Here is a 144179-nt window from a genome sequence, read left to right on the forward strand (position 1 = left end):
GCCACTGCCAAGGCTGCTTTCTTTCATAAGAACTGGCTGTAATTCTCTCACAGTATTGTATTAGTTTCATTATAAGTTTAGCTTACATAATTCAGAAACATTCATATAACAAAATTAGACACAGAATACACAACAGTAGAAATATATTAGCACAATACACTGAGTACGGTTACAGTCTTTAGGAACCTCTATATCTGTTTGAAAACAAAAAGTGGCTTGACAAATCTGAGATCTTTTAGAAAGGGGTCTCATTGGCCATATTTTGTGATCCCCAAGTGCTCCCAGCCTGGATTCTCATAATGCAATCCTGCAAATAGTGGTTGTTAGTTGAGCAAACTATATTCCCAGTAAACACAACAATCCCAACGTGAACATCAGGCTGTGTCCACCATGTCAATACAAACACTGTATGAGTAATGTTTTCAAAACCATATAGCTCGTATGTACAATGTGTCTGTAGTTCTCTGCATTATGGAGTAGTGCCAATTTCCTGATACATTTTGTCTCTGTGGAATTCTCCATTAAACTGTGGCTTCTAGTGCCTTTGGGATGTCATCTAACCTGTGACAGTACAGATGGTCTAGCTGTAGAAGTGCTATGGTATATTGTATTTCAGAAACTGCCATGTTTTTATGTCATCTTCATTCTGTTAACAGCTGGTTGTGGCTTACCTTGCGCAGGATCGCCCGGCCATGCAGCTGTACCAACCAGGAGCTCGCAGTCGCATAACTACAGGATTTACAAGTAAATATGTAGAAGAGGCTTATTACAGAAAGAATGATGCAGACAATATATCAGGACGAAGCTCAGAGAAGAGTGAAGGTGCTGGGTAAAACACACATGCTAAGAAGAAACCGCTGTGTTCTAGTCCTCTGTCCTATATAAGACAGTGGGGGCCTTAAACTATGGACTACTCAAGCTTAAGCCAAACCACATCTTGCCTGCCTCATTCTTTCCCCCAGAAAGTAAAGTGGAATAATATTCCTTGCAGAGTTTTGTTCACCCTCTTAGTGCCAAAGAGCTCCTAATAAAGTTTACCACATACAATATGTGAAGTCTGTTATTTTCAGAGGTTTCAGTTGTAACTTGGTTCAAGCAAACTACTTTATGTCAACATTATTTCTAGGCAATTTAACCCAATAATCAGGACAACTCCCCATGAGACTTAGGGCTGTAAGCTCCTCTGAGGGCTGGGGTTGAAGTGGATGGTGCTATGTTGTCTGCCAAGGGGTGTGGAATGTGTACAGTAAGTGTCATATACAGTGGGGATTGAAAGTTTGGGCACCCCAGCTAAACATTTGTATTAATGTGCATAAAGAAGCCAGGAAAGATGGAAAAATCTCCAAAAGGCATCAAATTACAGATTAGACATTCTTATAATATGTCAACAAAAGTTAGATTTTATTTCCATCATTTACACTTTCAAAATAACAGAAAACAAAAAAATGGTGTCTGCAAAAGTTTGGGCACCCTGCAGAATTTATAGCATGCACTGCCCCCTTTGGCAAGTATCACAGCTTGTAAATGCTTTTTGTAGCCAGCCAAGAGTCTTTCAATTCTTGTTTGAGGTATCTTTGCCCATTCTTCCTTACAAAAGTCTTCCAGTTCTTTGAGATTTCTGGGCTGTCTGTCACGCACTGCTCTTTTAGGGTCTATCCATAGATTTTCAATTATGTTGAGGTCAGGAGATTGTGAAGGCCATGGCAAAACCTTCAGTTTACACCTCTTGATGTAATCTCCCGTGGATTTCGAGGTGTGTTTAGGATCATTATCTATTTGTAGAAGCCATCCTCTCTTTAACTTCAGCTTTTTCACAGATGGCATCAAGTTACCATTCAAAATTTGCTGAAATTTTATTGAATCCATTTTTCCTTCTACTCGTGAGATGTTCCCTGTGCCACTGGCTGCAACACAACCCCAAAGCATGATTGATCCAACCCCATGCTTAACAGTTGGACAGAGGTTCTTTTCAATAAATTCTGTGCCCCTTCTTCTCCAAACATACCTTTGCTCATTCCGGCCAAAAAGTTCAATTTTAACCTCATCGGTCCACAGAACTTGTTTCCAAAATGCATCAGGCTTGTTTATATGTTCATTTGCAAAGTTCAAACGATGATTTTTGTGGTGAGGACGTAGAAGAGGTTTTCTTCTGATGACTCTTCCATGAAGACCATATTTGTACAAGTATCTCTTTATAGTGGAATAGTGTACCACAACTCCAGTGTCTGCCAGACCTTTCTGGAGGGATCGTGCAGTCAAACGTGGGTTTTGTATTGTTCTTCTCATAATTCTGCGAGCTGTTCTGTCTGATATTTTTCTTGGTCTTCCAGATGTTGCTTTAACTTCCACTGTTCCTGATGACTGCCATTTCTTAATTACATTCCGAACAGAGGATATTGACATCTGAAAACGTGTTGCTATCTTCTTATAGCCTTCTCCAGCTTTGTGAGCGTCAACTATTTTCAGTTTCAGGTTTCTAGACAACTGCTTAGAAGAACCCATGGTGCTGATTGTTGGGGCAAGGTCAGATGAGTCTGGGCATTTAAAACCTTTGAGATTGACATCACCTGGTCTTCCCAGACAATGATTGAGAACAATCCATGACACTGGCAGGTCTCAGCTTTGCAAAGGGTGCAGTGCATGCTACAAATTCTGCAGGGTGCCCAAACTTTTGCAGACGCCATTTTTTTGTTTTCTGTTATTTTGAAAGTGTAAATGATGGAAATAAAATCTAACTTTTGTTGACATATTGTCAGATGAGTCTGGGCATTTAAAACCTTTGAGATTGACATCACCTGGTCTTCCCAGACAATGATTGAGAACAATCCATGACACTGGCAGGTCTCAGCTTTGCAAAGGGTGCAGTGCATGCTACAAATTCTGCAGGGTGCCCAAACTTTTGCAGACGCCATTTTTTTGTTTTCTGTTATTTTGAAAGTGTAAATGATGGAAATAAAATCTAACTTTTGTTGACATATTATAAGAATGTCTAATCTGTAATTTGATGCCTTTTGGAGATTTTTCCATCTTTCCTTGGCTTCTTTATGCACATTAATACAAATTTTTAGCTGGAGTGCCCAAACTTTCGATCCCCACTGTACATCAGTAATATAAACACTGATCTTAGTGCTATTCATTTTTCTACTGATTGCACTTACAGAGAGTAAAGACATCTTTTACATAAGCAGACCCATGCAGACAACAGGATTTACAGTGCACTGTATCATTTGTACAAATATTGTTTAATGCAAATGCCATACCTGTAGGTCTTGTCTGTCATGCATGAAGCCTGTCCCAGATACTCCAAGAGTTTACATTCCTTTGTAAAAGAAAAGAAAAGCATCTCTAAGTGCAGTATTAAAAGGATTTATTGAGACACAAGAGAAAGGCTACTCACATGTAAGAGGTAATAGGCACACTCATCTGTATATGGAGGTCCAGGGCTCTGTAGTGGATGCCTTGTGACCGCTGTTATTGCCGGAGGAAGACCGAGGGAGATGGACGCTGACTGGTCACTCTGTAATGCGCAACGGCGGCGTGATTCCTGTTTTATATATATATAAAGGCTCTCATAGTCTTGCACTATGGCTTGAGAAAGGGGCGCGTATGCCCACTCATGGCACGGCACTTGCTCTGAAACGTGTTGCATTACATTGTGAACTTGCTTATGTCATCACCTTTATGTCAGACCTGTGGATATACAGAGAGTAACAGGACGGCCTCCATCTCCCTCAGTATTCCTCTGGCGATAACAGCGGTGACAAGGTATCCACTACAGAGCCCTGGACCTCCATATACAGATGGGCCTGCTGATTACCTTTTACATGGGAGTGGCCTTGCTCTTGTGTCTCAATAAATCCTTTTAATACTGCACTTAGAGGTGCTTTTCTTCTCTTTTATGTTTACACTCCAGAGTCTGCTACAGCTTTTGAACAAGCCTGCCCTAGTGCAATATTTCCACGGACAGTTATTATATGGCATTGGACTTTATAATGAGGATAATTTGATTGTTTGCGCCTTATACCTCACGTTTACATTCCTTCATCCTGGCCTATTTCCAGAACATGGTAGCCATTTTTCTGCATGGGTCAGTTTATGTAAAAAGTGAACTTAGCCTTTAATAAGCCTACCATCTTATATCTTTCTCTCACAGTATGTCTGAAATTTTACATTGAGCACAAAGTGTTTGATGCCTGTTGCATTGGATTACATTGCTGTACTTATCAAGAAATGTTAACCATCTGTTTCTGGCTAGTTGACCATCATCAGTACAGTTTATAGAAAAGTTGAGATGAGTTGGGCTTGGCTTGGAGAAACTCCACTGAACCAGTGGGAGGAACAGCCATCTTAATAGATAAGTTCACCTTTGGGAACATGTTACATGTTCCATCTGTTTTTAGGGTGGAACATGTAACATGTTCCTAATGCTGCAGCCGCTGCCTGATCTCCCCTCCCTGTGACAGCAGTATGGGGAGAAGTTCCCTGTACTAGTTGTCACTTTTTTAAAACAGCAGGGCCGTGCGTGGCTCTGCCAACACAGCTGCATCATTCATTCAGGGTGTTCTGTGAATGAATGAACTACAAGTCCCGACAGCGTTAGTGGCTATCAGCTTGTAGCTCTCAATGAACTACCACGGCGGTGTGAAGCGCTGCAATAGTTAATTGAATCTTCCTGTCAGTATATCCGCTTGCCAGTACATCCCATACAGGCAAGCGGATATACTGACAGGTCTGCAGGAGACCTGCATGGCACCAGCAATCTGCTGATCACTGGTGCAATGCTTTACAGGCTCCTGCAACCAAAAATAATAAATGCACATTTTTTACATTTGTGCAAAAAAAAGTTTCATTTATTATTTTTGGTCAAAGGGTGAAATTATCTTTTAAAGTGCATGTTTGGAAAAGACATATTTAGTACGTCTCTGGAATACATGAACATTTTTCCACTCAGCACTCCAGCATAAACACTTCACTTCATAGTATCCATGTCAATAGTAAGACAGGAACAAAATAGGAATTTTCTCCAGAGCTTAGTAAATGAGGCGAAGCTCTGCAATGGCCCATCATCAAATCGTGCAGGCAAATTTTTTTTCCCTTGTTCTTTTTTCCTTTGCTTCCTCTAAGCTCAGGGGAAAATTCCTTTCTTAATGTTGGCATTGATTCTATGGAGTGAAGAGTTTTGTGCTTATCCCACAGGTAGCATGGACACTGGGAAGTGGGTAGTTTGTGCTAGTACACAGTTGTCATTGTTGGCAATAGATGTTAGCTTGTAAGCCAAGTGTATTGGAGTGTAAATCCATTCCTGTGTGTACAGTCCCTCTTCTCTGACATTCCACTGATGCATGCAAGAAATCAGTGATTTTTAGAATCTTAGGTGATATAGATGTAATTAGTAGACAACACATTTAAAGTCATACGGCAATCTACTTGTCATTTTTCTTCCAGTTCTTTTTTCCTATTACAATAAATGACAGTGATAAGTACTACAGCAGACAGTTATATATCTGCGCCTTAGTAATGTAACTGTTGGTACAGATTTAAAGGGCACTCAGAAGTTCAAAAAGGTCTCCCAGTCACAGGAAAGCCAGGTCACGTTACCTGCAGTATATCATTACAGAGGTTGGTCATTTTCAATAATTTGTCCACATTAAATATTTGATTTCAGCTGGTAATCCCAGATGAACAATATTTTTAGATTGATCTGAATGGCTGGCTTGCATATTTCAGTTGAGCTTTACACACAAATACCAGTGCAACAGGGAAGGAAAATTAGTTTTCAGTGTCCTCATTACAAATGTCAAACTTGAGATGGGTGAGGTGATTGCACTACCTGTTCATACAGACTCAGAATGGTACATGCGGGTAAGCAGTCTTCTATTTTTATGTTTTTATAAACTGCATATGCATACAGAATATTTTCTTTGCTTGGTCTTCTAAAACAAAGTATTCCTTCTTCTGTGCATCCAGACTGGTCGACCATTTTTCGGGTTCACTTTGCTGGTCTTCACTGAAACTGAACCTTCTTTTCTTCTAACAGCACTGATATTTATCTCTGGCCCTGGTTTGATTTGTTCCCAGAATTCCTCACTGTTGCACAGCTGCATTAGAAATGTTTACAGAAAACAATAATCTGCAAGAATCCATACTTTGTATAAAGTAATATAAACATAGCATAACAAAACTATACTGTTATTGCAGGTGTTTAACCACCTTCCGCCCGCCCTATAGTACAATGACGGGCACAAGGTGGTTCTCTCATTCTGATAGGACGTCATATGACGTTCTACCATTCTCACTGCGCATGCGCAGCTCAGGGAGCGTGCAGCGCGACGATCGCCGGTGCGCTGTGTCCCTCGGACACAGCGGATCACGGAAAGAGCCGAAGATGTCGGCTCGGTCATGTGATCAGCTGTGTCCAATCACAGCTGATCACATGTAAACACGGAAATGCCGGTTATCGGCATTTCTCTCCTCTCGAGCTGTCACGCTGACAGCTCGAGAGGAGAGAAGAGCCGGTAATCGGCTTTCTGCAGAGGGGACATGTACATTGATCATCAGGGCACTGATGATCAGTGTGCCCTGATGATCAGTGTGGCCCCAGAAGTGCCACCTGTCAGTGCTCATCAGTGCCACGTGCCAGTGCCCATCAGTGCCACATATCAGTGCATACCAGTGCACATCAATACCACATATCAGTGCCCATCTGAGCTGCCTTTCAATGTCACCCATCAGTGGCAGTCAGTGCCACCTATCAATGCCAATCAGTGCCGCCTATCAGTGCCACCTATCAGTGCCAATCAGTGTCATGTATCAGTGCTGCCTTTCAGTACCCATCAGTGATGCCTGTCAATGCCCATCAGTGCAACCTACCAGTGCCTCCTCATCAGTGCCACCTATCAGTGCAGCCTATCAGTGCTCATCACTGCAGCCTCATTATCGCACATCAGTGAAGAAGAAAAATCACTTATTTACAAAATTGTATAACAAAAGCTAAGAAAAAACTTTTTTTTTCAAAATTTTCAGTGGTTTTTGGTTTCTTTAAGAAAAAATAAAAATCCCAGAGGTGATTAAATACCACCAAAAGAAAGCTCTATCTGTCTCAAAAAAATGATAAAAAATTCATATGGGTACAGTGTTGCATGACCGCGCAATTGTCATTCAAAGTGTGACAGCGCTGAAAGCTGGAAATTGGCCTGGGCAGGAAGGGGGTATAAGTGCCCTGTAGGCAAGTGGTTAATGAACCAAGAAGCCCATAAAGGGACCATTTATCAGCAAAATGTGATTTTAAGATACACTATATTGCCAAAACTATTGGGCCCCCCTCCAATAATTGGGTTCAGGTGTTCCAATCACCTCCATGGCCACAGGTGTATAAAATTAAGCATCCAGGCATGCAGACTGCTTCTACAAACATTTGTGAAAGAATGGGTCGCTCTCAGGAGATCAGTGAATTCATGAGTGGTACCGTGATAGGTTGTCACCTGTGCAATAAGTCCATCCATGAAATTTCCTTGTTACTAAATATTCCACGGTCAACTGTTAGTGGTATTATAACAAAGTGGAAGCAACTGGGAACAACAGCAACTCAACCACAAAGTGGTAGGCTACATAAAATGACAGAGTGGGGTCAGCACAAGCTGTAGCGCACAGTGCGGAGAAGTCACCAACTGTCTGCAAAGTCAATAGCTAAAGACCTCCAAACTTTGTGTGGCCTTCAGATTAGCACAACAGTGCGTAGAGAACTTCATGAAATGGGTTTCCATGGCCGAGTCTCTGCATCCAAGCCTTACATCACCAAGTGCAATGCAAAGCGTTGGATGCAGTGGCGTAAAGCACCATTGGACTCTAGAGCATTGTAGACATGTTCTCTGAAGTAATGAATCACGCTTCTCTGTCTGGCAATCCGATGGACATTTATGGGTTTGGCAGTTGCCAGGAGAACAATACTTTCCTGACTGCATTGTGCCAAGTGTAAAATTTGGTGGAGGGGGGGACTATGGTGTGGCTTCTTAGTTCCAGCGAAAAGAACTCTTAAGGCATCAGCATACCAAGACATTTTGGACAATTTCATGCTCCCAACTTTGTGAGAACAGTTTGGGGATGGCTCCTTCCTGTTCCAACATGACTGTACACCAGTGCACAAAGCAAGGTCCATAAAGACATGGATGAGCAAGTTTGGGAAGGAGGAACTTGACTGGACTGCACAAAGTCCTGACTTCAACTCGATAGAACACCTTTGGGATGAATTAGAGCGGAGACTGCGAGCCAGGCCTTCTTGTTTGACATCAGTACCTGACCTCATAAATGCTCTTCTGGAAGAATGGTCAAACCTTCCCATAGACACACTCCTAAACCTTGTGGACAGCCTTCCCAGAAGAGTTGAAGCTGTTATAGCTGCAAAGGTTGGGCCAACTCAATATTGAACCCTACGGACTAAGACTGGGATGCCATTAAAGTTCATGTGTGTGTAAAGGCAGGCCAACCAATACTTTTGGCAATATAGTGTATGTGAAAATGCATTAAATTGTATTCATTTGGTCAACATTTAGAGGTCTATGGATAAAACGTTTGCAGAATGAAAGTGACGCACATCCACTCAGCTTCAACTAAACTTGCTCTATTGTATGTTATAGAACTACAGTATCTCATATGATCAAAGTGCCATCTAGTTGCCTAAATTCCTTTTTTTCTCCAGTTTGAGGTACACAAAAATAAATACTGCATTTTGTCCACTAGATGGTGCTTTGATCATATGAGACAGTTCTAGAAAATAGAATATGGCACGTTTCATTGCAGCTGATGTGGATGTGTGTCACATTTCTTCAGGAAACTATTTCTACAGGTCATAGACCCCGTTTCTTCCAATAACAATATCCTGAAAACAAAGGGGTTGTTGTGTTTAAACTAGAAAATAAATTTAACACAAAACTGGCACTGATGCCATGGGCAAATAATCAGTTTTCACCTTTATGGAGTTTATAGAAAATTAAAAAGGAATTTTAATTGAATGACACTGCCAGTCTTTTAAACTCATTGTCTTTTCTCCAATTTTAATGCATCAATTCACAATTCTGCCCCCACCCCAACACACCCGAACCGTGATATATGAAGACATTTTAATCAAACAAGTAAAGTCACACATACTACATGTAAATGTTAGGCGGTCCTGTGTGGTGACATTAGTTGGGGTATGCTGTGGCAGACACCTTTTGCTCTGTAAGGAGGCAGAGAATATGCCAAAGAGGTGTTTCCCTGCTATAGGGGAACATGGTTCTGAGAACCCTGAAGTACTGAATATTTATTTATTTATTTCAGGTACTTATATAGAGCCGTCAATTTACGCAGCACTTTACATATATAGTGTACATTCATTCACATCAATCCCTAACCCTCAAAGGGCGTACAATCTAAGGTCCCTAACTCACATTCATACATACACATACTAGGGCCAATTTACACAGGAGCCAATTAACCTACCAGCATGTCCTTGGAGTGTGAGAGGAAACTGGAGTAACTGGAGGAAACCCACGCAGGCACAGGGAGGACATGCAAACTGAATAGAAATGATAATGCTCTGACACTGAAAGAGTGCACATTTTTTGTCTGAGAAAAAGACACAGAAGTGAAGATCATGTTATTGAAATTCATGAGTATTTTTCAGGTGAAAGTTGAGAAAACAGTTAAAGTGTACTATTATTTCTGCATCATTCAGTTGTGTGGACACCTGTTCAATAATGGCACCATAAAAGATTCCACATCATGATAGGATAGGCACTGTTACAGAAGGGGATAAAGTGGTTGCAAACCCTCAAGTATACCCAGTGAAGTGACTAGCCTCAGGTGATACACAGAGATGAAAAAAATCCTCCTACATAAGTTGGAGGACACCTATATAAATTAACATATATATTGGTAAGCTTTGGGGAAAGGCAAACACAATATAAATCCCATCAATATAATTGAGCACATACAGTTGCAAGAAAAAGTATGTGAACCCCTTAGGATTACGTGGAGTTTTGCATGAATTGGGCATAAAATGTGCTCTGAACGTCATCCAAGTCACAACAATAGAAGAACACAGTCTGCTGAACATAATACTACACAAACATTAGATGTTGCCATGGTTTAATTGCACATAACATGTAAACATTCACAGTGCAGGGAGGAAAAAGTATGCGAGGCCCTAGCTTAATGACTTCTTCCAGAGCTCATTGGAGCCAGGAGTGAGCCAACCTTGACTCCAATCAGTGTGATGATATTGGATGTGTTGCTGACAGCTGTCCTGCCCTTAAAAAACACACACCTGTTTTGGGTTTACTGGTTTCAAGAAGCACTGTCTGATGTGAACCTTGCCTCGCAGAAAAGAGCTCTCAGAAGACCTACGATCAAGAATTGTTGACTTGCATGAAGCTGGAAAGGGTTACAAAAGTATCTCCAAAAGTCTTGATGTTCATGTGTCCACGTTAAGACAGACTGTCTACAAATGGAGAAAGTTTAGCACTGTTGCTACTCTCCCTAGGCGTGGTCGTCCTGTAAAAATGACTGCAAGAGCACAGCGCAGAATGCTGCATGAGGTAAAGAAGAATCCCAGAGTGTCAGCTAAAGACCTACAGAAATCTCTGGCACATGCTAACATTTTTGTTGACACATCTACAATAGGGAAAACATTAAACAAGAATGGAGTACATGGAAGGACACCACGGAGGAAGCCATTGCTGTCCAAAAAGAATATTGCAGCACGTTTGAAGTTTGCAAAAGAGCACCTGGATGTTCCACAGCACTACTGGCAAAATATACTGTGGACAGAATAAACCAAGATTGAGTTGTTTGGGAAGAACACACAACACTATGTGTGGAGAAAAAAAGGCACAGCACACCAACATCAAAACCTCATCCCCACTGTAAAACATGGCGGAGGGAGCATCATGGTTTGGGGCTGCTTTGCTGCCTCAGGGCCTGGACGGATTGTTGTCATTGATGGGAAAATGAATTCCAGAGTTTATCAAGACATTTTGCAGGAAAACGTATGACCATCTGTCCGCCAACTGAAGCTCCGCAGAGGATGCATGATGCAACAGGACAATGACCCAAAGCATACAAGTAATTCAACAAAACAATGGCTGCAACAGCACAAAATACGCCTTCTGGAGTGGCCCAGTCAGAGTCCTGACCTCATCCCGATTGAAATGCTGTGGCATGACCTTAAGAGAGCGATCCACACCAGACATCCCAAGAATATTGCTACCCTGAAACAGTTTTGTGAAGAGGAGTGGTCCAAAATTACTCCAGATCGTTGTGCAGGTCTGATCTGCAACTACAGGAATCGTTTGGTTGAGGTTATTGCTGCCAAAGGAGGGTCAATCAGTTATTTAGTCCAAAGGTTCACATACTTTTTCCTCCCTGCACTGTGAATGTTTACATGTTATGTGCAATTAAACCATGGCAACATCTAATGTTTGTGTAGTGTTATGTTCAGCAGACTGTGTTCTTCTATTGTTGTGATTTAGATGACGTTCAGAGCACATTTTATGCCCAATTCATGCAAAACTCCACGTAATCCCAAGGGGTTCACATACTTTTTCTTGCAACTGTAGTTATTGTATATGGGTGAGAGAACATTTGCAAATAAACAGAATTTTGCAATACATTTTTTTACTTTTACCAGAAGGACTTTGGAAAACAGAGTAAAAGTGATATTAAAGGCAATTATATATATATATATATATATATATATATATATATATAAACAAGTTATACTTACCTACTGTGTATAAGAGCAGCCCCAATCCTGCTCTTCTCAGGTACCCCGCCTGCACTCCTGGCCCCTCCCTTCTGCTTAGTGCCTCCAGTGCAATGGGGGGGGGGGGTACCCAGGCAGGCTTGCTCCCAAGCCACTGCTCTGCATGTCAATTCACACACAGAGTGTCTCTCTGCCCTGCCCCCACTCATTTGCTCACTAGCTGTGATTGCCAGCTGTGGGAGCCAATGTCTCCTGCTGCTGTCTCAACCAATGAGGAGGTAGAGTCCTCAAAGAGCTAAGGCTCTTGTGTACATCGCTGGATCGCAATGGGGCTCAGGTAAGTATTAGGGGGAGTTGGCAGAGGGGAGCTGAACACAGAAGGTCTATGCATGAAGGCAAAAAAGCCTTGAGCCTTTACAACCACTTTAAGTAAATCTTACACAAGCAGAGGGTGCTGCCAACTTGCCCTAAATAAGCCTGGAACTTGCATGCAATATTCAAAATCATTTGTATACCTTGCCTGGATATGGATTTATAATCCATAAAGTTACTCATGGGGAACAAACATCAAATTCGGCAACAAGTGCACATTTTGGTGAATTCAATGTGCATGTACTCTGTTTCAGTTATACTGTACTGTGTCTTTGGGTACCTTTCAGGAAGACTTTAAAGAGTAAGCAAAATATGTGGCTGGTTACTAGAACATGATCTCTAAAAAAGACTATACTTAATACAAAACAGCTGCGGATTGCTTACCTTCTGGTATGTCTTGCATGTCTCTGACAGCTGCTTAATGTCTTGTGTATCAAGAAAGGATAAGATACGAATCTTAAGGCTATCAGGTATCCGAACAATGAAATCAAATTGCCCTCTACACAAATTCAACACATATTCCATTGTGGCTTTGCCAAAGATCTTTTCTAATGACTCTAGATGATGGAGAAAGCAAAGTGGTTAATAATTTATTGTGAAACCGAGCAATGCTTTATAGTCTAGGACTATAGTCTAGGACAGTGTTTCTCAACCTTTTTTTCATTCAAGGCACCCTTTAAAATCATGGACAGTCCCGAGGCACCCTTTATAATTATGGACAGTCTTGAGGCACCCCATTCTAAAATGTGAAAAACTATTCTAATAGTTTTATACAACACAGCAACATCCACACACGTAGGACACCCAGCATTAGAGGGGATTTATTCTTCCAAAGCAAATACACTTTTACACACTGGTACTGACTAGTATTCCAGGCTTTCTCTTCTCCCTCAGTTTTTCTCCATCACTGAGCTAATGTGACCCCAGCAATGATGGAGAGGGGCAGGGGAGTGTCAAACTAGGATTCTGTGCAGGCAGCTGACATCCTCCTTATCAACTGATGATGTAATTGGTTGTTGGGATGCCAGCAGCTAGAAGGTCGTAATGGTGCACATTGAAATCTTGTAATTTTGTGTAACTGAAAGGCAGGCTTGTTCCATCCGCTGGCTTGTATACAAGTTTTGGGCAATTTTTAGACATTTTGCAAAGGCACCTCTGAAGAAACCTCAAGGCACCCCTGAAGAAACCTCAAGGCACCCCAGAGTGTCTGGGCACCCTGGTTGAGAAAGGCTGGTCTAGGATACAGAAAATAATTCCACAAGATTTTGGAGTAAAGTTTCAAGTGAATGAAAAATGCCTTCAGCAAACCACAGTATACATATATAATGTACTGTAGTTGAGTGAAAATAATGCTAAATTCTGTTTAAATCTAAAATGGTCATATAACATTATACTTTTCATAAACAAACAACCCTCCCTTAAAATAACTTACCTTCTATGGTGCCTCTTGGTTATGATAGAATGTGTAGAAGTTTATTGCTTCTTCTCCAAATGTCATAGATGTCTTTTTATCATGCAGTGGTAAATAACTGCTGCTCAGTTCTCTGGCATTCTCAGAGGATCAGTTCTCCTCTGAATGCCTGTTTATGAAGCGGTGTAGATCGCTTCTCCTAATGAGGAGAGAAGCGATTTACAAACGCTTTGAACTCTAGAAACCGGCTGCTGTTACTCGCGAGATTACAGTAAGAGATCAGTCCAACACACAGTTAACTAAGCAGTTACTGCTGCTTCATTTGCTGCTCCCCCGATTCTCCACCTCTGGGCTGGAAAATCTGGAGGGAGAATTTTCACACAGATTGCCAGTAAAGGGTTGACATTGCTCCTTCATACACTGGCTGTTTCTGACAGATTCTCTGTGTGCTGAGATGACCAGTGAAGAACATGTTCTCCGCTGATCATCTGTTTCCTAAACCACTAGTGATCTGAGATCACCGCTGGACACTATAGTTAGGTAAATATGTGCCCTTTCAAACAAACTCAATTCCACATTCCAATGCAATGATTGTTTTAGTCTGTATGCATGTTCATGGTGATGGAGGTGGTCAGAGGTACACAGTTTCCATGTGTGCACTGTGTATATAGGTCCAGTATCTTGAGCTCAAATGCATGAATTACTTTCAAAGAATAAGACTAAAATCAACTTGATTATATGCAGAATACATTATTTGCCAGATATTGTATCCAACTAGGTAGATTTTTATCAAGGCAGATGGTAGTATTTAATAAAGAGAACTAGTCCCTGACTGAGCCCATATAAGAATATGTACTGTATATTCAGACTAAAATTTGTATAAAAGTGCAAGCTTCCCTAATAAAGATTTTTAAAGTGGTAGTACACTCCTCTGTAAATTATTTTATTTTGGGGCCCCCCAGGTAGATTATGCCATAATATGCTAGTATGCATGGCATATTAGTAAATTATGGCAGACTTACCTGTCAAACGGTGCCCTCCAGTGCTGTAGTGGGATCAGTCTGGAGTGCCCCCGGTGCTTCCATCTTTGCTCGGTCTTCCTTCCAGGTCCTGTACCTTCAGCGTTGCAATAGCACTAGCTGCGATAACATCACTCCCGCGCATGCACACAGGAGTCACATCACTGTGGCATGGATCTGGGCCGTAAATGTTTGCTGAGCTGAGCTGAGCATGCGCAGCTCAGTGTACATGACAGCCGACAAGCAGTAGGATGCATTCATGGCAGACGAAACCAATAGGGTCTTTTCTGTCATAAATACCTTGCATTTGAGCAACTTTTTGGAAATTGACTTTACTTCCACTTTAAGTGCCCCTTTATTTAGGTTTAGCTTTTCTGTCTGAGCTTGACTCACAGCTTGGGTTCACACTGATGCGGTGCGGAATTTGCAGCATTTTCTGTGCGAATTCCGCACCACATCAGAATTGCACCCCGTTCATGTAAACCACTGCGAGTGTGTATGTTGAGTTAACAACACCCCATAATCGGTCCGCAGAATGCGGTGCGATGTGCAGAATCAGATTGCATGGGTGTGAATACCCATGCTATCTGATTCTAGTGCAGACCAAAAAAAGGGTCCTGCACATTTTTGGTGCGGGTGCGGTGCTATTGGAGCCATACAAAACATATTGCTCCAATCGCACCGCACACAATTCGTATGTGATTTGCACAGGAATGTGGTGCGGTTCCTGTGCAAATCACATGTGATATGCCGCACTGCATATGTGTAAACCTGGCCTGAAAGTCATTGGTGACAGATCACATGAGGTCTGATAGTTAATGCTATGTCAACTGACAATGTGTATTATCAGCATGAGGTCAAATAGTTGACAGGGTAAAAAATAATGTTCTGTAACTTTTAATGTTCAACATCAGGTATAATCTTTATTGCCTGCTTACATTGGTCCAGTTTGGACCAAAGTAAGTATGCATATCTCATACCTAAGGGGTCGTTGGGGGTGTTGACAATTACTCTAGTAGTCAGCACTACTATAGTGATAGCTGCGATTTTCCTGATTTTGTACCATGCACCTTTCCCTCTGCACACTGACCAGAGGGGTCACTCACTTTTTTAAATTATTACAAGGTGTTCTCTGATTAGATGAGGTGGAGAGGAAGGGTAGTAGCTTCACTTACTGATATAGATGCAGTGGAATGTTTCTGTATCATTCACCAGTTGGGTTAATATTTCCAGTCAGGTTTTCACAAGATATACAGTCCGCATATCCATAGCCAGACTCACATTTAATGAAAACATAAATATGTTTTTCTAGTAATTGTTCTCATTTTGCCTTTCATTAAAGGATAAGTTCACCTTTCCACAAAAAACAATAAATGTATATAAGTACCTGTAATAAATAAATAAATACATGCATATTTTTTGTAGGTAAAGCAATGTAGGAGCCTTTAAAGCATTACACCAGCGATCAGCAGATGACTGATGCCATGCAGGTCTCCTGCAGACCTGTCAGTTTATCTGTTTCCTCATACATCCTGTATAGGGAAGCCGATATTTCTGACAGGAAAAAACATCCGCAGAGCTTGCAGTGCTGTGGTAGTTCATTGAGAACTACAAGCCGACAGCTGCTATGGCTGTCAGGACTTGTAGTCCATTCATTCACAGAACACTGTGAGTGAATGACGCGACCCCGCACAGCCGCGCTGTTCTTGAAAACTGACAGATTGTATGGGGAACCTCTCCCTGATCTTCGGGGAGGGGGGGGGGGGCAGTGGGTGGCAGGTGCAAAATTGAGAACATGTTACATGTTCCACCCTAACAACGGATGTAACATGTAAAGGTGAACTTATCCTTTAAGGAATAGTTCCGAATCTTATACAGGGAGTTGATGTTTGTTTGCTGTCCCAGACATCCTTAAATTCTGCAATGTCAGAGCAAAACATATCCTTTAGACAGCATTACTTTCTAGCTTGCTTCTGGTGAGCTGTGAACATCTTACTCCTCTCAAGAATTTCCTATTTAAGTGATGCCTTTGCACTTATATCTTGCTTGTTACACTCCTGATGTCGGCTTTATCTTCACGTTACTGATCTTTGACTTGTTCCTCAACTACATGTCCGCTTGATCTCAACCTGCAAGCACTTGTTATTGACCTTTGGCTTGTTTATTGACTATGCTTCTACTTGATCCCTAACTGCTTCATCTGCTACTGGTGGCTACTCACCTCCTGGTAGGGCAATGCTGACCTGGTACTAGCATGCAGAAAAACCTATCTCCACCATCAGGAGCTCTGGTGAAGACCAGCTAGTGCTTAGACCCTGCGCCTTAGGGGTGAGCCTGCATCACCCACCAGGGGAACCAGCTTGTGCATTTATCCTGCCGGTTTGTATGTGAACCTTTCCACTGCTATAGCTCCTGGCCTTCATGCTTGACCCCTGACCGTGACACAGCAGCTTCTGCATGGATCTTCATGTGTTTAATTCTGTCTTTATTTCCTGGAAACCTCCTTTATAAAACATCACAGTCCTCCAATCAGGGCTTCTGATCCAGTTAGCAGTGACAGGAAATACCTGTCTATAACCAACTATCTCTGTTGTAGATAACAAGCACAGCTATTTACAAATACCGACAGTATAGGGCAGCAGATTCCTACAGACATCTTTCTCATCCCTCCCCATTTGAGGAGCAAAAACTACCTAAATGTCTTCTTTATACAGAAACAAGAAAAAATGCCCATTGTGTACTACCACATCCAAGCAGTGTCAGATAATTGGGAAAGTGGCTCAATCAAGAGAATGAAAAGACACAGCAAAAATGTAGCTAATGATGTGTTGTATGGGTTGGTAATGTAACAAATTATAACTCACCACAAAAAAACAATGTAGCCAAAACTGATCAAAATTAAAATTGAAAAAATAATAATAAACTGCTATGACAGAAGCAAACATTATTACTAAATTCCAGAGGTTTAGCTTAAAACTAGACAAATAACACTGTAAATGGCCAGATCAAGGCTGCCTCCTCAGGTTCAGGCTTGAGGAACCAGCATCTGCCGCATTATAAACAAACAGAGAATGGCCCCAAGTAGCCATGTAGTGTGGTAAGTCCATTTATTAATTGTAAAAAACTCCTCTGCTGTGGAAAGCTGCTGGAACCACCAGTGAGCTGGAAGCTAGTACTAGGACTGCAGCTTCTGGTTCACTGGCGGCTCCAGTGGTTTTCCAAGGCAGAGGAGTTCTCACATCCTGCCTAACCAGCCAATCTATCCATCCATGCTCTGGACTTTTGCCATTCAGTAACATGCCCTGATCATTGTACATAAGGTTTGTTTTAAATTAAATGGCTACTTGGTGCCATTCTCTGTTTGTTTATACCTCTAAATGCCTTTTTTATCTGCAATTCTAGCAGATGGGACCTTCCCCTTTCTTTCCTGTACTAGGCTCGATCCTTAATTCTTAACAACTAATTTCTGGTTCAGCCACCCAGTTTAAGATTTGCTACTTCTACCTGGGTTGTTTTAAACTTCATGACAGCACAGAGCGGTGCCATAGATGTGTTCTGAGCTACGTAAAACATTAGCATAACTGGGAATGTTCTCAGAGTCCTTTTAAACTCTATAAAACGCTTGCGAATTGCAGGTGGTAGTGCAGCATCTCTGTAAATTCCCTCTGATATGTAAGTGATTTTATTAGTACTAGAATGCTAGAATTTCTCAATGGAGGTAGTTATAATTGTTCTGCATGCTTCTACTTCTAGCGTGTTTAAATCCACCTCCACTTTAAGCTTCTGGATTAATGAAATGTTCAACCTTTGCCCTGGACTTTTTCAGCTCAGTCACTCAAAGCCATGTTGTAACCATCATATTTTGTGATTGGCACTAGTGCTTTTTTTAATAAAAATAACTATCAGCTGCATCACTTACTGAAACTCCATACCCAAACCTTTTTCTCACAATTACAACTGTCAAAAAAGGCTTCAAGCTGCCCAGGCAGGTGCCCTAAATAATGTGTCCAACATATTTTATACCAACAAAGAGTAAACAGTTGCACATCTATTGCCACTGCATTTATCATAAACATCATGGGATTTATCTATTGCAAGTTCATGTTTGGTTTTCATTAAAGAGTAGCTACAATCATTTGAAGAAAAAGTAAAAGTCAGCAGCTATGAATTCTGTAGCTGCTGACTTTTAACCGTTTGGCACCCACCACCTCCTGGCCCTTTAACCACTTGCACTCCTGAGGATTTACCCCCCTTAATGACCAGGCCTCTTTTTGCTACTCAGCGCTGCACTAATTCAACTGATAATTGAAAATTTTGAAGAAAAACGATATTTTTTACTTTCAGCTATAACAAATATATAGTAAACTCAAGGTTAGTTATAAATTTAGACCAAAATGTATTCTGCTACATGATTTTGGTAAAAAAAATCCCAATAAGTGTATATTGATTGCTTTGTGTGGAAGTTATAGCGTCTACAAACTATGGTATAAATACTGCAATTTACGCCATTTTTTGCTATACAGCGCTGCGCTAGTTTAACGGACAATTGCGCGGTCATGTAATACGGTACATAGATGAAATTTACGTACTTTTTTCACACAAATAGAGCTTTCTTTTGGTGGTATTTGATCACCTGTGCACTTTTTATTTTTTGCGCTATAAACAAAAAAAAATTTAAAAAAAAAACAATATTTTCTCATATCGGTCATAAAAAATATCCAAAAACTAAAATTTCGTCATAAATTTAGGCCAAAATGTATTCTGCTACATGTTTTTGGTTAAAAAAAATCCCAGTAAGTGTATATTTATTGCTTTGTGTGAAAGTTATAGTGTCTACAAACTATGGTATAGATAATGGAATTTACACAGCTTTTAATTTCTGACTGTCTATCACATTTCCTGAGGTGCTAAAATACCAGGAGAGTACAAACACCCCCAAATGACCCCTTTTTGGAAAGTAGACACTCTAAGCTATCTGCTGAGAGGCATATTGAGTCCATGTAAGATTCATTTTTTTTTCCACAAGTTTCTGGAAAATAACAAAAACATTTTTTTTTTTACACAAAGTTGTCAATTAAATGATTTATTTCTCGCACAAGCCATGGTTATATGTGGAATTACAGCCCAAAATACATTCTGCTACTTCTACCGAGTGTGGGGATACCACATGTGTGACACTTTTTGGGAGCCTAGCCACAAAAAAAATAAAAACATTTTTGTCATTTTCCAAAAACTTGTGGTAAAAAAATAAATTCTTCTATTGATTCTACATGCCTCTCAGAAAATAGTTTGGGGTGTCTACTTTGCAAAAAGGGGTCATTTTGGGGGGTGGGGGTGTTTTATGCCCAGCATTAGAAGTTTATGCCACACATCACTCACTCTTCTAACCACCTGAAGATCAAGCCTTTTCTGACACTTTTTGTTCACATGAAAAAAATCTGTATTTTTTTCTAGAAAATTAATTTAAACCCCCAAACATTATATATTTTTTTAAAGCAGACACCCTAGTGAATAAAATGGTGGGTACTACAATTTTTTTTATGGCACATAGTACTCGCGCAGCGATTTTTCAAAAGCTATTTTTTTTTTAAATACACTTTTTTTTACTTTTAATGCACAAAAACACAATATACAGTTGTGGCCAAAATTATTCAACCCCCAATGCTGTAAAGGGGTTTAGGGACTATAGTGTACATTTGGAATTGTATTCAGAATCAAATCCTACAAGGACGTTGTAACTACCCAAATGCAACTAAAATGACATCAATTGTTTATGTAATACAGTAGTAAATGGTTCTTATGTGGTTTCTTCATTGCCACAATTATTCAACCCCTTAAAGACTACCACTCTGAAGAACAGAGGTTCATACAGGTGCTTTCCATCAGGTATTGAAAACACCTGTGGATGTCACCGAGCAGCAATCAAGCATAATAAGCACCAATTAGGCAGCTTTAAAATGACTGTGATACTCAGCTCCTTCTAGACATTTACTGGTGTGGTTACAAACATGGTGAAGGCAAGAGAATGGTCCAGAAAGACAAGAGAAGAGGTGATTTCTCTTCACAGGAAGGGCAATGGCTATAAGAAGATTGCAAAGATGTTAAACATACCAAGAGACACCTTAGGAAGCATCATTCGCAAATTCAAGGCAAAGGGCACTGTTGAAACGCTACCTGGTCGTGGCAGAAAGAAGATGCTGACTTCGACTGCTGTGCGCTACCTGAAGCGTAGAGTGGAGAGAAGTCCCCGTGTGACTGCTGAGGAACTGAGAAAAGATTTGTCAGATGTGGGTACAGAAGTTTCAGCCCAGACAATAAGACGCACACTGCGTAATGAAGGCCTCCGTGCCAGAACTCCCAGGCGTACCCCCTTGCTGTCTCCAAAGAATAAGAAGAGTCGACTGCAGTATGCCAAAAGCCATGTGGACAAACCACAAAAGTTGTGGGATAGTGTTCTGTGGACTGATGAAACAAAATTAGAACTGTTTGGGCCCATGGATCAACGCTATGTTTGGAGGAGGAAGAACAAGGCCTATGATGAAAAGAACACCTTGCCTACTGTGAAGCATGGTGGAGGGTCAATCATGCTTTGGGGCTGTTTTGCTTCTGCAGGTACAGGGAAGCTTCAGCGTGTGCAAGGTACCATGAATTCTCTTCAGTACCAGGAGATATTGGATGGAAACGTGATGCAGTCCGTCACACACCTGAGGCTTGGGAGACGTTGGACCTTTCAACAGGACAATGATCCCAAGCATACCTCCAAGTCCACTAGAGCATGGTTGCAGAGGAAAGGCTGGAACATTTTGGAGTGGCCATCGCAGTCACCAGACTTAAATCCGATTGAGAACCTCTGGTGGGACTTAAAGAAAGCAGTTGCAGTGCGCAAGCCTAAGAATGTGACTGAACTGGAGGCCTTTGCCCATGAAGAATGGGCGAAGATACCCGTAGATCGCTGCAAGACACTTGTGTCAAGCTATGCTTCACGTTTAAAAGCTGTTATAACTGTAAAAGGATGCTGTACTAAGTACTAAGATTGAATGTCACTTGGGGGTTGAATAAAACTGATAATGCTGTGAGCACAGAAAAGACATTTGTGGTTATTTCATTATAACTGTTATGTTATATTTGTCTGACCTACAAGTGCCTCTTTAATGTAAATGTAAGCAAGATGACTGAATGATCAAAAGCAATGTCAAACTGGCCAAAACACTCAATTTCAGTGGGGGTTGAATAATTTTGGCCACAACTGTATTGGCCAATTATTTGGTAGGATATAAACGATGATGGTATGCCGAGTAAATAGATACCAAACATGACATGCTTTAAAACTGCGCGTGCCCCATGCAATGGCGACACACTGCATAGTCTATTATGAATGCTGCTGCTAGACTCATACACCTTACCAACCAATCAACGACTGCTACCCCTCTCTGCCAATCCCTCCACTGGCTTCCACTAACCCAACGTATAAAATTCAAAACACTAACCACAGCTTACAAAGCCATCCACAACACTGCCCCTAGCTACATCACCAACCTCGCCCACAGATACCGCCCAAATCGCCCACTCCGCTCCTCCCATGATATCCTCCTCTCTATCTCCCTCATCACTTCTTCCCACACTCGCCTCCAGGACTTCTCCAGAGCCTCTCCCATCCTCTGGAACTCCCTACCACAGCATGTCCGGTCAGCCCCCACCCTGTCTGCCTTTAGGCGATCTTTGAAAACTCACTTCTTCAGGGAAGCCTACTCCACCTCCACCTAAGAACTGTACTTGAATCACCTCCGCCAGATCATCCCCCGCAGCTATCACCTTTTGTATCACCTCCCCTTTCCTTTAGATTGTAAGCTCCATGAGCAGGGCCCTCCTATTCCTTCTGTACTGAAATGTATTGTAATTGTACTGTCTCCCTTATATTCTAAAGCGTTGCACAAACTGTTGGCGCTATATAAATCCTGTATAATAATAATAATACATTTTTAATATCCATAGGCAACGCTTTAAAAGCTACCATTTTAGATTAACAGAGGAGGTCTAGTGTTAGAATTACTGCCCTTGAGCTGACGTTCATGGCGATACCTCACATGTATGGTACAACCGCTGTTTACATACTGGCACAAGGTGATCAGATGCTTTACCAATTTACAAATGGCGCTGTTTATATCCTGAGAAACTGAAGTGATGAAATGCTCGTAGCTTCCGAATTCTTAGACTATAGAGATGATTGGCACTACTCTGGTCTCCAATCAGCTCTACAGTATGGTCAGCTGGCAGAATCACCGGCTGCATTTTCAGGTTCCCCCAATGGCACGGGACTGCCTGAGAAGGCAGTGGAAGGCAGTAGGGGAGGGGGGGCATCATATCGCGCTGCTTGTAAAAGTAATCCTGCAGCTAATTAGCCACTAGGATTGCTTTTACATGAAAGCTGATCGCCGGCTGAAAAAAACAAAACCAGGATTATGTCTGCAGCTGTAGGCATCATCCTGGTATAACCATTCAAAGTCCAGTGATGTACCAGTACATCGCTGGTCCTTGTTGGGTGTATATGCTATGTTCTTTTTTTTTTTTTTGTATGCAGCCAGTGGACTGAATGAAAAAAAGAGAAGAAATCTCTGCCAGAAAAAGTGTGTGATATGCCCACCATTAGAATATACCGCCCTGCATCCACCCACTTCTAATGGTGGGCACACATTAGGTCACACTTTGCCACATGCGCCAGTTCCAAGATTGTACAAATGTCTAAATAGTGGCACGCTTGAATAAAAATTGTCCACGTATAAGTGGTACCCCATATGGAGAAATGATGACACCAAGTCCCAAACTATCTTGTCACTGCTCCACAAACAAGAGATCCCCTATGCTAGCATTGTGTCCACAGTAGCATTTGCGTAGGCAAGGCAGAGTAGGACTGGCCATAGAGGGATTACTTTGACGCAGTTGGCCAGCTTAAGCATGTATTGCAATATGTGTGAACTAAATATCCCTATTTATTGCATAGTCTGCTGGAAAGGGTATATACCAGTGTGCAGAGGGTCCTTCAGAATTTCTAGTGTTAATATGTGGTTACACCCCTTTAGCACCTGATGGATAAATGCATGCACTAGCTGTATGGATTTGAGCACAGGGATCTCTTGTTTCTTGGTGACTGCGGGACAATACTTGTGCTCGCTACCGCACCGGCTTGTACTGGACTTATGGGACTCGCCACGTCACCAAGTCATACTGCAGTGCTGGTATTATTATTATACAGGATTTATATAGCGCCAACAGTTTGCTCAGCGCTTTACAGTATAACGGGAGACAATACAGCAACAATACAGTTCAATACAAGAGGGTTAGGAGGGCCCTGATCTGGTAGCTTACAATCTAAGAGATATGTAAAATATCAAGATGTACTAGACCGCTGGTACTCGCCAGTTCACCAAAAGGTAGCACGGCACTAGTACTGGCACTCTGATGCATATGAGAGTCATCAAAATTTACCGACAAGTGCTAACAGAGATCAGGCCTGATTCTGCCAACACTGCGGTTTTGTGTGCAATGTATCAAGTGACAGTGACCTACTGACATTGCACTTTCTGGTTGAGAAGGGGGGTAAGCTGTTCACTGATTGGTTGCTAGAGGTTACTGCACATCATTATCACTTACTTATTGATTGCTAGAGGTTATAGCATATCATTACAACTCACTGATTGGTTGCTAGAGGCTATATAAAGAGGAGTTTCTACACTGATCACCTTAGGCAAACATGTGAATTCTGCCATTATTTACATATGAATGCCACATTGCTGCTACTATTTACATATGAAGTGTGCCGCTATTTACATATGAATGCAGGTTATTTACATATGAATGCTGACATGGTCTGCACACATGAGGGCAGAGCTGGGCAGCATAGGGCAGAGCTGGGCAGCATAAGTGATAGAACTTCACACTTAGATATCAGGACACAGAGCAGGAGGAAGACTTCAAGAGACAAGAGAAAGTATGGGGCAGTTGTTTTGGGCCCCAAAGCAATGACTGGGCCCAGGACAGCTCTCCCTTTTGCCCCTCCCTAAAGATAGCCATGACTCAGTGGGAGGATTCCCCTAACCACATTGAATGTGTAGATAGGGGAATTGGATCCTTTGTTTATATTGTGCAATCCGCTGGTTGAACAAAAAAAAAGTGATCAACATATGTGCTGCGGCTGCCTAAGTGCTAACTGGAACTGAGCAAGTTTGTAAAGCTCCTGGAAAGACAGAGAGGGGGAGGGAGACAGGTGGGGGGGGAGGGGAGAAGGGAGGGAGATGGGAAGAATTCGGTGATCACAGTGTTCTGCATTGAGCAGTGTTCACTCACCAGAGAACCAAGGTGGCTTAGGCATCATTCATACAGCCAGGTATCTATAGCTGCCAGCTGCTGTTTTTCATATTTCCCGCCCACACATCTCCTTTTTCTCAGATACAGCTGCACACTGTGGATAGGAGAGTGAGCGGGCCGGGGAGACAAGGGGGAACAGGGGAGGGAGGAGAAGCAGCAGGTCTATTCCACTTTTATTTCCTATCCCAGCAGGGAAGGGGGAGTGTGCTGGCTGGGATCAAACATACACTCGGCTTTAGCTTCAGTGGGCCCTCCCACACACAATGCCAGGGCCCAGTCACAAGTGCAAACTTTGTGACTCTGGTAGTTCCGCCACTGTTGTGCAAGAATACATTATTTTTCCCAATAATACAGAGAAAGTATTCTGCTGAGTTCCCTTTACCAGTGTTTTGTGTTATTTTGCATTTTTTGGGTGTTTATTAAGCAGGATCAAGTTACACAGATAGGAGATAACATGAGGGGGTGGTCACCCTGGAGAATGAAAGACCGAAAATTGAATGTTAAAAGCAAACAAAATTTTGTATTTTAATTAAGTATTTTTACCCGACACTCATCAACCTATTTAATGTACATTTAGTTTTTAGTTTCTAAGTTTTGTATCGAATATTCGTACAGGGGGTATGATGTACGGGTATGTCTTTCTGGAACTAGAGAGCAACCGCCCGGTTGTTTATCTACATTGGCCGGGTGTGAAGTGGATAAAGACGTCCCTTATTAGTGGACATCTTTTCCTTTTTAGAGTGATGTCCTTTGATTCTAAAGCTGGCTATACAGTTGTAGGTTTTAGAACGAAGGTTTGTAAGAATATTCGTACAAACATTCGAACTAAAACCTAATTGTAAATTCAATGGGTTGATGCGTGTCCGTCGAAAATACTTCAAAATGTTGTTTGCTTTTAACATTCAATTTTAGAATAAATGGGCTTACTGAACGAAAAACCACATACACTGTTAGAAATTTGTTTGTCAAAGAAATATTTTCCATCCTGTGCCTTCAAATTTTCTAATCACTGCGGTCAAAAATGAATGTCGATTTGACCCCACTAATGATTAGGAATTTGAGAAGATCCTAACAAGAAACATTTTGAAAAAAATTCTACTAGTGTATAGCCAGCATATGGCTGCAATATAATAGTGTCATTCAATTTGCTTCAGTCAGATTGTTTAGTACCAGTAACTGCCCTTTAGTTGTTCTCAACTCTGGCTTGGCTGCCCTAGTGGCTATTGAACCCTGGCTGATCCTGACCTCAAGTAGAGCTGAATAGAAAAGGTGCATCTAAAAGAGGACTGTTACAGGTATCAGATCATGAACATTCATGTAGACCAATCAATACACAAATTATATATTGGCAACTTTAACTTTGACTGTCCCCTATTTTTCCCAGAATGAGTGATCAAACCTGAAACTCTTTGGAAGGCAATTGTTCAAATCTCTTTTCAATGCTTCGGCTGGCACTAATCGTTATTGTAAAATAAAATGTTACTTGAGAAATAAGTGCCCAGGCATGCCTTGGCATTGTGAATTGTGCAAGGTGTTAGACCATTTGGATACAATAGACAGTAAACAAGAAGACTCTCATATTTATATAAACAATGTATGTCTGCACTTGTAAGTTATGAGTATATTCATTACAGTGCAGGGGGTTGAAATACTTTGGAAGTAGCCTGAATCATTGATGTTGTAATGTCCTGCTTTCTTCGCTGCACTATGGCAACTGATACATTACAGTTCTGTGGCTAATGTAATATACCAGGCTACATCATTTACTTGTCAAAGATGCATTGAGAGTCTGTGATGTTTGGCAATGAAATCATTATTATAACAACTTAAACCTTGACAGTGTGGTTAGTATGTCAACATTTTCCAAATATCAAAATGACGTATGAAATTCTGGCATACAGAACCAGTATCAAGGACATTTCTAAAAGTGAAACAATTATGTTTTTTTTTTACTTTTGCTTTGTACATCACTAATGCATTCTAATGTCGTAAATAACTTCAAATTGCATCCATACCATTTTAAACTATTAGCTATTAACTTTGTTCATCACCAAAAGCTCTTTTTTGAATATTTTTGGTAATTTTGTTATGGGATCCTGACTAAGGTTGAGCAAATTTGTCTGGGTTCAGTTCATGAACAGTTTTGCAAATTTTGCTATGGGTTCTAAGGGGGGGTCAATTGTAAGGCTAATAAGGCTAATAAGCAAGCTATTGCCAAACAAACAAAAGGCATGGGAAGCAGGGCATGGAAGCTATAACAATGCCAAAATTCAGTATATAAAAAAAATAAAAATAAAAAACAATATCTCTCCCCACACAGAACTGGCAACTCTCCCCAGCAGTCAAAACACACTGATGACATGGCTGCTGTGAACTAACCCATTTATTGAAAGTGACTGGGAAATTTGGGTCTTGTGACTCAGCTGATAAAGGGGAAAGGCTTTGCATTGCATTATAGGCTGTTTTTTGTTCTCATTGTCAACCTGCAAGGTTTTTGGCCAAAAGTTTGTGAACATTGTGAATCCTGGAGATTCATCATGAACTCATAATAGCAGTCAACTCAAACCTCATCCATAATCATGACTTACCCTGATTTCATGGCTAGCCCTGCCATTGCCATTCTGCTGTCCAGTAGATTGTAGTTACTGGCCACCACAGCTGCCGCAGTAGGCACGGCAATGGCAGTTGTCAGGGCTTAGCCAATCCAGAAAAGTCAGACACTGTAACAAAGTAAATCTATGTAAGAAAGGGATAAAAGGAGCCTTTCTGGCTAAAGGTAATATTAGTACACATCTTGTCATGTCTGCCCCTAGGCAGGATTTTTAAAGTTTGAATTACTGTACAGCAACATTTTAAGATGTAGCCAAGGAGAAACAAGCTACAAATCTGCGCTTTCTAGTCTTTTTACATCTAAAACTTGGTGTCAGGCAATACACAAATGCTGGAGACTAAAAGGGACCATGCACAATAATGGGACATTTATACCACAACTCCATCTAAGTTTGTCAAAAATGTTAGAAAGCAATCTGACTCTAGATGTTTATTTTCCAACATGTAGATATACATATAGACATGGAGCAATATGACTTTTACATCTGAACTAAGCTACCATGTAAACAGGTCTGGTTCCATTGAAATCTCCAATATTGGACCATAGGACACAATGTCTATGGATAGCATTATTCACAGGACAAATTAAGATTATAAACATCTGGCCTTTTTAAAACTACTACATTCACTTAGCCCTGTCCTTCTATGGCTTACTGTGCATTGTGATCATTTGCAGGAATTCACTGTGTGTTTTCTTTATTTCCCATGGCAGCATTTTTCTGTGCTCAGTTCGTACTGAAATCTTCCAGGATCTTAAGATAATCTAAGAAAAAATCAGAATGGTTGAATAACAATTGATGATTTACCTTTGTAGGCTACTATGTTACCATTAATGCAATTGGTATACTGCAGTATTAGTTATCATTTCAGAATGATGTGGGACTAAATGGTATGGTTGAGGGTGAGGCAATGTTGATGTGATCCATGGTGTAAATAATGTAAAAATGACTGTATAACATGATAGGAGTAAAACTGCAGACAAATATAGAAAACACAGTTTTGTTCATATTTGTATTCATCTGAAAAGATTCTGCAGTTTATGTGGTTTATTTATTTCAAATATGTCTTATACTACCATATTAGTAAAATGATAATGAAGCACTAGACATGTATCTAAATATGTGTATATATTACACCTGCAGTGCTATGTATTTGCATATCGGTCACAAAGTCAATAATATATAAACAAAGCATGCATATATACGGTAGTTAATAAAATACTATAACTGGTGCTTTTACATCATGCTTGAATTACTGGATGACTGCTGATAAAGTGTAAGCAGGTCAGTCAAACACTGGCCTATATCCTATGTGCCAACAGAGGAACCCTCAAGGGGGTAAGATGGATGGGAAGGTAAATATATCACACTCTATTGTAAAGTGACAAGTGCTGTCAGTGGATGCTGAGTGGAGCCATAGGAGCCAATTACCTGATATCCCCAGTGCTGCGGAGCACATACTGTTCAATGTGTTGTGGCCCCTAGGGGTCGCTTCCAGGAGGTGAGGAGGCACTCTAGCCACTTTGGGATAGTGATACACACATGTCACAGAAGCACACATTATGTTTGGAGTGAAATATAGAAGCACTACTATTGCCTAATTTGCACATCAACCTTTATGCACATTTTATTGCACTTTATTGTGAACTTTTGATCTATAGATTTATTTATTGTTTTTGCAGTTTGAGCACTTGTCACTTTACAATAGAGTGTGATACATTTACCTTCCCATCCATCTTACCCCCTTGAGGGTTCCTCTGTTGGCACATAGGATATAGGCCAGTGTTTGACTTACCTGTTTACACTTTATCCCTAGTCATCCAGTAATTCAAGCATGATGTAAAATTACCAGTTATAGTATTTTATTAACTATATATGCATGCTTTGTTTATAAATTATTGACTTTGTGACCGATATGCATATACATAGCACTGCAGGTGTAATATATACACATATTTAGATATATGTCTAGCGCTTCACCATCATTTTACTAATATTGTGTATCCTCAGGTATAAGGAGAAGGTAATAGCAGCTTACATAGATTTGTTTGGTCATATAATTACCAGTGGAGCGCAGGGGGATTATTATATATATTTGTCTTATACTACCACTCCAGATGAAATCAGGCTTGCAATGGAAATAATTATTTTGGAAGCTGTTGAAGGGGAAATCCTTAGTTGGATGTACAGCAGAGAAGGCGTTTAGGGTGGGTATTGTCAATATAGTGTTATTCACTAGCATTCCAAAAAGAAGGCAGGAGGCAGAGCATTAACTTCCCAACTGTCCCGATTTGACCGGGATAGTCAGAGATTTTTAAAAGCTGTCCCAACATGACCTTGTCCTGGGCTGCATCCTGGAAACCAAGGCCGATCACGGACACTCAGTGCTACAGGTGCCCACACACATCGCAGACAGTTTTTCACATTGGGGCACGTGAGGAGCTCAGTGTGCTGCCGGGCAGGGTCCCAGTGCCCACTTACAGAGAAGAACACATGCAGGGGACAGATCCCTACCTCCTCCCCCAAGTAACTGACCATGTAGCGCTCTCATTGGGGACTCTCTCCTACAGAGAATGTCCCTGAGGTGGAGCCTGCTGAGAAACTCCCAGTTTGATTGGGTGGAACGCAGAGGGTGTGTGGCAGGCCTGTGAGCTGATCACACCTAGCCCGCTTCTCTGGTGCAAATGTGAGGCTCAGGCTAGGAGAGAACAACACAGATGGACGAAAGTTAGTGATCTGGCAGCCCCTATGCTTCCAAGTGGAGGTGTCAGCTGAGAGAGGTCCTATCTTAAAATGGGCAGACTGATATTCTATAGTAACATAACTCCTCCAGGTGAGGAACAGCATTTTGGAAGAATATCAAAATATATTTAAAATGCCCACCTCACATACACTACAGAGACTTCCTGACTGGGGTCACCTCCTATACAGTACAGAGACTTCCCTGACTGGGGTTACCTCACATACTGTATAGAGAAGTCTATGATCGGGAGTCACCTCATACAGTACAGTCAGGGACATCTCTGTACTGTATGGGAGGTGACCACAGTCAGGGACTTCTTTGAACTGTATGGTGAGGTTTTTTTCATTGGCTAGGTAGTCAGCTTAGTGTGGGACTGTTGTTGCCTGCTATACTTTCATTTGTAATACATTTTGATATTCTTCCAAAATGCTCAAATATTTAACCTTGAAACGTATTACATTTTCTTTCATACAAATCAGTGTAAAAAATGAAAATACCTGAAACAAATAAATTAATATGTTAATGATATGCTTCTTGTAGAACTATGTCCATTTAAAATGAATGCCCCACCCCTAATTAAAGTACATGCTCTGCCTACAATGGATTTCTGGACACACAGAAAATAAATGTGTCCCTAGAACGTTTTTTGAAATGTTGGCAACTATGCATTGGTACAGAAAGTTGTATCATTACCATGCAGCCATATAATCAAAAGGATTCATAAGGATCATAAGTAATTTTGCATTATTTAAAAGTGTTTTGGTAGGTAAAATAGCTGCGTTTCAGTTACATATTTATTTGTTCACTTTGTCCTTTGAAGGTTGATGTCAGAAAGCCACACTAACATTAGTAATTCCAAAAGGCAAATATTCTCTAAAGATACGTTTGTGTTATTTACTAAAGGACATAGTATACAACAAATATCTATTCCATCTTAATAGGAACCAATTCTGACTTTGCTGTGCAAGAATCTTAATATTCTGTTTGAAATGATTCATTATTGTGCAGGCTCACATATACAAAAATAACAAAATGCCCCGTTTGATCTTTATTTGCTTTGCCTGTGATTGATTCTTCAGCAGACCTCAAAAACTGTCTTCCACCTCCCGAGTGTATGTTGTGGTCAGCTATCAGCCTTTAGGTGACCTTCTACCACCTGAGTAAAATTAATGCATCAGACAGCAAGTAGGGCTAAATAAGAGAGGAGAAAGTTCAATATTTTATCAATTAGCCTGCACAAATAGAATAATTTAATAATCAAACATTATACTTCATTGGTATTACTGCTACAAAATATCTAATTGGCTGCCATGATAAGCAGCACTTTGCACCATTTTATTGCTCATTGTAGGTCTTAATTCATTACTGAGGTTTGCTAATACATATTATAAAATGAAGTAAAGCCCTTACCTCTTTTTTTGTTATGACAAAATGATGGAAATCTTTGCTAGGAGCAGGCGCCTGGCACTGAATTTCATACAACGTGTCTTGTAGAAGAGATGCCATAGGAATATATATGTTATCTGCTGCAAATCTTTGTGGTTTATAGAGGCTTGTGCTCAATGTGTACTGAGATCTAGTACTTCAAACTCTGTTCTCTTCACGTGGTCTGGCAAACTGAAGTTGACTTGGGAGCGTTGTCTTCTTAGGTTCCGCCTGCTGAATACAAGTGCTAATCTTTTATTCACTAAGCAAAGCTTACTTTGTTTACAAAGAAACCTGCTCAGTTTCTGGCAAGGGGACAATAAATGGATATCCAGACCTTTAAATGAAAACCTAAAGACATATTAAACTTTACAATGTAACGGCTTTTAGCTTTATTGTAAATGGAGCATAATCCTTGGGCAGAAAGAATATGAATTTACATAATGACTTACTAGCACATAAGATCAGTCTTGTTTCTTGACAGGTGTATTTGTACATGCCTTTACATGATCCCTATACACAAATGAAATAAGAATTATTATTTATTTAACACATTTATATAGTGCAAATATGTTTTTCCTAGCACTTTACAAAGAACATCCAAACATTTAATTTAGTCCCTGCCCACGAAGGAGTTCACAGTTCAGGGTCAATACCGAAGTTATATAAAGGTAGAATTTTTGCTAAAGGCCATGTATAATTAAAGATTCCAGACTGCTGCCCAGCCTACCACAGAAATCCTGCCAGGTCTCCATTGTACAGTAGTTGTTCCTGCACAGTCCCTTGGTGGAATACTGTACTATTTACTTACAGGTTGCCCCGTCAGCTATACCTAGATCTGGGTGAGCAGCGGGTAGTATAGGGTGACAGTTCGTCCTGTTATTCTAGGTGATATTTGTGTTGAGTGTGAGAACTGTCTTCTCAGTTTCTCTCCCTTCAGCTCTGATGTGCATTGTGTAATTTTGGTGACTGTTCTTGTTGTAGGTATCATACTAAAGCTGGCCAGAGATGGACCCAAATTTGGTCGGTTCAACAGGGACCAGATTCATTTGGATCCGTATATGGCTGTTCCTACTACAGAGAAGTCAGTCTAACATTTGGCTTCTCTTGAACAGGAAAATTGGAAATGTTTCACTCAATCAGCACTGCAGAAAGTCCGCAGTAGCATTGATCAGTGTAATCTGACAGAGGAGGAGTCCCCACAATCAGAATACAATAGCACAGCGGACAGGATTCCTTCATCCACCTTGAATGTGTGGATGGAAGAATCTGTTGGGTTTTTTTTATCACTTTGCTGGCTAAGCACAAAAAAAAAATCTATGCCCAGGTTAAGGCTAGTTAGTTGTTTGGGGTGGGCATGCAACAGAACAGTTGACTAGGTGGACAAAATATAAAACCAATCGGCCTGGATGGCAATTTCTGCATCACCATATTGAGAACATATTTAACAAAATTTTTATGAATCTTATGTAGTGCTATCGCCTTAAAATCCGCTTTGTATTTTGGATCTTCTGTTCGTTCTGAGCCTTTTTAGAGCCTAACTCCTGCTGACACCACCGTATACCATTGAACAGAAGGACCCCTGGCTGTAAAACACAAAATAATCACATAGTTTAACCACTAGCCTACAGGGCACGTATACCCCATCCTGCCCAGGCCAATTTCCAGCTTTCAGTGCTGTTGCACTTTGAATGACAATTGCGCGGTCATGCAATACTGTACCCATGACATTTTTATCATTTTATGTAACAGATAGAGCTTTACTTTGGCGGTTTATAATCACCTCTGGGTTTTTTTCTTTCATAAACAAACCAAAAACCACTGAAAATTTTGAAAAAAAAAGTTTTTTTCTTAGTTTTTGTTATAAAATTTTGTAAATAAGTGATTTTTCTCCTTCACTGATGTGCGCTAATGAGGCTGCAGTGATGGGCACTGATAGGCTGCACTGATGGACACTGATAGGTGGCACTGATGAGGAGGCACTGGTAGGTGGCACTGATGGACATTGACAGGCATCACTGATGGGCACTGAAAGGCAGCACTCATATATGGCACTGATAGGGGGCACTGACTGGCACTGTTAGGTGGCACAGACTGGCACTGTTAGGCGGCACTGATGCACACTGATTGGTGGCACTGATAGGCGGCACTGAGTGGCAGCACTGATAGGTGGCACTGACTGGCACTGATGGGTGACACTGAAAGGCAGCTCAGATGGGCATTGATGTGCACTGGTAGGCACTGAAATGTGGCTTTGATGTGGCACTGATGGGAACTGGCATGTGGAATGGATGAGCACTGACAGCTGGCACTGATGGACACTGACAGTTGGCACTGCTGGAACTACACAGATCATCAGTGCCCTGATGATCAGTGTACAGTGTCTTGTACGGCTCCGGCTCGAGGGCCACTGAAGGTGGGACAGCAACCACAAGAGCACGACGGGCTATGAGTGCCTGGTCAGTCCTGTAGTCTGTGCGGGAATTGCTGGCACTTCACTGGCAGATAGGATGGCTGGACCGGCTGGCAGCAGAGCAGGCTGGTAGCAGGCAGATGTCACATTTGGACTGGCTGGTGGCAGAGCAGGCTGGTAGCAGAGCAGGCAGGCAGTGGAGCAGGCTGGTAGCAGACTGTATGCAGGGTCAGACAAGCGGGGTCAGTAACAGATAAGCGGATCGGGCATGAACGGCAGGCAGAAGAATGGTCGAGTCATAAGCCAAGGTCGGTGATGGTGGGAGTAGATCAGGCAGATACAGAAGACAGAGGCGGAGTCCAAGAAGCAAACCGGGGTCAACACAGGTATCAGTCACAGGATCAGGCACAGGAATACAGGGGGGAGCTGCAGATCACACAGCAATTCACTAGTGCAGATGCTGCACCTATATAGGCCAGGGGGCACCAGAATTAGCCAATGCACATTTCCGTGCATGTACGCCCGTGCATGCACATATGTATGCGCATATGCGCACGGCCACGCACAACAGTATGAGCACCTGCAGGCCCACGTTTCACATTCGCGTGTGGCTACCAGCCTCAGCTATGCCATGGACAACATGTCCCTGACAATACTCTTGTGATGAACTAGCAAGACAAACCAACAACGTTTCAAAACAAGACATGAAAAAAGATTTAATCATTTAACTTTATCAGTCAGGAGGCAGGAACTTTGGCAAGTTTTTGTTATGAGGCAGATTCAACAGAAATGTTGCCCACCATGACTCAAGAGACTTTAGTAGGCTCTGAGGAGAGGTTACCATCTCCACATTTACCACATCGGTGGCGTCAGCAAGGGGAATCTGCAGGCTTTGAAGTGTAATCTATTGCACTAGGTATGGAGGCTTCAAGAGTCCTTTGACTAGAATAAAACACTTCCTCTGAAATTTCTCCTAGCATGTTAAAAGTTAGTCTTTTGGGTGGCTTTATGGCCATTTTTTCCTTGGGTCCAGCACAGGGATTGATTTTGTCTTCATTCTCTAAGGCCCTTTCCTTCTGCTCCAACACATTTCCTAAATCCTCCTCAGCTAAGGGCTCCAGTAGGTCCTCTATCCTGACAGAGTCTGGGAGATCTGGCTCAGGTTCAGAGGGGCTGGAGTCATTGAATCCTAAGTCTAATAATAAAAGTATGTAAAGCGAGCTCTCGGATATTAAAATTGATCAACAAATAATTTATATTAATATGCAGCAGCAAATGAACCAACATAGGATATCCTAAAAAACCCAGTAAGAACAAATATAAATGAACTAGTGCAGCGCTAAAAAATGAGCAAAACTAAAAAACATATAAAATAAAGTACACGGTGCTGTTTGCACCCAAAATAAATTAATACGAGTATGCAGTCTTAGTAAGTGTGAGATACAGTGCAGGCTTGACTCTGGAGTTCAGCAATCTCAGGTAGTTAATTCCAACTTCATAGATAGTATAAATCCTTGTGATGTGACTCCGTGCATCTATTTATAAAATGCACACTCACCAGAAGCACATAGGATATGTGCATAAAATCATCCAAATCCGTGAGGTCCCCTTTAAGTGGATCACCCAGCAAGAAGTAAGGATCCTACGTCCGGACACCTGACTCTTGTGCAGCTTTGCTTCCTCTGGGGGTCTCCAAGAGCAAATTGGCTCAAGGCAAAGCCATATATGAAAAAAATCATATAGTGTAGTACTTTTAAAATGTAATTTATTGTGGATCAATAGCCAATAATTCCAAATAATTAAATCATTCAGAAGAATAACTCAAAACATTGAAAAAATCAGTTCCAGCACACTGGTAAAAACATAAAACCATGTGGCTGTATCAGCCACTATCCAAGATGGCCGCCAGACCTCCGTACGGCTCCGGCGGTGTGATGTCACGATGTTAGGGCTCCTCCTTAATGCGTTTCATGCAATAGCACATTGTCAAAAGGGGTGTGCCTATCGTCGGATGTCGCCTATCAGTCTATTTATATAGTACAGCCGTCCGCGCATGCACAATGCGCGGGCGCCATTTTGTCTAAGTAAATCAGAAACTAAAGAGTGAAGCCGCATGCGCGGTCTCTCCTGCAGCCCAGGACTGACACACAACTGATCGTGAGTCAGATTAAATCCTGCAGCTGGACTTAGGAAATTAATCAAACGGCAGAAAAAACTCCAGCTGGACTCAATGTGCAATACCATTAGAGTGCAACATACTGGTAGAGCAGGGGTCAAATTATAAGCCATATGAATAAAGAATATTATATATATTGGTGAAAGACTATTCATTGTGACATATAGGTAAATAACTAGAAAAAAGGTGGAATGATCAAATATTTGTTATGACTATATTACATTTATGTAAAAAGATTACTAATCTAGAACAAATAATAAAAATATAAATAATAAAATAAATTGAACCATAAATGTCAAAAATTAGTAAATTACTACAAAAAAAGTGATAGTATAATACATATATAAAAGGTTACCACCTATGCTTAAAAATCAAGTTAAAATTGGAATATAATTCACTTAGGAGAAAAAGAAAAAATTATAAAAAATATAATAAAATAAAAAATAAAAATGTATATATTAATGGTTAAGATTCCAAAAAGGGAAGAAAAAATAAATAAACATAGTCATGTCATAATAAATACTCATCCTCCCTATCATATACAGGATATGAAATCTGCTCCTACAGATGCATATGAGAATAAAATAGGGGTGATAAATAGAATAACTCTAAAACATTTAAAAAAACACACAATCATACAGTGGGGCAAAAAAGTATTTAGTCAGCCACCAATTGTGCAAGTTCTCCCACTTAAAAAGATGAGAGGCCTGTAATTGGCATCATAGGTAGACCTCAACTATGAGAGACAAAATGAGAAAAAAAAATCCAGACAATCACATTGGCTGATTTGGAAAGAATTTATTTGCAAATTATGGTGGAAAATAAGTATTTGGTCACCTACAAACAAGCAAGATTTCTGGCTCTCACAGACCTGTATCTTCTTCTTTAAGAGGCTCCTCTGTCCTGCACTCATTACCTGTATCAATGGCACCTGTTTGAACTTGTTATCAGTATAAAAGACACCTGTCCACAACCTCAAACAGTCACACTCCAAACTCCACTATGGTGAAGACCAAAGAGTTGCATCCAAAGAACACCATACCTGCTGTGAAGCATGGGGGTGGCAACATCATGCTTTGGGGCTGTTTCTCTGCAAAGGAACCAGGACGACTGATCCATGTACAGGACAGAATGAATGGGGCCATGTATCGTGAGATTTTGAGTGCAAACCTCCTTCCATCAGCAAGGGCATTGAAGATGAAACATGGCTGGGTCTTCGAACATGACAATGATCCCAAACATACCGCCCGGGCAACGAAGGAGTGGCTTCATAAGAAGCATTTCAAGGTCCTGGAGTGGCCTAACCAGTCTCCAGATCTCAACCCCATAGAAAACCTTTGGAGGGAGTTGAAAGACCGTGTTGCCCAGTGACAGCCCCAAAACATCACTGCTCTAGAGGAGATCTGCATGGAGGAATGGGCCAACATACCAGCAACAGTGTGTGCCAACCTTGTGAAGACTTACAGGAAACGTTTGACCTCTGTCATTGCCAACAAAGGATATATAACAAAGTATTGAGGTGAACTTTTGATATTGACCAAATACTTATTTTCCACCATAATTTGCAAATAAATTCTTTCCAAATCAGCCAATGTGATTGTCTGGATTTTTTTTCTCATGTTGTCTCTCATAGTTGAGGTCTACCTATGATGCCAATTACAGGCCTCTCTCATCTTTTTAAGTGGGAGAACTTGCACAATTGGTGGCTGACTAAATACTTTGTTGCCCCACTGTATATTATATAAAGGTAGTAAACATGTATGAGTAAAACCCCATTATAAATTAATAAAATGCAGTATAGCATAATAATAGCTGATAATACCTTTAAAGCAAAAGCAAAAAATATATATTTAAAGCAAAAAAATATAAATAAGTCCACCCAGGACAAATAGTAACATGTCGCTGCATCATAAAAAATGAATCACCAGGGTATTATATAAAAGGGTTGTGGGCGTATGTTATTATAAGCATAGTTAACTGTTATCTATGAAACAGTTGATTTCTAGATCTCTGTTTAACCTGTGTGGTTTCAGTGATTGAATCTCAAAGATCCACTTTGTTTCTAACTGTGAAACTGCTTTGCATCTATTTACTCCTCTCCAGTGACATTTGTGGGAATAGATATGATTAAACATAATCATATCTATTCCCATAAATTTCAGGGAGGAGGGGTCTCTATTATGAAAGTGCCTATAGTGCTTCGATAAAGAATGCTCCTTATAGCCTCTCTAAATGCTATAAATATGCTCTCTGAGCCTGTCCCTTAATCTACATATTGCTTGTGGCACGGACACTCTAGTAAATAGACAACATATCTACTATTGCAGGAAATAAATTGTGAGATATTGTAGCTCTTCACGGTGGAATGGGATATAAAAGCTTCACTTTCAAACTTCCTACTTCCATTATATTTACAGATCGTGCACTTGTTGCAAGGGTGGTAGCCTTTAATATCAGCAAAAAGTGTTGTAGCAGCCGGAGGATCTATAATATTAGGTGCTATCCTTGTTCTGAGTGACATAGCAACGTAATTTCTGGCCTATCAGGGAGTAATCCAGATAGAATGGGGTCTGATTTGAGTATCCCCCAGTTTTTATAAATTGTTTTCTTCACTTCCCTATGCTGTATCGAAAAATTCATTACAAATGGACAAAATTGGTTAACCCTTTCTTTTCTTGGTTGGGATAGCATCATCTCTCTATTCATATATGAAACCTCCTGCGCTGTTTGGTCTAAGGATATCTTAGTGTAACCTTTTTCTCCGAATCTGCTCTTAAGGATCTCTGCTTGTGAGAAGTATGTATTGAGATCATCACAATTTCGTCTAATCCTCATGAACTGTCCTTTCGGAATATTCGACAGCCATTGAGGATGGTGACAACTATTAATCGGAATATAACTATTCCTATCAGTTGTTTTAAAGAACGATTTTGTAGCTATCCTAGTCCCTTGATTTATCAAAGTTAGGTAAAAAAATTGATCTCTTTAGTACTATAGGTATATGTGAGAGATATGTTCTGAAAGTTGTTACTTAACCCCTTCACGCCGGATCGTCCTGGCGTGAAGAGGAGTTCCTGCACCGGGAGGTGGGCGGGACGGGGGTGTGGCTTAGTGTCATGTGGCCGCCATGACGTCTCGTCACGGCCGGTCACATGATCGGGAAAGGTCCCGATCGAAAGAGCGGACCGGGACCTTTCCGTGAGTACCTCACATGTGTGCTGCACATATATTTTTTTCTACATGAACGCAAATGTAAGGCCTAGACGCCGGGAGGCCGCACATTTGCATGCGGCCGGCATGAAGGGGTTAAAGTACCAAAAAATGTCAGTAAAGCATTTTCCTCCCCACACCAGATCAGGAGGATATCGTCAATGTACCTTTTATAAAACAATAACTCTGGCCATTCCCTAGCATAAATCACATCCTCTTCCCATTTCGCCATAAAGAGGTTTGCCAAGCTGGGGGCAAATTTTGCCCCCATAGCTACGCCTTTAGTTTGCAAGTAGAATGTTTTGTTAAACCAAAAATAATTTTTAGTCATTGCAAATTCTAGTAAATCCAATATGAACTCATTATGTGCAGGAGTAATGCTCACATCTGTGTCCAAATAAAATTTAGCTGCTTCCATTCAGTCCCTGTGATCAATATTGCTGTAAAGTGAGGCAACATCAGCCGTCACTAAAAACATATTAGTATTAGTGGTAAAATCTTAAATCTCATTTAAAACTTGTTTAGTATCTTTAAGATACGCTGGAGTTATGGACACTATAGGCTGTAAAAAGAAGTCAATATACTCCCCTATATGTGAGCACAAAGAGCCTATCCCACTCACTATGGGTCTACCAGGTGGATGAGTATTGTTCTTGTGTATTTTTGGAAGGCAGTAAAAGATAGGAAGCCTTGGAGCAGAAGGGCATAAAAACTCCTTTTCCTTCTTGCTAATGTTCGATTTATCATATCCTGATTTGATTAGTTGTTTTAAATCCTGTTTAAACGGAATTATACGGTCCCTAGGGAGAATCGAGTAGGTGTCATTATCGCTCAAAATTCTAAGTGCCTCAATTATATAATCAATTTTATTAAGTACCACCACTCCACCTCCCTTATCCGTTGGTCTAATTACTAGATCTTTCTTTTCTAGAAGGGATTCGGTGCCCATCTTAATCTCATACTGTCCCCTAGGATTCCTTACTTTTAAGGTATCCAGATCCCCAAGAACCATATCCTTAAAACACTAAAAACACTAATATGGGAGTATGGTTGTGGTGCAGGGTTAAAAAGGGAGGCATTCTTAAGGTTAGGTTGTTTTGAGCAGTGTAGTAGCATCACCTGTGCTTCTGTATCCAACAAAGCTCTGGTGCACACTCCTACTTGAATGGAGACTACCAATGAGGGACCTACCAACTCATCTGGAAGTCTATCTGGGCAAGGCTCTGCGCTTCAGACCTGAGCTTTTCCTGACTGAGTAGTTTGCTTTTTTGAGAGATTTTTTCTGGAGTTTTCAGAGTGTTGTGTATCAGCCCCATGTTTAAAAGCCAGCCAATGGAGTTAGAAAGTGGATTGTCTCTAGAGGACAGCAATTAGGAGATGTCTGAGTAGTTTTGTCCTCCTAAGTCTATGTCCCTTGAGAAATGGAGCTCACAGTTTCCTTCCAGCCCTCAGCTGACTCCTTCACTGAAGCCCCCTGAAGTTTCTCGCCGGCTTTTTGCGGAAACAGCCTCTTTAGGGCTATTATTACTTCTGCCGTAAGGTTGGCTGTGGGGTTTTTTGGGGCTATTGTGCCCAAAAGTGTTCTGGTTCTCTACATTGGAAGCAACACCTAATGAGCCTGGCGCCAGGCTCCACTTTAATAGCAATTAATGCCAACACTGTCTGTCCCATCTCTGACATAGCTTTCTGCATGGTGGCATGAGCCTCCATGACTTGCCCTATTGTGTTTTGAACTTCACCAAAGGACTGCTGAATCATGGCTTGATCTAGCTGGGACAATGGTCTTCAGGGATTCCCAACCGAACAGAAGTAGTTTGGGTGACACTGGAGGAGGTTCGTAACCTGGTTCCTTGCTGGGCATCAGCCTTCCTAGCTTTGGCAGCAATCAGGGCTTCTTCTTCATGTACAATCTTTAAAAGTTTTGAATATGTCACAGAGCCATAATGGTAACTGACCCTGAGCATTTTGGGATGAAGTGGTTGGGCCCCCTTCTGTACTTGGGCCCTAAGGGCCTTGCCGGCGCATTCCACTCTCACACTTCCTTACACAATTACCTGATGTAGGATCTTATTAGCCTCTGGACATATTCAGCCAACTTCTAATTCTTGCATTGGTACGTATGCTCAAACAAGTACGTCAATTCCTTGCAATTTTCAACCCTACGGAACACTTCTGGTAAGGCCTCAAGACACTCGTGGGCTGTACACCCTGGCTTGTCTTGCTGCAGGTTTCACACAATGTCAGAAGTAGGAGTTCGCAAAATTTCCACTACTCTTTGCCTTTTTACGGCATCGGCTACTTTACATTCTTCTATGGCCTGTATAGCCTGGTCAAGCCAAGTGTCAAAGTCATACTCTTGGAGGGGGGTGAGCATCTTTCCAGGAAAAAAAATCTCAATTTTTGTTAGTTATAATTGGTGGTCACAATTCAGCCAAACTGGTGGCAGGTATTCCCCCAGTTGCGTCAGCTAAAGTAGAGGGTTCAGGGTCAGGTATGCCCCTTTCGGTACCCCCGATGGTAGCATCTAGGGGACCAGGCCGCAGAATCTGCGAAACAACTTTCAGATAGATGGATAGTCTCACCTTCTAGCAGGAGAGGGATCCCTTTCTTCCATGAAGCAAGTTCCTTTAAATCTGAGACAGATTCGAGGTAGTATTACTGCCTGCAAGAACACACGTGCAGCAGTAAGAGTCCTGCGTTCAGAGCAATGGAGGGGGGACACTGAAACAGTAGGTCACAGTACTGAAATGGGCCAGAAAATCTGTGTGTCAAAGTGGTAAACTGTGAAACTGTGATGTAAGGTATACTAAACTGAAGCACCTGAAAACAGAATAATCTTTTGTAACTGGAGACAGTTTGGATTGTGGAATCCTCTCACCCGATCTGTAGTCTAAATAGAGTGGAGAACGGTCCTGCATTAGTGTCTTGCACACGTCCTCACCCTCACACAGTCTCTTTCCTTCCTCCCCTGGCAGTTCCCGGGCTCCAGATTATATAGGCTCCCACCCCTTTTGCCAACTCTTCTGGGAAATGTAGTCTGCTTTCAGCCTGTCCGGGTACAGCAGTCCTGCCATCAGCACACAAGTTCACCAATGCTTTACTATACTCAAGTCTGTTATAACTAAACTGCGGAACACCGCCATCTTGTAGTCAATCAACATCCTGCAAACAGTAACAGCTCAGTGTGTTACACTTATATATGAGTACATCAATTCTAATTGACCTTGAGAATACTAAATTGTTGAAAAGGCAGAAACCCTCCCGAATGAGGACATGGACAGCAATAACAACCTAATATTTAACCCTTCCATACAAAAAAAAATGTTATTGCATTCTTTGCCCCACTATAGAGATACTGCTCACTTTTTGTCTGGGTGACCACACAGAGAGTGGAGGGTAAGGCTCTACAATGGGGACACATACAACAATATAAACTTGACAGGCATAATACCATTTCTTTTCTCATAAAAGCTAAAAGCTGTGGCTGTAATGCATTGTTTTTCCATAAAGCAATTACTCCCCTTGCTTAAACTTACCTCTTATTTTCTCCCCAGCCATCCCTTTTACCCACGTCTCAGGCAGGCACCCAGTGCTGCATCATGGTTGAAAGGCAGGAGAATAGCATACTCCCAAATACATAGATGTATTTAGCTTAGCTTAACTTAAGCAGTGAGTGCAAGAAAATAGTGTGGTAAGTATCACAGTAGATAGGGAGTGCAGATGAGAAGTGCTGAGAATATGAGGGGGCCATTCAGACAGATATGGGGTGGAAGACATGAAAATGAATACGGCAGAACAGAATAGGAAACATCAGATTACACTTTCCTAGTGTCCATCAGATACATTTGGGGGAAGGAAATTCCCTTATCTGCATCTGAACTTGTCTGCTTAATGCAGTGGCAACACTGAAGATGAGGAAATGGAAGTGCACAGTCAAAGGTGTTGTGAATAGGTGCTCTCTAATTGCATGCTGTAAAAATTAAGATTTTTTTCTGGAAAGATGCCCATCCCCCCTGGAGAAGACGAATTTGACACTTGGATTGACCAGACTATACAGACCATAGAGGAATGGAAAGTAGCAGACGCCGTAAAAAGGCAGAGTAGTGGAAAGTTTGCAGACTCCTACTTCTGACATTGTGTGAAACCTGAAGCGAGACAAGCCAGGGTGAATTGACATACTTGTTTTTTCCTCCCCCACGTGCCTCTTCCCCTGATTTCTCTATCAAGATTGATGGCACAACTATCTGCCACCGCATGCCAAGGTTCTAGGTATAATCCTGGACTCTGAACTATACTTTCGGCCCCATGTCCAATTACTGTCCAAATCTTGCTGCCTCAACCTCCGCAAAATCTCCAAAATACGCCCCTTCCTAACAAATGATATCACAAAGCTTCTAGTTCACTCCCTGGTCATCTCTCACCTCGACTACTGCAACTCCCTCCTCATGGGATTACCTTATATATACATAGGCTAGCCCCCCTTCAGTCCACCATAAATGCTGCTGCCAGGCTCATCCACCTTACCAACTGTTTAGGGTCTGCTACTCCTCTCTGCCAATCCCTCCACTGGCTTCCGCTCACCCAAAGAATTAAATTCAAAATAACAACTTACAAAGCCATCCACAACTCCACGTAGCCCCAGTTACATCACTAACCTAGTCTCTAAATACCAACCTAATCATTCTCTTTGTTCCTCCGAAGACCTCCTACTTTCTAGCTCCCTTGTAACCTCCTACCATGCTCACCTCCAGGACTTTTCCTGAGCCTCTCCTATCCTATGGAACTCCATACCCCAATCTGTCCGACTATCTCCTACTCTGTTTGCTTTTAGAGGTTCCCTGAAAACCCTCCTTTTCAGAGAAGCCTATTCTGCCCCCATCTAACAACTGGAGTTTTATTTTCTCCATAAGCTCATCCCCCACAGCTATTACCTTTTGTATCACTTGACCCTACCTCTTAGATTGTAAGCTTTAACGAGCAGGGCCCTCTGATTGCTCCTGCATTGAACTGTATTGTACCAGTACTGTCTGCCCTCATGTTGTAAAGCGCTGCACAAACTGTTGGTGCTATATAAATTCTGTATAATAATTACAATAATAATGAGTGTCTTTGTATAGTTACAAATTGTTCTCTGCATGTGTGCCTGGTATAATGAACAAAAAAACAAAAACCAGGGGTAAAGGACCCCTAGGTAAATATATATGAATATATTGTGCATTTAAGCTGGCAATACAGGGACGCCTTTCTGGGGTTAGAATGGCCATACTTGCAGTCTACATATAGTAAAGTTTACTTTACATGGTGCCAGAATTTCTACCATATATGGATTAGTACATCCACATTATACCTCGGTGGCGGACTTTGTCATGAAGAAGCCTATCCGCATGTCAATGTATATTGTCCTTAAGAGGCACCATCCAGGCCTGTTGAATTACTACCTATATTTTTAATTATACTAGAGGAACAACTTCATTCTATTGTTATTGGGGACTTATTTATTATTGATGGACTTGATACAGCTACCTTCAATTTACTCTACATCTCCTTATGGATTCGTGTCATTATGTGATATATAGGATATAGCTGTTATGTTCATCCACATGATTCATGCATTTTCTCTGTATCCTATTGTCTTACAGCTCCTCTTGGTATCTGTTCTTCTCTATGGACTACATGCATTAACTACAGGCCTATCATCTCTCCATTTGGTGTTGGGGCTATTGCACAAACGGTGTCACCCCGAACAATCATGTCATTCCTTCCTTCATTATCTCTCTTGGTGGTGGTGAGGTTCTCTTGTCTACCTTAGCCTATCTGGCTAAGTGTCAATCTTTATCAGTACTTTTGTACTGCAATAAATGTTTTGATCATTTTCTAATCAGAAGCCCCAGTTTGTCCTCATTTGGACCCTCTTTACCTAGGGGTCCTTTACGCCTAGTTTTTGTTTTTTTGTTCATTAGCCTTGGTTGGGTCCTGAGGACACCACATAGATGTATCCATGTGAGTCGGCCTAAGTTATTGGGGTTACCATTACATTTCACATGATTTATATGGATTTACCACCCCCCTCCTTTTTTCTTTTTTGATTTTTTCCATACAGTTAGTACCACTTGAATCCTGGTTTATTTTATTTTTTTCTATGTGTGCCTGGTATGCCTTTGTGCTGTGAGTATGTAATTATGTAAGCACAGAAATCTGTATATACTCTTTTTGCTGTGTGCTGTCATTGGGGATTGAACATAGCCATTACTTTCTGTAAACTCCAGTTAGGACACAGAATGACAACAAAGGGGAAGAAGAGCAGACACACAGAATTAAAATATAACACTAAAGTTACATCACAGTATGTATGTTGGGCGAGTGTAACGATGTCAAGGAGAGCACAGAGACAGAAGTGGTGCATAAGCCATGACAGTGTAAACTCGATTGTTTGCAGGAAGCTTCCAGCACTGCTGACAGCAGTTTCATAAGATAAGTGTTGGTGGAGTACTAGGCTAATAGAAGGACATAGTGAAGTACAATCTCCAGCTATAAGTGGCAGCTCTGTATCATAGGAGGAATCCCTATACCATTGAGTACTCCAAAAAAGAGTGCAGAGAATATAAATATATTTGTCAAACGCACTTTGCACAAACCAGAATTATGTATAAATACATAGCTAAAACACACAGACATATATACTGTGTATATATATATATATATATATATATATATATATATATATATATATATATATATATATATATAGTGTATGTATATATATATCTTATGCCATCTAAAAAATAAAATTACTTTTAAAAAACCTTTTTCAGGACAAGGTCTTCTGGCATCCAGGCCGAAGATGCCAAAGTGAAGAGCATTACTAGACTATCGAACTGACATCCCTGCACTGCAGATTCCACCCCCCCCCCCCCCATTGTAATCACCAGAGCTCTGCTGTCACTTTGACAGCTGGTCTGAGCAGGCAGCTGTCACACTGATTGCGGAGCTCCATTGATTACACTGGAAGAGCCTCGCTCTCCCTGTACAACCCTCTGGTGATTGGGTAGTTGAGTTTGAAGAGAGAAGGGGCTCTTCTGCCTTGGGCTAGCCCTGGTACGTAGTTGGGTAAAATAGAAAGTAGCCATAAGGAAAAACATAATTAAAATGAACAGTTGTGTTTAAAAGCATATTTTTGTTATTACCACTGAGTTTCTCTTTATTTACTGTGTAAAAACATTATTATTTATTAATGTTTATCTATTTATTTAAAGCTTTTGCTTATAGAGCTGTTTTTTGCATATAATCATTTTAGGCCTGAAGATTAGTTACAATGTCAGAGAGTATATATTTTCTCAAAGCAGAGACCCTGAACAATAAAATGCATTTTCTATATCACATGTGGTTTCTTTTCTTCTTTGCCTATGCTAACTATATTGTAACTTGGAAGCAACTTTGGAATGCTGGGATGGTGTTTTTTCAAGGCAAGGAGTGAGGGCAATAGGATAGAAGCACCATAATAGCATACCTCCCAACAGTCCCAGAGTCCCACTTTCCTGTGTACAGGGGCTGAGCCACACAAAGGCACTGCCCTTGTACATTGTGCTCAAGTTGTTTGCATATGCAAATGATGTGTTTAAGGAGGGAAGGGGCCTGCAATGTGGGGTTGTTTGTACTAGGGGTCTATAATAAGGGGTGATCTGTACTGGGGGTCTGTACTGAAGGCTTTTATATTGAGGGGGTGGGCTGGGGGTCTCTAAAGGAGAGGAGGTCTCTACTGAGGGGGTGGGGTCTTTACTGAGGGTGAGGGGGTCTATATGGAAGAGGGGATCTCTACTGAGGGGGTGGTCTGGGAGTTGGGTTGGTATGAGAAGGGGGTCTGTAATGAGGGTTGGCTGGAAGGGGGGTCTGCACAGGAGGGGGAGTCTGAACTGAGGGGGAGGGCTGAAAAGAGGGTCTGTGCTGAGGGGGAGGTTTAGGGCTCTGGGGGAAAATTTGTACTGGGGATATGAAAATCAGAGCTGTTGGGGGGTATCTATTTGGTAATATGGATTTGAGGGGGTTGTACTGGAAGGAGGAGGGAATTTTTGGTTGTACTGTAAATTAGCCTTTGCAGTACATGTTGCAGTATTCATCATAAAGGTCAGTGTCAAATTGTGTTTTTTACATATTGTATTTCATGCCAAATGTGTTTAGCGTAGTGTGTTGTTTTTCACTGTATTCTATGCAAGAGCTTTTGGGTTTGCCAGTGAATCTATAAACCACATCCATATGATCACGCCCACTTTCTACTGGCCATGCCCACCTACTAGGTGTACCATATTTCTTGCCTTTGCACATTGCCCCTCTTTGTTGAGAAGTTGTGAGGTGTGTAATAGTTGTGACAGCAACTCGGATGTGTCTCTGGAGTTGCAGCTGACAGTCTCAAATCGTTTCTAGGACCAGCGGGGGGGGAGACCAGGAGGCTGGTGCATTCTGAAATCTGCTTACATCTTTATTTTGCCACTTAAGCACAACACACAAATAAAAGCAATGCTGGCTGAGTACCAATGAATAAGTGAACAAAAGAAGAAGAAACACAAGGTAGGAAGGGTAGAGGAACCCACACAGTGGAATGGATTCTTTCACATAACCACAAGGCAAATAAAGCTTCAAAGAAGCAGAAGACTTACAGGGCCTTTCAACAGAAACAATTCCAGGTGGCTTTGGCAAAGTATGTGACTTAAAGATAAACAGGTTTTGATTGGCTGCTGGAACCTACAGCTTGCTGCACATGGATCTGAAGACTGTGCTGCATTGCATGCTGGAACCATCTATGAACATCTTACTCTCTTGAATACAGTAAAATGTATTCTGATAACTGCATGGGTAATATATGTAACAATAGTATTCAGTGCTTGAATCTGTTATATTTACAATTTTTCTCTACACTTACAAGCATACTGAGTGTTCAAGAATGGGGACTGGGGATGAGCCATAAAAGGACTTAATAATTTGAGCACTACCTTAAGGCCTCGTGCACACAGGACGTTAAAAAAAACTCTCCTAGAAGCTGTCCTCCTGGCAGCAGTGTTTTTGCAGAAAAAACGCCTGATGCTTGTAAAAGTGTCAAACACTTTTACAAATGTTTAGGCATGTTTACATGCATCAGCGCTTGGGCATTAATTAATTTCATTGGCCATGATAATGATAACTTATTCTCGCCATTGAAATGAATCAACGCTCAAGCTCTAAACGTGTTTAGCATTTAGATGCGTTTAACCGCATTTAGTCGCGTCAAGCGTGATTCCTACCAAAACACTGCTGCTCCTGGGTGCACTGGCCCTGGGTTTTTTTGCCTGCTGGTAAACGCTACTGCTACTAAAAACTTCTAAAATTCACAACATAACATAAATGGCCGTTTGGAAGCAGTAAAAAAAATGCCTGATGCCACAAAAAGTGGCTGCAAAAACGCCCTGTGTGCATGAGGCCTTACACATATAAACAGCATACATTTATCAGAATATGTTTTTTGTGGTAAATTTACAACTTCAGATGCTGCCATGCATGCTCATGCAGTCTTTGTGGTGGCCACCTAAATGGACCTGAAAGTGCACACCCTACACTTGCATAGCACACTCTCTACATTCGTTATCTCATAAAAATGTTAAATTCCCTGACTGAGCCAAATCCCCCTTCATCTATGCCCCAGCTTTAAGTGCATGTAGCGCTACCTCCATAGGAGCTTCTAGAAAGATGCCCAGGGCCATTTTCCCCTCAGCCAGGCACTTGTCACTCCTTCCTTTGGCTCAATGAACAGTACCGGGGTATTCTGTTTGATGTTGTTATTTTTGGGTAACCTGGATGGGGATAGGGAATTGAGCAGGATACTCCAAAACTATGTACAAACAGGAGGACACTTTCCCTTCTTTAGAAATATGAGCCACATCATTGCACAAGTAAAGGGAGATGAATAAATTAACCTTCCCTACTGCACAGTCCAAGCAAAGTCCTTTCACTAAGAATTAAATAGCCCTTCAGGACATTGGACACTATGTCCCCTTTAAACACAGTTGACTTGTCTGTACTCACAAATGTCTTCAGACTATTGGTTGCCTCTTTCCAATACCTTCCAGACACTTTCTCTGTGTAATACCAGACTAAATCCACAGACGACAGGCCCCTTAGTCAGCTCCAGTAACTTCCAGCAAAAAGCACCGCCCCTCCCCCAGCTTGCCCATCTGGAACCATGAAAAACTGCACATACATGATAGAATTACCTGGGGGGCAATCAACCCCCCCCCCCCCCCACCTTAGGCTGTGATCTCCTCCTCCTTCTTTTCTAGCTCCCAAAGTGTTCTGTTTTGTATATTTTATAATATTATTCAAATTAAAATAGTCTTGGTGCCTTTTTCCTTGCATGTTGCTGCTCCCTGCTCTTGAGAGTGTGCTTAAGAGAGATTTTTTTACCCCTTGGTGGTAACTGAGAAAGAGTATCCCCTGTGGAGGGCGCAGACACTGACCACCAAGGAAGATGCAGACACTGACCACCAAGGAGGGCTACAGACACTGACCACCGAGGAGGGGCATAGACCAACTCAGCTTTTGCACCTATATCTCATTTACCAGAGCAATTTTCACATTTATTCTATAAGCATATTCTGTGATAACTCACTTTAAAGACATTTTTGTAGAGTTCTACAAGATGGCGCCCGGAGCGGCCGCATGAGCGCCAGCTCCGGCGCCCCCGCACTCCATCCGCTGCCATCCGCCACCACCCGGGCCCCTGAGCTGCCGCCGAGGTCCCCACCAACACCCTGAAGGGGCCCTGGACACTCCGTCCCTCCGGCGGAGCTCCGGCGGGTCGAAGCGGGTTGAGGCCTACCACGGCACCCGAAGCCGCGGTGTTTCCTGCCGGCCGTGGCCGGAATCGCGGCGAGGATCGCAGCCACAGCAGGACGCCTCCACTCCACAGGGGAAGCTGCCACCATCCCTACCGGCCCTACTGACACCCAGGAGGGGTCCGCCGCCATCCTGATGTTCCGGGACACCAGGTATTCAATCAGGGGCACCCACTACCCACCAGGGAGCCCAGCCGCCATCACACCGCTAGCCACCAGGGACTCAAACAGGGGCACCCACTACCCACCAGGGACTGCAAACCACCAGGGACCTTAGGCTACTATCCCACCAGGGATCGCAAGCCCACCATCCCACCAGGGATCGCTAACCCACCACCCCACCTGGGATCGCAAGCCCACCACCCCACCAGCGACCGTAAGCCCACCACCCTGCCCTCCGGCGTGCTGTCCCTCCGGCGACTCGCGGCCTACCACAACTCCTGAAGCCGCGGCCTTTCCTACCGGCCGCGGCAGACCACGGAGGACTGCGAACCGCGGAGGACCGAGAATCGTCACGAGACGCCCCGCTCTGGGCTCCGCAGATAGAAGGAAGCAGCAACCACCCCCACTGGCACGGAGAGGGTAAGCCGCCATGGGCCCCGAGTGGGTAAACCACCGCTACCACATCTGCTCCCCACCGTGCTCCACTCAGCTGTGCCCCTGCCATCGCATAGCCCTGAGCCCCGCTCCATCTGGCGGAGGCGCCCACCAACGCCTAGCCCACTCCACCTCCGGACATCGGCCCACACCACCTCCAGACGTCAGCCTACACCACCTCCTGCCGCCGGGCCTCTAGCACCTCCTGCCGCCGGACCTCTAGCACCTTCTGACGCCGGGCCTTCAGCACCCCTGATGCCGAGCCTTCAGCTCCTCCTGATGCCAGGCCTTCAGCTCCTCCTGACTCCGGGCCCTCAACACCTCCCGACGCCGGGCCCTCAACACCTCCTGACGCCGTGCCCTCAACACCTCCCGACGCCGAGCCCTGAACGCCTCCCGACGACAGGCCTCCAGCACCCCCTGACGCCGGGCCTACAACACCTCCAAACACCGCGCCCCACGGCTTGTCCAGTCGCCGAACCACTGTACCCACCGACGCCATGCCACAACACCCACGGACGCCGGCCTACAGCACCCACAGACTTCAGCCAGCTGCGGACCCAGCCGCCCACCACTCCCACTCCCCTCCCACGATTGGACACTGATGAACTCTGACACGGCACAACGGACTCTCCCCATCCTCACGTCCTGACTGAAACCTCTCTCCTCCCCGACCAGCACTCCGCTCACCCTAGCATGCCACCTGCACTCCTCCTCCTCCTCTCCTCCATTCCCAAACTTGCCTCCCTCTACCCCCCTACTCCCCCACAACAGCTCCACATTGCACCCTCACTTCTTCCTTCTCCCCTCTACGGCTCTCACCACCTCCTCCTGATACTCCACTCCCCCGCCGACCCACATGCTACCACCAACAGACCCACACGCTCCTGCGCATCCCGTTCCCATGCCACCTTCCTCACCCTTCTCCTAACCGCCGGAGACATCTCCCCGAACCCTGGCCCCCCACCTCCCCCTCTCGGCACCCCCCTGCTCCCGCCAGCCACCGCAACCCCCTCAACCTCATATCTGTCCCCCTCCTCCCCACATCCACCCCTCCTCTCTGTTGCACTCCTGAACGCCCGCTCGGTTTGCAACAAGCTCACCGCCATCCACAACCTCTTTGTCTCCCACTCCCTCAACCTCCTAGCGGTCACTGAAACCTGGATCCAAGCCACTGACTCCACCTCCCCTGCAGCACTATCCTATGGAGGCCTCATCTGGACCCACTCACCCAGACCGAGCGGCCGCAGAGGCGGTGGGGTCGGCATACTCCTGTTACCGCTGAGCACCTTCCAGGTCCTCCCTAACCCCCCCTCCCTATCCTTCTCCTCCTTCGAGGCCCACTGCATCCGGCTCTTCTCTCCCACCCCCCTGAGGATTGCGGTAATCTATCGGCCTCCTGGTTCCGCATCCCTCTTTCTAGACGACTTTGCCGCCTGGCTTCCCTTCTTCCTCTCCTCCGAGCTACCGACCATCATCCTAGGGGACTTCAACATCCCCATCAACGCCATCAGCCCGGCTACTTCCCAACTCCTCCTCCTAACCTCCTCCTTCGCGCTCACACAGCACACACAGTCCTCCACCCACATCAATGGAAACACCCTGGACCTCGTTTTCACCCACTTCTGCACCCCCCACGACTTCACTAGCACCCCCTTCCCCCTCTCTGACCACCACCTCCTCACATTCTCCATCTCCCCCTCCCTTAACCCCCCCCCCCCCCAAAGCGTCTAACCATCACCCGCAACCTCCGCAATCTGAACCCGACCCATCTCCACCCGGCAGCTGACCGTCTATATGACAGTATCCTCCCTCTGTCATGCCCTGACCTGGCCACTACTGTGTACGATGACTCACTGTCGGCAGCCCGCGACTCCCTGGCACCCCTACCCACACGTCACACCAGACCCCGACCGCTTCAACCCTGGCAATACGAAATGTCTCAAACGACGCAGTCGCGCGCTGGAGCGCTTATGGCGCAAAACCAGATCCCCTCGCGAGTTCTCCCTCTACAAAGCCGCCTTCCTCACCTACACCACCTCCCTCCACGCCGCCAAGCAAGCTTATTTCGTAACCCTTATCAACACCCTCTCCACCTGTCCTCGCCGGCTCTTCTCCACTTTCAAATCCCTGCTTTCTCCCCCCCCCCACCTCCACTCAGCATCTCACTCACCACCCACGAGATTGCTAATAATTTCCAAAACAAGATTGACGCAATCCGTAAGGACATTGTCAACTCACATTCTACCTCTCCACCCAGCCCCCCGCCCTCCATCAACTCCTCAACCCTCCCCTCCTCCGACTTCATAGCCGCACTACCCCCCCCTAAGCCTAACGCCCCGCACACTATCACCTCCCCAACGCTCCGTTCCTTCAGCCCAGCTACCCCTGAGGAGGTCTCTAAGTTTTTCACTGAAGCCCGCCTCACCACCTGCCCCCTGGACCCTATCCCCTCACAGCTCCTCCAGTCACCCCCCTTCTCCATCATTCGCTCCCTCACCCACATCTTCAATCTCTCCCTCTCCACTGGCACTTTCCCCTCCCCTCTAAAGCACGCGCACATCACCCCCATACTCAAAAAATCCTCCCTTGACCCCACTGGCCTGAACAACCTTAGACCCATCTCCCTGCTACCATTCACTTCCAAGCTCCTTGAGCGCCTGGCCTACAATTGCCTAAGCGCCCACCTCACTGATAACAACCTTCTTGATCCTCTACAGTCTGGCTTCCATCCCCTACACTCCAGCAAAACCGCCCTACTTAAAATCACCAACGACCTGCTAACCGCCAAAGCTAATGGCCATTACTCTGTCCTCCTGCTCCTTGACCTCTCCGTGGCCTTCGACACTGTCGACCACCCTCTCCTCCTTGCTAAACTGCACTCCCTTGGCATCAGGGACACTGCTCTCTCCTGGTTCTCCTCCTACCTATCCCAACGCTCCTTCAGCGTCACCTATAACACTGCCACCTCCCCCTATCTGTCGGAGTCTCCCAAGGCTCTGTCCTCGGACCCCTCCTCTTCTCCATCTACACCACCTCCCTTGGCAAACTAATACACTCCCACGGCTTCAATAACCACCTCTATGCCGACGACACACAAATTTACCTCTCCACCCCCCACCTCACCCCCTCACTCTCCGCCCGCATCGCCCACCTCCTGAACGACATATCAGACTGGATGTCGCACCATTTCCTCAAATTAAACCTGTCCAAAACCGAACTCCTGGTCTTCCCCCCACCCCACGCCCCCCCCCATCCTCTCCATCACTACTAACAACGCCACCATCACTCCCACCCCACATGCCAAAGTCCTGGGTGTCACCCTGGACTCAAACCTTTCCTTCCTACCTCACGTCCAATTACTATCAAGATCATGCAGGCTCCACCTCCGCAACATCTCCAAGATACGTACATTCCTCACCCTAGACACTACTAAACAACTCGTACACTCCCTCATCATCTCACGCCTGGACTACTGCAACTCCCTTCTCACTGGTCTACCCAAACAAACGCTATCCCCACTCCAGTCGATCCTGAACTCAGCGGCGAGACTCATCCACCTCACCAACCGCTCCACATCCGCCACCCTCCTCTGCCAATCCCTTCACTGGTTCCCTATTGCCCAGCGCATCAAATTCAAACTGCTAACTCTGACCTACAAAGCCATTCTGTCAGGGATCCGGCTATTACCAGAGATGTGTGGACCGACACAGGGAAACGCAGACTACAGGTATAGTATAAAAGAATACAATTTATTAAAGGCTAAACAATACATAAACGCAGTGCAAGGCTAAACATAAACACAGTGCAAACAAACCAAACCTCCAACAGATAATAATATGTACAACACCAAACGTAGTCAGGCGGGCCGGGTCGATAGCAAACGGACAGACCAGGTACAAGGAGCAGGCGGAAGAGTGGTCAGGAATAGCCGAGGTCGGTACAGGCAGAGTTCGTGCAGAGTCAGGATCAAAGCAAAGTCAGGATCAGGCAGGAAGCAGACAGGATGCAGGTACAGGGGCTCATGGGAACAATACACCAAGGCACTGACTGCAGGCCTGGCCATTCCTTAAATACACCTCCTGCAATCAGCCTCAGGTGATGGCTTGATTGCAGGAGTGAGCTTCTGGCTGCTGAGAGCACCCGCTGGCCAGCCCTGGTACTGCAGCCCACACGGCAGGTGAGTCCCACCACCAGTGGTGAATCCATTCCTGACACATTCACAACGCCGCCCCAAACTACCTAAGCGACCTGATACCCAAATACTATCCTACTCGTGCCCTTCGCTCCTCACAGGACCTCCTACTCTCTAGCTCCCTGGTCTCTTCCTCAAACGCCCGATTGCAGGATTTCTCCAGGACTTCCCCCATCCTCTGGAACTCCCTACCCCAATCCATCCGCCTGTCACCTACCCTCCTCACCTTCAGGCGCACCCTGAAAACCCACCTCTTCAGGAAAGCCTACCCCACTCTCACCTAACAAATGACCTTCTCCACTCCTCTCACCACTCCATCCCCCACAGCCATTTCCTCCTGTACCACTTTCCCCTCCCTCCTAGATTGTAAGCTCGAAAGAGCAGGGCCCTCTAACCCCTCGTGTATTGTATTGTTTCTGTCTTGTCTCATGTTCTGTCCACCTTGCTACTGTACAGCGCTGAGCAAACCCTTTGGCGCTATATAAATACTGTATAATAATAATAATTTTTGGATGACATTTTTTTCATTTTCTGTGCAATCTATAGACAAAAAAGTAAAAAACAAAACAATGGAGCATTCACTGGGAGTCTTACCAGGTCGACAATACAACACCCACCTGTGTTGGTTCCAAGTTGTGAGGATTACCAAATGCTCTTCATCTCATTTCTGTGTAGCAAACAAAACATTACATTGAAGGAGATACATAGATCAGGATACATTGATCCTGCGGATCCACCAGAGAATTCACTGCTTCTGTTAGAAAATCCCTTAACCTGGATACAAACCTGTCTAATTTGGTTGTTGAACCTTGAGGTCAGGAATTCATCATCTAGCATTCCTCACTTGAAACAACAAAGTGACCACTCCCTGGAGCAGGAAGCTGAAGATCTGGTGGCATTCTCCATGGACTAGAACAAGGACATTCATAGTTTTGATGTTGGCACGCGAACTGGGGCAATGACACCTAGGCAGAGAAGACCCAAATTACTAAATTGTGTGCGGACACAGAAATGACAGAAAATGGAAATCAAGAAGAAGACAGAACTGAATCTCCATTTAGTAGCCCTTGGAACCCATTTCCTGAACCACAGCATTGGAGACACAAAATGTGTGCACAAACGTAAAAGGTTAACAAGTGTCCCCCACTCTGAAACATTGGGGTGCACCTTTATGCAGAGGAAAGCTGATCTGACAATTTTTCAGACTGACAAGACTTGCAGGTGGACATTGAACCAACCTATGAGGGTCTCAATAAGAATGTAGAGGGTGTAAACTAAAGGAACCTTTCCTAAAAATTAGAGAATTGACAACTGTCAGTCTGTGCCATAGGCTGCTTCCCCAACTGAAAAGAGTGCTTTTACTGCTCGTAGGATCCTAGACAAATAGTATCTAGAATCGATCTGAAGAGATATTGTCCCTTAAAGACCATGTATGAGAAACATCTCTTACACAAGAATTGTGCAACCTGGCACTGGTGTCTATATATATAACCAATGATATGAGATCCAAGCAAGATCAAAACTGGAATGTTTTTAACAGACCCTCACAGCTGAAAGTAAAAGCTACAGCCAATGTCCATGCATACTATCATTGGATCAATCACAACAGTGGAGAGATCTCCTAAAAGGGAATTTAGAATGTGTTTTTCAAATTTTCTAAAGAGAGTACAGACTATAGAAAAGACTTTGTGACATGAGTATAGAACAACTGAGACAAGCAATAGAACTGGGAGCAGAAACTGTTGATTCCATTAGCTGAAGGGTAGAGAAAAGGAGAAAACAACTTCTTTTTTTTGGGCATAATAGCCTAAAACTGAAATAAATCTGAAAATTATCAAAAACATTTTTTTCTCTAGAGAGGCCATAGAAACCACATTTAAGCCACAGAGGAATCCCCACTAAGCAGGGATCTCTAGCATGCCTATTAGATTTAGCAGGGGAGGGAGAAAACAAATGTTATTGAACTGAGTTTTGGGGCAGGCAGCCCATACATTGTTTTTTTTCCCGACATTTGAAGTAGATGGGGGAATCACTCCCACGGAGCTACTTCCCCACTGTCAGAATACACTGAACAGTGCTGCTGGCTACAGTACAATTACTATATAGCCAATCTAATTTATTGTTATTAAAAAACACCTTTCCCTTTTAATCTGTAATTTTCTGTAAAATTCAATGCAATATGGTAACTTGGAAGACTTCTGTACACAGTTGGTGTACAGAACGTCTCCAGAAATGTCATTACAATGATACCTTGGTTCACGAACGCTTCTGTTCATGAACAACTCGGCTCATGAACCAATGAGTTCACAAAAATTTGCTTTGGTTGACGAACACGAGCTGCGGCCATCTTCCCTGCTCTGACATGTGGTCATGGCTTTTTGTAGGCGAAATCGCGGTCACAGACAGACACTGAAAGTATACTGTGAAGACACTTACAGTACTGAGAAGTTTTTTGGTGTGCTTTTTAGCACATACTGTACTGTACTGTACATCCCTGTGCACACTTGTGTTAAAGCTTTTTTGTGTGCTTTTTAGCACATAATGTACCAAGCAAGCATGGAGGTAAGGAGAAAGTGCGGAGCGGTAATGAAGGTGACAAGAATGTGTAGAGAAAGCATGTTGTTGAAAAGAAAATGCAGAGTGGTAATGAAGGTGACCAGAATGTGCATAGTGGTAATGAAGGTGACAAGAACATTCAGAGCGGTAATGAAGATGACAAGAACATTCAGAGCGGTAATAAAGGTGACAGAATGTGCAGAGCAAGCATGGTGGTAAAAAGAATGTGCAGAGTGGTAATGAAGGTGACAAGAACATGCAGAGCGGTAATGAAGGTGACAAGAATGTGCAGAGCGGTAAAGAAGGTGAACAGAATGTGCAGAGCAGTAATGAAGGTGACAAAAAATGTGCAGAGCGGTAATGAAGGTGAGAAGAATGTGCAGAGCAAGTATGGTGGTAAAAAGAATGTGCAGAGCAGTAATGAAGGTGACAGAATGTGAGAGCAAGCATGGTGGTAAAAAGAATGTGCAGAGCAGTATTGAAGGTGACAGAATGTGCAGTGCAAGCATGGTGGTAAAAAGAATGTGCAGCGCTATAAAGAAAGTGACAAGAATGTGCAGAGTGGTAATGAAGGTGACAAGAACATGCAGAGCGGTAATGAAGGTGAGAAGAACGTGCAGAGTGGTAATGAAGGTGACCAGAACATGCAGAGCGGTAATGAAGGTGACAAGAATGTGCAGAGCAGTAAAGAAGGTGAACAGAACATGCAGAGCGGTAATGAAGTTGACAAAAAATGTACAGAGCATAATGAAAGCGAGAAGAACGTGCAGAGCGGTAATGAAGGTGACAAGAATGTGCAGAGCAAGCATGGTGGTAAACAGAAAGTGTAGAGTGGAAATGAAGAAAATAACCATTGAGTTGAAGAAGGAAATTTTAGAAAAGCATCACCGTGGTATTCCTGTGGCCTCAGAGTACAAGATGGAGAAGTCGACAATCTCCACTATTTTGAAATAGAAAGCTGCCATCAGAGGAGCTGATGTGGCAAAAGGAGCAACGATGGTAACCAAGCAGAGGACGCAAGTGCAGGAAGAGGTGGAAAACCTTTTGTTAGTGTGGTTGTAGGAGAAACAGCTGACAGGTGATAGCGTTAGTGAAGCTATGATCTGTGAAAAAGACAGGAAATTGCACAGTGATTTACAGCAAAAAAACCCGTAGAGGGTGGTTTGAAAAATTCCACAAGAGAAGTAGCACCCACAGTGTGACAAGACATGTTGAGGCTTCGAGTTCTGACAGCGCTGCTGCAGCAGCCTACAAGAATTTGCGGAATTCATGAAGGCAGAAGGATACGTCGCTCAACAAGTGTTCAGCTATGATGAAACAGGGCTCTTCTGGATAAAGATGCTGAACAGAACCTATATCACACAGAAGGAAAAGGCACTGCCGGGGCACAAGCCCATGAAGGAGATCTCCCCAATGTCCTTATGGAGGGGGACTCTCCCTCCGAACAATAACCACCTCCCACCCACCTTCCTGTCCTCCACGCCAGAAGTCGTCTCAAGCAACATTAGTGTTCTCTCTCTTCATACTGTACTGTACTTTCTTTCATATTTTTGTGGTTCAAAAACAAACAAAAAAAAGGTCAGAACGGATTAACCTTATTTACATTGAAGCTTATGGGAATATTTGATTCGGTTCGCGACCACATTTGTAGGGGTCAGAACGAATTAACCTGATTTACATTGAACCCTATGGGAAAATTTACCTCGATTCGCGATCAATTCGTTCGAGTCACGGAACGAATTAAGTTTGTGAACGGAGGTATTTGAATAAGCTCAATTGGGGTGAAACGTCATCAGAATACGTGGCTTAGTGTAGGGACTGTACTGGAAGTCAGCTACATTAAATAAACCTAATAGGATGAGTTTTTTTGGTGTGAGGTTCTGTATTTTACTCTTCCTACATTTGCTAAACTGAAAAAGTTCTTTATTAATCATCACCCAGAACAGTGGAAAAGCTAGTTTTGGGACCTAGAGTGGTGCAATTTCTTTGATCTGTTAAACTCTTAGGCTAGATTCACGCTTAGCTGAGCGTTTTCAGGTGTTTTTTCAAGCATTTTTTGCATTGTTCAAGCATTTTCAAGGGTTTTTGTGCAAGATTTACAAAGATTATAGTTGTTTTTTCAGGCATTTTTTCAACTAAAAGGTGTCAAGTGCTGCTGAAAAAGAAATGAAGAGCTGCTGTTTGAGTAGAAAATCGTGCAACAAAATGCTTGAAAAAAAGCTCATGTCGCATTTTTCAAGGTGTTTGGATTCAAGTCTATGGGAACAAAAACGCTCAAATCTGCCTGGAAAGTAGCTTGTACTTTTTTTTCAAATGTGAACAGGGGCCATTGAAATGAATGGGACTTTGTTTGTTGAGCGTTTTTGAGCACAAGTGTGAACCAGGTTTTACAGTGAACCATTAAAATGTTTTAAGGGTCCATGTACACTGGGCATACAAAATGCTGCTTATACAGGCATTATGTGTTTTTTTCCTTCAGCCAGTAGAACAGTGGTTCTTAAACTGGGTTCGATCGAACCCCAGGGGTTCGGTGAGTCAGTCTCGCGGGTTCGGCGGAGGTGAAGACCCACACCCAACTCATATGATTCGTGATGACATGCCCCGCTTGTCCATCATTGGCTGCAGGTGGTCACGCAACATCGCTTAGCCCAGTGGTCGGCAAGCCGCGGCTCGCGAGCCACATACGGCTCTTTACACGCTTTAATGCGGCTCTTGTGTGCCGGGCGCCCGCTCCCCTCCCTCCTCTCGGGCGGCAGGGACTCTGCAGCGTGATCCAAAAAAAAAACCAGCCAGGGCAGCGCGCTCAAATGTAATGATTGGCCAGTCTCGCTGCCACTCACATCCTGATAGCCAGTGATTGGCTGTCAGGATGTGTGTAGGCGGGGCAGCGTGATGAACGTGAGAGGAGCTAGGCTCCTCTCACAGTCCGCCCTGAAGACCGGAACGGCGCGGGAATACGGCGAGAGGAACGCGCGGAGCAAAGGTAAGTGAATTGACACAGGGGGGACTTGGCTTACTACTTGCTACTTACTTACTACTACTATATAAGGGATGAATTAATATGGGGGATGAATTACTATAGGGGGGATGAATTACTATATGGGGATGAATTACTATGGGGGATGAATTACTATATGGGGGATGAATTACTATATGGGGGATGTATTACTATATGGGGGATGTATTACTATGGGGGATGAATTACTATATGGGGGATGAATTACTACGGGGGATGAATTACTATATGGGGGATGAATTACTATATGGGGGATGAATTACTATATGGGGGATGAATTAATATGGGGGGTGAATTACTATATGGGGGGGATGAATTACTATGGGGGATGAATTACTATATGGGGGATGAATTACTATATGGGGGATGAATTACTATATGGGGGATGTATTACTATGGGGGATGAATTACTATATGGGGGATGAATTACTATATGGGGGATGAATTACTATGGGGGATGAATTACTATGGGGGATGAATTACTATATGGGGGATGAATTACTATGGGGGATGAATTACTATATGGGGGATGTATTACTATGGGGGATGAATTACTATATGGGGGATGAATTACTATATGGGGGATGAATTACTATGGGGGATGAATTACTATGGGGGATGAATTACTATATGGGGGATGAATTACTATGAGGGATGAATTACTATGGGGGATGAATTACTATATGGGGGATGAATTACTATGGGGGATGAATTACTATATGGGGGATGAATTACTATGGGGGATGAATTACTATATGGGGGATGAATTACTATATGGGGGATGAATTACTATGGGGGGTGAATTACTATATGGGGGATGAATTACTATGGGGGATGAATTACTATATGGGGGATGAATTACTATAGGGGGGGTGAATTACTATGGGGGATGAATTACTATATGGGGGATGAATTACTATATGGGGGATGAATTACTATGGGGGATGAATTACTATAAAACAGTGGTTCTTAACCTGGGTTCGATCGAACCCCAGGGGTTCAGTGAGTCAGTCTCGCGGGTTCGGCAGAGGTGAAGACCCACACCCGACTCATATGATTCGTGCAGTAAATATTCATTATTATGTTTTTGTTTTTGTGTGAAAATCATGTTTTAATGGTTTTGCTCTTTGTTCTTAACGGTTTTGTTCATTTTGTGCACCTATGTATAAATATATACCTATGTTTTGAATTTTAGAAATCATATTTTATTTTTCCAATTAACAAGGGTTCGGTGAATGCGCATATGAAACTGGTGGGGTTCAGTACCTCCAACAAGGTTAAGAACCACTGCAGTAGAAGCAGCTCTTAGTTAGTCTATGTGTCCATGCAACATTAGGGAATTTTTAGGCATATTTAGAGAAGCCTGTTTAGAGGCAGGAGAAAAAACCTCAACAGAATCTCATTTTTGAGAGGATCTTTTGGGCAGAAAAAATGCTTAATGCTCATAAACGCACATTAAACGGCATTATTTCTGCCCCTAGTGTGCATGGACCCTTAGTGTAAGCAGTGTAAATACCAGCGTTTGACTTAGTATCAGCCTTTAGAAGTCACTGTAGAGCAGAGCTTAGACGGGAGGGAGAAACAGCACAAGGCGCAAATCAGAAGTGCTGCAATTCAAAAACTGTGTTGATAGGAGGAGACAGCAGATTGATAAAGGGATGAGCTCATTGGTGTGCGGCTTCTCATTTCACTGTCCAGTCGCAAGATAGGGAAGGAGAAGAGACCTACAAGTGAAATTAGCTGCAACAGAGAAAGATCAGGTTCCCTGCCATGCCAAGTAGGTCTATGCTGAGTGGCATAGCTGCATTAATCGTAGGACTGGATGGATAGAAATACAAATGCTTTAGCAAGTAAAACAGCTTTCACTTAAGTATTTTAGCTTTGTATGTAGCTGTCTGCCTTGAGTTCAGCTTTAGACCTCCTTCACATAGCCAGGTTGGTGTGTCCAGGCTTAGACATCTGTCCTAAACTGCAGTTAATTGCTCTATGTGCGGCTACATACGATCAGCGGCATCCGCTGTCAGCACGTCATTAGTTTAAACGGGCTGAGCAGCTGCTGCTGATTGCATAACCCGGTCATTCCAGCAGCAAGAATCTACAGATTCTTTCTGCAGGAATCCAGCAGCCGCACCAACCCTACTGCTTTCAACTGGTATACCAGGATGATGCCTGCAGCTTGTTTTTTTTCTGCCGGCAGCCAGCTTTTTTTTTTTTTAAAGCCATTCTAGCGGCTAGTTAGCTGCTGGACTGCATTTACAGGTGGTGGGAAGGGTCGCCATCTTCCCCCCACACCCACCGGTGCTTCTCTGGGTTCTCTGTCCGACTGGAAGGTTCTGATGATCTCTACGGTAAAGGAAGCCAGAAGTGACAAGCATTTTCATCACTTCCAGTTTCTCTGGATGTAAACAGCACCATTTGCAAAATAGAAAAGCATCTGATCACACTGATCATGGTGTGATCAAAAGCTTTTAAAGGCAGAGGAGACATCTGGGGTCTAATAGACCCCAGATCTCTCCATAAAGAGTTCCTGTCACTGCCTATAGCTATCACAATAGACGTTTACATTCCTTTTGAAAGCAATGAAAGTGATAGAAAAAAATTAAAGAAACAGTGTAAAAATTTAAAAAAATTAAAATAAAAAATGTTTTTTTACAGCAGTTCCAACCCCTCATGATCGCGTGCAAAAGCGAATGCATGCGTTGGTCCCACACTCCTATGTAAATTTGATGTGATGTATTGCTGCGAATGTCAGAGCGAGAACAATAGTTCTAGCACCAGATCTCCTCTGTAACTCTCCACTGGTAACCTGTAAAAGCTTTTAACCTCCCTGGAGGTATTCCCGAGTGTAGCTCGGGGTAAAGTTTCAGCACCACAAGCGGTAACCCTGAGCTACACTCGGGAATACCATGCAGCACTGCTACAGGATCTCTTCTTCACTTACCTTCTCCTGCGCTCCCACGATGTCCTTTCTGCAGTTTCTCCGGCAATGTCCTCCGGCCGATGTCAGCATCTGTCTTCTGGGTTCCGTTCCCTGCGACGTCGGGACGTACAGGGGACGAAACGGCTGGAAATTTAAAAATGTGAAAAAGTGACATTCACTAAATACACTAAAATCACATAGTAAAACATTACTGTATCAAACCATTTCACATACATTTTGTCCCTAGTGCTTTGTCCTGTGCCCTGCCTGCATTTTTACTGTTCTTTCTGCCTGGAAACTGAGAAAAGTCCATGGCGTCCAAAAAGTGTCCCTTTAGGTCAAAATCGGTTTTAGACCAGCTACAGAACAGCGATAGTAAATCAGAACCACTTGCAGAATTGAGTGATGATTCATGGAGAAATTCGTCATCAGACACTGAAAACAATTTTGCGACTTTGCTCAGTGATGTGCGAACTTGGCACTCTATTTCAAATTTCAGTGTTTTTGGTTTGATTATATTATTGAATTAAATTTATTATTATATTATTTTTTTGATTATTTATTAAAATATAATTTATGATTTTGTGTTTCAAATTTTAACATATCGGGGATGTTTACTAGACTCTTGTTCGGACAGATTTCAGTGAGTTATTCCTAAAAATGACAGGCCTACAATAAAAAAAATACATATTTCCATGCAAAAAATGTACCGCTTTGAGCACAGAAATACTGACATAATCAGACCGCTAGGCAGGTTAAAGCATTGCCTTTGGAGATTTTAAGTACAGTATTTTGGCGCCATTCTGCAAGCAAGCGCAATTTTAAAGCATGACATTTTAGTTATCTATTTACTACCGTAACACCATCTTTTATATTTTACTAAACAATTGGGTATTATATTGTGTTTTTGTGTATTAAAGGTCATTAAATTGTATCAAAAAACTGCTATGTGAATACTGTGTGACATAAAAATATTCTCCCTCTCTAAAAAAATATATATATTGGGGTTGGACTTCTGATTACACTCCGCCCCCCCTCCCCTTCTCCTTTTTTTTTTCTGTGCTCTGGTGTTGTAGCTCCATATATAAGTGGAAGGCCAACTCTGTTGGTGAAAGAAGAGACCCTGCTTTTTCTGTGATTGGGCATCCTCTTACAGTAGTCTGAAACATTCTGGTCCACTTCCCTTAAAGCAGAGCTCCACCCAAAAGAGGAAGTTCTGTTTTAAGCCTTTGTCCCCCGCTCCCCATTAAGGATTGGCACCTTTGGGGAGCGGGTATCCGAATTTGACAGGTACCCGCTCCCACATCCGCTGCGATCATCTAGGAGATCAGAAGCGGAAGTTGTCTTCCCCTCCCTCCCCGTAGTCTTCTGGGACACGTGACAGAAGACTATGGGGCCATTCACAAAGCGCAGTGTGTTTTGCGCAAGCGCAGTGGGCACCCGGCTGTGGGGCCGTCATCTCTCCCAGGTGCTGAAGATGTTGGCACCTGGGAGAGATGACTGCCGGTGAAACCAGCTGTGGTGAGGACACCGCTGGACTGAGGGACTGCTAAGTGTCTGTATTTTAAAAGTCAGCAGCTACAGATTTTGTAGCTGCTGACTTTTATTTTTTTTTCAGCTGGAACAACGCTTTAAAGTGTTACTAAACCCAGGCCTCTGCATTCACTATATATTGTCACCCACAGTACACACAACATGGAAATGCAATTATTTTAGTAAATATAAACTGCTAAATACCTTTTCTCATCAGCAGTTAGAGCAGTCTTGTGACTTCTATCAGTGTCCAGCTGAGCACTGGTTAAAGCTTGTAGGAGAAGTTTTCATTCTCCTTTGACTGTCCTATAAGGCTGCATGAGCCCTGAACCTCTCACTGGACAGTGTGGATTGGCCCTGTGCTGATCACATACACTCTCCCAAGAAAAAAAAACCCTCTCTAGCCATACACACTAAACTGAGCATGTGCAGTGACTCCTAGAGCTACTATTAGCAGATGGATTGGGGACAGAAGAGGAGAAGGATCAGAGAAGTCAGGATCAAACAGCCTTTTTACACAATGCAGAGGATTAACCCCTTAGGTTCCACAGTGAATATAATAAGCATAATTCACTGCCAGGGGCGGACTAACAACTCATGGGGCCCGTGTCCTTGCCCAAACTCAAAAAAGCCTATGAAAAAGGTACCAGGGGCATCTCATGGGGCCCCCTACTGACCCCGGGCCCTTGGGCAGTGCCTGAGTTTCAAAATGGTCAGACCACCCCTGTTCACTGCATATACAGACTGATTTTACTGTTGTGGGTTTAGGAACACTGTAACTCTGGTGTTATGTCCTGGAGAAACTATTTGTCTTGGCCTTTTCTTTTAGTACCGTATTTTCCGGCATATAAGACGACTTTTTGACCCTTGAAAATCTTCTCAAAAGTTGGGGGTCGCCTTATACGCCGGTATACTTCAGGACGGCACTTTTTAGGGGGGCGGCGTGGTGCCGCTGCCGTCCCCCCCTTCCGAAGGAAGGGACACTAAGTACAGGGGTGGGCAGAGAGCTGCTGTCTCTTACCTGGCTCCCACGACGATCCATCCAGGAAGCGCTGCTGATTCAGTCACTCCGGCCACTCTGTCACTCCTCTCGCTCAGCTCCACCTCCTCACCGGTGATTGGCCACCAGAACTGTAGCTCAGGAAAGGCACACAGGCGGCCAATCACGGGTGAGGAGGCGGAGCCAAGCGGACCCGCGAAAATCGAGTGAGGGAGCAGCCGGTAAGTGGGCAGTGCAGAGGTGCTGCTGCAACCACATATGCTGGCTGCAGCAGCACCATACTGGAACAGGGGTCAGCAAGTGTCATTGATGTCAGTGGGAGGAATAGTGTCCCATCATTGGTGTCACTGACACCAATGATGGGGCACTATTCCTCCCACTGACACCAATGATGGGGCATGATTCTTTCCACTGACACCAATGATGGGGCACTATTCCTCCCACTGACACCAACGATGGGGCACTATTCCTCCCCCCACTGACACCAACGATGGGGCACTATTCCTCCCACTGACGGGGTACTATTCCTCCCACTGACACCAACGATGGGGCACTATTCCTCTCCCCACTGACGGGGTACTATTCCTCCCACTGACACCAATGATGGGGCACGATTCTTCCCACTGACACCAATGATGGGGTGCTATTCCTCCCACTGACACCAATGATGGGGCACGATTTGTTGCTCTGACACCAATGATGGGGCACGATTCCTCCACTGACACCAATGATGGGGCACTATTCCTCCCCCCACTGACACCAACGATGGGGCACTATTCCTCCCACTGACGGGGTACTATTCCTCCCACTGACACCAACGATGGGGCACTATTCCTCTCCCCACTGACGGGGTACTATTCCTCCCACTGACACCAATGATGGGGCACGATTCTTCCCACTGACACCAATGATGGGGTGCTATTCCTCCCACTGACACCAATGATGGGGCACGATTCTTCACTCTGACACCAATGATGGGGCACGATTCCTCGCTCTGACACCAATGATGGGGCATGATTCCTCCCACTGACACCAATGATGGGACACTATTCCTCCCACTGATACCAATGATGGGACACTATTCCTCCCACTGACACCAATGATGGGGCACTATTCCTCCCACTGACACCAATGATGGGGCACTATTCCTCCCACTGACACCAATGATGGGGCACGATTCTTCCCACTGACACCAATGATGGGGCACTATTCCTCCCACTGACACCAATGATGGGGCACTATTCCTCCCACTGACACCAATGATGGGGCACGATTCTTCCCACTGACACCAATGATGGGGCACTATTCCTCCCACTGACACCAATGATGGGGCACTATTCCTCCCACTGACACCAATGATGGGGCACTATTCCTCCCACTGACACCAATGATGGGGCACTATTCCTCCCACTGACACCAATGATGGGGCACTATTCCTCCCACTGACACCAATGATGGGGCACTATTCCTCCCACTGACACCAATGATGGGGCACTATTCCTCCCACTGACACCAATGATGGGGCACTATTCCTCCCACTGACACCAATGATGGGGCACTATTCCTCCCACTGACACCAATGATGGGGCACTATTCCTCCCACTGACACCAATGATGGGGCACTATTCCTCCCACTGACACCAATGATGGGGCACTATTCCTCCCACTGACACCAATGATGGGGCACTATTCCTCCCACTGACACCAATGATGGGGCACTATTCCTCCCACTGACACCAATGATGGGGCACTATTCCTCCCACTGACACCAATGATGGGGCACTATTCCTCCCACTGACACCAATGATGGGGCACTATTCCCCCCACTGACACCAATGATGGGGCACTATTCCCCCCACTGACACCAATGATGGGGCACTATTCCCCCCACTGACACCAATGATGGGGCACTATTCCTCCCACTGACACCAATGATGGGGCACTATTCCTCCCACTGACACCAATGATGGGGCACTATTCCTCCCACTGACACCAATGATGGGGCACTATTCCTCCCACTGACACCAATGATGGGGCACTATTCCTCCCACTGACACCAATGATGGGGCACTATTCCCCCCACTGACACCAATGATGGGGCACTATTCCTCCCACTGACACCAATGATGGGGCACTATTCCTCCCACTGACACCAATGATGGGGCACTATTCCTCCCACTGACACCAATGATGGGGCATGATTCTTCCCACTGGTGTGCATTGGAAGAGGGGTAGTCTTATACAGCGAGTATAGCCCAAACCCTATATTTTAACAGGAAAAGTAGGGGGTCGTCTTATACGCTGGAAAATACGGTACCCCTGGGGACATACGGATTAATTCTGTTTATGTACTTACGCTGTATGGTGATGGTGTATTCTTTCATAAAACTAAAATAATTTTATATATATATAAAGTAATTTTCCACCAAAAAAAAACTATTTCAATATGTAAGGCTACCTTCACACTGATCTGCAGCAAAAATTCATACGTGTTTTTGCCGCATTTGAGGTGCATTTTTAACATGACGTGTAACTCAAAAAACACACCAAAAATGCAGCGTGGGTGTATTTTTGTTGCGTTTTCCATTTTTTTTTACCGAATCAAAAATGCAGCACTTTGTAAAACGCACCTAACGCTCAACAGATCAATGTGAAGGAAGGTATACACAGTCATGCGTTTTTCTCCCGCTTTTTTTTTAAGGCAAAACCGGAAGACAGAGCAGCCTAAACAAAAGGGAGCAGTAAAAAGCCGGGTCTGTAAGTGGTTAACCTTTCTTCTCAATGAATACAAACTTGGCTAAACCATTCCTACACATACAAAATGGTAGTGTAGCGTGCAGAAAGCAGCTTTTTATTGTACCACAAACTTTCCTTCAAACGGAGTAACTAAACCGCGAATAAACTTTCTTACTACAAGGTCCGCCTGCGTACAAAACGCACACGACGAATGCCTGAGCCAGCGTGATGACGTAAATGCTTGCTTTTGATTTGTCTCGCGTCTCGTCGCCTGCATAGTGATGTAAGGCCGAGGGGTGGCGCTTGGTGAAGTGTGCAGGTGAGCGCGGTAACATGTCTCGTAGGGCACTGTTGTGAGTGAAGCCTGCAGGGAGCGAGGTGTGTGTATACGATTGTGGGGTGCTAGGTGTGCGCCGTGTCGGGTCATGTGACTGCAGTGTAGCGGGATGCTTATTATCACTGCGCGGTCGGGAGCAGCTCTACGAGTGTGCGCCGTTCTTGAGCGGCCACTGCCTAGCTGAGCATTGTGTGGGTGCTGCTGGAGAAGTCGGCCCTTTGGGGTAGTGCGGAGGGCACAGTTATATGGTGCGGAAAGGAAAACAAAAGCACACAGCGCGGTGAGCAGGCTTTGGTGGGCGTGGCCTGGTCCAAGTTGGCGCTGTTAACGTGCTCAGTGTGCAGGGCAGAGCTGTGTCCTCCTCTGAAGGTGTCCGCACTATTCCTCTACTACTTCTAACTACTACAGTGACCGGGGATCAGGGCTTCTCTGTGCTCCTGGTGAACACAAGTGTGCAGGGTAGAGCTGTGTCCGCACTATTCCTCTACTACAGTGACCGGGGATGAGGACTTCTCTGTGCTCCTGGTGAATACAAGTGTGCAGGGTAGAGCTGTGTCCGCACTATTCCTCTACTACAGTGACCGGGGATCAGGGCTTCTCTGTGCTCCTGGTGAATACAAGTGTGCAGGGTAGAGCTGTGTCCGCACTATTCCTCTACTACAGTGACCGGGGATCAGGGCTTCTCTGTGCTCCTGGTGAACACAAGTGTGCAGGGTAGAGCTGTGTCCGCACTATTCCTCTACTACAGTGACCGGGGATGAGGACTTCTCTGTGCTCCTGGTGAATACAAGTGTGCAGGGTAGAGCTGTGTCCGCACTATTCCTCTACTACTTCTTACTACTACAGTGACCGGGGATCAGGGCTTCTCTGTGCTCCTGGTGAATACAAGTGTGCAGGGTAGAGCTGTGTCCGCACTATTCCTCTACTACTTCTTACTACTACAGTGACCGGGGATCAGGGCTTCTCTGTGCTCCTGGTGAACACAAGTGTGCAGGGTAGAGCTGTGTCCGCACTATTCCTCTACTACAGTGACCGGGGATGAGGACTTCTCTGTGCTCCTGGTGAATACAAGTGTGCAGGGTAGAGCTGTGTCCGCACTATTCCTCTACTACAGTGACCGGGGATCAGGGCTTCTCTGTGCTCCTGGTGAATACAAGTGTGCAGGGTAGAGCTGTGTCCGCACTATTCCTCTACTACAGTGACCGGGGATCAGGGCTTCTCTGTGCTCCTGGTGAATACAAGTGTGCAGGGTAGAGCTGTGTCCGCACTATTCCTCTACTACAGTGACCGGGGATCAGGGCTTCTCTGTGCTCCTGGTGAACACAAGTGTGCAGGGTAGAGCTGTGTCCGCACTATTCCTCTACTACAGTGACCGGGGATGAGGACTTCTCTGTGCTCCTGGTGAATACAAGTGTGCAGGGTAGAGCTGTGTCCGCACTATTCCTCTACTACTTCTTACTACTACAGTGACCGGGGATCAGGGCTTCTCTGTGCTCCTGGTGAATACAAGTGTGCAGGGTAGAGCTGTGTCCGCACTATTCCTCTACTACTTCTTACTACTACAGTGACCGGGGATCAGGGCTTCTCTGTGCTCCTGGTGAACACAAGTGTGCAGGGTAGAGCTGTGTCCGCACTATTCCTCTACTACAGTGACCGGGGATGAGGACTTCTCTGTGCTCCTGGTGAATACAAGTGTGCAGGGTAGAGCTGTGTCCGCACTATTCCTCTACTACTTCTTACTACTACAGTGACCGGGGATGAGGACTTCTCTGTGCTCCTGGTGAACACAAGTGTGCAGGGTAGAGCTCTGTGCTCCTGGTGAACACAAGTGTGCAGGGTAGAGCTCTGTGCTCCTGGTGAACACAAGTGTGCAGGGTAGAGCTCTGTGCTCCTGGTGAACACAAGTGTGCAGGGTAGAGCTGTGTCCGCACTATTCCTCTACTACAGTGACCGGGGATCATGGCTTCTCTGCTCCTTGTGAACAGAAGTGTGCAGGGTAGAGCTGTGTCCTCCTCTGAGGGTTTCCGCACTATTCCTCTACTACTTCTTACTACTAGTGACCGGGGATCAGGGCTTCTCTGTGCTCCTGGTGAACACAAGTGTGCAGGGTAGAGCTGTGTCCGCACTATTCCTATACTACAGTGACCGGGGATCAGGGCTTTTCTGTGCTCCTGGTGAACACAAGTGTGCAGGGTAGAGCTGTGTCCTCCTCTGAGGGTTTCCGCACTATTCCTCTACTACTTCTTACTACTACAGTGACCGGGGATCAGGGCTTCTCTGTGCTCCTGGTGAACACAAGTGTGCAGGGTAGAGCTGTGTCCGCACTATTCCTATACTACTTCTTACTACTACAGTGACCGGGGATGAGGACTTCTATGTGCTCCTGGTGAACACAAGTGTGCAGGGTAGAACTCTGTGCTCCTGGTGAACACAAGTGTGCAGGGTAGAGCTGTGTCCGCACTATTCCTCTACTACAGTGACCGGGGATCATGGCTTCTCTGCTCCTTGTGAACAGAAGTGTGCAGGGTAGAGCTGTGTCCTCCTCTGAGGGTTTCCGCACTATTCCTCTACTACTTCTTACTACTACAGTGACCGGGGATCAGGGCTTCTCTGTGCTCCTGGTGAACACAAGTGTGCAGGCATTGTGTTTCTGCTGCACATTTTTCATGTTCTAGAAAATTGTATTAAAATAGAAGTCGAGTCTTAATTGGCTAAATTTAGACAAACAGTTGGGGTAATAATGCCCAGTAGAGTTGCATTCCCCCCCCCCAACCACTTGCCTACCAGGCACTTTTACCCCTTCGTGCCCATGCCAATTTTCACCTTTCAACTCTCATGCTTTGACAATTGCAATCATGTAACACTGTACCCATATGAAATTTATATAATTTTTTTTTTCACACAAAAAGCTTTGTTTTGGTGGTATTTAATCACCACTGGGGGTTTTTATTGCACTAAAAAAAAAAAAAAAAAAATTAAAGAAAAAAGTTTGACTTAGTTTCTATTATAGAATTTTGCAAACAGGTGATTGTTCTTCACTGATGTGCGCTGATGAGGCTGCACTGATAGTCAGCACTGATGGGGCGGCCTGGATAGGACGCACTGATGGGGTGGCATGGATAGGCAGGGCTGAAGTAAAAAAAATACAAAAATGTGAAAAAAAAAAAACATTGAGAATTTTAAAAAAATTTTAACTACTTGCCAACTGCTTACCCGCATTTTGCGGGTGAGCAGCGGCTCTTGGCAAAGCGATGTAATCTTGGGTCGCTTCCTGTTTTGGGGTGTGAACGCATCTGCACCCCCCGCTGCCACTGTCGGTCCAGGGAGAGAAGAAAGAACACAGCACCATGTAAAAGCACTACATTTTACACTCCCATTACCACATTTAATCCTTAGACCACCCCTATTAACCCTTTAATCATCCCGTCACCCAACCAGTGCCATTAGTACAGTGTCAGCATTTAGAATTTTTCACTGATCACTCTTTTACTGCCAATAGCGACATCAGATAGGGTCAGCTGACGGTAATTACCCGTACACTATTGCACTCATGCTATAGGTCACTGATCACCCCCATTACTAGTATAGTGTTTGTACGGATCAATATATTGACCACGAATAGAACTATACTAATGCCTCCCTTGTATAGTGTCCCCAAAAACGCAGTGTTAGCAGGATCAGCCCCATTCACTGCCAGCACTAGCGTTTAGCCCCTCCACTGTTTTTCATGGAAGATTTGTATCAATTGATTGTGTGCCAAGGCAATTTATACACACAACAATACATGGCTGCCCACCTAAATTCAGCTCTTGCCAGACAATTTGTATGGAAATCTATCATGGTCTCTGAATTTAAAACTCTTTTGGGCCTAACCCTCAATATGGACAAAAAAGAATGAATTGCAGTCATATTGGTCCACAGAAACGGTTCATCTTATACCTATGTTCTCTGCTGGTTTATTTATATATATATATATATATATATATATATATATATATATATATATATATATATATATTACACACACGGGCGGACTGACCATTTGGAAACTCGGGCTCTGCCCGAGGGCCTGGGGTCAGTAGGGGGCCCCATGAGATGCCCCTGGTACCTTTTTCATAGGCTTTTTTGAGTTTGGACAAGGACACAGGGGCCCCATGATCCACTATTGCCTGGGGGCCCCATGAGTTGTCAGTCTGCCCCTGTGTATATATATATATATATATATATATATATATATATATATATATATCTGCCCAACATGGACCAGCAATGTATAGGCAACATCCTGGTGTAATTTTTTTTTCAGCTGGTGGTCGGCTTTCATGTAAAAACAATCCCAGTGGTCAATTAGCTGCTGAATTGTTTTTACGAGCAGCGGAAGGGACCCTCCCCCCTATAACTTTCACACAAAAAATGACACTAAAATTATGATTCTAGTAAAGCATTGAAATTGTTTTTTCAATTTTGCGCTTTTTTCAATGTAAAATGTGTAAAAATATCAACAAATACATTTTAATTCTTAATTTATAAAATGGAAATTAACAAAAATCTGCAGGAAAATAATAATTAAATGGAGGAGAATAAGGAGTTAATTAGGGCAGATTAGCATAACTTCCCAGTTAATAAGGGGTTAATCCAAGGAACATTTAATTTATAAACGCAAACCTTTTACTTGACAGGGTGCTTTTGACTGACATCTGCAGATAGAATTTCATCCCTTTTGATCTGTAGATGAATAAACAGATACAAAATGTTCCTTTATCTTTCTGTTTTTAGCTGCTGAGCAATGTTCTTGATAAACAGTCAGGTTGTTGTTTTTTTTTTGTTTTGTTTTTGACAGCTCCAATTGTTAGGACCAATTCTTTTGTTTACATTTCAGCTGTCAGCAGGGGTACACCAAGCCCCCCTCTTCCCCCCCCCCCCCCCCCGTAAACCACATGCCCTCCTGAGGATTTATCCCCCCCCCCGCGTTCCTGACCAGACCATTTTTGCTGCGTTACTTTAGCTGACAATTACACAGTCATGCAACGCTGTATCCAAAATTAAATCTGCGTCCTTTTTTTCCTACAGTGCAGTTTTTATTTTTTGCACTATTAAAAAAAAAAAAAAGTGACAATTTTCAGACAAAAAACAATATTTTTGACTTTTTGCTATTAAACGTATGTCCAGTAAAAAAAATTTTTAATCAAATTGCATCATACATTTACACCAGAATGCATTTTGCTACATGTCTTTGCTAAAAAAAACAAATCCCAGTACGTGTAAATTGGTTTACGTGAAAGTTATAGCGTTTACAAATGGCGGTATATATTTGGGATGTTTTTAAAATTATTTTTACTAGTAATAGTGGCGATCAGCGACTTATAGCAGGACTGCGGCAGACATTCTGACACTGGGGGGGAACTGACTTGGTGTTACTGACATCCCCAGTGACACCAATACAGTGTTCAGTGCTAGAAAAAAAAAAAAGCACTGACACTGTACTAATGGCACTGGGCAAGAAGGGGTTAACTGTGTGCTGGGAGTGTCTTACTAGGGGGCGGTGTCAGTGTGTTTCACTGTAAGCACACGACTTTGGATAGCTGTGCACTGTCATCCAAAGCAGTGTGCCTGAGCTTACAGGGAGAACTGTTGTTATTAAACAAAACAGTTCTTTCCGTCAGAGATACTCGGAAATCACTGGGCGCCAGCGAGTAATCACCGGCCAGGACCCGGTGATTCACGGCGGCATGTGTAGGGCTCGTGCCCCCCTACCCGGAAATGCAAAATCACGTGTGTATGTATATATGTGATTTTGCGCACCCAAGCTGCCCTGTAGCAGTATTTCTGCTATAGGGTGGTCGGGAAGTGGTTAAGAATGTGGCGCCCTGTTCTTTAAAATCGGTAATTGCCGGCTTTTTTTTTTTTTAAGGTATCTGTTTTCAGGCAGGTATCTGAGCATTTGCACGAGTATCGAAACTCATGCAAATGCTTAGTATGGGCACCGATATCTGTATTGGTGCAACCATACTTTTGGAAGAGTTCATTAGTTTGAAATTTGTGTGGACTCTCTTGTTCATATACACATATTCAGTTTCATTATTAAACAGTATGCGTGGATTCTTCATGGCAGGGAACCAAGACCTGAAGGTTGGAAAGTTGGCGTATGTTACCATTGTATATTAACTGATGGTAAATATGTGTAGTCTACAGGATTGCTGATGGGGTATTATAGGAGCTGATGGTGGATTGGTTTCTTATCGTGGGGGGATGTGGAATAGCAATGGCATGTATAATAAAGGCATGGGAAGGGAGTGACTGGAAGGAAGTGATTTTAAATTAAGATGTTGGTGACAGAATGCCAAGGATAGCCACTTGTAGAATGTGGAAAAGAGAGCTTAAGGAGCAGAAAATGTCAGTGGGAGCAGATCATTACTGGCAGGGTGGAGAGAGAGGGCAGCATGATCAGTTTGTGGTTGTAAGGGGTAGAGCACAACTGCTGTCCTCCATCCTCAAACTCCACTTGAGTAAAGTAGGGGTGTATCTCACTGAACCTGCCAACACACTTTGAAGCACGGGGAGGTTAGGTATGCTTGGCAATAATGGAAAGAGGGTTGATTTCAGGTACTTCTAAAGCACCATCCATTTACACAGCGCTGTATATATATATTGTACATTCACATCAGTCCCTAATCCTCAAGGGGCATACAATCTAAGGTCCCTAACTTTCATACATACACAGGCCAATTTAGACAGGAGCCAATTCACCTACCAGCATGTCTTTGGAGTGTGGGAGGAAACCCACACAGGCACAAGGAGAACATGAAAACTCCAGGAAGGTGATGCTGTGGGTGGGATTTGAACCAACAACCCTAGTACTGCCAGGCGGAAGTGATATTTTATGAGCAGAGAAGTGATGCAAGCTACTGAAGCATGAAAAGTGGAACACAAAATCTTCCACTAAGAGGAAGCGTTATCAGCCTTTGAAGAGGATAGTGTTTTGGTCGGTCCGTCTTCCTGCGTATTCTGCTGCTATGCGATTAGCCAGCCCAATAATTTGAATAGGCTGCAAATCACACCAGAACACACAGAAAGCAGTGCATGCACTATTGAAAAACACACTGCACCAAATCACGTGGTACTTCGGTACCATGCAGTCTGATGCCTGCACATGCACCGTGTTTGTGATTTGCAGTTGGAGTGCCGTTAATGTATCGGCATGTGCAGCAGATCATAAAGGCAGTGCATTTTGAACGTGGTGCAGGAAATGCGCATGGAACATGTCGTTCCCGCACTGCATTCTCATGTGAACTGGCCCTTTGACCAACAAATCTAGATGGACTTGACTAAGAAATTGTTAGCTGAACTCCAGCTAACACATCATAAGCATGTACAGTAAAAAGTTTTTTTTTTTTCTTTTTACAAAAAAGTTTTACATGAATGAATAAAAGCTGACCATTGTGTAAGTACCTTTTGTCAATGTTAAATGGTTTCTCAACCTCTTAACTGCTACTTTGTCTGAACAGATTAGCCTAGTAAAGCAAGTTGACAATAACACTTAGTGGCTGAATCATCAAGTGAAAATAAAGGAAAAAAGAAAACTAATGCAGCTAGCACATCTAATAATTGATGAGCTGCAATTTTAATAATTTTTTGTTTTGGGGTTTAATACCAGTTTAAATCGTTTACTAAACAATCTGCAGGTATGTTTTTAGGGGAATTGTGATGAATACATGTTTTTTTTTTTTTTCTTTTGATTTTTTGTGCGGCAGTTAATCTGCAATAAAATCTGCAGTGGGTTTGTTTAATCTCCTATATTCTCTACTATAGAAATCGGGAAGCCCAAGTGAACAGTTTTCGAAATGCTTGAAAACAGCAAGGTAGTCTTTATGCTAAAGGGGTGGGGGGGAGGCTGTTCTGAGCAGCAGTGGTTGTTCTTTTTGTGAGTACCAGTGGCAGGCCGACTTAAAGTGGTATCTCCATAAATGCCTGGAATGGAGCTGTTTATCAATTACCTGCACATGTATGGTACCATTCACTTTTAAAACAAACTTGTGCAGTGGGTGGTAAGCAGGCCGTAATGATGGTTGTTTCAGGTAAATGCTGCCATTGTGCTATATGCTGGGTGTCCAGTGTGCTCCTGTACCTTTTAAGGAGAGGTGGGCTCCCTTGGGTCCATCTGCCCTTGGTCCATTAAATAAATTGTGCGTCTACAATGGGGGCTCTTAAAATTGGCATGTGTTTGCAAATGTGTGCTAACTAAACCCCTGTGTTTAACGCATACTGTTAGGTTAATTCGGTTTGTCTGCTGGCTGGCAAGCTGAGCTGGGAATTTTTCTCTTTTGTTGTTTGACAAGTGTCGCCCTTCCATCTGCTCCTTGCTGTGAAGGCCAGTTATAGACTAGGGTAGTGGCCATTTTTTGTTCAGGTAAATGTACCAATCTAAATGCAGAGTTGGGGGTTATTCTCTATAGCCAAGCTGACACATGGGGGGGGGGTTATTTACTAAAACCGGAGAGTGTAAAATCTGGTGCAAGTGTGCATAAAAACCAATTCGCTTCCAGGTTTATTACCAAATCTTAATTGAACAAGCTGAAGTTAGAAGCTAATTGGCTACCATGCACAACTTTGGCAGGGCCAAATGTGGCCCTTTGCTTTCATTGAGCCCCACTGATACCAACAATGGGGCATAATTCCTACCACTGACACCAATGAAGGGGGAAAATTCCTGCTAATGACACAAATGATGGGAGACTATTCCTTCCAATGACACTAATGGTGGGTCACAAATTCTCCCAATGAGAATAACAATGGGGCCCAATGACATTAATGATGGGGCACAATTCCTCCCAATGTCACCAATGATGGGGCACAATTCCCACTGACACCAAAAACGGGGCATTTTTTTTTTTCCCCTACTGATGTCAGGACCTTTTTATATTCCTGATACCCATAGTCTGGCCCCCGTAAAGTCTGAAGGAGCTTTAAACTGGACCTTTGTTTGGAGACCCCTGATGTACAGCTTTACCAGATTTTGAGTAGTCCACTTTTAGTAAATCTCTCCCATGGCAACTAGTTTACAGGATGCCAGACAAGACATACACTGCCCAGGCTGCAGCAGAAGGGGGTTGGTTCTTTTTAATCTGTGGTCTGTATTTTTATTGGAAAATATGAGGGAAGGGAATACAGAGTTCTAAAAAGTGAACTTGTTCTTCACTTGTCAGTGAAATCAAGCTATTATAAATGCACAAATGTAACCTTAAATTAAAACCAAAGGTTTTAAATTTCTTTTTTCTGTTTTTTTTCAGATGCTTACAGATATTTACAAGACTAGATATTGCTGGTGACAAATAATAATGGAGGTCCTAGAAAATCAGTTGGACTGTACTCGTTGCAGTTTTCATGGAAGTGACTACAAAAGTACACAAATTCATATGGGAACCATTCACCCAGAGTTCTGTGAGGAAATTAATACTGGTGGCTTAGGAAAACTAGTGTTTTACCAGAAAAGTGCACGATTGTTCCATTGCCATCGTTGCTTTTTCACAAACAAGATGTTTGCCAATGTGTATTATCATATATTAAATCAGCATACAGTGGCAGAAAAATGGAGCAATGAAGCAAAGCCCATTGTTGAGCCTAAGTCAGAACCAGCTTCAGAAATAGACTCGGAGAAGAATGATTCAGAAAGTTTGGAAAGTGAAGATGATAAATATGTGGATGAGCAAGATCAAAGCAAGACAAACGAAGCTGTAAAGAATGAAGAGAATGATACACTTACCTCTTGGCCAGAGAAAGCACTAAATAGGGATTACCCAGATAATTCTGACAGTGATTTTAAAAGCAGCAGCATAGAGAAGGTTAGTGAGATCTCTGCAGAGACTAAAGACAAGGAGTCTTGTAGTGAGCTTGATTTACCAGAGTCTGAATCCAGCAATAATAGCAGTAATGAAAGAAAACCAAGCTCTGTGATGGCTAAAGTTGGGATTGAATTTTCAGATAATGATGCAGCATCATCTCCATCAAAGGACATACCAGAATTTTCAGATGATGACGATGGACCCACTTTACCAGGTGGCATACCACATTTTTCAGAAGATGAGGAAACTGCACCTCAGGCAAAGGAGGCTGAGTCCTCTTCAGAAGATGAGCCTGTACCTGACCAGTCAAGGGGGATTGAGGACATTTCTGAGGATGAGATGCCACCTGAAGAAAAGCCTACAGATAACATGTCTGAAGATGAAGCTGCTCCAGCTCCGTCAAAGGATCATGAAAATTCTTCTGAGGAGGAAGAAAATGCATCTGCTGCAGGAAAAGAAATGGACTTTACTGAAGATGAAGAGGAGGATGCTCCAGCTCCTTCAAAAGACATAATGGAATTTTCGGAAGAGGAGGAGGAAGAAACCACTACAATACCTAAGAATGCCATGGACTTCTCAGATGAAGAAGAAACTGCAAATGCAACAAAAAATATAATGGAGTTCTCAGATGGGGAGGAAAGCACAAATGTATCAAAACATGTAATGGAATTTTCTGAAGAAGGAACATCAGGTTTGTCAAAGGACATTATGGAGTTTTCGGAAGAAGAGAACACTCTAGCAATATCAAAGGGTATTATGGAGTTTTCTGATGAGGAAGATGCTTATTTTCCTTCTAAAGATATGCCTAAATACTTGGAGGGCAATACAACTCCCACTCAGTTAAAAGACTCGGATGAGGCTACTACTTCTGTAGTGAAAGGGTCATCACCCTTTTCAGAAGATGATGAAATTCCTGATGAGGGCACATCTGGTGATCAGAAGGACATTGCAGATACCTCTACAAAAATAAATATTCCTGCACGCTTGCCTGGAGTTTTGCATTTTTCAGAGTACAAAGCTACACCATGGTCTAAGGATAGACTTGAAACTATAAACACCAAAGACATTTCTCTAACTGTTCATGACACCATTGATGCATCAGATGATAAAGATGAAGAAATATTGAAACATGTTAAACGTGTAAAGGGTAGGTTTCATTGCTTGTTATGTCATTGCCGGCCTTTGAAAAGGGGGCCCATTCTACACCATCTGATCACCAGACATAATATGCCAAGTCCATTTATATGCAAAACCTGTGGAAAAACATTTGTAATGGAGACACACTTGAAGAACCATCTTACATCTCACACTAAAGGCTTGTATAAATGTCACAGATGCAGTTTTCAGACTGACCATCCAAGGGGTTTCAAAAAACATCAAACACACTGTGATAATCGCCACAAAGAAGAAGCCATGAAGCCAGCTGACGCCATGAAGCCAGCTGACGCCATGAAGCCAGCTGACGCCATGAAGCCAGCTGACGCCATGAAGCCAGCTGACGCCATGAAGCCAGCTGACGCCATGAAGCCAGCTGACGCCATGAAGCCAGCTGACGCCATGAAGCCAGCTGACGCCATGAAGCCAGCTGACGCCATGAAGCCAGCTGACGCCATTAAACCAGAAGACGCCATTAAACCATTAGACTTCAGTGATCTTCATGAGGATGACAAACGGAAGATTGACTGTAACCTATAACAGAGCTCTTATGAAGTAAAATGTTTGTGAGTTCAAATGGAAGCTGCCTTTTTTATGACTCCTGGGCTGCATGCTATATTTGGGGTTCAAAATTTAATCTATTGAGCCTTATTCCTAGTGACAGTACTGCCAGGGAGCAGCACTGGGAGTGTGGAGGCTTCAGATGGATATTTTACTTTGTGGCAGATTTTTTTTCTAGTGTACAATAGAAATAATCTATTCTACGCTAGGAACTGTCGATCCCTGGAAAGCTATATAGTGAATTGTAGGTTGTTTTTATTTTGTCATTCCTTGGTGCGGTTGACTCAGCTGGTTAAAGTGCCACTGAAAAGAAAATGACTTCTGTCTTTGTTGGTGGTGACAATTTTAGCAGTGTATGAACTTCATCAAAGGAGTTGCATACATAGTGCTGCAGCTCTTGGGTACCGTCTGTATATTGTATGCTGCTTTCCTAGTGAATTATTAGCTTTCTGCTAGTGTGTTGTTTTTTGGTTTTACTCACTACTAATGTGTTTTTGTTTTGTTTTTTTGTTAAATAACTTATGTAATTCTGTTTTGTATATGATCTTATTGTTTAAGAACTGTGATTGTGACAGTATCCTAAAGTTGCATTATTTAATGCAGCCATTTGCCTTGGTCTTTATTTCTTAAATTCACACATCCCCCTACGCAATATGCAGATGGAGCCTTAGTGTCAGTGGTTTCTAGGTCGGACCAAAAAAAAAAAACAAAATGCATACTATTGCTTGCCTGCACTATGGGCACAAAGAACAAATATGTAGAGTCACTGCAACTGTCAGGAGTGGGAGGATTTATTGTATAGTTGTGTGTTTTTGTTTTGTTTTTTTGGTGGGTAATGGTAATGGCGTAAAATATAAGTTTAAAAAAAAATTTGTGCCAGTTTTCAGGATATTTCCATTAACATTTACCACCAAATGTAAGCCCAGTCTGTGCTCGAAAAAAAAACAAGGTACAGTCCACCTGGATACACTTAAGTGGTTGTGATGATATAGTGCTCAGCATAAATGAGTACACCCCTTTGAAAAGTAAGATTTTATTCAATATCTCCATGAACACAAGAACAATTTCCAAAATTTTGACACAACGGAGTTTTATAGAACATTTGTTTAGCTCATTACGTGAATGTAAGGTTAATAATTTAACTTGGATTACAAAATCTTCACTTTTACTTAAATGAGTTGATGTAAAAATGAATACACCCCACAACAAAAACTACGCAATCTAGTATTTTGTATGACATCCATGATTTTTAAGGACAGCACCAAGTCTTCTAGGCATGGAATGAACACGTTAGTGACATATTGCAACATCTATCTTTTTATTTTCTTAAAGAACAACCTCTTTTAGACCCTGGATGGTGGATGGTGAGTGATGCTCAACTTGTCTCTTCAGAATTCCTCATAGGTGATTGAGATCAGATAAGGAGACATACTTGGCTACTGAATCACTTTCACCCTGTTCTTCAGAAATGTAACCGTGGCCTTAGATGTGTGTTTTGGATCATTGCCATGTTGAAAAAGTGCGTGACAACCAAGGCCCAAAGTGATGGTAGCGTCTTTACCTTCAATATATAGCACTACATCTGTGAATTCATGATACCATCAATGAAATGCAGCTCCCCGACAGCAGCACTCATGCAGCCCCACAGAAGAACATTGCCGCCACAATGTTTCACTGTAAGCACCATGCATTTTTCTTTGTACTCCTCACCTTTGTGACTCCATACATTTTTGAAACCATCAGTTCCAAAAACATTTTATCTTGGTCTCATCACTCCAGAGTACAGAGTCCCAGTAGATGTCTTCTTTGCGGCATGGGCCCTGGCAAATTCTAGGCGGACTTTTTTGTGTATGGGCTTTAGGAGAGGCTTCCTTCATGGACGACACCCATGCATGCCATTCCTCTGCAATGTACGCCGTATTGTGTCATGGGAAACAATCACCCCAGTTTGACTTTTTACCTCTTTAGCTAACTGCAGTGAACTTGCATGGTGATTTTTCTTCAACCTTTCTCATCAGCAGATGCTCCTGCTGAGGTGTTAACTTCAGTGGATGGCCTGGATGTCTCTGTGGGATGGTTGCAGTTTCAGCTTTAACTTTTTGTATCAGTTTTGCTACAGTATTCTGACTGATAACTAAAGCTTTGCTGATCTTGTAGCCTTCACCTTTCTTGTGTAAAAAATTTTTTCTTTCTCAAGCCTTGTGACATTTCTGTTCCAGGTGGTGCTATTGCTGACAGTATGAAATGCAAAGGGGTTTTCTTTAAGTAACACCCTTTTATAATTAACTGTCTGCTCGACACCTGTTTAATGAATAATTAGACTCACCTGTAGTTGAATTCTTGTCAACTAGGATTTTATTGTCTAAAATTTCGCTTTGCGCCTAAGACTCTCATTGGGGTGTATTCATTTTTGCAACATGGTCTTGAATGAATTTGTTAGGAAAAATACTTTGTGAAAATTAAAAAAAATCATGTTTGCAATCAATGTGTCCCATAGAAAATGTTGATTCTGAAATGATAGTAAAGGTTTTCTAACAAATCTGTTGGGGTGTACTTGTTTATGCTGAGCACTGTATGTACAGTTATATTACCAAATGTCAAACTTGAAAAATTGGGTCTGGGAATTTTAGCTTTGTTTTTACCCTGGTCATGAAAGGGTTAACTAGGGTTGCCAGTTTCTTTGTCTGGCTTACTTGGTCTATATTCCTGGATCAGATCAACTTGGTACTGACACTGCTTTATGTTTAGGGTACAGTTGGAACAGTGTTAGGAATTGTTTCTCTCACTTGCAGAGTCAAGATTTTAGGCATACAGAGATTTGTGCCACTAGGAAGTGAAATTATGGGTATCAGACACAGAACCCACAAACCAGGACTTGTTGGCTCTCAAACTGCAGTTAGTAACATGCAGTGGGTGGGATTATGCTGCACATAAATTCAGTGTCTTACAGAAGTGAGTACACTTCTCACATTTCTGTAATTATATCTTTTCATGTGATAACACTGAAGAAATTACACTTTGCTACAATGTAAAGTAGTGAGTGTACCGCTTGTATAACTGTAAATTTGCTGTCCTCTCAAAATAACTCAACACACAGCCATTAATGTCTAAACCACTGGCAACAAAAGTGAGTACACCCCTAAGTGAAAATGTCCAAATTGGGCCCATTTAGCCATTTCCCCTCCCTGGTGTCATGTGACTTGTTAGTGTTACAAGGTCGCAGGTGTGTTAAATGTGGTGTTATCGCTCTCACTCTCTCATATTGGTCACTGGAAGTTCAACATGGCACCTCATGGCAAAGAACTCTCTGAGGATCTGAAAAAAAGAATTTCTGCTCTACATAAAGATGGCCTAGGCTATAAGAAGATTGCCAAGACCCTGAAACTGAGCTGCAGCACGGTGGCCAAGACCATATAGCGGTCTTGGACAGGTTCCACTCAGGACAGGCCTCGCCATGGTCGACCAAAGTTGAGTGCACGTGCTCAGTGTCATATCCAGAGGTTGTCTTTGGGAAATGGACGTATGAGTGCTGCCAGCATTGCTGCAGAGGTTGAAGGGGTGGAGCTCAGCCTGTCATTGCTCAGACCATTTTCCTCACATTTCATCAAATTGGTATGCATGGCTGTTGTCCCAGAAGGAAACCTCTTCTAAAGATAACGCACAAGAAAGCCCGCAAACAGTTTGCTGAAGACAAACAGACTAAGGACATGGATTACTGGAACCATGTCCTGTGGTTGATGAGACCATAATAAACTTATTTGGTTCAGATGGTCTCAAGCGCGTGTTGCGGCAACCAGGTGAGGAGTACAAAGACAAGCGTGTCTTGCCTAAAGTCAAGCATGGTGGTGGGAGTGTCATGGTCTGGGGCTACGTAAGTGCTGCCGGCACTGGGGAGATACAGTTCATTGAGGGAACCATGAATGCCAACATGTACTGTGAGATACTGAAGCAGAGCATGATCCCTTCCCTTCGGAGACTGGGCCGCAGGGCAGTATTCCAACATAACGACCCCAAGCACACCTCCAAGATGACCAGTGCCTTGCTAAAAAAAGCTGAGGGTAAAGGTGATGGACTGGCCAAGCATGTCTCCAGACCTAAACCCTATTAAGCATCTGTGGGGCATCCTCAAACAAAAGGTGGAGGAGCGCAAGGTCTCTAACATCCACCAGCTCGGTGATGTTGTCATGGAGGAGTGAAAGAGGGTTCAGTGGCGACCTGTGAAGCTCTGGTGAACTCCATGCCCAAGAGGGTTAAGGCAGCTCTGGAGAATAATGGTGCCCACACAATATTGACACTTTGGGCCCAATTTGGACATATTCACTTAGGGGTATACTCACTTTTGTTGCCAGCGGTTTAGACATTAATGGCTGTGTTGAGTTTTTTTGAGGGGACAGCAAATTTACACACTTATACAAGCTGTACACTCACTACTTTACATTGTAGCAAAGTGTCATTTCTTTAGTGTTGTCACATGAAAAGATAGAATTTTTTTTATATACTGTCCCTTCGTAAAGTATTTAGACCCCCTTCACTTTTTTCAATTTTGTTATGTTGCAGCCTGATACTACAATTTTTGAAATGTCTGAATTTTTAAAAAGAAAAACTGAAATATCACATGTACTTTAAGTACTTAGACCCTTTTTACTCAGTACTTTGTAGAAGCTCCTTTAGCAGCAATTGCAGCCTCGGGTCTTTTTGGGTATGAGGCAACAAGCTTTGCACACCTGAATTGGTGGATTTTCTACCATTCTTCTTTGCAAATTCTCTCAAACTCAGTCAGGTTCTATGGGGACTGTCAGTGGACAGCCATTTTCGGGGCTCTCCAGAGATGTCCAATAGCATTTAGGTCTAGGACATTCACAGAGTTGTCCCTAAGCCACTCCTGTGTTTTGGCTGTGTGCTTCAGATGGTTCCCATGTTGGAAGGCAAACCTTCAGCCCAGTCAGAGGTCATGAGCACCGTGGAACAGGTTTACATTGGGGATATCTTTTGTGCTTTGCTCCATTCAGCTTTCCCTCAACCCTGATCAGTCTCCCACTCCCTGCTGCTAAAAAAAAAAAAAAAAACTCCCACACCATGCTGCTGCAACCACCATGCTTCACTGTTGCGTTTGATATTGGGCAGGTGATAAGTGGTGTCTGGTTTGTGTCTAGCCACTCTGCCATAAAGCTCAGATTGATTGTTCCATCACCACACTATCTGGAGCTCAGTCAGAGTGCTCATTGAGTTCTTAGTCACTACTCTTTCTAAGGCCCTTCTCCCAAGTTTGGCCAGGTGAGCAGCTCTTGGAAGAGTCCTGGTTGTGCCAAACTTCTGCCATTTGAGAATTCTGGAGGCTGCTGTCCCTCCAGTGTAGCAGAATGTTTTTGTTATCTTCCCCAGATCTGTTCCTTGTAATCTTTTTTCTAGTGTATGGCCACCATAGCTACCTATATGCTATGGTGCAAGAGAAATTAAAGTTCTGGCTTATTCTATAATATTCCTTTTGGGCTGGTTGAAATGTTATTGGCTACTGTGCAGGACTTCTGTTGGCATCTAGTTTGGAGTGGATCACTGATGAGGAGTCAGTCTTCTCTTATTGGGTAGATGAGAGCCCAGCACTGAATACTGTGTAGCTGGAGTATGAAGGTGAGTGAGAGGATAAGTATGCTGCCCTTTCAGCCAGGGTGATGGATGTTTGAGAGTTGTGTGTTTTTTTTTTTTTGTTTTTTTGGGCAAAGGTGTTATAACCGTTTTTAGGCTTGTCCATAGAGACACAGTGAAGAAACCACTGTCACTAAATCATCCAATTTTAAGCATGTAGTCTCGTATGTGTTCCTAGTGTGTGCTGATCTAGGTTGTACTTTGGACTAGTGTTTCTCAACCCTTTTCCAATCAAGGCACCCTTTAAAGTTATGGACAATCTTTAGGCACACCACTTTAAAATGTAAAAAACGAACTAAAACTTTCACAATGCAACAAAATCCACACATGTAGAACACCCAACATTAGTGGTGATTTATACTTCCAAACAACTACAGCATTGCAAACTGGTAGTTCAATGTTTCTCTTCTCCTTCAGTTTTTCTCCCTTACTCACGTAATGTGGCCTAAGTGCTGACTGCATAAATGAGGGAAAGGGGAGAGGCAAACAAGGATTCTGTTCAAGTGCCTGACTATCTTCTTAACAACCAATGACATCATCAGCTAGGCTGGCAGTGGCTGTAAGGTGTGTGTAGATAAAAGGCAGGTTTGATCCACCTACTGGCTTGCTTACTTTTTTGGGCAATTTTTAAGTATTTTGCCAAGGCAACGCTGCAGAAACCTGAAGGCACCCTGGTTGAAAAAGGCTGCTATAGACTCTGAAGACTGAAAAGCTTGCTGCTGAGAACAGGGCAGTAGTGCAGCTGGTTTTTGCAGACACCAGCACACTGCAAAGGTTTTCTCCATTTAATTTCTTTAAGTGTTTTTTACATAAAAAAGTGTTCATAAGAAAAACTCTCATCCTTTCTCTCTTCCAGTAGTGTCACAATGGTCAGGGTTGTTAAATATAGTTACAACAATTTCAAATGCATAATTGTATGTACAAAGTTGCTCATATAAAAATGACAGCAATAAAGATAATGTAATGGAATCTGTGATTCCCAGTAGTTATATAGCTTTCAGGTAGGCCATGTCACTGTAATTTAAGGAAACTGCCAGGAAATTACCCTGTTGTTGCTATGTGACTACAGTAGGAGTATTGAGGAACATGGAATTTGACAAAGGGTTTGCCATTACAGTACCACAGCTCCCTTCTATTTTATACATGTGCTTGTCAACAGCCTATTTACAATACATGTACAGTAAGTTGAGGGGATGCTAAATCCCCTAATCGGTAAATTGACCTACTTGCTAGATTGTGAAGACAGCCTACCAGAGCCCTTTCACTTCAAACCACTTCTATCTTCCATCTATTCCCTGAGGATCTAGTGAGGATGATGCCTGCCATCATCAGTGGACCTTCCTGCGTCTCACCTCAGCAACAAGGTGCTTGGGAAAGTTGATTGATGTTGCTAGAACCATGTTTGGTTTTCCTTTTTATTTTTTGTTTTTATCCTTATCTCCAAATAGCATGGAGGCTTTGTAAGTGTACAGTATCTAAATATTAGTTTTACACACATAAAAGGATTTCTATGATCACATGGGGTTGTGATAGGGATAAGTGAATTTAGAATTCAAGACTCATACTGTGTTATTCAAATCCAAATTCCAAAGAGTGATTACAAAGCCAATGGGGGAAGATTTACTAAAAGTAGTGCACACAGAATCTTTTACAATGTACATGGTAACCAATCAGCTTCTAACTTCAGTGTGTTCAATTAAGCTTTGTCGTTAAAAACCTTGAAACTGCTTACTATGAACAGCTGCACCAGATTCTGTATGCACCAGATTTAGTAACCAATGTGTTTTAGGGGATACAGCTCTACTCCGTAAAAGACAATACAAAAAAATTATATAGATTGTAATGCATGATTCTGAAAACTGGGGTGTATGATTGGATACCAGAAAGGGTGGATAGAAACAAAGTTATTAAATTTATATAATCAATTAAGTATAAAATCAAGCACCTAGGCATGCAGACTGCTTCTACAAACATTTATGAAAGAATGGGTCACTCTCAAGAGCTCAGCGAATTCAAGTGTGGTACCGTGATAGGTTGTCACCTGTGCAATAAGTCCATCTGTGAAATTTTCTTGCATTGAAAGATTACATAGTGGATGCAACTGAGAACAGCAACTCCGCCACCAAGTGGTAGGCCACGTAAAATGGCAGAGCGGGGTCTGTGCATGCTGAAGTGCGCAGAAGTCACCAACTGTCTGCAGAGTCAATAGCTAAAGACCTCCAAACTTCGTATGGCCTTCAGGTTAGCACAACTGCGCAATGAGCTTCATGGAATGGGTTTCTATGGCTGAATCAAAACCTTACATCAAGTGCAATGCAAAGTGTTGGATGCAGTGGTGTAAAGCATAACGCCACTGGACTCTAGAGCAGTGGAGACATGTCCTCTTGAGTGATGAATCACAATTCTCTGGCAGTCTGATGGACATGTCTGGGTTTGGTGGTTGCTAGGAGAACAGTACTTGTCTGACTGCATTACACCAAGTGTAAAGTTTGGAAAGGGAATTATGGTGTGGGGTGAGATGGAAGTGTAGCTTGTAGCTTCTACCAGTCTAGGAGCTAGAGGTTGGAGGCTTTTTCCAGATATTCTGTACACTTACTGGAAAACACCTGATAAACTTTATACCTTTCACGTGTTTTGCGGTATGATACCCAATTGAGGAGGCTGTTTCACAGTTGATCTGGCAATGTATCTTCTTAATAAAGCTGAAAATTATCCCTGTAGATGGGGGTCAGCAAAATGTCGCTGCTTTGCCAACCCCAGTTTAGGTGCCACTCCTTCCCCCCCCCCCCCCCCCCCCCAGCCTCCACCACTCTCATCCTCAGGGCAGAGCAGAGGGTGGGAGGCAGCACAGCTCAGGATGGAGGGTGGGAGCTGGCCAAGTTAACTTTTTATGTTAACCAGCAGGTGCATGGTTGCTAGAACACAGGGCAATGCTATCAACCAAGCTGACCCGCTTCCCCCCCCCCCCCATGCCCCAAAAGTGCTAAACCTTAATATGGAGCCGGGGACAAAGGCTTACAGCAAACCTTCTGCTTTTGGGTGGAGCTCCGCTTTAAGGAAAAAAAAACCTATTCCTGCTTAAATGACAACTGCCAGCCTGCTTCTGTATAAGGCATTGGGTCCCCTGCAAATGTCATACCAGATGTATATCTTTGATAGAGTCTAGTATGAATATTGAGGAAGACCCCAGATTGAGCCCCCATCAAAATCTATATGGGACCCTTTTCCAGGTATGCAGCCTGGCTGTCCAGAAAAGGGAGGACAGCAAACATGCTCCTCCCTCCTGAACCATATCAGGCCACATACCCTTAACATTAGGAGGGTACCTTTCAGTGAGAGTGGGCACAAAACCTCTATGTTGATAGGGACAAGAGCCTCATCCATACATTCCTGACCTGTTGGATGTGAACTGCAGGGGGGAAATATTGGAAACTGGAGATCCCCTTTTAAAATAAGGTTCCCTATATATCCAGCCCTCACCTGTATGTGAATGAGTATGGGGTACATTCAGTGAGGAACAGAAGTATTTAAACACCCTGCGATTTTGCAAGTTCTCCCACTTAGAAATCATGGAGGGGTCTGAAATTCACATTGTAGGTGCATTCCCACTCTGACAGACAGAATTAACAAAAAAATTATTCAGGAAATCACATTGTATGATTTTTAAAGAATTTATGTCTTGCACTGCTGAACATAAGTATTTGAACAACTGAGAAAATCAGTATTATTATTTGGTACAGAAGCCTTTGTTTGCAATTACAGAGGTCAGACGTTTCCTGTAGTTCTTGACCAGGTTTGCACACACTGCAACAGGGATTTTGGCCCACTCCACACAGATCTCCTCTAGATCTGTCAGGTTTCGGGGCTGTTGCTGAGCAACATGGAGTTTCAGCTCCCTCCAAAGATGTTCTATTGGATTTAGGTCTGGAGACTGGCTAGGCCACTCCAGAACCTTAATATGCTTCTTACGGAGACCCTCCTTGGTTATCCTGGCTGTGTGCTTTGGGTCGTTGTCATGTTGGAAGACCCAGCCACGACCCATCTTCAATGCTCTGACTGAGGGAAGGAGGTTGTTGCTCAAAATCTCACAATAAATGGCCCCATTCATCCTCTCCTTAATACAATGCAGTCGTCCTGTCCCCTTTGCAGAAAAGCACCCCCAAATCATGATGTTACCAGCCCCATGCTTCACAGTAGGGATGGTGTTCTTGGGATGAAACTCATCCTTCTTTTTCCTTCAAACACGAGGAGAGAAGTTTAGACCAAAAAGTTCTACTTTGGTCTCATCTGACGACATGACTTTCTCCTATGCCTCCTCTGGATCATCCAGATGGTCATTGGCAAACTTCAGACGGGCCTGGACATGTGATGACTTGAGCAGGGGAACCTTCCGTGCAATGCATGATTTGAAACCATGACGGCGTAGTGTCCTATCGACAGTGAGCTTTGAAACTGTGGTCCCAGCTCTCTTCATGTCATTGACCAGCTCCTCCCTTGTATTTCTGGGATGATTCCTCACCTTTCTTATCATCAGTGATACCCCACGAGGTGAGATCTTGCATGGAGCCCCAGTCCAAGGGAGACTGACGGTCGTCTTTAGCCTCTTCCATTTTCTAACAATTGCTCCAACAGTTAATCTATTTTCACCAAGCTGCTTGGCAATTGCCCTGTAGCCCTTTCCAGCCTTGTGGAGGTCCACAATTTTGTCTCTGGTGTCTTTTGACAGCACATGTCTTGCCCATGGTAGTAGTTGGCATCTGACTGACTGTGGGGTGGACAGGAGTCTTTAAAGAGCTCAGACAGGTGCTACTAAGTTAGATTAATGAGTGGAGTAGAGGTGGACTTTTTAAAGGCACAGTAACAGGTCTTTGAGAGCAAGAATTCTTGCTGTTTCTTAGGTGTTCAAATACTTATGTTCAGCAGTGCAAGACAAATAAATTCTTTAAAAACCATACAATGTGATTTCCTGAATTTTTTTTTTACTTCTGTCTCTGATTGGGAATGCACCTACAAAATGAATTTCAGACCCCTCCATGATTTCTAAGTGGGAGAACTTGCAAAATCGCAGGGTGTTCAAATACTTCTGTTCCTCTCTGTAGTACCTCTTGTTATTCATTTACAAAAAAAATTAAATAGTAAACATACAGTCATCACAGTAAAAGTCCTTTGTTACATAAAACACATTGTTCCTAATGTAAATTCAATATCAATCACATTACCCAGAGATAGAGTCTTTATAAATCACAACGCTGACATGATGACCCCTGCCACGATGATCGTGTCACAAATTGACAGCTCCATGTCTGGCTGCTGAATGTGAGTAAACTGGCGGAGAATGCTGACATTGACCAAATATGACTATATTTGGCCAGTGATGTCACCTGGGAGGCATGCCAGCTTGTTTACGATTTTAAACAAACTGGCAGGAGCTCAAAAGCTAAACAAATGGCTTTCAGCTGAAGCAGCCAGAGGTTTGGGTGGGTGAACTGGACAAATCTGCCCATTTAGTGTGCCTGTTCAGCAAATTGCCAACAGCTTGGGTCAAAGTCATGATCTACCCTAACCTAAAGTTTCCTAGTTATCAGCATGTTGCAGCCTGTATCAGCATTTTTGTAAAATTATTGGAAGTTTGTACTAAATTATTTATATGATATCACTTTTATTATTATTTTTATTAATATTAAAGATTAATTACAGGAATTGTATATTTTTACACAGTTACAGTACACTGATCCAACTTGGACCAATGTAACTGTACACTCACCAGCAACTTTATTAGGTACATCTTGCTAGTGCCAAGAAAACATCCCCCATGCCATTACACCACCAGCACCAGCCTGAACCATTGATACGTGCTTTCATGTTGTTTACGACAAATTCTGACCCTACCATCTGAATGTCCTAACATCCTTTCTTCTTATTCTCCTCCTGACCTCTGACATCATCGAGGCATTTTACCCTATTCTCTATAAACCCTAGAGATGTGTGCATGAAAATCCCAGTAGATCAGCAGTTTTTGAAACAGACCTAGATGCAGATAGGTGAACGATCACAACGCTGGAATTTTTTCACCAGGGTTTGGCTTCACTCTATGAGGTTCTGTCCCAACCTTGCAGCTCTAGAAATTCAGAGGTTTTTGGATTCTAATACTACAAAAAATAGAGCATGCTGAGTAATGCAAAAAGACTTAGTAAATGTAGCATTTCCCCCCGCAGGAGCTGCTGGTGATGATGGGTTCTCTGTTCTGCCACAAGTTCATAAACTCCTTGTTTCCCACTGACACACCTGGTTGTGGTTTTAAATATGCTCGCAACCATGTGACTTAAGATAGTATACCTGGGCTTTATATCCACACACAGAGTAAGCCACTGACAAATGAAAGATGGATTAATTGATGTATTATATCAAGGCAGTTAAACAGTGTGTAATTTAGCAAGCAGCAACAGAACATTTTCAGAGCTGCAAAAACTAGATAAAGTAAACATTGGACTATAACAGGCTGATTTAGCTTAACTGCAGTACTGTTAAATCAAGTTTTCACTGATGCAACCAGTAACTGGTGGAGCCAAAATCAGCTAACACAATAATGGTGATCCTGGGTGCATCCTGTGCTTGCAACCCCTTTACTGGGTGAGTTCACAATGCCTAATAAGGATACCCCAGAAGTTAAATAAAGTACAAGGTGCCTGATTCATCAATAGCAGCTGGCTTTCACTGGGGCCCTTCTGTAGATGGTGCACTATCCCTTTAGGAATGCAGCTGATGGGTGACAGATGAGCTGCTAGGTAAGAGCAGTTTCTATAGTATTAACTGTGTGGGGCAAGAGTTTAGGAGGTATAGTTCAGCTCACCACTTCTGGCAGGAGGAAGGGCTGGCCCCATGCACTTGGCTGTCAGCTGTTCCAGAAGTCCCTGTTCTCACAAATGAATCCTCTCTGGATCTCCTTTACTGTAGGTTCTCTAGACAAAGGGTCCCTTCAGTTTTGAGTTCCATACAGCAGGATAAGTCTCGAAGTCTTAGTCCTTTGGCCCCTGGTGGGTGCGCAGACAACCTAGTGATGGGTCTGCACTGTTCCACGTCCCCACATACAGGAAGCTTGCAGTCCTCCTCTGTAGGACTCCCCTAAGGTAGGGCACAGACCCTGACAGTTGATCTGCACCCTTTGCTGTCCTTTCTGCAAAAGGCCTCTCAGTATTTATATACATTGAACTTAAACAGCTGGCTTTGCATCCCATTAAGTATGAATAAAAATGTAATTAGAGTTCCAGCCTAAACTTAAATAGGCTTTGTGATGAATGCGGATGTCAGACCCCAGCCCTTCTCACCAATTTATGACAAGTGACTGGCGAATCTCACACCATGCTGTCACTTATGTAACAATGCCACTCTCAGCTGCACCCTGCATAAAGATTTTCTAGCTAGGGGGACCACAATCTAGGTGCCAGCAGCCTGAGAACGATTGTCACTGGTTTAAGTTAATTAAGCAGTTCAACCTTTTAATTGCCTTCACCACCTTTTTACCAAAACTTATAACCTTAATAATAACTGATTTTAGAATAAACGTGTACAACACGCACTGTCACCACAAACGGGTATGTTCAGAGATTTATACTACAGTAGCACTTCTTCAAGAGAAAGGGATTCTTTTAGTTAGCATTAAAAGCTTTAGAGGCAAGTTCAACACTTTTCCAAATAAGGTTTAATAATGAAAAGGTCCAAATAGTGCAAATAGAATATTTACAGAAAAAAAGTGTTACCGGAAAACAAAGACATTAAAGCAACAGAGAAACCATAAGTAGTTGAAAATTAAGAATGCTTGCAAATCCCTTAGTTTTAGCAGAGTCCAATTGATCAAGCAAAATGGTAGAGTGGCTCAAGTGCAGTTAGGTGTTCCTTGGTTAAAACGAGAGCTATCAAAAGGTCCTGACATTCCCTTTTTCTGTGGTATCAAAGGGGTGTTGACAGAGACCATCTGACCAATCTCGGTTAGGAGGTGATGGCTTGGGGGTCACCACATTTACGACCAAGTCCCAAATACAGTTTTCTTATAAGTATTCACAGTTCTAAATACTGTTTACAGTCTGCTAACATGCAGATTATTCTCCAGCATGAAGTTAGCTATAAAATTGGTATAGATATGACAGGTCTCGGATATCTGTTTCTCATCGGAGGGGTGTGGAGGTCTAATCCATTCTGGTACCTCCTAGCATAGGAGTGTTTGGGTTCAAGATGCTACAAATTAACTGAAGGAGAAAAATATATCCTTACTGTGGCTGTGCTGTTTGTATTTCATGAGATGAAATATGCTGAAGTTTAAGAGTCTTGGTTGCCAACCGTTCTAGTACAAATGTGGATTGGCTATTCCCTTCAGCTGAGCTATTTACGACTGGATATTTTTAAATTCTCTAGATTGCTCAGGTTTGGAGGGTGACCGTTTTATTAGGGTTTCCAGGCTGAAATTGTGGATTGGGTAATGTGGAGGTCTGGGTGCCCAATCAAGCATGTTCCTCCCCCTTTCTCCAAGCCTATGCAGACTAACCTGTGTGTACAAAAAGATGCATATACTTAGCTATTTTCAGCTTGCTCCAGACCTGGCTCCCCTGTGTCAGCCAGCGGTGGCTACAGGGGAGAGGAGGGAGTGCAAACAATGGCTGGAACATGGGAGCCTATGGGTGATGCCACAGCTCCAGGCTTTGTCGAGTGCTATCTCTTTCCTCCTGGAGTCACCGCTGGCTGACACAGGGGATTTGTGACTGGAATGGAGTGGGCTAAAAATGGGTACGTAAAAACAGCTTAGCAAAGGTATTAGGATGAGAAGCAGAAATTTTTAAGCTACGTTTAGGCTGGAATTTTACTTTATTTGCCCTTACAAATCAATTGGATATATCTGTCATATCACAATTACTCATACTGTCTACAGCAGGGGTAGGCAACCTTAAAGAGGTGGGGATTTGCCGGAACAACATGGGAGATCACTGGGCAGTGTGGGCCAGGGTCACCTCCTCACACTGGATTTAAAACTCTAAATTCCGTACTACTGTGTCACAATCGTGTGCTTTGCGTGGCAATCATGGGTATAAATCAGGTGGTGAGGCAACATATCGCATCCTCCCCACCTGTCAAACACACTTGGATCGCTTTGCAGAGGAGTAGTAGTGTCTGCTGCACTTGTGAATGAGCCCTTAGTTACATCCCGCAGCGGCCCTCTTAGGGCTTGTTCATATGTAAAATTGGGGGGTGGTTTTCCTGACGCCAATCCCTACACCCTTTAGTTGCTGAGGCAGCAGCTAAAGGTATACACATGCCACAGCAGGAATTAAACCCCCTGTTGCTTTTGGTGGGTGCTACTGCCTGTCAGTCGAGACCCATTCAAGTAAATGGGGCCTCTGCAAGTGTCCCACAACTGCATGCTTCTGAGGGGTCCAAGGGGTTAAAGCAGGTGGTGAGAAAGGATCACAAAGCTACCTGTTTAACCCCTTGTTTGATATACTGCACAAGGTTGCAGGGCATTTTCAAAGTGGCCTCATTCACTTGAATGGGTCATGTTTGGCAGATGCTACACTGGGATTGCCATCTCATCCCTTTAAAACTGAACACATTAATTACACAGGTTCTGTGGCTGATTAAGGTGGTAATTAAACTCAGTGCCTTATCTGCAATAAATTAGCCTCAGAACCTGTGTAATTAATGTGTTCAGTTTTATAGGGGTGAGGTAGCAACCCTATGCTACACCCACCAACCATGACAGGGCGTAGGAGCCAGCACTACAGAAGACACCGCAAGTTATGCGGCTCTTGCTCCCTACTACAGCTCCAACTTTACAAGTAGTCCCTCTGCATTACACACTTGTTTGATGCTCTGGGATGGTGGGTCAGCAAGCCCTGACCGCAATCTACCAGTCACCTGGCCACAATCTACTGGTTACTGACCCCCGGTCTACTGGTTACTGACCCCCGGTCTACAGGATCACCAGAACAGCTCTAATTATTCATTAGCCAGTTAGAAAAAGGAGTTCCTGGGAGAAATTGGTACATTGTTAAAAGTCCTCATTGAAGACTTGATGCCTCTCAGTACTGCTTTGGTCAAATACCTGCCGTTGAGGACATGCTTACAGTTGCCATAATACACCTACAAAACTGATCTCTATAATGTAGGTGTTACAATCGCCAAAATTGCTTTTAACTGAACTGTAGAGATATGTGAGAATACAAGTTTGGTTGCCATTCTACTTAGAAAAAAAAACTCTATTTCAAAAAATATTTTATTTATAACCATTTTTGGTGAATGCTGAGGGATTGCATCATTTACTGACTTCCAGTATGTCTGAGAAACAATTTCTGCACTCATTACTGACCACCTTACTGAATTATTATGGCAAGGGATTTTTGAGGTTACTACTTTGCTTTTAATTCTGCAGACTGCATTTGTTTTGCAACAGATGCATGGCAAAAACATCTGCGGTACGGACTGAAGCTTAGGTTTCACAGCTGATACAGTAGTTGTTCGTAGGTTCACGTCAGGTTTACATCAGGTTCAGGACAGGATTAGCTCAGGATCTTACTTTGTTCACACATATGCGATTTAGAAACGGTTCCCATAGAAGTCAATAACCTGTAATCTGCACCTGAACCGGACCGCACTGCTCAGAAATCGGACATGACTGTTTTTAAAACCGCACTGAATCCGCACTGCCAGTGCACTGGACATATGTGAACAGGCACCATAGGAAGCAATGTTATTTCACGTCATACAGATTGGATGCTGTTCCAACCGCATCCAATCCACATATTTGTGAACGGGCACTAAATGGTCGTTAAGGTATCACTAAACTGTAAGTCCATACAAGATGTGCTACAAAGAAGAAAGTAAATTTCTTTATTGTTTGCAAAAAAAATTACAATATTTACATTTTGGACTAGCTTATAAAGTTTTTTTTTTATATAGAAAGGATAGGTGCTAAAAGCTGACCTGTATTCAATACATACTGTATAATAAATTTACGTAGGTTCACTGAGCTCTGAGCTGGTGTATACAAGGTCCCAGTTATAAATAGGTATACAAAAAAAAATTGCAAAATTTGAAAGATACAATTCTGTATTGTAATCCTAGCATAGACTGAACCCCCGCCCCCTTCCTCCACCTCACAGAAGTATAAGAAATTTACAATGGAGTGTCAGGAATGACTTTTTGTATATAGTCGTTACAGTGGTCTTGATTGGACTAATGTAAGTATGCATATTCCATACCGGTGTCAGAGTGCTGTGGAAGCTGCTGCTAGTAGAGTGAACCTTGCTGACTTTCAGATCTCAAGTCAAGTGGCTGCCTTGCTGCAAACTAACCATGAGAAGTTACTTGTATGTTGTAACGTAGGTGCATTGTCTAGATGCCTTGGGGTGATATTCAAAGTGAATGGCACAGCAATGTATTGTACCATGATATGCATTTTACTAATGCTCATTAGCGCATGGCAGTGGTGTGAACAGGCCCTTTAACAAACTTTAACATTTTTAAGGCATTCTACACTTTCAAAAGTTTTTGTTGTTTTTTACTAGGTATTAGCATAGTTATATTCCCTGTGTTGTTTGTCCTACCTTGTAATGATGGGTTCACACGTTGTGGCAGCAGCTTGTAGTGCCATGGCTGATTGATTCCTTGCGTCCATGTCTTCATTCACCTAGCTTGTCCCTATTCACTAGAGCAGTGGTCTCCAAACTACGGCCCGGGGGCCAGATGTGGCTCTTTGCTTGCCTTTATCCCTTGATGCACTATTTCATTCACCAAAAATGGTGCACAGTTCCTGCCAATGACACCAACAATGGGGCCCAATGACACTAATGATGGAGAACAATTCCTACCAATGATGGAGCACAATTCCTCCCAATGATACCAATAATGGAGCACTATTCCTCCTAATGATATCAATGATGGGGCACAGTTCCTACCCATGACACCAACAATGGGGCCCAATGACTTAAGATGGGGCACAATTCCTCCCAATGATTTTCTCTACTATAGATTATATTGTGCATACAGTGCAATAAATGACACCATAAAACCAAAGGAGCCATGCACACCTTATGTAGGAGAAAAACATGAGGTTCAGGTAAGAAGATTGAGTTAACCTTTTCCAGAAAATAGCTTAGGCAGTCAGTGGGAACGAGCAGATATTAAAATCTGTGCAGCTTTGTAGAATGATCATTCATTTTATTGTTTTACCTGTTGGCTAACCCCCACGTCCTGACTTGTTAATAGGATGTGAAAACCATTAGATGCCCACTCCCAGCATTGCAGGAGTGAAAACCAACAATTTTCAAGACTTAGCAACAAGGCAAGACTTGAGGGTTGCAAATAAGCATTTTTTTTTTTTAGCCAGGCTTCTGAGATTAAAAATAGCCTACAAGTAAAACAATAAAGCCAATGATTATTTTACGAAGCGGCACCGATTTTTCATATCTACAGGGGTCCCTTGACTGCATAGGCTATTTTTGGAAAAGGTAAACTTATTAACTTGTGTTTTTCACCTGCATAAGATTTGCATTGATCATAGGGTTTCATGCATCATTTGTTGCAGTGCACGCATAATCTTGATTGCATGGGCTATTTTCTGGGAAAAGTTCTTACTCTTTGGGTTGATTACTGCCAACTCTTTTTTGACCAGTGGGTGGTGCCATTGATGCAGAATTCAAATTATTGTTACAATTTTCATCTTTACCTATTTTACTTCTTTATAAAAAATTAGCAGTGTACAAGTACCACCTGACATGTATAAATGTATTTCACATACACCTTGTGTATAGGTGTTTTTAAAGCAATCATATCTATTATTATAGTTTAAATTCTAAATCAGGTGTTGTGTACATTCATTTCAAGTCCTTTTTGTACATAACACTGAAATGTGGTGTCTTGTGAGCTACTATGGTGTATATTACATGACTTAAAATAATACCAATGCTGTGTAGTAAAATCAAATAAAATTATCATAAAATGGTGTAAATAAATAAATGAAAATTAGTGGTTCGCTTACACTCTACACATACTCATACCATTGTGTGATAGAAAATGAAATAAGAAATAGTGTCGTGCTCCACTTCCAATTGCAAAAAAAGTATAAATAAATAACAATCCAGCTTTACAAATGTGCATAACGATATCTCTGCAATTATATTATTGCTACAAACATGTCCTTATTAAATCCTTGACTTTGACACTTCTTCCAGTGCTGCGATACAAAATAATTAACTGTGCAGTTCACCAATCATAAGAAACATTTGTACACCTTGACCGGTTGTGCTCTTACCTGATGTATATGACCAAACCGTTAAGGGAGGTCATAAAAGACTTGTGTCCCTTTAATGGGGCTAAGTGGTAAATGGATGTGATGATCCCTCTTCCCCTGGGATGGATGGATGGATGGATGAACGTTGGTTGGTGTCTCTACATCTGCATGTGGTGCCAGGACAAGGGGTGGGCAGGAGGGGTGGCTCCCCTGGGCGCAGTGGTATCATGTGAGGTTGGGGTGCTGCATGGAGAGTTCCTACCTACAAGCAGATAGGAGTAGTGACAGCAGCTTCACTACTCCGGTCAGCTTAGAGCTGTATGAGACAACCTAGATCTCGAACAAAGAGCTGGGAGGATGTGCGGATTGGGATCTCTATCTCCTTCAGATCTTCCTCCTGCCACTGCACCAGGACTGACGGATCGCCAATGTGCAATGTTTGTTTACCCGCCCCCATCTCCTCCCAGCAAAGAATGTGGGTAGGGGGAGGGTAAGCAAACGCCAACCCATGATGGCCCATGTGACCTTTGGTTTAACTAGTAGTGAGCATATAAAAGGGGGAGCAGACATTTGGTCAGTTGGCTCTGAGGAAGAGGCAAGTCCTTGAAACGCATCAGCCTATTGGATGTCTACACTCCCTATTGTGGACTGTTACTCAGCGCGGTGTTGACCCAGCTGTTCTTTTATGATGTGCCTTGACTTTATTGTCGTTTGTGAGTACAACACCTACTTTATTTCTTATTAAACATTTTTTATGGTAATGCACTAGGCCTGTGCGCCCTCTGCTTGTTCTTTCCTCATTCAGTATATTTGGATTCCCCCGGTCTATTTGAGGGCAGCAAGGTGTGCATGTTCCAGGACATTCTTAGTGTGGTTGTAGCCTGCATCGTGTCCATCCCCAAGCGCAGGAGCATTTGTGTTTGCTGGTTCTTTGTCCCCAAACTGAGGCCCAGGGGCCAGATGCGGCCCTTGGCTTGCTTTTATTTGGCCCTTGGGCACTATTTCTCCCAATGAAATTAACAATAGGGCATAAATTCTGCCACTGACACCAACAATGGGGCACTATTCCTCTCATTGACAAAAATGATAGGGCACTATTCCTCCCACCGACACCAATGATGGGGCATGATTTATCCCACTCACACCAATGATGGTGCACTATTCTTTCTAATGACACCAATGATGGTGCACTATTTTCTCTAATGAGACCAGTGATGGGGCACTATTCCTCCCACTGACACCAATGATGGTGCACTATTCTTTCTAATGACACCAATGATGGGGCACTATTTCTCTAATTGACACCAATGATAGGGGCACTATTTTCTCTGACACCAATGATGAGGCACTATTCCTCCCACTGACACCAGTGATGGGGCACTATTTTTTCTAATGACACCAATAATGAGGCACTATTCCTCTCACTTACATCAATGATGGGGCACTATTCTTTCAAAAGACACAAATAATGGGGCTAATATTTGTCTCGCAGACACTAATGATGGGCCATGGTTAACGATGCCAGGATATTTTCTACTTGCCACAGTCCAGCCCCTGTAAAGTCTGAATGATAATAAACTGGCCCTTTATTTAGGAAGGTTGGAGACCCCTCAGTTTACCTGAAGCTCCATTCTGCAATCCTTCCATCCCTGCTTCTGAGACCAGCATTTTGGAAAGATTAAAGCAGCATTCAGAGCAAGCAAAATTGCTGAAAGTGGAACTAAAGCTGCTCACTTCTGCAACATCTGCAAGGTTCCTGTGCCAACAACATCTCCCTTCTCGGTGATGGACCTACAGCTGTCTTGATTGGTCAGTGCAGGAAGATCACAACACCCGCACATGTGAATGAGTTCATTAATCCTTGCATACAGACTCAGTGCCAAACAGGTACCCTGAGCTGCGCATCATGAGGCAATATTCCTCCCACTGACACCAATGATGGGCACTATTCTTTCTAAAGACACCAATAATGGGGCTAATTTTCCTCTCACAAACACCAATGATGGGGCATGGTTAACGATGCCAGGACATTTTCTACCCCCTGCTATAGCATTTAACCCTGGTATAATATTTTCCTGCTGGAGGCCTGTCAAAACTGTTAAGTCATCTTCCCCTAGGCTCCTCCTCAACTCTGACATATCAAGATGAAGAGGAGTCTGAAAGGAAGGACATCTCACCGACATCTGCCAAGCTGCATCTGAGGTCTGTGTGCTTGAGGGAGGGAAGAACTGCACTGGGGACACAACGGGGGGCAGAGTAGCAAACACTTGTGCTGGGGATAACAGTATTTGAGCTAGGAGGGGGGAGAAGGAGAAGATTAGTGTTAGGATGGGGGAGTTTGGGGGGATATGTGCGAGGAGGTGGGATTGAAGGGTAGCAGTGATGTAAGATTTGTTTTAGGAGGCAAAAATGAGGGAGGATGTAGGGGGGTTTGTGCCCCCCCCCCTCCACAGAGAGAGACCCTGACACCGACCAAAACCCCCTCCCCCACGAAGATTGCCTGACATTGACCAACAACACCCCAGCCCCCCCACCCAAGAAGAGAGCCTTCCACTACCAGCACCCCCCCATACACTGGCAACCCCCCACCCCGGCGAGAGAGAAGACACTCACCTTCACAGCTCTGGACAGCCCCCGGAACAAGAGTCAGGCTCTGTATACACCATCAAGCAGCCCGCAGCCTCTCTCAGATCCCACCTGGTCCCCATGCTGTGTGTGTCTTTTCTTCCATCCCTTCTTTAGGGGGTGGCACTGCCCACCTGAAAAATGCCGCTGCCCCCCTGAAATATGCCGCCCTAGGCAAATGCCTTGTTTGCCTTGTGGTAAATACGCTCCTGGGTTTGTGCTGGGTGAGGGAAGAGAGAGCATCAGAGCTAGGAGGGGGACAAAAATTTGTGCTGGATTGGGGATTTCAGTGTATGTGTGTGTGTGGGGGGGGGGGGTTGGTTAAGTGTGCAGATTAGCATTACTTAGTGGCATATTTATAAAGCCGTGACTATGACATTCACCAAAAATTCACTGTCAGTAAATCTTGCAGCTGTATTAAATGAATTAAAAGTCACATCCACTGTGCATAAATATGCCTTTTTTTTGTCTGCTCCTCTCTCTATTATTTTCACTCATAAATTAAAATAGAAGGTGTTGAGAACTACAGACAATTTCTTAATCATTAATTAAGAGATACAGGGTCAGAGCTTTTTTTGAGACATATGGGTTATACTGATACCTACAGGAGAATTGGAGATTGGCAAGCAGAATGTGGTTAGTTGGCTAGATATAACCCCTCCTTCTCTCAACATTCTTCAGGTTCTTGCTAGTGTACCTAGGAGAATTGATGTCTTTTCTCCTCAGAGGCAAAGAATTCACTTTTTCCTTTTTATCAAGCTATTTTGTTTTTCTTTAAACTGCGGAGCTAGAAGGGCTCCTATTGCCTTTTTCCAGATTGCCTTATCCAGAGACAGAGGGGGATCATCAGAGCTGTGTGTTACTACTAAGCTGGAGATCGGCAGAGCTAGGGGTTGCTACTGAGCAGAGAATCATCAGAGCTGGGGGTTGCTACTGAGCTGAGGATCAGCAGAGCTGGGGGTTGCTACTGAGCTGAGGATCAGCAGAGCTGTGGGTTGCTACTGAGCAGAGAATCATCAGAGCTGGCAGTTGCTACTGAGCTGAGGATCAGCTGAGCTGAAGGTTGCTACTGAGTGGAGGATCAGTAAAGCTGAGGGTTGCTAATGAGAGGAGGATCAGCAAAGCTGGGGTTACTGCTGAATGAGGGTACTAATAAGCTGGGGATCTGACGAACAGGGGTACTAATGAGCTGGGGATCTGCTGAGTAGGGGTATTACTGAGCCCCTTTATAACAAATAGAAAGTCAACACACACAGGGCATTTGCCAAACTTCACTAAAGCTTCAAAAAAGCATCACTAAAGCATCAAAAACCCATTAAAAAAAGCATGTTGAAGCAGTAGGCGATTTATTGTGTGTTAAAGTCAAAACAAGTGTAAATGAGACCTTACAGTGAACCCCTCTTATTTGCTCCCTTTTGGTCTGTCAAATATACCATTTGAAACATTTTGTTATATTTGTTTGATAAGTGTAAAAAAAAAAAAACTTGTCAGAAATTTAGAGCTACCCTGTGCCATATAGTCCTTCCTCTGCCAAATAGCCCTCCTAGTTCTTATTGTGGACTACAGAATTCTAAGCCTATATGTTGTAGAGATCTGAGAGTGGGAGTGGTTGAGTGGTTTAACAAAAGTCACTGGGAGGGCTAACACTGTTCAGTTAACAAAAATGCTGAGAGTTGTCAACCCACAACAGGACCTAGCAGCATATTACATTTCTGGTTGATGAACAGGTATTTTTCTGTACTTGCAGGGTCTAAATTGTACCCATGAGAAATTGTACATGCATTTCAGAGGTGTACTGCAGATGTTTTTTTCTTTGACATAGGTTTTAATCTTCATTCTGTTCCTATACCTACTTGAGTACAATGGTTTAGAGGGGAATAAATGCACACACATTGGTTTTTACACCTGCATCTATTGTACACTGGTTTCTATATCTACAAGGCAGTAATTACAGAGTTGAGCCTAGGTTACATTGGGGAAGGGGGGTTGTAATTCCATGCTGCTGAGAGATTTAATTACTTGTTGACAATCGTCTCATTAGCAGAACAAGGATTCCAGTGTGCAAATAAGTGGTTAAATCTCTCAGTAGCAAAAGATTAAAACTATCCATGTGACCTTAGCCAGGGATTTTTTCATGACCTTCTATTCTGTTGAATGCTTCCCTAGATGAGCATTTTCTTTGAATTTTAACAGTGTGCCCTCCACTTCTTTGTTACACTGAAGCAATCATTGAAACTGCTTAATAAAGCTGGATTCATCAATATCGCTGACGACAGTCAATTTTGACCAATCAAAAGGTAAAGATTATCAAAACAAATGCTATAAAGACAATGGGGCTGATTTACTAAAACTGGAGAGTGTAAAATCTGGTGCAGCTCTGCACAGAGACCGATTCAAATGAATGGGTGGCCGTGCACGCACAAACACAGCATTCAAAAAATGCAAAAGTATGAACCTATGATGATTGAACAATTGAAGTTGAAGTTAGAAGCTGCACAGCCGCACCAGATTTTGCACTTTCCAGTTTTAGTAAATCAAACAGAATGTGGTTAGAATTGTGTCCATTCCACACTAGACCCTATTTGATAATTCAAATATACATACAGTAGATGGCATGGTAACACATAAAGTACATAGCAACAAATTGGAAAATACTATTCATTGCTGTGCCTTTGATTATTATTATTATAATATTGTACAGAATGTATTTAGCGCCAAACGTTTGTGCAGCACTTTACAATATGGAGGAAAACAGTACAGTTACAAGTGAATACAGAAGGAATCAGATAGCCCTACTTATTAGAGCTTACAATCAAAAAGGGGAGGGTCAAGTGATACAAAAAGTAATAACTGTGGAATAATATGATTGGTCGATCTGTATTACTGCCCACAACTGGTCCTGTCATGTGTTATTTAAAAGGCCACAATGAAGTTAGTTTTCAGTGCCAGAAACAAAGAAAACTTAAAGTGGAGGCAAAAAAAATGAAAATTTATGAACAGGCAGGCTCTTTTTTGCAGAAGAGACATGCAATACACATACCTGCATGTTCACCATCCCCTGCAGAATGTACCCTGTGCAGCTCCGTTTATATTCCAGCCCACGGCCAGTGTGCAGGGATTTATTATTTAGTTATTTCAGGTACTTATTTAGCACCATCAATCTAGGGTCCCTAACTCCCATTCATACATACACATACTAGGGCCAATTTAGACAAGAGCTAATTAACCTACCAGCATGTCTTTGGAGTGTGGGAGGAAACTGGAGTACCCGGATGAAACCCACACATGCACAGGGAGAAGATGCAAACTCCAGGCAGGTGGTGATGTGGTTGTGATTTGAACCAAGGACCCTAGTACTGCCAGGTGGAAGTGCTAACCATTTAGCCACTGTGCTGCCCGGTGTGATGTGTACTTCCGTGCATGCATGGAAATGACATCATTCTGCTCTGGCCAATCAAACTGGCCGAAGACTGGAACACAGAAGAACCTGCCAGCACCTGCAGAAGATGCCAGAGCCAGGGAAGGATCTCATGAGCATCAGGCCATTGGAGCTTAGATGTGTATGTATGACTTTAGTTCTGCTTTAAGTTTTTATTACCTGATCGATGTGCGCTTCAATTAAAACAATTGGATTTGCAAACAATGGAATAGTCATAATTTCCCTTCCAGTTCATTTAAACTTGTGTTCAATCTTATTCAGTCAAACTGAGTCAATTCGCCAGGACAGAAATTTATTGCTCATTTTGTATCCATTGGTGGCGCAGAGATTCTTTGGTCTTTAGTTTGATTGTACTTTGGTTGTTCTTATTATGAGTTTGCATGGTGGAAACTGAGATACACTCAATAACTTATATAATATATATATATATACACTTGTGTTCAAAATAATAGCAGTCAGACATCACTAACCTGATCAATCACTGTTTTTGGTAGAAATTATATTTCTACATGGCAAATAATTTACTAGCAGGTCTAGTAGAGTAATAGAAATCCAACAGACCCAACAGTCATGACATGCTTTCTGCTGATTCTGTGTAATTGAATCACTAATTGAAAGGGGCATGTTCAAAATAATAGCAGTGTGGAGTTCTATTAGTGAGGTCATTCATTCTTTGAAAAACAGGTGGCAATTATTGCCCTTATTTAAGGAAGGAAGGCAGCAAATGTTGTACATGCTTGTTAAAGTGCATTTCTCTCTGAAATTCTGAGGAAAATGGGTAGTTCCAGACATTGTTCAGAAGAACAGTGTACCTTGATTAAAAAGTTGATTGGAGAGGGGAAAACATATAAAGAAGTGCAGAAAATGATAGGCTGCTCAGCTAAAATGATCGCAAATGCTTAAAAATGGCAACCAAAACCTGAAAGACGTGGAAGAAAGTGAAAAACTACCATTCGAATGGATAGAAGAATAGCCAAAATGGCAAGGACTCAGCCAACAATCAGCTCCAGGAAGATCAAAGAAGGTCTAAAGTTACCTGTGAGTACTGTTACAATCAGAAGACGCCTATGTGAAGCCAAGCGATCTGCAAGAAGCCCCCACAAAGTCCCACTGTTGAAAAAAAGACGTGCTGAAGAGGTTACAATTTGCCAAAGAGCACATTGACTGGCCTAAAGAGAAATGGCGCAACATTTTGTGGACTGATGAAAGTAAGATTGTTCTTTTTGGGTCTAGTGGCCAGAGACAGTTTGTCAGACGACCCCCAAACACTGAATTCAAGCCACAGTACACTGTGAAGACAGTGAAGCATGGTTGTGCAAGCATCATGATATGGGGATGTTTCTCATACTACTGTGTTGGGCCTATTTATCACATACCAGGGATCATGGATCAGTTTGAATACATCAGAATACTTGAAGAGGTCATGCTGCCTTATGCTGAAGAGGAAATGCCCTTGAAATGGGTGTTCCAACAAGACAACGACCCCAAACACACCAGTAAACGTGCAACATCTTGGCTCCAGACCAACAAGATTGACGTTATGGAGTGGCCAGCCCAATCCCCGGATTTTAATCAAATAGTAAACTTGTGGAGTGACATCAAAAATGCAGTTTCTGAGGCAAAACCAAGAAATAGAGAAGAACTGTGGAATGTAGTCCAATCATCCTGGGCTGGAATACCTGTTCACAGGTGCCAGAAGTTGGTTGACTCCATGCAGTGAATGTTTGAGTTTGTAAAGAAGAATACAAACACTGCTATTTTTTTGAACAGTCTAATATTCACTTTTCTTCAATTTGTTTAGAGGAACAACACAAATTTGATATATTTTTCCCCATGTTTTGATTTAGAATAGAAGGTGTAGTGTTCCCAATGCATTTGTGTGTATGGAAATAAAAGCTGTTAGAAGGATTTTGAGCTTTATTCACTTTTTCCAACACACTGCTATTATTTTGAACACAACTGTACATACACACTATATTGCCAAAAGTATTGGGACACCCCTCCAAATCATTGGATTCAGGTGTTCCAATCACCTCCATCACCTCCATGGCCACAGGTGTATAAAATCAAGCACCTAGGCATACAGACTGCTTCTACAAACATTTGTGAAAGAATGGGTAGCTCTCAGGAGATCAGTGAATTCAAGCGTGGTACCGTGATAGGTTGCCACCTGTGCAATAAGTCCATCCATAAGTGAAATTTCCTTGCTACTAAATATTCCACGGTCAACTGTTAGTGGTATTATAACAAAGTGGAAGCAACTGGGAACATCAGCAACTCAGCCACCAAGTGGTAGGCAACGCAAAATGACAAAGAGGGGCCAGGGCATGTAGAAGTGCCCAGTGCACAGAAGTGCAATGGACTGCTTCATGGAATGGGTTTCCATGACCAACCAGCAGCATGCAAGCCTTACATCACCAAGTGCAATGCAAAGTGTCGGATGCAGTGGTGTAAAGCACACCGCCACTGGACTCTAGAGCAGTGGAGTTATGTTCTCTGGAGTGACGAATCATGCTTTTCTGTGTGGCAATTTAATGGACTTGTCTGGGTTTGGCGGTTGCCAGGAGAAGGGTACTTGCCTGACTGCATTGTGCCAAGTGTAAAGTTTTTTCAGGCGTTGAGCTTGGCCCCTTGGTTCCAGTGAAGGAACTATTAAGGTGTAAGCATACCAAGACATTTTGGAGAATTTCATGCTCCCAACTTTGTGGGAACAGTTTGGGGATGTCCCCTTCCTGTTCCAACATAACTACACACCAGTGCACAAAGCAAGGTCCATAAAGACATGGATGAGCAAGTTTGGGGTGGAGGAACTTGACTGACCTGCACAGAGCCCTGACCTCAACCCGATAGAACACCTTTGGGATGAATTAGAGCAGAAACTCTGAGCCAGGCCTTCTCGTCTGACACCAGTGCCTAAACTCACAAATGCACTTCTGGAAGAATGGTCAAACATTCCCATAGACACACTCCTGAACCTTGTGGACAGCCTTCCCAGAAGAGTTGAAGCTGTTATAGCTGCAAAGGGTGGGCCAACTCAATATTGAACCCTACGGATGAAGACTGGGGTGCCAGTAAATTTCATGTACGTGTAAAGGCAGGCGTCTCGAAACTTTTGGCAATATAGTGTGTGTGTGTATATATGTTTGTGTGTATATATATATATATTTTTTTATTTTTATTTTTTTTTTTATTTATTTATTTGTAACACTTTTTTATATCACTAACTTATGATTGTATCTTCCAGCTATCAAAATCCACTTCTGTGTAGCATATAGATCGATTAGGTAGTTGACTATTGATTGATTATTCATACCGAGAGAGATCAATCAGATAATAATTCAATACTCTACCAAAGTGTGTATGGTGATCATTATGTATGCAAACAAAAAAAAGAGTATTGGTGTGGCACAAGCAGGAAGAAAAGATTTCTGCACACTCTGCAGGATAGGATCACTTACAGTAAAGGTATTTTACATACTGTATTTTGTTTCCCAGGTTACTAAACTCATTTTTACAAGGGACAGCTGCGGTGTAGGAGTATAAATTATTTCACCTGACGGGTCTGTACAGTTTTTTGGGAAATAAGAGAACAGGAAGGAATGTAAGCAGAAGCATGAGGAGTCATGCTTTCCAGTAAGATTCAGCATGCAGACGTGTCCTGCAGATAAGACACATCCTTTCTCTATAACAGGTGAGGCCAGCTTGGGCTTGTCATTACTCTGGTGGGGCTCCTGGCAAATATAACACAGCTTTCCCTGCTGACTCATGTCTCTCTACTAGGTAGACCTTGCCTATTATTTGCTTAACGATGTTTAAGCCAAATGTGACCTGTGGAAATATACTGGGACGCAGAAAAGAAAGTAACTAGTAAAGCCCTGTGAGATGGCATTGGAGTTATATGAAAAGAATGACAAAATATTTTACACAGAAGTAAGAAGTCACAACTGCAGATAGTGTATGCTTTCTAATTGAATGACTGATTTTAATTTCAGTAGTGAGCTCCCAATGTAGTTGCACAGATATGTGTCTAGCTCAGCATGAAGTGCAGAACTCTGAGGCAGCACAATCTATTAGATTGTAAGCTCTTATGAGTAGGGCCCTCTTAACCTTTATTGTATTATAACTGTATTGTCTCCCTTTATATTGTAAAGAGCTGTGCAAACTGTTGGCACTATATAAATCCTGTATAATAATAATAACACATCTTCAATGCACATTTGCTACAGTGTACCACAATACATGCAAATGCGCGCATGCAAATGTGGTAAAAAATGGTGCATGTCTGTTTTTTAGACATTTTGGTGCATTGCCAGCTTATTCATTTGATTGGGCCTTCTTAAAACATTAAAGCGGAGTTCCACTCACCCAAAAAATAAAAGTCAGCAGCCACAAAAACTGTTTTGCACTCACATTGCAAACGTCTTGTCTCCAGCTTTTTTACCGCATGCTATGGGTGCACTGCATCCACCCATAGCATGACCTGATGCAGTACACCCATAGCATGTGGTAAAAAAGCTGGAGACAAGACGTTTGCAATGTGAGTGCAAATCTTGTTAATTTAAATGCTCATTTAATAAACCGGTTACACTACGGAGGGTCTCTGCTTGTATTTTATTATGACCCTGGGAGGAGCTGGCTGCTAGTTTGGTGAAGGCTGGAGACGCTTACCATCAGTGAGGGGAATCCTGAGAGGAGTCTGTTATTACAGGATCGGTTGATCCCTAAAGCGAGCTGGCCCTGTTGGGATCTAAGTAAGGAGGTGAGGGGGCATTTCGGATATTGGAGGATTGGCACTTGTGAATCACGTACACAGCACGATATTTGCATGAGAGTGAAGTGGGAGGACCACTATAAGCATCGTGTATTTTGGAATTTTTTGAACTAATTATTGGCTCACAGTTGATGTGCACTATTGTGTGTTTTTTCACAGTATTGAATTATGGTTTTACATTTCACTATGTGCACTGGATATTCCCTATGAGAGGGAATTCACGATTTCTTTATGTAAATTTCCCCGGTGTGCATAATAAGGGGACTGTTTAGCATGTATTAAGTTTATTTATGTATTTTAATCACCTATTCACTTATTTTTAGTTTTGTTAGCGCCACACTGTTTATTTAATTGTATCAGGTTACATTGCCATCTAAAGGTTGGCGGGGTATACAGTATTAGGCAACAAGTGAACATGTTGTTCATATGGCTGATTTGTTAAAAGCAGAAACATTGGTCATTTCAGTTTGTTGTGTATGGGCTGTGTAGCTCCAGACCGGTCAGGGATGGCCAGAAGCGTGTGGATGGCCAGATGCGTGTATGTCGCTTACCTGGGGATTAGATGGCATCAGGACGGAGTATGGGAAGAAGACAAGCCAGCGGAGACAGTGTGATGCTTTGGGCAATGTGCTGCTGGGAAGCCTTGGTCCTACCATTCATGTAGATGGTATTTTCACGCATACCACCTACCTAAACATTGTTACTGACTAAGTACATCCCTTCATGTTTTCCCTGATGGCTGTGGTCTCTTTCAGCAGGATAATGCACCCTACACATGGCACAAATGGTTCAAGAATGGTTTGAGGAACAAAACAATATGTTTGAGGTGTTGACATGGCCTCCAAATTCTCCAGATCTCAGTGCAATTGAACATCTGTGGGAAGTGCTGAAAAAACAAGTCCAATCCATGGAGGCCCTACCTCTCAATTTGCAGAACATAAAGGATCTGCTACGATGGCTTGGTGCCAGATGCCACAGCGTACTTTCTGAGGTTTAGTGGAGTCCATGCCTCAAATAGGTCAAAGCAGTTTTGGCGGCAAAAGGAGGACCTACTCAATATTAGGTGGGTGTTCAAAATTTTAGCACTACCCCCTTAGGGGTTGCTGATGAATTTGGGTCCCTTTATAACTTGAGCCTTGAAATAAAGGAAATCAACACCAAGAAGATGTGGTTGTCTGTGTCAGGCTCACTGAGATTAATACGATGTGTCGGATCACAGAGCTGATGTAGGCTATGTGACAAATGCACACATAACACATTCAGTTTAAATAGAGAAACCTCAACTACATCTGGGGCACATTGCCAAGGGATGGGGAATTTCCTAGCCACTAATGAAGTAAGACAAAAATTATGGTTTGATATGCAAATATGGGAAGGTTTGGTAAATAGTCTGAATTATGTCCAAAAAGTCTTCCTTCAATTATTATTATTATTATTATACAGTATTTATAAAGCGCCAATAGTTCGCTCAGCGCTGTACATTACAAAGGGGGACAGAACAATACCAATACAATGCAAAACATGAGGGGATTGAGGGCCCTGCTCTTTCGAGCTTACAATCTAGGAATTGGGGAGAAATAACGGTCAATATGACATGGGACCAGCCCATCCTTTCTCACCTGAAAGGTATAAAAACAGATGGGAACTCAAAAACAAAAAACATGTAAGGCAGAACTTCACATGTCTAATATTAAAGTGATACTAAACGCAGGGCCCTGCATTCACTATATCTGGTCTCCCACAGTACACACAACATGAAAATGCAATTATTTTAGTAAATTTAAACTGCTAAATACTTTTTCTAATCAGCAGTTAGAGCAGTCTTGTGACTTCAGCAGAGCACTGGTTAATGATTGTAGGAGGAGTTTTCCTTCTGCTCTAGGAGGATGTGAAACCCTTGACCCTCTGTCTGGACAGTGCTGATTGTCCCTGTGCTGATCACATGCACTCTCCCAAGCAAAAAAAACCTCTCTGGCAATACACACCAAAGTGAGCATGTGCATGTGACTATAGATTCAGTCTGTATCAGGTGGTCATTTCAACAAGTGAAGGGGCAGAGAAAACAGGATCAAACAGCCTTTTTACACAATGCAGAGGATTAACCCCTTAGGTTCCACAGTGAGTATAACAAGCATGCTTTACTGCATATACAGACTGATTTTACTGTTGTGGGTTTAGTAACACTTTAATATGATCTGACTCCATCTTGCATGCTTGTATGGTATGTTGTAAGCTTCACCTCAACGCTGAGTATGCTGATTCTTAGTCTTTTAATTCCTTGCCTATATTATAGTTAAAGCTGGGGCCATGTCCTCTGCCTCAGATTCCCTGTTTCAGTGTGGCTCCTTTCTCTTGCAGAATTATCTGGAGCCACTCTTGCATGCAGGGACTAGAGTTATGTCTCATTGCACTGTGTGCATCAAAAGAAATACACAACCCTTGAATGGCAAGGCACTCCTCTGCTCCTCCCACCTCCTCCACCCCCTTCCTTCTCCAAGCTAGACTGCACTGTCCACTGCTAACTACTTATGAAGACCAGAAGTTCAGGGAAGCAGTGCTGACAGCATAGACGTCATCATGCAAGTGCAGAGGTAAGAATTTAAAAAAATAGTTTACTGGGGAATGTTTATTTTATTATGCCCAGCGAGTTATGGTAAAAAATGTTGAGGGTTTAATACTAATTTAAAGTTGACATATTTTCCACATATACCTAAAACTAAATCTATGAAAAGAGTATATATTCCTTTTATGGTCATACAGTATGCAGCATGGTCAGTAGGCACTATTCTATAACATCTCAGAATCATGAGATCACTCTTAACTTTACACACAGACTGGAAGGATGCTTCTTTCAACCGGTTCTGTGAATATTTTATTATGCAGCTCACTAACTGCACTCCTAAACACAAGCCACTAGATACAAATGTAGCCCTGTTTTGGGGGGGGGTTATGTGAAATGGCCCACACCAAACAAGCTATGGCGCTAACCTGTATATGAGTAGGCAATCCTGAGCCTTCGCTATATGGAAGAGGGGGTTGTGATAATACAAATGGCAGTGCCTCCACCTAGAATAGGGATCCTGCAATTGAGGAGACTCACCCCTTTCTAGGAATGTAACAGGTAGACAACTTAAAGTAACTATACATAGCAGTATCAATGCACCCAGCTTATATTTCTAACATGAAAACATGTCACCACACCTGTATGACATTAATGCAAAGTTTATATAAAGCAGCCACATAAAACAGGATGCATAAGAATAACATTCAGGAATTACAATTTACCATAAATTGGGAGGTTGCAATTATACCCGGGTATATGTGCATGTAGTATACAGAATACCTCCAACCATGGGTTATAGCGCAGTCCGGTTGCAGGGGCCCCTGGAGAGGTGAGAGTCAATAAGATGCACGCTTCCACTTTAGATGCTGTGATGGCGTCCAAGTAACATGCGGATGATTGCACTGCTTGTCTGAAGATCAGCGATGCATCACCTAAAAGGATAAAATGCTCTATCTATCCTCACTCTTAGTCCCTATCCCTAAACTGGGCTGTCACTGCAACCGGGCCTCTATCTGTCTAAGTGGCCGTCGGATGCCTAACCTACCTCTAGCCTAATCTTATCCAACGCTCCCTATGCTAATCCTAGCTAAAGAGAGATCCAGACCAATAAGGCTCTTTAAGCAAAGAGGCTGCAAAGATACACTGCAATTAACAGATAGTTCACCTGACAGTCTTATGCAGGTGAAAACACTGATCTATATATATATATAGACAACTATAAGGATTCTGCAGTGTGTAAATAGAATAATGATAATGAACCACAAATCTCTCTCTTACAGAGATATTAGGGTTCCTATACAGAAGTTGAAATATAACAGAGGCAGACCTAATCTGCTTCAGTAACAACTAAATAGATAGCAGCCTTGTTAATCTGGATCATTACTCACAGAATCCCCATACAGTTCTCCCCAGATACATAGCACATGGCAGGCTGGCACCCTCTGCCTGATACTTCTTGGAAAACAACTATATAACATCCTGGGGTTTCTTGACCTCCTTGTAGGGGCAGGAAGCACACCTAGGGACTTGTCTGTAATGGGACCTCTATGGTAGTGGCTGTATATGGATGTTAACAAACCACAACTAGTGTATAAAATAACAGTTCCCTACACAAATAAAAATCAGTGAGACTTACCATAACTTTGGACAGTAGCCTAGAACACATGGAATTTATAAAAAAGAAAGAAAGAAATGGGGGGGAAAGGGGAAATAGCGCATGACACGTACAGTATACATTTCTGTGTGTGCAGCATATAAAGTCCACAGCAGCCAGTTATGTGCCAGTGATGTGAGAGAACACAACAAACAAAGCATTGTTTTGTGGCCCTCGAATGCACATTTATCAGCACTGTCTTGTAGACCTCTAATGTGTCCTGTGCGTTTAAGGAATTTTTAGTTAAAACTATCCTATTAAAAGGCTTTAAAATCATGAATAGACCAGAAAAACAGTTTTAGCTTTTTACTTGTCATAGGAGTGTAGCTTTTATGTAACCTGCATTGGGAATCATGCTGTGCTAGTGTATGCGGCCCCTTTGTTTAAAAATGTGGGTCATTGAGGATCAGAGAGCCACATTGACTATGTGTTTGTGCCTTTTTTTTTTCTTTCTTTTTTTTTTTTGTTTAATGTTTGGATGCAAGGAGATCCTGATCCAGTTGATATTTTTTGAAAAACAAAAAGTAAAAAACAGCCTGTGGTTCACCGTAATATTTTAACCAGACCCTTATCCAGGGCATGTAATCTTGGTGATCAAGAAAGGGAGGACAGCAAACACTGCTATCACTAAATGACAAATTCCCAGCTGCGGTAAAAACACTGGGAATTCGGGGTGATGTCATTGATGCAGTATTCCAGTCAGGAAATTTAAACTACAACAGGTGAGAATTTGTCAGTTAATGGTGGGGGTGCGGTGTGTACAGATGTGCAGCTTAATTTAATCAGTGGTGTGCACAGATTCCAGGCTGCTGTAGTACCATTGGGAATCCCAGACGACAACATTGACCAAATTTGGTTAATGATGTCACCTGGGATTCCCTGCAGTAAATTTAAATTACTGCAGCCAGATATCTGTCATTTAGTAGTGGGAGTGTAGAGTGTACAGATCAGCAGGGGACAGGTCATTGTGAATGACATGGATTACCTTGCTGGATTACTTCTTTGACAGATATATCACTGGACACCATGACTGATTTTGGATTTACTTCTGGGAAAAAATGTTATATTTTATTTTAAAAGCCAGTAAGTGTTTTACTTTAACTTGAGCTCCACAAGGTTTTACCCCCTTCAGGACTAAAGCATTTTAAGCTATTCAGCACTGCATTACTTTACTTGGTAATTGCCTGGTCATGCAACAATGTACCCAAATGAAATTTAAGTCATTTTTTCATACAAATAGAGTTTTCTTTTGGTGGTATTTGATCACCACTGGGTTTTTTTAAAAAAAAAATGTACTACATAAACAAAACAAAACTGACAAAAACAATATTTTCTAATTTCTGTTATAAAAAATATCCAATAAACTCAAATTTCATCATGCATTTAGGCCAAAATGTATCCTGCTACATGTCTTTGGTAAAAATAAACATCTCAATAAATGTATATTAATTGGTTTGTGTGAAAGTTTTATAGCATCAACAAGCTACGGTATATATACTGGAATTTACACAGCCTTTACTTTCTGACTGCCTATCAATTTCTTTAAGTGCTAAAATGCAAGGGCAGTACACCCCCCCCCCCAATGGCCCCTTTTTGGAAAGTGGACACCCCAAAGAATTTGCTGAGAGGCCTGTAAGCCCATGGATGATTTTATTTTTGTCACAAGCTTTAAAAAAATGACAAAATGTTTTTCCTTTTATTACACAAAATGGTCACTTTAATGAGATATTTCTCAAACATGCCATGGGATATGTGGAATTACACTCCAAAACACATTCTGCTACTTCTCCTGAGTATGGGGAGACTTTTTGGGAGCCTAGCCATGTACGGGGCCAAAAACAAATGACCACCTTCAAGCTTTCAAAGGACGGAATCTCCTCATTTCAATCCCTGACTTCCTATCGGTTTCAGAGGCCCTGAAATGCCAGGATAGCACAACCCTCCATAATAACTCCTTTTTGGAATGTAGTTACCCCAAGCTATTTGCTGAGAGGCATGTTGAGTCCATTGAAGATTTTATTTTGTTTTAGCATTTGCCCTGGATTCCAACAGTCCAATATTTCACACAAACCACATAGGCATAGAACGTACTGTATCTGAGAAATGATCAGAGAGGACTCTGGTACAGGTGTCATTGTAGTCATGGGTATCTTGGAAGTTATAGGCATGGAGTGAAGGCTGGAAGAATCCTCAAATGGGGCTTTGGTACCATGGAACCCTGAAAGCTAAATTTTACCAGCTGATTTGCAGATGAGTAAGAGCCAGTGTTTTGATTCCCTATGGAAAAGTTCATGCCACAGCTTCCAACCATGTTCAGAATTTTAAAGTGGAGAAATTTAGCAGGGAACCCCAACCTCTGTACAATTTGAGCGTACTTTCTTGCTGCCAGTTGTGACTGCTCTTCACTATCAAACAATTAAACCTCCTGAGTAATGCTAGCTTGCTTGTATATCAGAAAGAAAGCTCACATTTTGTTTCATTAAGACTAAGCAAGCAGGATTTTCTCAGCATGCCAACCCACAGTGCTCTGGGAATCCTTTGTGTGGTATTAGGAAGCAAAATGATCAATTAAAAATGAATGAACTCAAGTCAATAAAGTTTAATTTTAAAACAACACATGAAGGTGACTTTTGCCAACTTTCTAAATACACTAGCTGCCTGGTTGTCGCTACCAGCAGTTCTTGGCATCACTGACCTAGTACAATCATGCTGCAAGTGAAGTTAGAACAAAGTCACAAATAGCTTCACATGCTTTATCCCTGTTAGGGACTCAAGTTCAAATATTGTTGGGTGGTGACTTCCCTTTTAGCACTGCATTTTCCTTGGTCCAGTATGTTACTATATCACACCCCATTATTTGGCTTTACATTTCACAGAAACCACCTGCGCAGAATGTACTGTATCTGAGAAATGATGCAAAAGGACTATACTACAGGAGTCATTGGAGTCATGGGATTTATAGGCATGGGGCTAAAGCTGGAAGCATTCTGAAAAGAATCTCTGTTTTCACAGAGGGTGTACGGATGTAGGAGGCCAGACATACCTAGGCAAATTCTACTATCCCCCAATTCTGAGAGGTTGCTCTTTTCTTCATGAGGAGTTAGATCATTGGGCAGATAGCTCAGGTCATCTGCAGAAAAACCTTAGGACTGGTTCATATCAGATCTATAAGATGTTTCAGGGATTGTTTGGATATTTAGGTCATTATAAGGAGTCATTGGTGTGTACGTTGGAGGAGTAGAGTGATGGACATCCTGAGTGGAGGAAGTGCAAGAATTAGAGAAGACCATGAAAAAGAAAACACAACACACACACAATTTACCAATTTAAAAAAATAAAGCCAACAACAATTGTTCAAATAAAAAATAATAAATTAAAACGTCTTATCTTAATCTCTTCAAAACTGTGAACTTCTGACATTTCTCTCATACATATAAAAATCTGCAATTTTTTTTTGCTATAAAATTACTTGGCATCCCCAAACATTATATATATTTTTTACGTAGAGGTGTTGGGGAATAAGATGGTGGATGTTGAAATTTTTTATGTAACATATTTGCATAGCAGTTTTTCAAGCACAAATTTTTGGGGAAAAAATATGCTTTTGTTGAATTTCAGTGAACACAATATAATACCCATTTTTTTTGTAAAATACAAGAGATGATGTTACGCTAAGTGAATAGATATCTAACATTTCAAGCTTTAAAATTGTGCACATCCATGGAATGGTGACAAACAATAATAAATTAATTTATTAATAAGCAACACTTTAAAAGCCTTTACAGGTTATCAGTTTAGAGTTACACAGGATGTCCAGTACTAGAACTATTGCTCTCACTCTGAGGTCCACAGTGATACCTCACATATGTGATGCGATCACCGTTTACATATGGGTGTGGGACCTACATGTGAATTTGCATTTGTGCGTGAGCATGTGGGGACAGGGGCGCTTTACATTTTTTTCATTTTATTATTTCAATTTTTTTTTTTTTTTACAAACTATACCTTTGATCTTTTTTTGGATCAACTTTTTTGCTATCACAAGGGATAAACAACATTCCTTGCGATAGTATGGGCCATGACAGGTCCTCTTTTTGGAGAAGTATAGGGCCTGTTAAACTCTATATTTCTCCTCTGGCCTGCAAAGCAGCCGATCTAACCAAGATCGTTTTGATTGGTTGCTTTACAAACTTGTAACAGCTTGTAAACAAATAAACTGAAATACTCATTGCTTTTGGTTTCTGCTGTTACAGGAGGAGGGGGCGGATGGGGATTTTCTTCCACTCTTCACAGTGATTGCAATCAGAATGGTCGCATAGTTTCCCTGATGGAACGGGAGTGCCTGGTAAAGGTGGCGGGCAGCGGCTGACCTCCTTCCACCACTTGTAAAAGTGAGCGAGCGGCTGTAATACCAGGATCATGACTGTAGCTGCAGACATGATCCTGGTATAACCACCTCGATATGAGGTCATATATATATATGTATGGTGGAATTGATGAACTTTGACATGAAAGAGCTGGAACCACTCCTATCTTTTAGGACTTGTTCACACAGGCTTCAATGTGCACAAGACTGTTGCTCTTCCCACCCCCCAAGTATTTTCAAGGTGTTCAACAAACTTGAAACAGCTTTTCTTTGAGGCCTTAAAAGAAATTCTAGATTTGTTTTTAACAAACCTAAAGTGGAGCTTAAACCTACAGTTTGGGGTTGTTACCCTTAACTGTTTAATAACAGTTAATGAACATATATTACACTTTGTTAATAATGCTACCAAAATTAGATTTCCTCTAGCATTGCTCTTTCTTGCTGAAGGCCACAATTTTGTTGATGCCCAGAGCCGTCACTTCCTTACTGGAAACAATCTTCCTCTACTTGGTCTCAAAAACTAGGTCACCTTCTAGGTTTTAGATCCAAGGAAGTTGTCTTCTTGAAAAATATAAGATGCAGAGCCAGCAAATCATCCTCCTGATAAATGTATTTTATGAACTACTTGCCAACCGCAGATAGCCGAATGACAGCTACACTGCGGCCGGCCAGTTCTGGGAGGGCGTCATATGATGTCCTCCCAGAACGCACTCTCCTGCGCACCCCCTGGGGCGCGCACCCAGCAATCTTCATGATCGCTGTGTCCTACGGACACAGCTGATCATGTGATGTGGTAAAAGGCCAATCACAGCGGCCTTTTACTACGTGATCAGCCATGTCCAATGACAAATGCAATTGCCGGTTCTCGGCTGCACTTTCCTCACGCTGTCAGAGCATGAGGAAAGTACTGCCGAGAACCAGCAGTTGTCAGACCAGGGATCGGCACCGACCATCAGGGCACTGATGATCAGTGCCCTGATGATCGGTGCCCAGCAGCGCCACCCATTAGTTCCGCCCACCTGTGCCCAGCAGTGCGCCCACCTGTGCTCAGTAGTGCACCCACCTGTGCCACCCAGCAGTGCCACCCACCTGTGCCCAGAAGTGCCACCCACCTGTGCCCAGAAGTGCCACCCACCTGTGCCCACCCACCTGTGCCCACCAGTGCCACCCACCTGTGGGCACCAGTGCCACCCACCTGTTCCCATCAGTGCAGCCCAGCAGTGCTGCTAGTCAGTGCCCAGCGGTTGTGCCAGTCAGTGCCCAGCAGTTGCACCAGTCAATGCCTAGCAGTGCCGCTAGTCAGAGCCCAGCAGTGATGCCAGTCAGTGTCATCTATCAGTACCGCCTATCCGTGACAACTCATTAGTGCTGCCTATCAGTGCCGCCTATTAGTGCCACCTCATTAGTGCTCCCTATCAGTGCCCATCAGTGCTGCCTATCAGTGCCCATCAGTGCGCCTATTAGTGGCCATCAGTGCTGCCTCATCAACGCACATCAGTGAAGGAGAAAAATGACCTGTTTGAAAAATGTTATAACAGAAACAAAGAAACTTTTTTTTTTTCAAATTTTTGCACTTTTGTTGCTTATAGCGCAAAAAGTAAAGTGCCCAGCGGCGATTAAATACCACCAAAAGAAAGCTCTATTTGTGAGAAAAAAATTATAAAATCTTGCATGATCGCGCAATTGCTGAAAGCTGAAAATTGGCCTGGTAAAGAAGGGGGTATAAGTGCCCGGTAGGCAAGTGGTTAATAAAGGATACAATGTGCCTAATACAGCAGCTTACGCATTTTGGTAAGAAACATTATTCATGGCTATGAATCTTATACTTTTATGCTGTTACAAGTGCCAGGAAGACACTGTGAGCTTTGGAGCACCATTGGCCTGCCTCCAGAGGGAATTAATCCAGGTGTATATCTTTTTCTATAAGTTGCCTTCTTTTCCTATGTTTGATCTTCAGATGCCATTGTGCTGCACTTGTGATCAGCTGTGACACAGTCATTTGTGGGCTTGGCAGTTCAGTTGAGAGGCAACATTATCAGTCAAGGAATGCATTTTTTTTGCAATTTTGGGAAACTCTTAAATCTGTGGGTTTAGTTATACCTTAATGGTTCCCCAGAACAGTGACATTCTAGGCATGCAATGAGTGATAACTATCACAATTGTTTCTGCTCTCAAGCAAGCTATCTAGTCATTAGATTGCTTGTTTTTAAAACTGGTCACATGTACAGCCCCATGGCAATGGCAGATCAAACAGAGGCCACTATGACAGCTTCATTGGCTATAAAAGATAGGAGGGTTTAGTTTCACTTTAACTAAGCTGCTTAGCTTGCTGTATACACTGCTTTTATACACCGTAAAGCCCATACAAACAAAACGTATTGCTGTGTCCTAATGTGGGAGACTTTTCTTCACTTCATTAGTGGGTGTCAAGAGTCTGCAGAAACCATAGTGAGCAGGGGCAGACTGACAACTCATAGGGCCCCCAGGCAATAGGGGATCATGGGGCCCCTGTGTCCTTGCCCAAACTCAAAAAAGCCTATGAAAAAGGTACCAGGGGCATCTCATGGGGCCCCCTACTGACCCCGGACCCTCGGGCAGTGCCCGAGTTTCAAAATGGTCAGTCCGCCCCTGATAGTGAGTACCTGATACCTATTGCAGATAAAGGACTCTTCAAGATCTTTTTGTGTGACTCTGGGGCAAGTAATGGAGGTCTTTCTCCAATAGGTGTAGGAAAATCAGGTGGGATCTGGGAAGTCTCCTTGTGATCAGCAGTTATAAGATAAAGAATGTCCCATAAGTATGGTAGACCAGCTGTCAAGCGTTTGTGGTAAAGAGCCTTGTAGATCACCAAGTCAGGGTTCCCCAGGGTGCAGAATCTAAGCCCCAGCCTGCTTCTTCACCAGAGCCCCTGGAACCAGGTCACGTCACCTAGGTACGCCCAGCTGAGGATGCATAGACCACTCGTGTGTGCAGAGTACAAACAGCAGGAAACAAAAGGAAATCCTGAAGACAAGCCGAGGTCAGGACAGGTAGCAAACAAGCACAGATAGTGAACAAAGCCAGGTCAGTACGCAAGTGGTCAGACACAGGCTACACAAGTACAATGAACAGGCACTCAGAGAACTGTGCTGTTGCTCAGGCAATGTGTGCTAGACTGAGCATGTCTTTTATAGGCAAGCAAACTAGGAGGCTGGCCAGCAAGTGATGTAAGGGAAGGAAATAAAACCCACAGAATAGAAGGCGACACCCATAGGTGAGCACAGCCAAACCACACGTGTGGACGGAATCAGGGTAGAAAAAGCAATACAACAAAGAGGTAAGAATACACATGCAAGAAACTGCAGGCTAACTTGTGACGCCAGCACTCTGTTCAAAATGGATGTGTAAAGAGAAGCAGTAATCAAGGATTTAAGATAATGAGCTAATTTGAGGATTTGCAGTGGACCTAAAGAAGAGAAATGTAGTTTATGCAACATCTTGTCAGTTATCCAGGTAGTGTTTCAGAACGTGTATAGTGTGACATAAATGTACAGATTTGAGTAGATAAGATGTGATCTGTAGAAAATATGACAATGTAGATTTAGCATTCCATGTTATAATAATTAAAGATGTATTCAGTCATAGGTATTCAGAGACATATGGTCATCCATTAGCATCTGAAAAGACAGAGCTTCCTCAGGCTGAAGTGACACCTGGGTGTCAATAGGATTTTGTCACCTATATGTAATCAGACTTTGCCACCTTCTTGAAGTTTGAAAAAAGAACTCCAGACAAGTTGGCTTCATGACACAGCGGGAGACCAGAGGGGCTCCAATGTGTCTGGGGAGCCCTGACAAATATACACAGATCAAAGGAGTAGATTTCATCTGTCATAAAAGCTAAAATATTAGTAGAGATGAAAATACTTCCTTCTGATTGGACACTCTGTAGGCTACATCTGCATGTAAAAACCGTATTTGTGGCCTATGTAGAATGCCAGAAAATGCAGAAAATTATTATGTGGTACCAGACCGCGACAGCTGAACAGTGATTGGTACTCTTGTGATTGGAATGATGCGCTGGTGTCGGAAATTAAATCTCTGACTTGGTGATTCAAGCCGTTCCTGGTCCAATCGACTTTGGGCAGTTCAGCACCCAGAACGTCCTGTGGGCTGGTACGGGAACACCCCCCAGGGTTGATTGGCCAAGGACTGATGTCCAGCCCCTGTCCATATTCCCATAAATTGAGGATCTGGGGTATGGACGTTGTGATTCGTATGAAGCTAGTTTGATCGACTAACGGATTGCTGACTTTCCCTGACTTGCTCCAGTCGCAGGATAAATCTTGGTAAAAGTTTATTTCTGTTTTTTATTCCCTTTTATTGTATAGTGAATAGTCAATTGTGTGTCTTCCTGTATTTTTTGTATTTTCTGTAACTTTTTATACTTTGTACATATTTTATGCACTGCCCACTTTCGGGATATTAAATCTTAAAATTAATAAGTGACTTCTGGGTACTTAAGCGGGCTCATATCTCTGGAGAGATTAGATTGTATTGTATTTTATTGTCTTTAAATGCTCGGTCAAGTTCATTGCCTATCTGTATGCAATTGCACTGTGTGTCGTGCAGATTGTAAAGGTAGCAGATGTGCCAGATGGAGATCTGTGTGTGTGTGGTGTCCCAACAGACCGTTCTGCAGATAAACTGTTGGGTGGTGGCAAGCTACCGTTTGTGGTGTGTCTGGTGTGGGGGTGTGTGGACAGTGGAAGAGTGATTAACACCGGGGTTCTGGCTTGTAGGATAGCTGGAGGAATCCTAGAAGGGTGTGTGATTGCTAGGCTGCTCCTCAACCCTAGTTAGTGCATCAGATTGTATGTAAGATTTGTATCTGCCAGTGTGTGGTCGGCCGGCTGGATTGGAGAGGAGTCTCCCTCCAGTGGTAGCCAAGAGGTAGGGCAGGCTGTGAAAGTGTGTCACAGCCGGTCTTATATACTTTATATATTAGAAGTTAAGTCCCCCTTATTCCCTCTTACCCCAAATCAAGGCTGCACGTGCACGCCTTGGTTAGCTAGTTGCTGTGGGCGTGTGCGTGTGGGTTGGATCCGTGACATATAGCATGACAGCAGACTATTGGTTTCTGTAGCAGAACAGATAGAATGATTGTCCTGTGATCCAGAAGGGAAATTAGGGTTCCCTAGGATATGGAAGAGAGGGGATGGGAACATACCGGTGGTGGTGTGTGTCTGTGTGTTAGGAGCTAGAAAAACGGGGCAAAAAGCATCAGGAGGCACGGTTTGCAGAGTATCACTGACTGAGGCGGTCTAACACCCTACACTCTGGCTAGGACGGGAGTGCGGCGTTCTCCATGTTACAGATTCTGTCACTGAACGCCAGCACCCCTATTTCTGAGGACAATGGGGATTCAACTTTTCCTCATGTGTAGAACTTTTCTCCAAGCTTTATTCTTGGTTACATATAATGCACAGTGTTTGTCCATGATGTTAGGGGATGCAGAAGTTTTTGATTTTAGAAAAATAAGTAGGTTGTTGCACAGCAGCAATACAGTGATGGTTGGAGTTTTTTCCTGCAATGCTTTGGATCCAGGAAAGAAAGCAAATTTTTGGAATGGTAAAATCAAATCAGAAAGAGAACATTTCAGTCCAGCACACATGGATTGAGGGATATTGCCACCAAATCTGTAGGCTGGTCCCCCTTCTTTCCTATGCTCCTCCAGCTTACGTCCAGCATGTCAGGAAAATGTAGTTTAAAGGAAGCTGCCAACGTCTTCTGTTCAAAACACAGCAATAAAAACCCAACAGGAATTCTAATCTTTTCCCACTTCACCTGAAACAGATTTTGGTGGGATTTACACTTCATGCTTCTATTCACAGGGGAGTTTAGCCAAATTGCAAATTCCGGCTGCAAAAATCTACTGATTCCTGAAGTTGGGATTGGCAGCTGATAGTAGCAGTACTACTTTGGTATCCAGACACGATCGCTGTAAGTATTCATTGACTGTGTGAACAGTTACAAATAGCCATGGCCACCAACAGCTTGTCATTGCATTGTATAAGCTTGGTGGCCACTGCTATTGACACACAGCTGTGAATCCCAGCCACAGATATCAGATTCTTTCCATTGGGATTTGCAGCCTTGGATAAATGGCCATGCGAATGGAACCTATGACCTTCTTTACACCCTGAGCCTATATACCATAGATTTTACAATGTTCTTACAGAATTACATGCTAACTAGTAGGAAAGATCTAGCACTAGGGAACACAAACTGCTGTAAGGGCTGGTTCACACTGGAATGTGGTGAGGCATGCTCAGGTGCCATTAAATGTTAATGGCATTCCAATGCATCTTGCAAACACAGATATTTATGGCCACCACAGTAACATGAGCAGGGGCGGACTGACAACTCATGAGGCCCCTGGGCAATAAGAGATAATGGGGCCCCCTGTGTCTCCGCCTACACTCAAGCCAAGGCCACACCCACACAACATCCCACCTACATATTGCAGCTCAGCTGCATAGAAGGGGTATTAAAAATAATCTAAAAATAATAAATCAACATTGTGGGGTCCCCCCTCCATTCATACCAAGCCCTTCGGTCTAGTATGGGGTTTGAGGGGAACCCCCAAGCCAAAATTTAAAAAAAATGGCATGGGGTCCCCCCAAGATCCATACCAGACCCTTATCCGAGCATGCAGCCCAGCATATATGATATGATATGAACCATATCAGGCCACATGCCCTCAACATGGTGGGGTGCTTTGGGGGGTTTCCCCCCAAAGCACCTTGTAACCATTTTGATGGGGACAAGGGCCTCTTCCCCACAACCCTGGCCTGTGGTTGTGGGGGTCTGCGGGCAGGGGGCTTATCAGAATCTGGAACCCCCTTTAGCAAGGGGGCCCCCAGATCCCCCCCATGTGAATGAGTATGGGGTACATGATACCGCTACCAGGGGCGGACTGACCATTTGAGCACTCGTGAACTGCCCAAGGGCCTGGGGTCAGTAGGGGGCCCCATGAAATGCCCCTGGTACCTTTTATAGGCTTTTTTGGGTGTGCTTTGAGTGTGGGCAAGGACACAGGGGCCCCATGACCCCTTGTTGCCCGGGGGCCCCATGAGTTGTCAGTCCACCCCTGACCGCTACCCTTTCACAAAATAAAAGAGTAGTGTGAAAAAAGACAGGACACAGTCTTTGACAAGTCCTTTTTTAAAAGAAGAAAAATAAAAGAATGTCCTCTGAAGTAGTTTCAATGTCAATCACGATGCCCACCGCCGCTACCCGTTAAAAAAAAAAAGGCTCCGCTCCCGACGCTGGCTCCTGGCCATCTGACTGCTCGGCTGGCTTGACAGTTCTTAAATATGTAAGGAGCGGGGCCACCCAGTGACATCACGCATGTGGCCCCACCTCCTTGTGACATCATTGACCCAGCATGCCCCGGTTGATGATGCCACAAGGGGCGGGGTCACACATGTGATGTCCCTGGGTGGCCCCGCCCCTTACATATTTAAGAACTGTCAAGCCACCAGAGCAGTCAGATGGCCGGGAGCCAGCGTTGGGAGCGGAGCATTTTTTTTTTTGGGTAGCGGCGGGCATTGTGATTGACATTACATCTGCTTCGGGGGGCATTCTTTTATTTTCTTCTTTTAATAAAGGACTTGTCAAAGACTGTTTCCGGTCTTTTTTCACACTACACTTTTTTTTTGTGAATGAGTAGCAGTACCATGTACCCCATACTCATTCACATGGGGGGGGTTGGGGGCCCCCTTGCTAATTGGCAATTCTTTTTTTTACATTTAGCTGTCAGTGAGGAACCCCGCTGACAGCTGAAACATTAATGCATGGTTTTCACTACTAAAATACCGCATGACTTGATAGAATAACTCATGCGGTATTTTAGTAGCGTTTTTTGTGAATGCAAACTTTTTTTTAACAAAATGTTATGCGGTATCCTACCGCATACTCGGATGCAGTAAGATACCACTTAGTGAATTGTGTCTAGTGAGCCTCTCACCAGGTTCCCTACTGACCCCAGGTCCGCCCCTGACCATGAGGTCTGGTGCAGCACGATTTGAAAACTGGCACTTGTTCCAGTATGTTTTGCAGCCCTTTGAAACTAATGGTCTGTCCTAACTGGAATTGGAGGAACCACATGTGAATTTTAACTGTGGAACTGTGGATTAAAGCACAACAGTTTAATTGTGTTGCAGTCAGGCTGTCTGCAGGGAAAGAACTTTTTTTTTGTAGAGCTACCCCCAAAGGACCCCGTGGTTATGATGGGTCCTCTGTTACTGGTCTCGACCTGCTCAAAAACCTCAGCCCTTCTGACACACCAGGCTGAGTACATAAATACACAATATCACAGCAAAATTCCAGACAGTAGCACCAGTACCCAACTATGATGCTCAATTTAAAGAACACAAGCACCAAGCCTATTAGTAAAAAAAAACCTAATTTATTGTCATCAAATAAAGTTGGTAATCGCAGGCACAGAAAAAATAATGGTAATAATACACTTAGCAGAATATTTTTCAATAGGGACGAAGTATAAGGTGATGCTTGCCATCAAGAACAGCATAAACAGTATTAGTGCAACCTGAAATGCAGCATTAAACAGCAAAGTACTTGAAATATAAACCACTGGTGCTATACTGTCAGAGTGCATTAACGGTGGCTATGCTAGGCCTAAAAACATCTGTTAAGCACTGACAGGAGTTGAGAGGTCAAGAATGGGTACTGAGAGTTATGTGGGATTTGCGGGCAAATTGCATGACAGTGGCTGTCTTTGAGATGGTTCCTCTGCTGGCTATACATTGGGGCCCATTAAGAAGTTTTGGTGTGGAAAATGTGAAACAGGATTCCAGACTAGTGTTTTCTGAGCTGAGAAAGCTGTGGATTTGTCTTTCTCTGGATTCTGCAGCTCTGGATTGGAACATTCAATCCTGTGTCTGGCTTTTGCTAGACACCTGCAATCTGGATGTGTGCACAGGTGTGAGGTGTCATTATATACTCATTGAAGGGTCAAAGGATCCAGCTGAAAACCAAGAGACAGAGCTCTCAGGTCCAGGAGTCTGGTCAGCTCCTATTGGGGTGTCGGGAGAACCCCAATCCATAGACGGCCAGATGGAAAGCAATGGTTGTAGCATTTAGCCCTTGTTCACATATCTCCTCTGAAATCTGGGGGGATAAAAAATACCACTGGTTTAACCCTTTCGCTGCCAGACCCATTTTTGCATTTATTTTTTTTTGCATACATTTAAAAAAAATTTAGGCAGGGTGCATAACCGGCTGGCTCTGTGGATGGTAGCTTCCTGCTAGAGCTCCTCTGCTTCTCCAGCTACCTTAGTGGCAACACACCGACAATCAGGGAGATAGCTAGCCCAGTTAGCCTGGTGCAGTCTCCTCATCATCCAGGCAACATACCCCAACATTGGAAATCACCTAGTCAGCCAAAAAGCTGACTGACTTCTACCCGGCTCGGGGATTGAGTGGCCAAGATGGCGCCAGTGGTGCTTGAAACGGCCCTTCAGAACATAACGAGGGTCAAAGCTCCTACATACCAGACCCCAGACTCTTCGTTCCCTTGTATGATTGTGACCCTGGTGAGTCCTCTCCTCCTCTATCCTCATCCTCACGCAGCCCAGTGAAATCCAAGCCCAGGATGGAAGAATCCTCCTATACATTGACAGAACAAGCATCTCTCCCTTCCCCTATGTCTGCCTTACAGCTGCAGTCTGCCATAGAAACTTTCCCTGCCACTGATCAACCAGTGTCTGAGCTGACCAAGAAAAACATGCTTTTATCTTTGAGACAGACTCTGCTGCATAATGATTTATCAGCAGTGATAGCTCTAATATCTAACACTGTACAAGAACATGAGCAACGCAAAATGTTCACGGCTCATAATGAAATAGTGGACGCTCACATAGAACACAAAACAGAGCTGCAGCAATTAAAACTCAAATCAGCAGACTTGAAAGACCACTCAAGAAGGAATAACATTAAATTCCATTCGGTCAATCCAGATGCATTGGTTCCTTACCTTCAACAATTAATGAATCATCTCCTCCCATCACTTACTGATCTAGAAATAGTCATCGACAGAGCTCACAGAATCCCCAAACCGGCTTTTTTGCCCGCATCAGTCCCTAGAGATGTATTGGTACAAATACACTTTTACCATATCCAGGAGAAACTTATGTCTGTGGCAAGGAACCATTCGGCACTTCCAGCCTCACATACAGGTATTACATTGTATATTGACTTATCCAAAGCAACGTTGCTCAATAGAAAGAAGCTGATCTCCATCACTAAGGCCCTTTGCAATAATGTCTTGGATACCAGTGGGGGTTCCCCACTAAACTCACAATCCAAAAAAATGTTAGGCCTGAAGGTTAAATATATTTTCTGAAAGCAGACTCCCTAGAAAATAAAATAGCAGTAGTTCCAATTTCTTATGTCACACAATATTAGTGCAAATGTTTACAAAAAGTGCAAGTAAAAATACATTAAATTTAATTTTAGAATCTAATTTTAGTTTTATACATCACTTCCTGGGTTTTTTTAACAGGAAGAGGAAATCTGTGAATGAATATTTGCTGATCTCCCTTCTATCCGGTGGCACCCACAATGCTGGTCCCGGGTCTGCCGATGGATGTACCCTGAAAACATGGCGCAGGTGCACAAAGAGGGCAGCAAGGGGGGTTGGGTGAAACCTTGCCAGATTTACACACACTCCCAGAGGCAGCAATGTTTGTAAAACCCCCCAAAGCCACCAATGTATAGTCCTCAATAGAAGCTGAACGGTGACACTATGACAGTCTGCCTGTGCTTGAATCCTTGAAAACACCTTTATCCAGTAATAAAGATTTATGTTTACTTTGGAGGCGTCCTAGTAAAACCATGTCCCCAGAACAGGAAGTGATAAAAATCTTTGAAACGGCCACAGAGAGCAGTAAAAAGTTAGGGTTTCTTTCATGCTATAAAACTAAATAATTTAATATTTCAGGAGTCTAAACATCAGTATGAAAACCAGACAATTAGCATTTTCAGAAGGATGGGCTAATGTACATGTGCACATGTTAACCTCTGCCTGACATTTGGTGCTGGGATACATCTCACCACTGTGGTCTGAATATTTTGGACCAACTAGATAGCACCAATAACCTCCCCAAAACAACGTTGTCCCAGGATTCACCCCCTTGAAAGTGGTAAATCTTTATTACACTCATGTTTTATTTTTTAAAGAGATTTTAAAGAACAATGGTGATTTGTAGACTGTAGTAACCCATTGCATTCAGATTCAATTTCTGCTGTTTAAAAAAACCCAATAAAGTATGATGCGGATTGGTTGCTTTGGGTTACTGCCCTTAGCTTTTTTAAAATAGCTGTTATCTGTGTTTTTAATCCTTGTGATGGCAGGATTATTATTTCATTTCACACAGAGCTCAAAAGCTATGCAGCTAATCCTTCTCCTCTGGCATTATATCTTTCTGCAGCACAAACTATGAGATCAGCAATGCACATTTGAGAACCAGACAATGGCCAGGAATAGAAGTGTAAATCATGAGCAAGAATTTATCCCTCCATGACAATAATTTTTATGAGCTCTGAGCTAGTAAATGACGTTCTCCAGTATTAACACTTTCCAACATTGTTCGGTCAGGCAGTATTGTCTAGGAAGAGTCAGCTATGAAAATTGGCAAAACTTCTACAGGGTGTTATGACAGGCATACCAATTGGCTTTGTGTTACAGGACTGGGTGGAGTAGATCATTTCCTCCTGTTCTGAAATCTTTCTTTATTTGAAGTGTACCTTTCTTCCTCTGAATAACATCTATAAGCAGGGGCGGACTGACAACTCATGGGGCCACCGGGGAATAGGGTACCTGGCTGGTATTTCAATGGCTGGGCTGGTAAACTGGCTTAAGCTGCTGTGTTTAACTGATTACTAGCAAATGGCAAACCTCAATTGGCATGTAAGGGACTCAGAGTGAAAACATGCAGTGTTAAATGTTAAAGAAAAATATTTCTATACTATATTATATTTAATATATGGCAAAGGATTCCCAAACTACTCAGAACCTTGTTTTGAGGCTTGCTTTGTCTGGTTTACACTTTATTATTATTATATAGGATTTACATAACTCAAAACTAAACACAGCCTGAAATAATCAAAAATCAATCCTACGTGTCAATTATAAATTCAAACCTACACACCAAATGGCCACGTGGATAAAATGTAACCTTTATTTCAATCATATAAAAGTATGTTTCAATGTACTGTACATTCCTAGAGGGTGAGGTAAACACAGATATTACACTTGTTATGAGTGCCTCAAAATTAACATATATCTATTTGAATGTTGATTTATACAGCACACAAATAGCTATCCAGAGCAGAGACCTTTCTATATATTAAGGCCAATTAGCCATCTGATCATGAAAGATATAGATGGCAGCTATCTCTGTTCACTTAGCCCACCATGATGCCCATAATTGCACAATATTTTCAGTCTTGCTCATAATGTAAAGCTATCTCTCTAATGGTACAAAGAGACCCATCTGTCTAAGATTTGTAATGTGGGTACACTCATTCATTTGGACACAACACCCCACTAATGGACAAGCCCCATATTCAACTCGTCTGAAAAAATACCTCTCTGATTCAACACACCAGTAAAATGGCCATTTTCCCTTCCCTTGACTGTTTTTTTCTTTTGCCCACCACTTTATAATTTTTTCACCTCTGACAAAGCTCCAATTCTAGGGAGCCAAACATGTAAGGGTTTATTGCTCTTTTGGGAGCACTTTTCCTTTTTGGGGGTCACATGATTTATAGTTTTTCCTACCCCATTTTTTCCTCTTTTGGGGTGAGATATATCCATGTCTGTTAAGACACTGGTATTGAATCAGGGAGATATTTCTGCAGATATGTTGAATATGGGGATCATCTATTAGTGGGGTGTTGTGTCCACATGGATATGTGTACCTGCATTACATATCTCAGACAGACGGATCTCTTTAGACCATTAGAGAGATGGCTTTACATTCTGTGTGAGACATAAATTATTGTGCAAATATGGGCATCATGGTAGGGTAATTGAACGGAGATAGCCTCCATCTATATCTTTCATGACCGGATGGCTAATTGGCCATTATATATAGAAAGATCACTGCTCTGGATAGCTATTTGTCTGTTGTATAAATCAAGATTCATGTAGATATGGTAATTTTGAGGCACTCATAGCGAGTGTAATATCTCTGCGTTTACCTCACCCTATAGGAATTTACATTTTTGGTCATAAAACATACTTTTATATGATTGAAATACCGGTTAAACTTTATCCAGGTGGCCATTTGGTGTGTAGGGACATGCAACCATCCAGGGTTAAGAGGGTCCTGCTCATAAGAAGAGCTTACAATTGAATAAGGTGGGGCAAGTGGTACAAAGGTCAATAACTGTGGGGGATGAGCTGATGAGAGTTAAAAGTTCAGTTCCTAGTTAGAGGTATGATAGGCTTCCCTGATGAGATGGATTTTCATGGATTACCTAAAGGCGGCCAGAGTAGGAGATAGCTGGGCAGATTGAGGTAGATAGTTTCAGTGAATGGGAGAGGCTCTGGAGAAATCCTAGAGGTGAGCATGGTAAGAGGAGACAAGAGGGCTTGAGAGCAGGAGGTCTTGGGAGGAGTGGAGAGGATGGTTTGTGTGAGACAAGATTGGTGATTGGCAAGGTAGGCCTATTAGAAGGAAGTTGCAATAGTCAAGGTGAGATATGAATGGAAGTGAATGAGTAGCTTGGTGGTCTCATTAGTTAAAATGGGGCACATTTTGGAGATGTTAAGGAGGGGAAGTCTACAAGCTTTTGACAGTGATTAAATGTTTGGGCAGAAAGGACAGGTCAGAGTCCAGGATTACACCTAGTACACTGGTGTGAGGGGAGGTACTGATAGTTATATGTATTGATCTTGAAGTCATGAAGGAGGGCACATGCTGAGGCAGGGGAATAATACCAGCTCAACTGGAGAAAAATTTAGTTTGAGGAAGTGGTGCGACATCCATGTTGATACGTCAGTTAATAGGTTAGTAATGCGAGAGGAAACTGAAAGAGTGAGGTGAGGAGTAGAAAAATGGATTTGGGTGTCATCAGCAAAGAGATGGTATCCAAGAAAGGAGTGTAGAAAGAGAAGAGAAGGGGTTCAAAAACAAAACCTTGGGTGACCCCTACAGAAAAAGGAGTTAATAGGAGGAGACAGAGTTATTGGTAACACTAAAGGAGTGCTGTGATAGAAGGGTGGAGATCCAGGAAAGAGCAGAAACTTGGAGGCTGAAGGAGTGGAGTTTATTGAGAAGGTGTGGGTGGTCAACAGTATCTAAGGCCACATAGAGGTCTTGTAGTAAGAATATGGAGTAGTGGCTGTGGTTTTAGCAGTTAGGCAATTTTTACTGAATTTTAGTAGGGCAGTTTCTGTAGAGTGCTCCGAGCGAAAAGCCAGACTGTAAGGGGTCAAGAAGGTTATTTTCAGTGAGGTAGGAGTTCAGATGGTTGTAGACTAAAATTTAGAGGTGAATGGGAGCAGGAGGATAAATCTGAAGTTGTTCAGGTTGGTGTGGTCCAGTGAGGTCTTTTTAAGCATGGTGATGATCTGTGTATGCTTTAGAGGGGAAGGGAAGGTGCCAGTAGATAAGGTGATATTGAAGATGTGGGTGAGAGAGCAGAGGATAAAGAAGAGGGTGAGCATAGTAGTTACAACTGAACAGGTTAGGTGAGCATCTGAGAAAAGTTTGATAACCTCTTTGTTAGTAGCTCAAAAGAGGAAAGTGGTGAATACTTTGTTAGAGTATGTTAAGTGGATATCTGCAAATTGCATCAGTCTTGTTTTTTAAGTGATTGGCAATCTCTTGGGAAGTGAGTGAGTTAGTGGGTAGAGGGGGTGGGAGACAAAGCAGAGAGTTAGGCCGGATTCACACAGCAACGTTGATCTGCCAAAGCCATAGCAGCTGTCTGTTCCTAGATGCGGTAGAGGGCAGTGTGGTGCGCAATTCAACTCATCACACAACTCCCTTTTTTATTGCTTTGTTCAACTTTATTTGAAATGTACAAAATGTACACTTCATTCTTTGCAATGTATAGCAGCCAGATGTGCTGCGCTGCTGTACATTGCCATGTAATTCGGCGCTGTGTGCTGCGTTGTCTGCGTTGCAGTGTTGTTGGGACACATAGGAAACAATTGTTTCCTGTGTGTCCTTGCAGTGACAGACGTTTTACAATGTAGTAAAGCATCTGTCACCGCACACTTTGTGAATTCGCCCTTAATAGTAGAGAAGGACTGGATGACAATGTATTAAAATAGGATAATCATAAGAGTGAAAAAGTAAGTTGGTTTGGCAGCATGGAGGCAGGAATTGTATTTTAAGAGGGCAGATTTGCATAGCGTGAAGTCCTGCAGCGATTTGGTTTTACGCCACAGTTACCTTAATAAAAACAGTCAAGGTAATTTTCTAATACTTTCACATGCATATGTAAATTTAGGCTTGAGCTTTTAAGTTCTGTAAACAGACTTTCTTTAATTTAATTCCATCTGCGAGCTGACTAATCAGATAAAAGATTGTACACCCCTAGAAAATTATTTCAGTTCAAGTTCAAGCGTTTCCAACGAAGATTACTGTTAATGCTACAGCACTCAGTACAAAGACATTTTAGACAAGAGTGCACGTCCAACCTTGTAGCAACAGTTTAGGGAACATCCTTTTCTGTTTCAGTATGATTCTGCCCCTGTGTATCAATCCAGGTCCAAAAAGAATGCAATGCACTTATATTTACATCATGCTGGTTCAGTGCAAACCTTTTGTACCAGTCCAACCAGTACAGTGTTGCTTTTTACACATGCACACTGGTCTCTGCTCCATGTTCTAGTCTTCACAGCTTGTGCTGACAGATAAGACCATTAATTACCCCATAAGAGCCCCTTTACCTATCTAATCTGTGGGCCTTAACTGTCCCGCTATCGATCAAGAGTGCTGACAGTGGCTCTTGTGTGAGTGATTCCTGCAATTGTGAAAATGTTGTTTCTATTTAAAGTGTTACTAAACCCAGGACCCTGCATTCACTATATCTGGTCTCCCACAGTACACAGAACATGGAAATGTAAAATACCTTTTCTCATCAGCAGTTAGAGCAGTCCTGTAACTTCTATCAGTGTTCAGAAGAGCACTGGTTAAAGCATGTCGGAGGAGTTTTTTTTTGCTCTAGGAGGATTCAGAACCCCTGACCTCTGTCTGGACAGTGCTAATTGGCCCTGTCCTGATCACATGCACTCTCCCAAGAAAAACTGCACACCAAACTGAAAATGTGCTCAGTCTCCACAAGATATGTCTTATCAGAAGATAAGATGGGGACACTGGAAGAAGGGGAGGATCAGAGAAGTCAGGATAAAACAGCCTTTTTACACAATGCAGAGGATTAACCCCTTAGGTTCCACAGTGAGTATATCAAGCATGCTTTATGCATATACAGACCGATCTTACTGTTGTGGGTTTAGTAACTTCTTGGTAAACCCTAATTAGTTGGTAATAACACATGCCTTCCTTTTTTCCAGTATGTATTAATTTCCAGCATTTTTTTATTTTACTGTTCATATCTAAACATTTTTTTCCATTTAATTAATTCTGTTTTACAATGACTATTGTAATGAAAACACAATGATTTACACAACACAACAGCTGGTTTCCTATGGTCCAAAAGGTGCCAAAGCAGTTAGGAGTACAGTATGTAAGTGGTAATACGGTTCTTTGTCAATCCCTGAGTTGGAGGGCTTTGGCTGAATCTGAAAATACTTGCTAACACCAGCAGGAATTACAGTCACTGCTTGTAAAACCTAAATTCTGTTTAGTGTAAGGAAATTTTTAAAAATTCTGTTGCTCTGGGCATCTTTTAAAATCTGTACTCCATTTTACACAAATCCTGCCTAAGAGAGATACACCAAAATTTATACTATTGCCTTTATTATCCAGAACACTGTGGTTATGTCCCTCTTTGGTTGGGCCCTAAATTTTACTGACATCACAGTTAAGCCCCACCGGCTGAGAATCAACTGCCCAATGAGAAAGACTCAGTAGCCAAATAAGGCAATCTCATTTGAAATGAGGATGTCAGAGCTTCACCCCTCTAAAGTACCCCAACCTGGAAAAGAATATTCGAGGAGACTCAGAAACCTTATCCTTCCTTACTGTCCTCTCTCTTACTCTATCTTCTCCATTTTTTCTACCTACTTCTTTAACCTCTCCTCCCTCCTGCTCTTTCACGTTATCTTAAGTTTCATGACTTCCTCCTTTACTTATCCCTTTGCTACAAAAATCTTTTTATACCAGGTTTTTCATAACCAGGTTTGCTTAGTGAAACTCCAACCTGTTGTGTCTTGTTGACCAATAACCCTGTCTGAGGCTTAGCCTCCTCATACCTGTACTCTTCCGTCTACAGGTAGCACAGTCTTACTGAGTTTGGAACACACAAAGAAATACACATGGTTTCAAACTGCAAATTTTCTGCTGTCTCCAATTCTCAGTTGACTTGTATATGTTGTTCTTTGTAACGTTGCTGAAACTCAACAAAAAAATTACTGAAAGTGAAATGGAAATGGCAGGGGCTTAACAATGGGAAAGTAGGTCTAAAATAATACAGTAAAACTAAACCAAAGAGGTGTACAAGACAGACGTTTCTGGTTAATAAAGCTGATAGCATTCTTTGAGGAGAATTTACGGGAGCAGTTGTGCATGGCAACCAGTCAGCTTCTATCTTTTATTTTCAAAGATTCAACGAACAAGCTGAGACTAGAAACTAATTGGTTACTGTGCACAGTTGCTACAGATTCTGTCTGCTCAAGTTTTAGTAGATTTCCCTCATTATGTTGTGTCTGCTCTTTGGCATTGTGTTTCAAAATGGAATGCAGGGTCTCTATAAACTATAACTAATATAAGAAAAGCATTTAATGTGATTTAAAATATCTGAAGGAAGAACATTTCATAGCAACCAGCCAGGTCCTCCTTCTCGGCTTCCTGTAGAAAAGCAGTTTATGTATGTTTTCCAAACCATAGGCCTCAAGCATACATCTTTCATATTAGTTACAGGTGCAATGTTAGTAACTCAGTCTCTTGTTATATCTTGTCTCAACTGTTCAAACCACCTCCTTGTTGGTCTACCTTTGCATAGGTTATCCCAGCTTCAGTCCATTATTAATGTTGCTACTAGACTCTTCAAACTTACCAACCATTCAGTGTCTGCTGCCGCAACAATAACTCCAGTGGATTCTGCCTGCCCAATGGATGACATTCAGAATACTAACAACAACATACAAAACCATCCACCACTCTGCCCCAAGTTACACCACTAACTTAATCGCAAAGTATCACCCAAACCATCTTCTTCACCTCTTTCCAAGTCCTCCTGCTCTCTACCTCCCATGTCACCTTCTTCTATACTTACCTCCAAGACTTCTCCAGAGCCTTTCCCTTTTTCTGGAACTACCTACCCCAATTTGTCTAGTTATCGTTGACTGTCTGCTTTTAGACGATCTTCTTTTTAAGAAGGCCTATCGCACCTCCCTCAATTAAACTGTATATTTTTCTTTCTCCATCAGCTCATTCGTCAATTATTACTGGATAAAATGAAAACAAACAGGGTGCACCAGCCTAGTGCATTACCTTAAAAAACATTAATTAAAGTGATAAAAGTAGGTATTGTACTCACAAATGACAATAATGTCAAAGGCACATCATGAAACAACAGCTCTGTCCAATTACCATTTGTATTACTTGACCCTCCCTTTTAGACTTAGAAAGTGCAAACGGCCTAATTGCCTTAAATAAATCTATCTAACCTACATCAACCAAAATCAAAGATGGAAATCTTTGCTAGTATCATGACTGGTGTCTTCTGACAATCTTTTTATTCAAAACTGAACCTAGAGTTTTATAACTTTGAAAACCATAAAATTACTGTTTATAGGTTTAAACAGTCTGGTTAGCCACACCTTGAACAGATGTACTACTAGATCACAGCATTTTTTTGTGTTTTAAAATGTTATTCAAAGCAATACGTTGTTTTGGTCTAAACATATGAATCAGCAATGTGGAAAAACACACATGCCCTGCCTGTTATAGGACTTATCAAAGAAATGCCCTTTAAACCTTTCACTGCCAGAGCATTTTTTGCACACATGTTTAAAACAAAATTTTAGGCCTGAAGATTGCATAAATCCCCAAAACATCATATATTTTCTGAAAGCAGACACCCTAGAAAATAAAAGTGGTAGTTCCAATTTTGTATGCCATATGATATTACTGAAAAGGTCTAGAAAACACCAAATTTCAGTAAAAAAATACATTAAAGTTCATTTTAGGGCACACAAACGCAATAAATTACCCAATTTTTGGCAAAATCTAAAAGATGAGATTGCACCAAGTAAATAGATACCCAACATGTTAAACCTTAAATTTGCATGCATCCATGAAATGGCGAAAAGCTTCACTAACCTATATTTACTATAGGCAACATGTTAAAAAGCCCCTTCTAGGTCATCGGTTTAATGTTACGGAGGAGGTCTGGTGCTAGAAATATTGCTGTCACTCTGGCATGTGCAGCAATATGTAACATGTATATCATAATCAATGTTTTCATGTGTAGGTGCCCCTGGCACTTCCATACGTATATGTGGGCGGGGGGGGGGGGCTCCAATATTTTTTTGTGGGGGACTTTATATGCTTGGGTGTAACTTAGATTTTTTACAATTTAGAAATTTTCTTTACTAAACTTTATTTTTTATCACATAGGGGACAAAAAGTCCCCTATGTGATGATTTTTGGTGACAGGTTCTCTTTAATGAGGTTCCTGTTGTCTAAAAGATGCTGGATGTCTCCTGTGTGCTCCACTGAATATAATGCAATGCAGATCACATTGCATTATATCCTTTCCTGGCCATAATGGCCGGGGAAACTGACCTCAGTATCTGAAAGTGTTTTACAAGTCGCTTCTGCGTCAACAAAAAGAAGGGTAGGAGAGTGGACTTATGTAAAACCCCCTCGCTGTCTGGTCTGTACGATGTATGGACCTGGCAGTGAAAGGGTTAAACTGACTTTCCCCCCTCCTTCACTAAAAATCACATCTGCATGCATCTTTGCATGAATCTTACATTCATTAGTCTTACTAAACCCAGGACCCTGCATTCACTATATCTGGTCTTCCATAGTACACAAACATGGAAATGCAATTATTTTAGTAAATATAAACTGCTAAATACCTTTTCTCATCAGCAGTTAGAACAGTCTTGTGACTTCTATCAATGTCTGGCCGAGCACCGGTTAATCTTGTTGGAGGAGTTTTCATTCTCCTCTGACTGTCCTATGAGGCTGCATGATCCCTGACCCTCTGCTCAGACAGTGCTGATTGGCCTGTGCCGATCACATGCATCCTCCCCCCCTATCTCTAGCTATACACACCAAACAGAGCATGTGCAGACTTGCCACTGCTGCTCTGTACTATGGCAGATGGATTGGGGACAGTAAAAGATGGGGAGGATCAGAAAAGGCTTTTATTGTAGGCTTTGGGTAGACAGACGCTTTTTATTTGTATATCAGTATTTTACCGCTCGGTGTGCTTACAAGGGTAGCAGCCTGAGCAGGCCATTCTAAACTGCTCTTTATCTGGCCACACATGGAAGCTGCTCCTGGGAATTCCTAAGCATTCCAGTGGCAGTTGGGACATGTAATGCACGTAACATGTTTAGTGTATTTCCCTGGGCCTTCCTGCTTTAACATAGTAATTAAGCTCAACCATTCTGCAAATAAACATCTCTTCTGTCACTTGTGACTTCCTTATTTCAGTTACTGTAGATAGTTCATGGTCACGAGAAAAGATAAGGACACACATCAATACAAGTATCCCTATGAATAATGTAACCTGAGGGAGACCCATTGCAGCCAAAAGGCAATATATGGATCTTGGCTTCCTATTTTTCTCCATTGTTTCTCCCAGTGAGAATGGTCCAGTCACAGGCAGAATGCTGTATCTAACAACAGCTGCATTAAAGTAACATTAAACCCTCTTTGTTTTTAGCTAGTGCATTGAGTGCAATAAAATAAACATTCCCCAGAAAACCATTTGTTAAAATTCTTACCATAGCATTTGCAGTTTACACCTTGCAATGCTGCTGGCTTCTGCGCTCTCAGTGATGCTCTCCTGAAAATACGTATTTTACAGGAAAAAGTTTACAGTGGATTGTGCAGTCTCCAGTCAGTCTGTTAGCTTGGAGAAGGGAGGGGGAGGAAGAGGGAGGAGCAGAGGAATGCCTTGACATCCTAGGCCAGTGGTGGGCAACCTTTTTTTTCAACTGAGCCAAATCTCGCCAAAACCACAATTGAAATTTATTTTGAGAGCCACATTTTTAAAACTGAAAATACATCCCCCATATAGTAATTCATCCCCCATAGTAATTCATCCCCCATATAGTAATTCATCCCCCCTATAGTAATTCATCCCCCATATAGTAATTCATCCCCCATAGTAATTCATCCCCCATATAGTAATTCATCCCCCATAGTAATTCATCCCCCATAGTAATTCATCCCCCATATAGTAATTCACCCCCCATAGTAATTCATCCCCCATAGTAATTCATCCCCCATATAGTAATTCACCCCCCATAGTAATTCATCCCCCATAGTAATTCATCCCCCATATAGTAATTATGCCCCATAGTAATTCATCCCCCATATAGTAATTCATCCCCCATAGTAATTCATCCCCCATATAGTAATTCATCCCCCATAGTAATTCATCCCCCATATAGTAATTCATCCCCCATATAGTAATTCATCCCCCATAGTAATTCATCCCCCATATAGTAATTCATCCCCCATAGTAATTCATCCCCCATATAGTAATTCATCCCCCATAGTAATTCATCCCCCATATAGTAATTCATCCCCCATAGTAATTCATCCCCCATATAGTAATTCATCCCCCCTATAGTAATTCATCCCCCATATAGTAATTCATCCCCCATAGTAATTCATCCCCCATATAGTAATTCACCCCCATAGTAATTCATCCCCCATAGTAATTCATCCCCCATATAGTAATTCATCCCCCCTAGTAATTCATCCCCCATATAGTAATTCATCCCCCATAGTAATTCATCCCCCATATAGTAATTCATCGCCCATAGTAATTCATCCCCCATATAGTAATTCATCCCCCATAGTAATTAATCCCCTATATAGTAATTCATCCCCCATATAGTAATTCATCCCCCATAGTAATTAATCCCCTATATAGTAATTCATCCCCCATAGTAATTCATCCCCCATATAGTAATTCATCCCCCATAGTAATTCATCCCCCATATAGTAATTCATCCCCCATAGTAATTCATCCCCCATATAGTAATTCATCCCCCATATAGTAATTCATCCCCCATAGTAATTCATCCCCCATATAGTAATTCATCCCCCATATAGTAATTCATCCCCCATAGTAATTCATCCCCCATATAGTAATTCATCCCCCATAGTAATTCATCCCCCATATAGTAATTCATCCCCCATAGTAATTCATCCCCCATAGTAATTCATCCCCCATATAGTAATTCATCCCCCATAGTAATTCATCCCCCATATAGTAATTCATCCCCCATAGTAATTCATCCCCCATATAGTAATTCATCCCCCCTATATTAATTCATCCCCCATAGTAATTCATCCCCCATATAGTAATTCATCCCCCCTATAGTAATTCATCCCCCATAGTAATTCATCCCCCCTATAGTAATTCATCCCCCCTATAGTAATTCATCCCCCATATTGTGTCAATTCACTTACCTTTGCTCCGCGCGTTCCTCTCGCCATGTTCCCGTGCCGTTCCGGTCTTCAGGGCGGACTGTAAGAGGAGAGGAGTTCGTCACGCTGCCCCGCCTACATCCTGACAGCCAATGTTTGCCACGCTCCGCGGGCCGGATTAAAGGGTCCGCCGGGCCGTATGTGGGCCGTAGTTTGCCCATTGCTGGGCTAGCTGCAGAGTCCTGACTTTTGGGGCGGCCGCCCGAGAGGAGGGAGGGGAGCGGGCGCCCAGTACACAGAAGAGCCACATTAATGTGTGTAAAGAGCCGCGGCTTGCCGACCACTGTCCTAGGCTATGGGGTTGTGTATTTCTATTGATGCACACAACACTAGTCCATGAATGGAAAAAGAATGGAGCCACCCTGAGACAAGAAACCTGAGGCAGTGTGATGGCACCATCTTAAACTGGAACATAGGCAAGGCTTAGGGCCAGTTCACACTACATGCGTTTTAGTGTCCTTTTTTTTCCGCATCCAAAACGCACAGAAAGTAGGTTGTCAATGTCATAGTTCACATCAGTGCTTGCAGTTCCAGTGCATTCCGGTTGCAGAAAAAATGTAGAACATGCTGCATTGTTCCTGCACAGAGCTGTACAAGAACGTGGTAAAAAGCATAAAAAACGCACTGGAACGTGTGAAAAATGCATCAAACTGCACCGGAACATGCCAAAAACGTGCATGTAGAAACATATCCAGAAGGCATTGGGACTGTATTTCTATGGTGTGAACCTGCCCTAAGAGATGAAGAAGCTGCATATTCAATGAGGTAATCAGCTGCTGAAAGTGCTTAAAAAAACTGAGGAGTTAATATTACAATAAATACTCGGCCATTTCTTACTCATTGTGAATGAGGCTTTTGTAAAGCAATAATAAAGTCAGCAGACCTACCCATACAAAGCATGTCCAAGCTGTGGGGCAATTAAAATATACTGCCCATTTCACCTGAATACATCTAGTGCCAACACCTAGAGCAGGGGTCTCCAAACTTTCTAAACAAAGGGACAGTTTATTATCATTCAGACTTTACAGGGGCCAGACTGTGGCAAGTAGAAGTGGAAAATGTCCCGGCATCGTTAACCATGCCCCATCATTGGTATCCGCGAGAGGAATATTAGCCCTATTATTGATGTATTTAGAAAGAATAGTGCCCCATCATTGTCGTCAGTGGGAGGAATAGTGCATCATCATTGGTGTCATTAGAGAAAATAGTGCACCATCATTGGTGTCATTAGAAAGAGTAGTGCACCATCATTGGTGTCAGTGGGAGAAATTGTGCCCCATCATTGGTGTCGGTGGGAGGAATAGTGCCCCATCATTGGTGTCAGTGGGAGGAATAGTGCCCCATCATTGGTGTCGGTGGGAGGAATAGTGCCCCATCATTGGTGTCATTAGAAAGAATATTGCACCATAATTGGTGTCTTTAGAGAAAATAGTGCACCATCATTGGTGTCATTAGAAAGAATAGTGCACCATTATTGGTGTCAGTGGGAGAGATTGTGCCCCATCATTGATATCAGTGGGAGGAATCGTGCCCCATTATTGATATCAGTGGGAGGAATCGTGCCCCATCATTGATATCAGTGGGAGGAATAGTGCCCCATCATCATTGGTGTCAGTGGGAGGAATAGTGCCCCATCATTGGTGTCAGTGGGAGGAATAGTGCCCCATCATTGGTGTCAGTGGGAGGAATAGTGCCCCATCATTGATATCAGTGGGAGGAATAGTGCCCCATCATTGGTGTCAGTGAGAGAAATAGTGCTCCATCATTTTCCTCAATGGGAGGAGTAGTGCCCCATTGTTGGTGTCAGTGGCAGAATTTATGTCCCATTTTTAATTTCATTGGGAGGAATAGTGCTCCAAGGGCCAGATAAAAGCAAGCTAAGGGTCGCATGAGGCCCCTGGGCCACATTTTGGAGACCACTGACCTAGAGGAGTAGGGCAGAGTGCCATCCTACACTGCTATCAGTTCAGTTGAGGAGCCAGAGTGGGAAAGCCGTTCACTGTACTCTATCCCTCAAACAAAAATGAACAGTCTTTGCAGTGGTAGCAGTAAGAAACATTTGGCCGAATGGTATTGGCAGGCAGGGTGGCAATCTGAAACAGCACTATATACAAAACAGGATTGCTGAAAATCAGCAGTCAGATGGAGATTATTCTAGGAGCCACTTTGT

General features: G+C 42.8%; 2 protein-coding genes across 5 annotated transcripts; one reads left to right on the top strand and one right to left on the bottom strand.

The window, feature by feature from the left end:
- Positions 1 to 5427: 5427 nt before the first annotated feature.
- On the bottom strand, positions 5428 to 63769 carry LOC149459335 (F-box only protein 36-like). 3 transcript variants are annotated; one of them, XM_089681208.1, is made up of 8 exons: positions 63645 to 63769; positions 55918 to 56096; positions 55749 to 55798; positions 32134 to 32194; positions 31667 to 31912; positions 28169 to 28277; positions 12497 to 12669; positions 5428 to 6098 (listed from the first exon to the last, which is right to left on the bottom strand). In XM_089681208.1, exons 5-8 carry the CDS (start codon positions 31760 to 31762, stop codon positions 5934 to 5936), a joined length of 543 nt encoding a protein of 180 aa, XP_089537334.1. In that variant the 5' UTR covers positions 31763 to 31912; positions 32134 to 32194; positions 55749 to 55798; positions 55918 to 56096; positions 63645 to 63769; the 3' UTR covers positions 5428 to 5933. The 3 variants fall into 3 exon arrangements, with proteins under 3 accessions (XP_089537334.1, XP_089537332.1, XP_089537333.1); XM_089681206.1 differs by having other exon boundaries at positions 31667 to 31915; XM_089681207.1 differs by lacking the exon at positions 63645 to 63769 and having other exon boundaries at positions 31667 to 31915; positions 55918 to 56384.
- Positions 63770 to 69151: 5382 nt separating this feature from the next.
- LOC149459336 (uncharacterized) lies at positions 69152 to 81386 on the top strand. 2 transcript variants are annotated; one of them, XM_089681225.1, is made up of 2 exons: positions 69152 to 69211; positions 78517 to 81386. In XM_089681225.1, the coding sequence occupies exon 2, from the start codon at positions 78565 to 78567 to the stop codon at positions 80761 to 80763; it is 2199 nt and encodes a 732-aa protein (XP_089537351.1). In that variant the 5' UTR covers positions 69152 to 69211; positions 78517 to 78564; the 3' UTR covers positions 80764 to 81386. The 2 variants fall into 2 exon arrangements, with proteins under 2 accessions (XP_089537351.1, XP_089537352.1); XM_089681226.1 differs by having other exon boundaries at positions 69184 to 69270.
- Positions 81387 to 144179: the final 62793 nt, after the last annotated feature.

Source organism: Staurois parvus, unplaced genomic scaffold (genome assembly GCF_062004578.1).
Source record: "Staurois parvus isolate SC_StPar_1 unplaced genomic scaffold, SC_StPar_1.0 ptg000262l, whole genome shotgun sequence".
NCBI lineage: Eukaryota > Metazoa > Chordata > Amphibia > Anura > Ranidae > Staurois > Staurois parvus.

Excerpts from the sequence above, each read along its gene's own strand:
- LOC149459335 (XM_089681208.1), bottom strand. The coding sequence starts at position 31,762 with ATGGCATCTCTTCTACAAGACACGTTGTATGAAATTCAGTGCCAGGCG. Across the intron at positions 12,670-28,168 it reads GCAAATGATCACAATGCACA|AGTCATTAGAAAAGATCTTT; the intron begins GTAAGCCATAGA and ends TCCATCATCTAG. Across the intron at positions 6,099-12,496 it reads CATGCAAGACATACCAGAAG|CTGTGCAACAGTGAGGAATT; the intron begins GTAAGCAATCCG and ends TTTCTAATGCAG.
- LOC149459336 (XM_089681225.1), top strand. The coding sequence starts at position 78,565 with ATGGAGGTCCTAGAAAATCAGTTGGACTGTACTCGTTGCAGTTTTCAT.